The sequence below is a fragment of the Nipponia nippon genome, unplaced genomic scaffold (genome assembly GCF_047370975.1).
Source record: "Nipponia nippon isolate SJK-2023a ecotype South Korea unplaced genomic scaffold, ASM4737097v1 scaffold_16, whole genome shotgun sequence".
Taxonomy (NCBI): Eukaryota; Metazoa; Chordata; class Aves; order Pelecaniformes; family Threskiornithidae; genus Nipponia; species Nipponia nippon.
In genome coordinates, this window is record NW_028262332.1 from 12,517,980 (window position 1) to 12,658,902 (window position 140,923).

The window sequence follows — 140,923 nt, forward strand, 5'->3', positions numbered from 1 at the left end:
CCTCACCAGGGACCCCAGCCACACGTCCTGCTAGAGCCCTGCTTTGAGCCCCACGGCCAGCGAGTCCCAGCGCGCCAAGGTGTGGGCAGCAGCGGGCACCCATCTGCCCTGCCCAGAAACTGCTGCCTGCTCCTGCCCTGCTCCTGGGCCCTGGAGAGCCGCCTCCGGCAGGGACGGCTGCCGGCACATGGGGCTCCCGTGGAGCCCACGCCGGAGCTGCCGTTGCGGCTGAGCGGTGCTGGGTGAGCAGTGGCGGAGGCAGAGCCCCCGCGGGAGCACCCGAGGCACTGGTGAGCATCGGCTGCCCCAGGCCCCGTGCCAGCATCCCACCCGTGCAGGGCCGCCGGCTCACCCCGTCCACCAGCCCCGCTAATCCCATTTAAACCCGAGCACAGCTCACGGGTCCCCAGGCCCTCTCCAGCCCTGACCCTTTAAAGACACTCTCTCTTTTTGCTTTAAAAACACAAACTTTAAATGGCTCTGAATAAAATAAAAGAGAATAACTGAACTGTGAAGGGTGATGATTGTATTTCTTTCACTTGTAAGAGAGACCTTTATAACTCTCTTGGGAGGAAAAAAACAATAATGGTCCTTCATGGATGAAGTGCTCTAAATATGGTGTATATTTTTTAAAATACCAGTTCTACAGTTATTGAAACAAATTATTGTTAAATGCATTTACAGCATAATAACTGTGCTAATTTGCTGATAAAAAGCATCCAGCGTTAAACCCCCCATACATTATTTTGTCATTAGCATTTGTTAGCTCTTCGTAGGTATTTTCAGACAGAAGGCTTTGTTCTGTATTTAGCACACGGGCCCCGCGCGCCTCGCTCTCCCCTCCCGGTGGGAATTGCTTGTGCGCAGAACTGCAGCTTTTTTTTAAAACTTCATGTTTAAAAACGGAAAATTTATTTCATTTCATTAATGGGCGAGGAAGGGAGGGAGAGAAGGGAGGACGGTGCGTGATTTAGTGAGCAGCGTGTCACATGCCGTGTCAGCACCAGCACCAGCCGGACCCAGGGGCGAGCGCGTCCCCGAGGGGTGCGGGGCAATGCTGAGCCCCCTCTGGGAGCGGGGCACAGACCCCACCGGGGCAGCCTGGCCCATGGCCTTCTGCGGGCTCGGCACCGCCGCTGGTCATGTGCAGGAGCATCGCACCGTGGTGGAATTGGGGGTCCCGGCCAGCTCGCACCTGCCAAGGCCAAGGGCCACCAGGGCTGCCACGGTCACCGCAGGCCCTTGTGGGCACCCTGCCAGCGGCATCTGTGGAGTGGGTGACACGGCAAAGCCTGGACCCTCTGGGGATGGGGCAGGGGGGCTTGGCCATGGCCATGCCCTGAGGACAGCTCCGGGTGGGCAGGGGCGGGGCAGGGCAGGTGGGACGGGGGCAGCACAGGGCTGCCTGTCCCAGAGCAGCCCAGCAGCAGCCTGGGGCTGCAGTGGGGGGCTCTGTCCCACCACCCATCCCATGGTGGCTGCCTGGTACCCCCAGCATCCCTGGGGGGTGAGTGGGGCCTGGGGTGGTGGGTGTGGGCCAGGGTGGTGGGCAGGGGATGGGGCAGTGGTACAGGATGGGGTGGTGGGCGCGAGATGGGGAGGTGCAGAGGGGGTGGAGCGGTGGGTGCAGCATGGGTCAGTGGGCAGGGGAAGGTGCGGTGGGCAGGGGATGGTGGTGTGGGCAGGGGAAGGTGCAGTGGGCAGGGGATGGTGGTGTGGGCAGGGGAAGGTGCAGTGGGCAGGGAATGGTGGCGCGGGCAGGGGATGGTGGTGTGGGCAGGGGATGGGCCGGTGGGCACATCCTGGCCTGGGAGCGCCCAGCAGCCGCCGCCAGTGGTCGGGGGTTTCTAGAGCCACCGTTGCCATAGCAACCCCGCTCCGATCATATCATCGCTGGGAAAAAAGCAGCTTTATTATCAACACAGATCTTCCTAAATTAACCCTCGCCCGCCCGCTTGGCTCCAGCCTGGTGCTCGCCCACCCAAGTGCCGCCGGCCGGCTCGTGCCCTGCTCGGCCAGCGGAGGCTCACAGCGGGGCTGGGCTGGGCTCCCTGGGGGCTTCTGCATTAACGAAACACGCATTCTCCCACCGCCCCAGGAGAGCAGGAGCATGCTGAGGGGCCTTTCCAATCATAAGTGTTTATTGTTGTCCATGCAGGTATCAAAACTTTAAGTCATCCATTTCAGTAGCATCAATGAAAGCGCCGGCGGTGTGAATGTGTGTCTCCCGGCGTAGCGCGGCGCTGGGGGAGCCGTTGGGGTGACAGATGGACCAGGTGGAGGGAGGAGCAGGGAGCTCGGGCTCGGCCTCCAGCCCACTTACCCCTCCTAGCTCCATTTAAAGCAGGAGATATATATTTCCCCTCTGAAATATTACTGCTAATTCTCCGTACGAATGTTTCTTGACCCTTCCTGTGGCCTCCAGATGCAGCCGTAACAGATAAATAATGATAATGAGCAGCGAGGGGGGAGTCAGAGCAGCGATGGCCAGCAGGGACCACGGGAGGAACCTAATGGAGGCGTTTGGAAAGGGCCCGGAGCCGGCACTCTCCCAGCACCCCGCTTCGCATCGCCTCGCGGGGACACCTCGCACCCGCTCCTGTGCCTCACACGCGGCCCCGACCCTCCTGGATAACTGATGGGCTGCAGATTGAAGGCCTTAGACAAATCAATTAAGATAGCTACTGTATATTGATTAATACCCGTAGCTATAAAAATATAATTGATTACCGAAGAAGAGCAGAGGTAATGTACAGAACAGACAGAAAACCTGTCTGAAGAGTGATCAATACTTACATTCAGGAAACTTACCCAGGAGTATAATTGGACAAAGCAGAATTTGGGCCAAACCGAGCACCGGGAAAATAATTTTGCTAACAACAAGCCATTAGGAAGCTCCCAGGACTGGCCACCATCTATCCCACGGGGAGTTTACAGCCACGCTAGCTGCAGTAACATTTTTTATTTTCATTCCTTTTGGTGAAGGATGCAAAACATTGTTTTTCCAACCAGACCGAACGCTCTGGCTGGACTGAGCCTCCTCCTGCTCAGGACAGCCCCAGGACTCCCCACAGGGACACGCCAATCCCAGGGACATTTCCCAGATGCTTCTGAGTCTTGGCAACGTTTCACTTCTGACTGCCAGGGATGCTGTGACCCGGCCCTGCCCGGACCGAGCGGTTTGTTCCGCTCTCCTCATCCACGTGGGAAGCGCACACCAAGCCCAAGCCCACCGGTGTGCAGCAGAGCAGCTGCCCCACCACAAATGGAGCCCATGCCTGGGCCAAACGCTGCCCTCACTGCCGGAGCGGTGGGGTCTGTGCACTGGGGCAGCTGTGGGGCACCCCCGGCACTGGCCCGAGCCTCCGCAGGGTAAGCCCAGTCCCGTGGCTGCAGCACTGGCCCAGCCAAGCACCCAAGGGACCGTCGCAGTGGCACTGGGAAAGCCTGCACTGACAAACCCGCTCAGTTCTCACTCCCTGGGGAAAAAAGCAAGCATCATTTGTGGGGTGTTTGTTGTCCAACACGGGGGCCAGGTGCGCTCCTGCCACAGGGAGGGCAGGGCGATTAGCAAGACGCAGCGAGATTACAAAATGCAATGAAATACTTAAAATCTGCCCTCCAGACTAAAGTAAATCAGACATGACTTTGACAAGGTGAAACCAAAGTGATGAAACCAATCCATTGTGCTTGGGGAATCGATCTCCCCAGCAGGGAGTAGAGAGGCCATCGATTCACAGCCTCAGCAGTCAGGAATGTCAAGCTGCCTGATCTAAATTTCTATATGCATCACTCCAGATTAAATGATGGAGGAGCACGCCGTGTGCAGGCATCCACCTGCCCAGCCTCGCCAAGTGGCACCGGCACGAACCCGCCGGGTGCAGAAAGCCTCAAGAGGTGACACGCAGGCAGTGGCGGTGCCTCCCCAGCAGCGGCGGGCGCCTGCTCAGCTCCTCTTGGACCTCCACAGTGCAGACCCCAAGTACGCCACGGCGAGCAGCGTGGGGCTGCTGGCAGGGGGATGCCACAGCAGGGCTGGGAGGGTGCAGGGACCCTGACCGCCTGCGCCTGCCTGAGCATGAGGAGGGCGGCTGTATTACAGTCTCGCTGTGAAACCCGGTGTAGTAATTAAGATTTCATTCTTGAAAATTAAATATTTATCTGGAAACATGATCTCTAGCTGCGAGAAGCCTGGGCCTGCGTCAGCACGAGGGGTACTTGGGCAGAGAGCCGTCCCTCGACAGGGACAGGGGTCCGGCCCTGTCACGCGTGACACCACACGGGTGGGGCCAACACCATCAGCTGCTTTGTCACTGTCGGACCTGGCGAGGCCATTAGTTTTGTCAGTGTGAGAATAAAGAGCCGTCTCTGGGGAGAGATGGAAAAACTCGATCCGGCTCCCAGCAGCCCTGAGGGGGTTGTGTTTTACCATTTCTTTATGACTTACCAGCTGGAACACGAGCAGGCTTACCCGTCGCGAGTGGCAGGAGCATTTTCTGCTTCCAGCTCCCACGGGGAGCCTGTGACAGAACATCAGGGACCGGCGCAGGAAGCCGAGAAGCCGGGGAACAGATTGAGGGAGGGAGGGAAGGTGGTGGCGCTCAGTTGTGCCAAATCCGAAACACTTCTGGCACATGCCTGGCCCGTCCCACCCCCTCCCTCCCCCAGGAGCGTTGCTGGGACGGGCACTGCAGAAAAAGGAAGACTTATGGAGAAAGGCCCATCTGCTTGGCGGTGCCCTGCGGCGATGTGGCCCTGCTCAGGAGGGGAATCACCAGTCCAGGTACGGGCTCTTGAACTGGTCTTGGACCATCGCAGTAAAGGATGGCAAACAGCTCCCGGTACCCAGTTGGGTGGTTGCTTTCATGTAATGGATGCAAATCTGTATGCAAATAAATCCTGGTCTTTGGACTCATAAAAACCTGAGGTTTCATCAGAATAAATACGGTTTGCCTCAACTTTTTTCATCCACCAAAGGAGTAAATTGCTGTTTTTCAACAGTTATGTCTCATGATGTATTTAACCATTTCAGTATAATAACTCAACAGTAATAGATGATGAGCTAATACACAACAGTAATTAAAAGTGGCCGTGACCTCTGTCCCTGCTGGTAACAGAGCTGCAGTCATCCCCGCACCTCCTCCAAGTCACCAAACAACCTTTTCTTTTTTTATGTCGCTTTTGCTGCTTTAATACACAGATATGACGCATCTCTGAAAACAGCTGTATGTGAAGACTTGCCCAGCCCCATCTGGCCACCACGGCCCGGGACGTGCCGCCCCGGTTCAGGGACAGCCTGCAGGCTTTCTCCAGGGCTCAGCGGGGTTACGGGGTGCTGTGGGGCTGCGTGTCGGGGGTCCCAGCCCTGATCGTGGGCTCAGCCCCTCAGCGGGGCTCTGCAGAAGTGGCTGGAGAGTTGTGTCCTGAGGGAATGTCCTTTTTGAGCCCTTTCCCCACAAAAAGCCAGGGTGGGATGGGGCGGTCAGAGCCTGCAGGCAGCTGCCCGAAAGGGGTCTGTAAAGCTGTTCCTGGAGTCTGCAGCTCTTGGAGGAGAAACCGCATGTGATGGACGGGGAAAGCAGGCTGGTATCAGTCAAATAATCCCTCTCATTAGTCTTCCGTAAAGCAGGAGATAAGGCAGTGAAAGGGACAGCTGCTCCTTTGGCCGTGCGGTGGGTGGGGGTTCCTGCAGCAGATTTGTCAGTGCCAGAGGACTTTCCCACGGGAGGGGTCCCCACAACAGGCGCAGGTACGGCTCTGTGGGCGACAGCACTCCATCACCCTGCCCGTGCAGTGGGGCGCTGCCCCAGGGAGCCCCGACAAGCGGTGAGAGCCCAGGGCAGCGCCAGCATCCCACCATCGCCCCCTCCGCCCCGGGACACTGGGCACCCAGAGTCCCCAGGGCCGGGGAACCCAGCCCCAGGGAGGCTCAGATGCCAGGTGCCCAGCGGGCGCGCGGAGCCCGGCCCCCACGGGCAGTGCCTGCTCTGGCTCCTGCTCCTGAGCATACGACGTCCAGCAGCTCAGCCGCCCGTGAGCTGGAGAGTCGCTCCCTGGCCGGCAGCCCTGTGCCAGTGCCCAGCACCGCCCGGTGAGCCCTGCACAGCCCACAGGCTGCCCCTGCCACCGCCAGGCAAGAGGGAACAGAGGTCACAGGTTGCATGTTTTTAATGTAGGTATTTTATGCGTTGTTTCCATTCTGGGATACGTGAATGTCTTTCTTAAAAGTGCTTTTAAAGAGACACCGTCAAGCGAGGGTCAACGCTTACAGCACCGATACATGGCTACCCAACGGCAACACACGCCCATGGGCACGTCCTTGCAAGACGGCTGGCCACTTTCAAAATGGCATCCTTGAAAATGTTCACGGTTCGTTTTCAACGTCCTTTAGAAGTTGTGCGGAGCAGTGTCTGCCAGCAGAGCACAAAGGCAAGTCACGAGTACGGCGTGAAACCCAAGCAAACAGCGTAATGCAGCTCTAGAGAAAATGTAAGGCTTATGTAGTTAAAGAGTTACCAGTTTGATAAGAGCTTCTAAATTACTTGCTTCTTTTTAACCTCACAAAATCCATTTGCAGTTTTTTATAGCAATTCTGAACGAAGCATACACTGACAAACACACCTGAAAAAAGGGAATAGTCTTGATACGTGGTAATTGTTTATGCAAAATAAACTGCCACCGCCGATGTCTGGCATTAGTGTACATCTTTGTCGACAGTATTTTAGTAATGTTCCATTTTCTGTATGAATGATTATATTTGCAATTATGAGATACAAAATACCACCCAGCACCCACACCAACTTCAGCTTCCCACTCTCTCACATCACAAGATTTCTGTACTACATGAAAGCTAGTTTCAAAATTTCATGTTTGTAGTTACAGATTAAATAATATTAAACAGTATTACACTTGAAAGATTTGTTTCCAAGTAGCAAATAGATTCCCCATATTATTCTTTACTGTAAGTAGTTGTTGTTATATCTTATTCATCTGGAAAATAATTTCAAACAGCCATGAAAATAGCGGATTTCTCTCTGTTAAAATGATAGTCAGAGCCTGGGCCGCTGACATATAGTAACATGATTCACTTGGACAGTTACTGACTGCACATCCAATTCATTTCTTCTCTAGAGCACCAAGTTATTATCTGAAATGCACAAGGTGTCTGGGGGTAACATATGATCAGCCAGGGACGCTTTTGACGGCTTGAAGAGCAATCAATAAAAATTGTCTCCAGCAGTTTTGTAGAGTATGGAAGTTGGTGGTGAAATGAAGTGATGGAGATTAACTAGTGGAAGTCAATGCCCTGGTGCTGTGAACCCTGTTTTTTAATTAAAGATCCAAAGCTGCTTTTCACTTGAATAGGGTTCCCCCCCCGTACCAAATTCGGTGCTGAAGGATAACTTCCCTCCGCTCTGCGTGTGCACGGGCGCGTGTGCACCGTGTAATAGCTGCTGCCGCCTCCGCCTGCCCGGGCGCCCGTGCCGCTGCGGCCTGACAGGGCCGTTTGCCTTAGCTGGTGGCGCTGGCTCGGCTCAGCCCCGAGCAGCCCCGTTCCCTTGCCGGCGAGCGGCGCGTGGCCATTGTGGACAGTCGCAGTTGCTCACTCTTTGGAAATGCATTTTAAGGATAATCTTGACAGTCGTATTGACCAAATTAACATTCTTGCTCCCAGCTCCATAACCCAGCTACACCCTTTATTGACAGCTGTTAGTTCACCCTCAACAGAGGACCTGTAAGCTACTAGTCTGATATGACAATCATTTAATTTAGGTCTCGTATTTATGAGTCTGCATGCACTCTCACTGAGGTTAATGCAAGTTTTTCAATTAAGGTTAATAGTGTGGGACTGGGCTCTGTTCTCCTTGCACAGAATGACATTTGGTTTGTGAGTAAGCGCGTTGTGCAAAGGCTGCTGGGTCTTTATTGCTTATCTGCACGGCAAGGGGGTGTTCGTATTGCTGAAATGGGTCGTGGCAATGTCAGTGGAGGCACCTGTCTGCGCCCAGCGAGCCAGGGACAGCCCCAACCTCCCAGCCCTTGGGAAATCCATTTGCCATTTTAGCATTTCTTAGTGGAGTGGTTTTTAAAACACTCTGTTAATTTTCTTCCATTAAACGCAGTACAAAGCTATACGTTTTTGATGGTGACATAGTAATAAACACTTAAGGACTTGTTTACAAAGAAATAGTTATTGTTTGCTAAATAGTTTTAATGGAAAACAGCAAAGCTCCCTGCTGGGGTTTAGTACAGGACCGCTATGAATGCAGGGTGGGCAGTCCCGAAGCAGCATGCTCTTTGCTTCTCATGTACCAATTACTTAAGCACAAAAAAGGTTTTTGTAACAGCTCCAGTGCCCAAATATCAGATGATTGCATGCTTTAAAGCTAATCTTTCCTCCCATCTATTCAAGTGTCTTTCCGATCAGTGCCATGTTTAATATTTGAATTTCTGTGGATGGCATCTTTCAAGCTCGCCTGGTGAGGCTGTGCTTCTACAAACAGTATGTACGCACGTCGGCTCCCGCAACAGATGCTACTTTAACCGATCCCTTCCCAGCAGGGTGAGGACTAGATCATCTCCAGGAGAAGCCCCGAGCACCAGCCCCTGCGAGCTGTGCCTGGCCTGGCTCCTGCAGCAGGCACCAGCCCACGCAGCCCTGCGGCTTTGGCAGCTACCGGTCTTTAGCAGCGCCATGGGCTGGCTGGTGCCTGTTGCCCGATTTGGGGGCAAACTAAAGCAGGGGATGTGCCCCCGGTTCCCAGGGCCGGGAGGGGGTCACCCCCCCCAGTTTGAGCTGCTGCCGGCTGTGCCCATCCCTTCTGCCCCATCTTTGCACGGGTGCTGGCACGGGTCTGCCCGGTGCTGGGCTGCCTGCTCCTGGTGTCGGCCCACCCGCCTGCACGGTGCCACAGCATGTTATCCCCAGATGATTGCTGGGGTTTTGGATCATTACAGAATCCAGCCGTTTTGGTCCAGCAAAGATGTTTACAGACACTGTATAAAGTAAATGGCAGAAGAAAGAAGGTGAATTATGGTTTGAATGTAGCAGCTCATGAGACAAACCAGGCAGCCTGGGTCCCTACGCCACTCCTCTTGTGCTGAAACCCTAACAGGGATGAAAAAGCTGCACTTAAGGAAATCTCTCCAGGTTCCAATGACAAGTGAACAGGAGCCCGGGCTGCCCCTGAGGACCGTGAAGCCTGTGGGACCGTTCTTCACCACTCCCCTGAATACCGTCCCTACGACTGCACCGACTGCCTGCTCTGCACGCACCCGCCCAGGGCCAGAGCACCCTCAGCTTTAGACCAGAGACATCAGGGGGTGTTTTGCATCAGAGCATCCCAACACCCTCCCTGCTGACATGAGGGATCACGCAGATGCAGTGACTTCTCCACAGAACCGCTCAAAGCCGGGGCTCACCCCGGGCAGGCAGCTGGCCCCTGGGCCCCGGCTTCCCCTGCTCCAACAGCCTGGGAGGGAAGGTGGAAAAGAAAGAGGTTTTGAAAATGAAATTAAAAGAAAGAAATCGTTTTAGCCATGACCCCAGCGTAAACATTATCAGGGCCACCTGCAGCCAGCAGCAGCACCCCCATGGGCCAGATCCTGGCTGAAACTGCCTGGGTGCTGCAGCCCAGACACGCAGAAGCAGCAGACAGTGAAAGCCCCCACGAGCGAAGGAGAGTGAGCGCGGGAGTTGCTCAGCTGCAGAGCTGCCTCCGAGCAAGCGCCGCCGCCTTGGCCGGAGCAGGGAGGGCGGCTGCTGGTCCTGCCGAAGGATTTACAGGCCCACGTGCCGGCAGCAAGCCCTGCGAGTGGCAGGCGGGTGGCGAGGGGGATGCGCAGCCCCTCGGTGTCACAGCCTGGCCCTGCTGCGAGGCACCCGCAGCAGCAGCTTTGCCAGGCAGCGTTAACCCCCCATTTCACGTGCTTACTGTAATCCTCCAGTAAGGGCTGGCTGCATGGGCTTGAACTATACCGCTTGGTTTAATAAGAAATGTATAAAAATAATAAAAATGGAAACTCATGGATATTATTTGTCAAGTGTGTGCCTAGCAACTCCCTGTTATTTCACATATCGTTCTAGTGGGAACATAAGTAAAACACATTAGCAGTAATTTAAAGTTGCTATGTGCATTGATTATTTATACCCTTACATAAAACTCCAGTCTCTCTGTGCAGCACACCAGCCTTGATAAACTGTGTATGTTAAATCACAATCTCCGAATATGTGGACAGAATCTCCAGGCGAATATTGTAGGTTTTTTTAATATATATATAGAGAGATAGATCCACTCTTTGGTAGTGACTTGTTTGGTTCAAGTGCATCTCTAAATCACACTATACATATAAATAATAAATAAGGGAGGCTCATATCCTTAATATTATTCTCATGTCTTATTAAACTAATATTTCAAAAAACTTTTATTTTTCCTTTAGTTGCAGGTCACCGCTAAAGTTAGAAAAAAAAAAATTACAATCCAGCTCTGATGCTTCACAGGAAGAATGCAAGAGTCCCTGGTAAAGCACAGGCATGAATGATTATTCTAATTGCCTGGAGATGCCTTCTGAGAGATGGAATAATTAAGCGGTGAGATGATTGAGACCTTCGGCACCTTTGTCTGTGTTCCCCCTCAGGCCCCCCCTCCCAGGCACGGAGAAGAAAAGGACCATTTTCTGAAAGCATGTTTTATTTTTCACTTCATCACTATGAACATTTTATTTGATTTCTTGCCATGAAAATCTTTCACTGCATCTGGGCGATTTCTTATGGCCCTTTGTGCACAGCTTTCCTTCAGGAGAGGGGGAGCAGCGCCGCCGATAAGGCTTAGGGATCGGGGCAGAGCCGGGGTGACTGACGGGCAGGCGAGCGGCCTTGCTAACGCCTCTGGGAAAGCCAGGCTGTCTGCACGGCTGCCGGGACGGCCTGTGCCTGCCTGTGCACCTGTGTGCATTGCAGCATGTGCCCGGGCTGCACGCATGGGTCCCTGCACGCAGAGGCGTGCGCCCTCGCTCCTGCTGCATGTGTTTGCCTGGACCTGCTGCAAACCCGGCCGCACATGGCTGCGGCTCCCTCTGTGCAGGCACCCACCGAACGCTGTCAGTGCCCTCGCCTGCGCACGTGGGCCGGCTGCTCGCAGCGTGCAAGTGCACGGCAGCCGTCACCCGCCTTTGGGCGGCACGTGGTCTCTGGCTCGCCTTTCTGCACAGAACTGCAGGTTATTGACTGCTGATCTCTGAAGCCCCACGCTATGTTTGCACAGCACCGTCGGCTTGGCAGTGACTACGATGCTGTGGATAAGCTGACAGCATCACTGAGGAAACTGAAATGGCAAATCTTCAGGCCACGGTTTTCAAAGAGCCCCCGGGGCTGTGTGTGTACGGCGGCGGCACCGCAGGGCTATTGCCGTGTCAAGGGAATCGCTGGGAAGCATGCAGCCAGTCAGGCACAGCGTGCCAGGAGCGGGAGTGAAAACACCTGCAGGACTCAGAAGGTGATTTCTTGGCTCTGTGAGGCAGCTGGGGAGGCAGCCGACGGCGCTCAGCTGCGGCCGAGTCAGCGGCAGCCATGGTGTTTGTTCGGGAGGTGATGCACGAGCACGCCCGCAGGGATGGGCACGGCTCTGCCAGTCAAACCAGGAGTAAACATAATGCATCAAAATTTACTAGGAATTAACACCCCGAACATCTGCTGGAGCAGGGGTAGTTTGGCAGGTGACTGTCACCAGGGGATCCCGCGACGGAGGAGCCTGGCATGGCCGTGGGTGAGTCGGGTCTGGGGCTCGGCAGGTCCTGTGCCGGTCGTGGCTGGGCCCCGCTGGGTGCAGCGCTCCGAAAGGCTTCACAGACCCCATCACTGACAGGGTGTTTGGCTTCCATCTGTTTATGTCTCCGTGGCAAGGCCAGGTTTGCAGGGAAAGGTAGAACCTGCTGTTAAGCCAAGTGAGTATATTTGGAAAAAATGTCACAGCTCTGGGGCGCGCAGGCGATGCTTCGAGCAGGCGCAGGACAGCTTGATTCCCTCTCTGCAGGCGCCCGGTGATGCTTTGGCACGTCCCATCTCGCGGAGCCGGCGCTGATGGGGATGAGACAGGCGCTGGGTGACGCCTCGGGGGTTGTTCTGCTGCCTGGGCGCAGGCAGCGCTGGCGCAGCCGGCCCGTGCAGCCCTGGCTCTGCGGCACGGGTGGCCTCGCGGCTGGCACCGGCACCAGGGGCTGGGGGCCGCGGCCTGGCTGAGCCCGGCAGCTCGGCCCCACTGGGTGAGGGGCGAGGGCGGCTCCCAGCCCTCGGCCGGCCGAGCTGCCGGGGGGCTCCTGGCTGGGCCGCCTCTGTCGGGAAATGCCAGCTGGTCAGAAGCAAGATGTTTTGTAGGAACATGTCGCCTTTCACAAAAATTTGTTTTGAAAGAAAAATTGGGGATGTGGGGGGAAGTTTTCCTGATAAGGTCAAAACATTCAGCCTCAACCTTTTCAGAGCAGAACATTTCAATTTTCCACTTCAGCCTGTTTCATTTCAATTTTGTGCTAAAAATGTAAATACAATAAAAATTTGGAATTAAATGTTTAAATTTTCCTGAAGTAAGTAATTTCTGTTGACCTGACACTTTTGCTCCATGGAAGATTCCGGAATGGTCTCGCCCCCTCCCGTTCAGGAGCCGGCTCCTCTTCCAGCCCAGCTTTAACTGCTCTCTCAGATGGCAAGGTCTGGCTTTCTGTTTTACACTGGTTTATTGCCTGGTGAAAGGGTCTCCTGTTTCCCATGGGGCTTGCTATTTTTACTATCATGTAAGTAACAAAATTTATAATAATATATGATAATACTATCAAGGGACATACGAGCCCCAGTTAGAACTGGACTCATGTGACAGTAAAACAGGTAGGAGCTTTCAGAAGAGACGGATGCAAACCTGGGTAGTGCTTCAGCCTCAGCTGTCTGCAGCTGGGCGGAGTGATGATGCTGCAGGGCTGATAGCCACTTGCATAACCTTTTAAAACGAGGTTTGTTTACTACTGTCCCCCCACTATAATTGCAGGGTATGGGATGCTTTCCCGAGAAAGGGACACATTAGCTGCTCTGCCTTCCCGGCTCAGCCGCGTGAAGCAGCAGCGCAGCACGGTATACACAAGCGGGCACCCTAGATCGTGAGCGATCGCCGCACGTAGAAGCTGTGCGAGAGGAAGCACGCGGCTGGGGTGCGGCATCACGTCCTCGTGCGCGTGCGGTTTGGGCAGTTCAAAGGCGCAGTTTCTTCAGTGATAGGCAGTGCTGTTATCTGATAATACCTGAAATCACTTTATTAGGTGCTATATGCTGACTCTGGTGACTTATTCCAGTGCCGTGACCCCAGAGAGTGGGCATTACTGTGGGTAATTGCCTGCACCCACCACATCTGTCTCCCGAAGCAGAGGAGTGTGCAGCGTACCCGCAGTCTTCGCTGCTCCAGGCTCTGCGCTGCTCACGACCACTCCAATTAAAAACCTCTATCCATTATGGAACCTTCAAAACTCTCCATTAAATCTAAAAAGTTTCTATACTTAGCAGACACAGCTGAGTCTGATGTTCCCAGGATGAAAACCATTAACCCCGTCAGTGCTGCTGGACCACGGACCATCGTGCCAGGCCAGCTCAGATCCTCCTTGTCCCGCCGAGCGCCGTGGTCCCGTGTTCACCGAAGAACGCTCCTGTTGGGGCGGAGCAGCATCCTTCAGGTTGACAAGCAGAAGGAGCCTGAGGACATTGCTGAAATGCCTCTGACACAGAAATCCTCTCCCAAGTCAAAAGCTACAGCGAACACATGGAGCAAATGAACACGGCTAATCCGGCGCGTGAACAAACCACAGCATCTGGCTCCAAAAGCCCATGGGGCCAGCGGCCAAGGTGCCAAGCGCTCGGGTTCTGTTCCAAAGCGGCACATGGCTATTGCACCACGCGGGAGCTGCGGCCAGGGCACGGGGAACTCGCTGCCAGCGAGCGGGAGAGCAGCAGCCACGACTAAAGGAGAAAAGGCTTGGCATGGGAGGAGGGCAAAGTCTGGCGGCTGCTCTCTGCTCGGCGGGGGTTTGGAGCACCATTGCCCCGGGTGCTGCCCGGACATGGAGTGGTGACCCCGAGGCTCAGGCTGACACGGGGCCACCACAGCAGCTGGGGACGGTGTGTGGCAGGGTGGGCACCGCGGCCAGGGATGGCCGGTGGGCAGGAGGTAAGCAGTGCCTCAGGGAAGGAAGGGGGCCAGAGCTGGTGCGAGCCCTGGGCAGTGCCAGGACCCCCACAGCTCAGCTTGCCGTCTCAGTGCAGAGGCTGCCGGATTATCAGCAGTTTGCATGTGAAAAGGGTTTTACAATTTTGTTCTAGGTAATAACAAGTTGCTTCTCTGGCGAGGTTCCCCAAGGGTGTAGGAGTCGCCTCTCCTGCTCTTCTGCGAGGTTCCACACCCATAAATCTCGGTGCAGGGCGGACACTGCCCAGTGCCCCTGAGCGGGGAGCCCGGGGCGAGCGGGGAGCTGGGGGCTCGGGGCGCCGGTGGGGTCAGTCCACTGCACTGCTCGGAGCCCCTCGTGCTCATCCCCCTCCAGCACAGCCACCTGGTCCGCAGGTCGTCGCTGGCTCGAGCAGGAAAGGAATCGCGCGTTTGAAGCATTTAGTGCTGCTTTTTGCACGGCTGCGGTTGCCGCCACGCTGGCTGCGAGTGCCGGGCTCCCCGGGTGTTGTCCCCCTCCCCTAGCCTGGCACGGCTGTCGGCGCAGTGACATGAGAACAATACTTTATGTAAATAACTTCCAAGCGGAGTTACTCATTATTAATGCAGACAGTTCTGAAGGCGAAAGCAAACAGCATTTGGCAGCAAGAACTTTTAACGAGAATGTCATTAAGGAATTCAGACTGCGAACCACAAAGTGATTCCTGGTGCACCCAGCTGACTTCTCTGCCTTCCCCTTTCTTTCCTGTCCACTAAACATAAAAATGTCATTTGTTTTTATAACCCCAGAATCCAGGCTTTCTCTCTCTCCTTTTATTAACCAATTTATTAGCAGGACAAGAGCAGCCAACTGGAGTTGGAGGGCAGTGCCCTATGAACCCTTTTTTTGCAATCGCCCTAATTATTTATTGCTATCAGACATCAGTGTTTCTATAAATTAAACCTTCTCTTCCCAAAGCTGCCCCGTGGGTTTAAATCAATACCGTGCATCTCACATAATACACGATTATTAATAAGCAATGGTTTGAGATCATTCTGCATAACATTACTTCTTAGCCTGGCGTGTGCTGGAACGAGGCGGGCGGGAGGAGGCAGAGCAAGCCCCGGCGTGGGGGGACGCGCCGCTGCCCAGGGGCTGCTGAGGCCTCGGGAGCCGCCTCAGCCCGAAAACCAAGGTAAAACCTGGGATTTGAAATGGTCAGAGAGCAGCCTGTCTGGTCTACGGAACGAACATACTGGCACTTCAAAATGCATTTTCCTCTTGAAGTGGAATAGAACTTAAATATTCAACAGAGAATAGGAAAAAAACCCCAAACCTTAATTTAGAAGCATCTGAGCTGCCTTCTTGATAATATCAAATTGTTTCATTATGTATAAAAATATATTATCAAATACAACATGCTATATATTATAAAGCTAAATATTTAATATTATATGCAATTTTAAGCAAAAGTAGTTTAAGTAAGAACAGCAAATGTATTTATTTTTAATTCTTTACCTTATCAAATAAAAAATTTCAACCAAATATAAAAAGGAAAAAATTGTTTGATCTTTCTCCCATCAATGGTGTCATCAAAACTGACATCCCCGTGAGTATTTCCATTTCAATGAAAATGCTTTCCTTGATGGAAAACTGCTCTCCTTAAAAAAAAAAAAAAAAAGTGCTGCTGCCCTCTGCCTTGCTGCCTGCCCGCCCGGCTGGGCGAGGTGCGATGCTGAGCTTCCCGCCGTCGGGGAGGTCCTGCCTCAGTCGGCCCAGGATTCGGCCGGCACAGTGGCATTTAATCGGAACTTCTGTGCCGTTATTTGCACTGAAGGCAGAGTCATTTCTCCCTGCAGGGATCCGCAGGGACAGCGAACGCGGGCAGGCAGCACTGGGGGGACGGGGCGGCTCGGGAGGTGGCGCGCGGCCCGTGCAGAGCGGGGGGCCCCGGGGCCCCGGTGTCCCCACGCCTGCGGGGCCCTGGCCCAGCGTTGGCAGCAGGAACCTGTGCCTGCTCCTGCTTCTTCCTCCTTTGCTGCTTTTAGATTTAATCGTTCGTGTGATAAACATAAATACCGTTTTGGTGTCATTACCGGCTGGGATGTGGCTCAAACACTGGCGATAAAGGAGGGTTTAGCTGTGCGGGTATTAGCCGTAAGTGTACGGTCATATGTCACCGCTTCTGCTTGTTGCTGATTGCAACTTCCCTGGGCGCGGGATGGCCCCGGTTTCACTCCCTCCTTCCCGTGAATCATCCCAGGGTTTGCTTTGCCTCTCCCCTGGAAGGGCTGGTTTTGCCTTTGCCTCCCATCTACTCATCTGGCTTCTCACAGAGAAAGATCTAGATGCAAGATATTTTAAGCAATCATGTAGATGAGCTGTAGAAAATGAAAGATCCTTAAAGCTGGCCGTTTCTGTATTGTCAGGTTAAAATCTGCAGGGCTTTTCGCACGCGTTCCTGCTCGTGCTGTGCTGGTCCTCACGCCATGGGCCCAAAACGCCCCCCGCCTGCAAACGGTGCTGGCCCAGAGCGGGCGCCTCTGGAGCTGCCCCGGGATCGTCGTAAAATTGCAAACACGTTACGCGCAGGATTGTCACGAGGGCCAGTCCGGCTTTCAGAATGAAAGGCGTCTTGTCCAACAAGACATCCTTGGTGTCAGAGGGCTCTGGGTGTCGTTTTCATGCATCCCTGTTGGGATGGCGGTCTGCGGCGTTTCGGCCGGGGCGTTTCCGTCACCGTCTGCGGTCCCCAAACTTTGGGCCGGGATTTCCGCGCAGAGCGGGGGCGGGGGGCGGCTCTGCCGAGGGGCGCGGGGATGGGGCCGGGGCCGGGGCCGGGGCCGGGGCCGGGGCGCGGAGCGGCGGGCGGCAGCGGACGGCAGCGGGCGGCCCCACGGAGCGCTGCAGCCCCGCGGCCCCGCGCCGCTCTCCGCCACTTTCACCTTCCAGCGCCGCGGCCTCGCGAACGCCCCGAGCCGCGCGAACGGGGCTGCCGGGGGGGGGGGGGCAGGGGGGGGAGCGGGGGGAGCGGAGCCCGGCGGAGGGGGGGGGGGGGGGGGGGGGGGCCGGGGGCCGCAGCCCCGCAGCAGCGGACGCGCCGCGGCCGCCCGCAGCGCCACCTGGTGGGCGCTGCCCGCCACGCGCGGCGCGGGGACACGGGGGGGCGCGGGGACACGGGGGGCGTGGGAGGGCACGGGGACACGGGGGAGCACAGGAGGGCGTGGGAGGGCACGGGGGGACGCGGGGGGCACGGGGCACGCATCGCCAGCAGCACAGCGCCCGGGGCACCCGGGAGACGCCACACGTGGGACACCGCACACAGGGACGTGCTGCAGGTGCAATTCCTTCTTTTCCTCCTTTTCACATCTTCCGCCGTTCCTTGCTTCCCCTCTGTGCTTTGCTTTCTCTTCTTTCTCCAGCCGAGATTGATTACCGGGCCGGTTCTTCCAGGGAGCTGCAGGCTCTGCCCAGCCATCGCTTGGGCTGCTGCCAGCCTTCCATTGTGGCCGTTCTGCAAATCCCATCTGTGGCCGGCTGAGAACGCAGAGAAAAGCGCCCGTTTGAAACACTCGGAGATTTTGCCCCTGAAATGAATTGCGCAGTCGTTTCAAGGACATCTTCGGGAGTCACAAATATTAGCATAAGTGCTACATGCAAATAGAAAAGGAGCCTCTACAGCTCTGCTGCAAGAGTTCTCTCCGGCACAATGCGCGGCACGATCACTGTTTGGGAACAGCCCTGCATTCACAGAACAGTTGAAAAAAACAACTTTTGCTTGTTAAAAATAATTATATCTTGTCAAGTACGGTGGCATCTGCAAAATATCTGTTAATCTAAATTATATGATACTTAAAGAGCAGAACTGGAAGCCGTACTGATGGTATTTTTTTTTCTCACACTTTTAGAAATGGAATTAACACGTTCACGCAGCCTGTGCTCCACTCAGGAAGGAGCTGCAGGAGCTATAGGAGCTATAGGAGCCAACGTGTCCTGGGGGTTGGTACAGCCCTGCTCCCCGTGTGACGCCTGCCCTCGCTCAAAGCATCACCTTAAGAGAAGCCGTGTTGCCGCTGAGCAGCCCGGGCCACAGGGTCCGTGGTCGTGGCCTTTGCAAGCAACGGGGCCCAGCTGTGCCGCGGCTGGGGCAGAGCTCCCCCGCGCCGGGCTGCCCCCCTCGCCGCCCCAGCCCGTGCTGCCGGCTCGGGGCTCTGCCGGGGGAACCGCCGCAGGTCCCGCAGGAAAATGCCCGGCCCCGCGATCCCGAAGCGCCTCTTGGCTTGGGGCCCTCCCCAGGCTGGTGGGGCTGTATTTGTTCATCCTTGACAGATTTGGGAGTTTAAATATGAGTCTCCTGATTTTTGCAGACCGAGTAAGCGTGGGCAATGGCAAAATGTATTCCGCCTCCTTTCTGCTGTGCAGCAAACACTGTTCCCTGTCCAGGACTTCTGGGGCACTGCCTGTGCGTCTGCTGGTGAGCGTCTAAATATCAAGGAGGGCTCCAGACATGAGAAGAATCCTTCGGGGAGCCCCAGCTCTCTCCCCTTCTGCTTCTGCTGACTGGGGAGAGGCACTGTATGTGCGAAGTCAGGGTGCCTGGAACATAAAGGCTCTGGCGGTAGCAGGAATGGATGAAAATACCTGGTGCTACATCATGAGTCCTGATGAGCTCGTGCACACGTGCCAGGGAAGCAGAAGCTGGGAAGGACCAAAGAGAGGAATGTGGCGACAAGCAGATTAAAAACACAAAGCCGCCCGAGCCGCATACAGCCGCTGGGACTGCACTGCAAAGAGCAAGCGCTGCTGCCCCGAGCAGGCTGCAGCTGATTACCAGCGACACATCCCAGGCTGCCTCCACAGCAGCACAATGAGCCCTGGCACGGCCACCAGCCTCCTGGCACCTCTGCTCTCCGCCTCTATCTGCACTCGCACATCTGTGCCGCCGCCGCTGCGTGCCAGCCGGGGGGAGAGCCAGCCCTGCCGTCGAGCAACATCCGCAGCCATCATCCTCCCGGGCTCCTGCTATGCACAACACGCTGCTTAGCAGCTGAGGCCAAAAGATTTTCCCAGTCTGAGAGGATGGGAGAGCTTTCAGAGCACACTATGCCTGGATGCGCCCCATCCTAGTGCGCAGGCAGGGGCTGTGCCGCGGCGCCCGCGTGGGCTGGAGTCAGAGAGAGCTGTGGGCAGGGGAAGGGGGCTTTGGCTCCGGCGCACTGCTCATTATCAAAACCTGTGAGACATTTGTTAGCTCGTTAGCACTCCCGCGCTGGACGGCTGCTCATGGGCTGGCGCAAGGGCGCAGGAGTGCAGCAGTGGCACTCCGGCGGCGTGGGCTGCTCTGAATGCGGCAGTGCCGGGCACCTGGAGCTGAGGGCACTCATCCACTCCCGGTGCTCCTGGTGCAGCAGCCCGGAGATGAGCCTGCTCTCCCGACTTTGTGGTCATTGTCCACCAAGGAGCAGAAAGCGGAGCCAGCTGCTCCCTCCTTATGTGCCGGAGACGTCTGAGGGAGGTGTGGGATTTGGGTCCATCCTTTGAGGATGCTCACTAGGAGCAAGAGACACTGCAGACGCCGAGGAGAGCCCTTGCCTAAAGGACCTTGCACTCACCAGTTTTCTGTCATCCTTTTTACCACCTGTGTGCAGCCATGGGGTGTGCTGCTCTCACAATGTGAACCAAAGCGCCAGCAATGCAGAGACGCAGAAGCCAAACCTGCGGCATGGTCCAGCTCTCCGGGGCAAAGCCCTGCATGGTCAGAGGGTCATGGAGTGCCCTTAAATTCCTTATTGATGCTCAGCTGTCACAGAGCAAACATCATGGGGAAACTTTCCTGGTGAGTGCCGGGAGCCTCCCATCGTACCAGGGATAGCTGGGCCTCAGCTGATCACGGCAGCACCTACAGCTGGACGACAGCCACGCCGTGCCCACAGCCAGCGGGGCAGTGCCCGGCCACGAGGCCCCCAGCCTGAGGGCCGGCACAGTGGCTCCCCTGGGTGCTGGCACCCTGTGCTTCCTCAGCCCTGCCATCTCCCAGGCCCTACCGAGCACAAACCGCAAACCCCAGCACCTGGCACCCGTGCCCGTCCCATCGCCTGCGACCGCTGGGGCGGCTCAGGGTCAGAGAGAAGCACAAAGTGCTCGTCGGAAAGCAAAAGGCATCTGGGCAGGGTGTGGGATGGGCTTGGCGTTGGGCAGCGAAGGGATGGGCTGTCCATGGGATGGACATGAGTCGGGGCTGGGCAGGCAGCCCCAAGCACGATGAGACACCCCGAGCTGCCTGAGGGCGTTGGTGTCACCCGCACGTGGCTGCCCAAGGTGAGAAGAAACAGGTCCCCAAGGAACGGGCACCGATGTTGTGGCTTTGGCCGCAGCCAGGCAGCGCCGGTGGCAGCACGGTGTCGGGCTGAGCTCTGCACAGAGCTGCTGACAGCGAGGAGACGGCGCTGCCCCGAGCCCTGCCACGGCCGGCGAGACGGCGGTGAGTGACAGCAAACACCGGCGCTGCACCAAGAGGCAGAACGGGCTGTGACAAACACTCACTAGAAAATAATAAAGTGGCAAAATAATTCTGCATCGGACACACTTACCAGAGCATAAAGAGTCTGAAAAGGAGACAACATCTTGTATCATCTATCTTCCTTAAATACCCAAGCTGTGACAAAGTGGAAAGCAAAATTATGATGAATGATCGGACATATTTAGTCTGTACCTGTGCTCTTTAACTAGGCCTGGTGAAATGGGTGCTAATGAAAAGCAGAACACCTACCAAAAAGAGGAGATTTCATTGAAAACAAGTCTTTATTACAAATTGGCACTTCGTTTTCATAAAGTGCATAATGAAGGTGCATATTGTGACATAAATTAAAACAGGCAAGTGATGGGTCAGCACTGCAAAACATTACACAAAGACAAATCACCAGTGAGCCCTCGACAATGGCTGTATCTCATTTACAATTTTTCGAGTACATTTTCAGATTGTGAGGGAACACGGCTAGGTTTTGTTCATAAACGGCATGCCATCATTTATTTTACTGCCTCATTTGAATATGATGAATACTGTAGCCCTTTATTTGTTCACAACAACCAAATAATTGTAGATCCGTGGGTTTCTGGGCAATTAATCACATTTTTTTCCTCCAACAATCCACTATAAACATGACATTGAACAATAAAGTACATTAACCTCTGCTTTGCACAAAAACTTTGCTTATTTAAACACCGCAAGGGTATCAGCTCCCATTCTCCTTCAGGATGGATCCCGACACGCTGCCGTGCGCTCTCCCCGCGGGGCCCGTGGGACGGGGCTCGCATCCCGCCCCACGCCAGCTTCCCGGGGGTCGGCAGCCCGCGGGGCCGTGCCCGTGTCACACCTACAGCACTGCCACAGCCATGCCGAGCCGCTGTCTGCCATCTCCGAGCAATGCTAAAAACGCGACGGCCCCCTTGGCTCAGCCGGGGGCTGCGCTGGGTGCGAGCGGGGCTGGTGCAGAGCCGGGCAGGCGCAGGGAGACGGCAGCTTCCCGGTGAGGTACCAGGCACCGAGTGGTTTCTGAATGGCATCTGATAAATATGGCTGTGCTCGCAGCTTGGGAATCCCACAGTCACTGACAAGGAGCCGATTCCTCCTACCTGCCCGGTGGCCGAGCTGCCGCGTCCTGCTGGCAATGGGCACGTGGATGGCCGTGGCAAAGCCGACCTCAGCGCCTGCTCCCGGCAGACATCCGTGTGCTTCCTTGGGAGCAGGACAGCTGCAGGGATGGCAGCCCGTTGGGAGTGCAGGGGACCGTGTGAGGCCCTTCTGCTTGTGTGATGAAGGCTCTTCCTGCAGGTCCTACGTTAGTTACGGGCAGGATCCTTTCAGTAAATTTCCTGACTCCAAAGAAGTTGGCAAAAAAGTTTGTCAGTGATTCAGACGTCTTCTTCTTACAAAAAGAAACCCCAAATTTTCCTGAAATGAGAAGGCTTTTCGGCACACGGCCCCGGCTCAGCCAGCCCGGGGAGAGCCTGAGCAGCCCTACCCCGCGGCCAGCCCGTCTCGCCCCAGGACAGCCGAGCGGGGCCGTTCCCACTGCGGCTGCTGCCAGACGAGGAGGCCCCATTGCCGTGTCTGTACGTCCAGATGTCCCCCTGTCCTGCTGGATTTCGGCTGGCCCCCATCCCGCCCCCACAGCAGCATGAGGGGCTCATGGTGAGGGGGGGCTGCCTGGAACCCACCCACTCCGCCGTGTTAAACCGGAACATATTTTTCTTCCATGTTGCTGTTATTTTTAACATTTTGAAAAATCCTGTTTGTGGTTTGTGTTTTTTTTTAATCTACCACTGGGGATAGAGCCTGCCTGGAAAAAAATGGGAGTGCAGCCACTGTTAAGCCATGAAAAGCACTGACTGGACCGTTATCTAACACTGTTGTAAGGTTACTATTTATCTAGAGCAACTGAAGTTGGCACTCACATCTGGCGCCTGGTACTTAGTGCAATTATTTATGATTTCCACCAAGATTTAAAAGCTCATCGCCGGCCTTGTAATGCAGTAACTGATTGCACTGCTAATGTAATTAAGAAAAGATTATGATGTCCACGTGGCACACCAGATGGTGGCATTCATAGCAATCGGCACACACAACTGGCAGACAACTGCACAAGGGCAGCGAGGCACAGGCAGCTGGAGCGCTTCGTTTTGTACCCTCCGCTTGCAGGCGAGGGAAGGTCTCTCACCGCTCCTTGCACGGGTCTGCTGCCTGACTGCTGTGCACCCTTGGACCGGGGTCCTAGTTGTGCAGCGCACCCAGGCACATTTCTGCACGTGGGCTGCCCCGTTCACCCCTGCAAACACCCGCAGGGTGCAAACAGGTGCAAACACCCTGTTTGCAGGGGTGAACGGGGCAGCCCATGTGCAAGGAGATCCCTCTTGGTGGGTGCACGCATCCTCTGCTAACGCATGCCCCCCCTTCCCTTGCATAAGCCCACCCTCGTTACGCCTGGGAACCATTTGGTAGGAGAAGTCTCCAGTTTGCTGCTCATTGTTGTTTCCATCTCCTGGGAAATGGCGACTCTTTCAGCTCTCCATGGTGTTGGGGGGAATGAACCTGACCTTTTCTCGAGCGATTGCGGACACCACCGTGATGCTATGGCTGGCCAGGGGACCCCGCGGTGGGAAGGCGTCAGCCTCCCTGCACAGCGTGCACCAGGCTGTGGCGGTCCCTACAAGTCCTCTGGCCATCCTTGCTGTGGCCATGCTACAGAGTCCTTAAAAAGAATTAAGTCACCATGGGGTAGGGGCCAAAGGCATTTCTGCCTGTAGGAAGAGGGAGTTTGGACCTGGGACTCCAGTGCGAACTCATGTGCTAACTGGGACTGGCCTAAATCCGTATCACCACACCAGATCCAGGTTTCATCCACTGTTTCTCCTGCCCAAATATTCGTGCAGCAGGAAGGGAAGCTACAGGCAAGGCTCTAAATAAGAAAGTTTGAAAACTGCTCACCCGTTTTGTCAGCTGATGATGGGGTTTAGGGAAGATCGTGCTTCCACCTCACTGGGAGATGGCTGGCTAGTGGTGGGAGTCAGGCCACTGAGGGAGGTGCAGCTCTGGACGTTTTGGCGTGGAGGCCTACCCAGGGAAAGCACCGCCGCTCCGTGCACGGCTGGCCCAGCTTGTGGAGCTCGCGCCCAGGAGGTGACTGCAGGCGCTGTTCGAGAAGCTGGTTCAGAAAGCGGGCAGAGGGCAGGGGCCCGGCTGGCCTTTCACAGAGAGCTTCCCTCACATCGATCCTCCTGGGACAGACGCTCTCTTCCCACGACGGAGCTGAATTTAACTTCTGCAAAAAGACAGTTCTGCTGCGCCGCTCCGAAGGCTCGCCTTGGCCAGGGACCCTGCCAGGCTGGGCCAGGAGCGCCTGCCTTCTCCGGGATTTTGCATTCCCCGCCAGCGGGAGAGGCTCGTCCCTGACATTGCTGGATCCATTATTCAGGATTAATGCCCATTTGCTTGTTGCACCTTCTGTTGCAGAAATAATGCTGCAGCTTTGACTTGCTTCCAGCAGGGCAATGGAGAAAGCAGAGTTAATATCGTGTCAGAGTGGAGGGAAGAGAGGAGCGTTTTTTTTTCTTGGAAGCAGTAATGTATGCAAGGAGCTTGTGTCACCTAAAGCCCATTCAACATCATGCGTCGCCTTCCTTGCTATTGCGTGTGAATTTAATAAAGTGGCTGTGACTCATTCGCTCTCAGTAGTGGAGCTGACATAAGTAAATACGCAGGCTGTAACCTCGCTGGAGATTTTATACCATCTGTATAACCAACATGAATATTTCAGCAAATTTGACATTTTGGAGACTTCTGTCTTCCAGGTTTAGTGACGACAAGTATCTGGGTCAGGAGTGCTGCAGGTTCACAAGCAGCAGCCTGTCAATAATTTAATGCTCCGAGTGCTAAGCAGCGCTAGCAGGACGCACGCCGGCACTGCAGGGTTTGTTGGCTCATTGAGCCGACACAGCTCTGAAGCAACATAAAAACAGTTTTTGATCTCTTGCTGCTGGCCTCTGCCTGGAAAGCATAAAGCAGGAGGCAACCCTGTGGCAGCGATTCTGCTAATGTCACCGTAATATGGATGCTGTTTTACTGTCACTTTCAAGATGAAAACAGCGATACATGGGGCGGGATAGGAGGAGGCATTTCTCAGCCCTCTCTCCTGCTGTCCAGGTATGGGAGCTGCCTGCTGCCCGGGAGGAGGAGAGCAGCCCCCGTCGAGTGCAGGGACGTGCTGCACGTCCACATCCACTGTTGAATCCCCGGGGGGGGCTCATGCTGAGGCAGCCCCCGCGCCAGCACAAGGGCAGCGGCACAGGCTTGCAGCCACACACGCTCTCTCCTCCAGTCGCTGCCCGGACCTGAGCCAGCGCTGCTGGAGTGCAGCAGGATCCTGTCCGCTGGGATTTCACAAGGTTTTGTCTCCAATCAGTTTATGTGTTTTTTAGAGATACAGGGTGAGAGTCACCTCACCGGAGAGGGTGGGCAGGGTGCCCTGAGCGTGGCTGTAATTGGGGTTCCTTTGGTGGGCTGTCACAGCAACACTCAACGGCCTCTGTCCTGCTGAGAACGGACACAAATCATCACACCTGTGGGAGATGGCAGCCTTTCCTGGGAAGCTCCACCCAGACGCCAGGGCACTAATTGTCCTTAATGGCCCTGACCAGCCCCACCTGGGCCCCCCACCCATGGGCCCAGGAGCCCATTTAAGCTCGGCTCTGGGCCCTCAGCCCCTGCCTGGGCTATGCTGTAGGAGGCTCAGGCCCATGCCCCATAGACCCTGTGGAATTCAGCCAGAGGCTGCCTTCCTGGCTTGGACTTGGTCCTGCCTTGGACTTGGTCCTGCCTTGTCCCTGTGGACCTGCCCAGCAGCCACTGGACCCGATCTGTGGGTTGGATTCCCAGCTTGGCCTTGGACCTGTCTCATCCTACTGACTTGCCGAGTGGTCTGGATGGGCGGCTGACCCTGACCGTGACCAGCCCTGCTCACTTTGCTCTGGTACCATGAGGGGCTCCTGGCAGGTGGGGTCACTGCCCTGCTGCCTCAGCAGAGCCCCAGCACCTCTGCATGTGCTGGCACACATTTGCACAAGCGCTTGCTGTGCTGCTGCAGCTGGGAGCTCGGCTGCTGTCCCCCAGGCAGAGGGACCTGCTCCCCACCCAGCTGAGCCCTGGGAAGATGCTTGTTGGTGCCTGTTGTGGGCATCTGGGCTGGCACAGCGCAGAGGCTGATGCACCAGTTCCTCTCCTTGGAGGGCAGGGTAGCACTGACAGGAGAAACTGAGCAGCCAAGAAATTAAATATGAAACAAGTTACCTTAACAAGTCCCACAATTACCCAAGAGACAGAGGGAGCAGAGCATCCTGCAACAAGATCTTTGACAGAAAAAGAAGAAACTCTCTGAACAGGCCTTCCTGTTAAACTCAGGTGAGTTTTTTTTTCTCTCTCTTATAAAACACTGTTCTTAAAATATTTACATTGAAAAAATGCACCACTTTCCATATGAAAGCTATGCTTGGCACAAGCATCCTCTTGGCTAGAAAGGAGCTGGAAGAGCCCTTCTCTTTCTAATGTCAGCTCATTATCGCGTTGTTGAGGCATATTATACACCCTGAAAGCAAAGCCACTCTGGCTCTGTGCTGAAGCTCCCTTTGGTTAGCAAGAAATTGATGATTTCGGCAGCAGAGGAGCCATCCTGCTTCAGAAGTGTCTGTGCTCTCAGGATGTGCTTTGAGGGAACCGTGGGCCTGTAATTGTGGAACAAAACCCTTAAAACTTACACAGGAGTAAACTCAAAGCTGGAAAGAAAATAAAATGGGATGTCAAATTATGTACTCAAAGAATGGCTTCTCATTAGTGATGCCGGGTGATCTGTAGATTCTCCCATCACACAATACCCGTCCTCTTGTACTTCCCAGCGATGCAGAGATCTTTCTGAGGGAACCGGCTGATGTGCTTCATTTTGGTTTTATCTCCCTCCTTGTAAGGATTGTTAAGTGTGTTTTCCTAAAGGGATCCTACAGACGTGAGGTTTCAAGTATCGGTACAGCTGGGAGGACATTAAGCAGGTGCTCAGCATGCAGCCTCTTCCCTGCCACCGCTGCAGCTGCCTGCGCAGGAGGCTCTGCCTGCGGCTGCACCACAATGGGACTTGGAACCGCTTGGCAGAGTCAGCGCTTCTGCTTCAACCACTGGCACAGTGGGTTTAGGTTTTCCCATGGAGACCCCATTTCTGAGCTCATACCCCTGTTTCTGGTCCTGAGCCTCAGCTGCGTAATTCATCTGGCCGGATCCTGCCCTTGCCCGAGGGTGCTGTGATACCCTTGGGGCGGTGACCTTGTGTTTGGGGACAACGAGGTGAGGCTGGGGAGGCTCTCGCTATTCCTGCTGGCTCTTCATTAAGGATATTTGGATTGCAATTTTTCTCATCTCCCAGTGATGCTGTAATTGTCCAGTTACGACTGACTTTGGCATCGTTATCCATACTGAGTCCTGTCAGATGGATAAGAAACTCGCTGGGGTGCTAATATGCACAAGCTGCGGTAGCCAAGGAGCCAAGCAGCAGTGTCTAATGCTGCCAGCTGGCCTGGGAATTGCGACGGAGGGAGCCGGCGTGCTCTTGCAGGAGGGGACGGGGCCCTTGGCGTTAGCCGGTGCTGCTGCGCTCCTGCACACGCTGCAATGGCGGGAAGCGGGGCAGGACGGCTTGGGGCTGGAACAAGGGCATTAATCCTCTGGCTGCGGTGGTTTAACCCATATATGAATTATTTCTTTCAGTTTAAGAGGAGGGAAGGGTGCTGGCTGTGGCCCTGCTTTGGAGAGTCTGAAGACCAGAGCTGTATTTTTGGGGTCCTGCATGGCTAAGTAAGAAGGTGCTGCACCTAGAAAAAGCCTTGCAAAGGCAGCTGAACTGTGACCAACTTCCCAGTGCCACCTGCCAAATGGTCACCTATTAACTTATTCATGGGCATTCCTTCGTGCAAACACCCAGTCATCTGAAGGCCTTTGCTGCCAGCATCTTCCTGGGACAGCAGCTTTGCAGCCCTGATAGCCGCCACCCATGGATTTTCCCTGCGCATATCCGCAGGGAAGGCCTTGGCAAAGCAGCAAGCAGCGTGCCGCTCAGTCCAGCTCCCTCTGTCCGGCCAGCAGCAGGGGATGGCGCAGACCTGGGGCAGTGCTGTGGGACAGTGCCCGCCCTGAGCGAGAAGGCAAGCAGTAGCATTTCATCAGAGGAGGTCTGCAAAGAAAACATTATTTCCCCAAATGTGTTCATCATTCAAAATTACTCAAGCAAAGGTTTCCATCTCACTGTGGCTATTATTCATAATCTGAGAATCTGGATGTGTGGCTCTCCTTGGTAATTAAGCCACATGGAGTTTTTTCTGCCCTCCGTTTGGGTGGAACAGCAGTTGTATCTCAGTCCTGGGGCGTCTCTGCAGAACGAACAGGGCTGGTCCTGGCTGCAGGGCCTTGAAGCAGGGCTCACGGGTCCAGATTTCAGCCTTGCGCCATTAAATGGTGCCAGCTCCCCGTGCACTTGGACCAGCAGCTCTCTGCAACCGGGCAGGTCACAGGATGCTTTGGGCCCTGGTTTCCCTGCCGTGGGAGGGGGCTGGTGAAAGTCCCTCCTCCTGGGCCATCTCTTCAGATGAGGAACGCCTTGAACCTCTTTACAGGACAGGTAAGGCTGAATGCCTGCCCTGGCCAGAGCAGTCCCTGGGTGCTATGTAAATCACAATTATGGCTAGCAGTGTTGTTGTATGTTGGTGTTCTGTACACCATAACTGAAATGGGGACTATAATACAAATGTGAGGGCTTACCTATACAGCGTCAGTGCTATTTAGTAACAACTATGGGATAGGAAAGGAAACAGGAAATAAACTGAGAAATAGTGCCTTTTCCAGGTCACTTTCTGTTCCAGAATGGATCCCTGAAACAATGGTTCAGAGCACTTTTCTGCAAAGGCTATTTTGGTAACTTTCCAGGCATTGCTCACTTGTGTCCTGTGAGTGTGATGCTCCAGGCAGTGAATACACTTGCAAACCACATTTTCCTAAGCATGTGCGTGGCAGGAATGGAGGAGTCGGCTGCCAGCCAGAGCTGGTTCCATGCAAGGTCCTAGAAATGCACTTGCAGGGGCCAGCAGGACGTTGACCCCTGCAAGCAGGTAAGTGCCTCCCTTGCCTCCACAGCAAATGTGTTGTGGGGTGTCTGATGCTCCCCTTGCTAGGGAGAGGAGTCAGAGCTGGCTGCCCAGCAGCCTAGGACCCCGCTGTGCACAGCCAGCCTAGTCCCCTGCTCACCTCTGCCTGATGCCCACCAGGCTCTGAACGCACCCACCTGCGGTGAGGGTGCAGGCATCATCCAGGCGTGCCCAGCCCCATGGCTGCGTGTGCCCCACGGCCATGCACGTCCCCTGGGAGGGACTTGCTCTCCCTGCAGGAGCCTGCCAGTGCAGGGACTCGACGATGGCTTCGCCGCTCCTGTTGGGGCTGTCCGACTGCAACAAGCAGACACGCGGGCTTGTTCCTTTGGGGCTGCCATTGAGTCACTGACCCTGCAGCCATTCCCCTAATTCAGGAGCTGGTTAAGCACATGCTTGAGACTGAACTCTTGGTTTTAGTGCTTTGCTGGTGTGGGGCTAAGTGAAGAGCTGATAACACTAAATACAGCATTTTCCTTTTGTATGCAGGCTCCCAAGTGAGCTGCAGCATCTCCTCAGGACTCGGTGATAGCTGCGGCAGGAGCTGCAACACAAGCACAAGACACCGAGTGTGGGCGCGAGCTGCCCGCTGTTTCCATTCTGCCAGAGGCTGACCCACCCTCGAGGTCCGAGGTGCTGCTCCTGCCCCCGGGGCACCTTGTCCACCAGGTAGGACAGAAGTTGGAACAGAAACACTGATGAGGACGCATCACTCAGCAAGTAGGGCTGTTCGGTCTCCGTGCTGATAGCCCAGCTGGATGAGCCCTCTGTGGTGCGGGCTGGCTCCCTGGGGAAAGGGTCTGCCCCAGTGTGCTCAGTGCCTGGTGGGAGGGACCCTGCCCAGGCTTCCCCCAGCACCCTCCAGCCTGGGCTCCTCGCCCCCGGGGTGCAGACAGCACCAGCATCACCCTCAGTGGCGGGAGGGGGATGGCCGGCACCCACCTGCACGGGGGCCTCAGCGTGGGTTTTGCCATGGTCGGGAAATTTATGAACAATTCATAAATGTGTTTTACAGACAGCTCTTAGTATGTGCTGAGCAATACTCATTCTGTCAAGGAAAACTAGTTACAGGGTTATAGCCAGGCCACTTAAATATTATGATCCATAATATATAAATAGTGGGCGAGTGCTGCTGCTGCTTTGTGCTGTAAAGAGCCCTCTGCACGCTTCAGTCCTGCACTGGCTGAAGGTGTCTGCAAGCCATGTACTCACACAGACACTTAGCGCTTCTAAAGATCCCTTTCCATGCCATCCTGGGGTCACACAGCACACCCGCTAATCAAACTGCAGGCCACCAGGCTGCCACAGCTGCATTGGAGGGGAAGGTGAGGCGGGCGGCTGGGAGAGGCTTGCTGTGGGTGGGCAGCAGACCTAGGAGCTGTGCCACCAGCCGTGGGCGCAGGGCCCCGGGCTGCCGCTTGAGTTTGGCATGCATTGCCCCAAAACTAAGGATGCGGTGATGCTGTGTGCCATTTCACTCTTCAGCTTAATTCAGAAACTGTCTCTTGACCTTGGCTGAAGTCACACGCTTCCTTGGTGTCGTGGCCAGACCAAACCAAAAGGGACAGAGGAAAATGTCAGTGCGGATGTGGCAGGGAACCAAAAGCACAGCTCAGAGGCAAGAGCTGCTGGGCTTTCAGCAAAGTATCTGCCCAGCCGTGCCATGCCTGGTCTGGCCGGTGAGGAGCTCTGCTCGAGCTGCGGCCTGGCCTGCCAGTGGTAAAACACACCAAGGTGCATCAAACAGACAGCCAAATATGAGGAGGACTGCAGTAGTAAAATAGTGAGCTATTTTCCCTGCAGGAAATACTATACAGCCTTGTTGAACAAGAACAAAAGATTAAACTCAAAGTGAAATGAAATGCAAAAATGCTGTGAAACCTGGTGGGTGGTCTGGGGGTTTCTAACTACACTGAGCTCCTGAAATATCCCTGCATCTCTTCTCAGGATCATGTCGCTGCCTGAAATGCTTTGGGGTCTCTTTATTAAAAAGCAACTCCCACGCATCCCAGTAGAAAGCAGGTGCCTACTGCAGAGCTTGCAGGTCTTTAAAAACCTTTAGAGTGGCTTGTTTGCTTTAGTCAAGAACTTGCCACTACTGTAAAACTGGGGGTTTAGCTCTACCGTTGTAGATCTTCTGCTAGGGCAGGGCTGGGCCCCAGGCTCTGGATATGGCAGAGGGACGGAGGGCCAGTAACTCTCAGGGTTTCTGGCAAGCCCTGCCCCGGTATCGCTAGAGACAAAACCACCCAGAGCCCTCAGGGCAGGCTTGGTTCCTGCAGCCGTTCCAGCATGAAACAAAACTCTGGGCCAATTTTTCTCTAAAGGTGGGCATGGAAAAAATGGTACATGCAGCAGTATTTCACTGCCACACTAAATGTGGCTGCAGAGAGAGATGAATTCCTGCAACACAAAGGATTTTAAACAAGGGCTCAATCTTACAGTCACAATGAGGATGCAGGATCCTTTACAGTTTGTCACAGTGTTTCCCCCTGTAAACTGGGATCTTTTTTTGATGGTGATGCCTGACGGGTGGTTGCCAGGAATTTCTGCTCCCCCCTGGGAGTGAGGGACCGTGCACATGAAGCAGAGCCGGGCCGGCACCCGCTGCGCTAGCCAGCAGTGCTGCACATCCCCACCCTGGCACCAGCGCACCCTTCCAGCAAAGCCGTGCTGCTGTGGCCAGAGTGGGGTAACAGAGCAAGCCGTGCACTGCTAACAAACCCACCTAGCACCCACATTCATTTGGAACAATGTTCTGGAGGATGCAAATTTTGGCATTCATCCACTCAAGTATGAGTGAGCCATGTTCGTTCAGCCACAAATCCAGTGTCGTAGCCAAGGCTGACTTAAATTCCTGCTATTCAATGTCCTGAAAACAAGACATTGGTCTGAACTGGACAGCATGTATATGACTACAGAACTCGTGAGAAAAGACATGCTCTGAATAAACAGCAGTAAATAAATGCATTTTGAAAAAGATTTATGTAAAATATTCAGAGGAAAACATTACACTTGCAAATACTTATGCTTTTGAGTAACTTTACACTGGTAGATGAACCAACTCCAGTATAGTTATTCATGTACCTAATATCGAGTGTGCAAGTAGCTACTAGAGAGTGCCCAGAGGAGAGCCACGAAGATGGTGAAGGGTTTAGAGGGGAAGCCGTACGAGGAGCAGCTGAAGTCACTTGGTCTGTTCAGCCTGGAGAAGAGGAGACTGAGGGGAGACCTCATCGCAGTCCACAGCTTCCTCACAAGGGGAAGAGGAGGGGCAGGTGCTGATCTCTTCTCCCTGACGACCAGTGATGAGACCCGAGGGAATGGTAGGAAGATATGCCAGGGGAGGTTTAGGTTGGGCATTAGGAAAAGGTTCTTCATCCAGAGGGTGGTGGAGCACTGGGACAGGCTCCCCCGGGAGGGAGTCACAGTGCCAAGCCTGACAATATGCAAGAAGCATTTGGACAACGCCCTCAGACACATGGCATGATTTTTGGCGTTGCCCTATGCAGGGACAGGAGTTGGACTCGATGATCCTTGTGGGTCCCTTCCAACTCAGGACATTCTATGATTCTGTGAAGTATTTGCTGATTCAGAGCCTGTGCTTATGCTCTGTGAAAGAGCACAGTGGTGCCTTTCCCCAGCCTCTGAGCTCTGCCAAGGTTTAAAGGTCTCCATAGGCAGAAGCGCCGCGCTCGCCCCGAGCTGTGCAGCCTCCCCAGCTGCAGCAGCGGCGTTCGCTCTTTTCGGGCAGCTTCTCCAAGAGTAAAACTGAAGCAGCAGCTAAACTGTGCGGGAAAGTGACCACCTTTTTGGAACAAATGTTACTGCAGATCATGTCACAGACATGTTGGGATATATCTTTGCAGTGTATCTTAGAATATTTTGTGGATACTAAGCAGCAATTAGAGTCTTCCTTTGGAATCAATTCATTTCCTACTGCCGTGGAAGCAGGGAGGATCTTATTGAAACTCTAGGATTTTTAATATTATTACACTAAAGACTCTCTCAGTATCAGCATCTCCGTGGGGGAGCATTAGCACACTGTAATGTGTAACAACTTCTCCAGTTCAGGAAATCTTGTTGTATTTGTAATAGGGCATGTGGGGCATATATTATGTATGGGACATATATTTCTCATTTCCACCAGGCATCATCTTTCCTTCTCTCTAAATTACTCTCCAAATCAAAAAAAAAAAAAGCATTGTATTCCTTATCGCTGAAAATATATATATTTTTTTAATCTTTGGACCCAGAAGCCACTACCAGCCATCAGGGCTGTACGCAGTAGAAGCCAGAAAGCCTTGGTCGAACAGTGAGGTAATAGAGCCGTAGTTAAGAGCACCCCGTTATTACCACGGTTTGGCAAGCACCAGTCTAATATGCTTTACTGGCGAGAAGCACCAGCCAGGACAGGAGGAAGGTTTGCTCCCAGCGCAGGGTTGTATCCAGGAGTAAGCGGGACACCAGGATGATTCTGCTGTTGCAGAACACTTTGCTTTACGGGCAGGAATACAAAACCACTAATGTGTATGTTGCTTTTCAGGCAAGCCGCTCAAACACAAACTAATTAAAGCTCATAGCATTTCTGTTGGTAGTAAGGCTGACCACACCAGGATGAAGAGCAAGGAGCTGGAACAATCCTGAGGATCAAACCCAAGAACTCCCCTGGTCCTCAGCTGCACCCAGCTCTGCACCCACCTCAGCAACTACAGACCAGCCACAGCTGGGCCTCTGGGAAACTCCTGGGCAGCCAAGCTCCTACCTACCTCAGTGAGAGCCAGATAGGTGCAAAGACAGCCTGGAGACACCCGTGGAAGAAAAGAGAAGGGCTATTTGCTCAACCGCTCCTGCTCAGTTCAGTCTGGCTACGGGGACGTACATAGAGAGTCCAAACAGGACGGAAGAAGCAAATGGTTATCCAAGTGGGAAAAGAACAGGCTGGACAGAGCTCCTCAAAAGATGACCAAATCTGAGCAAAAACAAAACGGGAGAGGGGAAAAAATCAGGACTATTTGGGAATTAGCGGTGTAGTTAAAGGCAGAATATCAGACAAGGAATCACCCTGTAACAACAGAGATGGACCATCCATTAAATGGGCCGCCCTGCAGCTGGTACCCGATTTTGTCAGGGCAAAAGAGAAGTGGGAGGAAATTTGGGTGACATCATCTGAGTGAGATCTTTCTTCTCTTACAAGTCACAGGGGCCACATTCCCAGCACAAAGGAAACCATGGCTCCAAGCAGGTAGCATGTCATGGAAAACAGCTGGCGGAAACCAGCTCTAAGAAGGCCCTGGGAGACCATCCTGCCTGGTCCCTGCCCTGAGGGAATGAGTGATGTCTGGCAAGTGCTTTTAGGAGGGCTTTCAACTTGACCAGTGATAAAAACTCTCCAAGCTGTGCTTCACTGTCTTTGCTATTGCAAAGTTTTTCACCGTACCTTTGCAGAATCTCTTGCTGCGCTTCACACCCACCACTTCTTAGTCTAGCCACAAAGGACAGGAGAACAGTTTACTGCCCTCCCCTTTAATTCACCTACAAATGAACACATTTTCCTCCCTCCTTTATTTCATTTTTTGCCCCAGGATTTTTTCTTTTTCTTTAGATTAGCAGCTCTGACTCTTTAAGTCTTGCATCAAAGGCCATTGATGTCGATCCTTTCACCAATCCTGCTGCTCTCCAGATTATCATTGATGACCTTCCTTGAGGTAAGGTGCTCAAAACCAAATGCAGGACAGCTGCAGGATTAGTTCACATGATTATGGATGCAGGCCACGCTGCTGTTCCAGGTTATGCTGCGATTTGCATCACCTGCTAATTTAATAAGTGTGTTCTCAATTTCTTCGCTGGCATGTGATAATATTGAGCAGAACCAGACCTGTGCCGACCCTCAGGTCAGGATGTCTTCCGAGCTGTGAGTGGATGGCTAATGGCTCTGGTTACCCGACCAGCCTGGCAAACCCTGACCTCTTGGACCATATTTGCTTAGTTTGTTTTTCAGGCCATGGTGAAAGAGAACATCAAATATCTTACTGAAGTCAAGGTAGCTCCCAAAGCTGCTTATCCCCTAACCACAGGGACTGTTTTCTCAAGAAAAACACTCGCTTGGTTCAACACAATTTGCCCTTCATCAGTCCACAGCAGCTGTTGCCCATCTCCTAGATGTAGTTTGTTTCAGAAGCAAGACTGAGGTTGCGTTGACCAAATCACTATTATTCAGCTCTTCTCCCACTGGGCATCATCCATCTCCCAAAGGCTCAGGACCACAGCTCGCAGCTGGGGCAGCCACCAGCCAGGAGATGCTGTTGAGAAGTTTCCGCCCCAGCGGAGGTCAGCAGATGAGTCCTTTTCTCTGTGAGGCTGGGTTTTTGTGGCACGGGGCAGGCAGGAGCTGGCCTGCGAGCCCTGGCTCTGCTGGAACCAGGAGGGACGCGGCGGAGGGGCAGAGCGCCGCTACCCGGGGGCGGGGGGTCGCGGGCCCCGGGGCGCGCCCGCCGTGGGTGGGGCCGGGGCCGGGGCCGGGCAGCGGAGCGCGGTGCCGGGACGGGACAGCCCAGCCCAGCGCCGCGCCGGCCTGCGGGGCCCGTTCCGCCTTGGGCCGTGCCCGGGCGGCGGCGGCGGGAGGCAGCGCTGGGCGGCCGCCGCGGTGAGTGCCCCGTGGGACGGGACGGGTCGGGGCGGCCGGGGCGGCGGTGCCGCAGGGGCCGGTGCGGGGCGGGCTCTGGGCCCTGCGCGCCGCGGTCCGGCCGCGGGTGGGCGCGGAGCGGCGGGGGCGGGGGCCTGCGCGGCGGCGGGAGCCCGAGCTGCGCTGCGCTGCTGCGGCCCCAGCCCCGCCGCTCCCCGGGGCCCGGCACGCCGCCCTCCGCCGGGCGAGGCTCCGCGCGGGGCCGGGCCGCGGCCTGCCCGCAGCTCCCCGCCCCGCTCCGCTCCGCCCGGGCCCGCAGGCCGCTCCCCCGCCGCCGCCGCCGCTCCTCCCGCCGGGCCGCGCCGCGCCGGCTCCGCCGGGCGATGAGGAGCTGCTTCTGCCTGCGACGGGGGAGCCGCGACCCGCCGCCCGCCGCACGGGCAACAGTTAAGTGTCCCCGCGGCCGCCGCGGCCCCTCGCCGCGGCCCGGCCGAGCGCGGCCGCCGCGCTCCGGGGCGAGGGGCCGGGCCCGGCGGGCGCTCGGGGCTGCTGCGGGGCGGCCGGCGGGGGCGGCGCGTCCGAGAGCGGGGCCCGGGGCGGCGGCGGGGGCGCTCGCAGGGCCGGGGCGCCGCGGCCCCGGGCGAGGCGGGCGGCCCCCGGGCCCGGTCTGCGGGCCGGGGCAGAGCCCGCCCGGGCCCCCCGGGGTGCCTGCGGCGGAGGGGCCGGCGGGAGCGCCCCGGGCTCGGGCCTGGCCCTGCCGGTGCCGTGCGTGGCGGGGAGGCTGCGCCTTCGCAGCGCTGCCGGCCCGGCCTGCGAGCGGCCGAGCTCTGGGCCGGCCCTGAGCTGCCTGTTGTTCTCCGAGCGAGCTCAAAGGGCTCTGCCGGGGCTGGCGGTCCGCTGTGGGAACAGCTCCCGATCCGCGGGGGGGCAAACCCCTGGTGACCTTGGCCTGCTCGGGAGTTTACTGCAAATGTTATTAGTGACTGGTTAGAGAAAATAACAAAAAAACCCCCGTGTTTCGCGTGGTCTTTTGCTGCAGGTGTTTACAGCGTGGGTTTACTTGACTGCCCGTTTTTCTCGCCTGTTTTCAGGTTTCTGCGTATCTGGAGGTGATAATGTGGACTCTCTCCCTACAGTACTGGCTGGAGCAGTGCTACTGAGCGGCCTGTGTTTTACGCGCTCACCTCTTGCATTACCGAGGCTTGTGAGCTTTCACTGTGGTTTCTGGAGAGGTTCGCAAAGATCCACCAAGCTCCAGTGTTTTCTGCGCTTTCTCTGAGCTGGGGCGTTCGCAGCTTGGTCACGGTAATGCAAGCAGAGTTTTTCAGCTGCAACAAGACAGGCCAGGCTTCCGCAGGTGTTCAGCTGGTCGGGCTGAAACTTGGGCATCTGCATCTTGTATTTTATTTTCACTGTGTGAGAACATGCTAGCGTATACCTTAGTGGAGCCTGCGCGTTGTGTAGCAGGTTGGCAGCGTCATCCCTGTGAGCTGAGATGGCCTTACCCGCTAGATTTTCTCAGCATACTGCGACTAAGGTTTAGTTTGAGCTGGAGGTGTGAAATAAAACGCACGACATTTCAGTCTTGTAGCGCATGCTGCTCTGACAACATGAATCCTAGGCTGAAGGGTTCCTGGAGCCCCCAGGGACTTGTTCACACACGTGCCAAGATAGAAATAACTGAACTGAATGTCATTTAAATTTTGCTGCCCTGGTGCAAGGTCATCTGTGTATGGAAACCTATTTTGGTTTGAAATAGACACTCTTCTCAAGTGAGTGTCCGTAGTTAGAAGTGCTGTGATGCAATGGGAGATCTCGATTTTGCTCATTCTGTGATTTAAGTTCCTCTTTCCATCCAGTTCAGTCACAAACTGTAGAGATTTTGCAGCTGATACGGGGCAGCTGTCTCCAAGATGGGAGCCTGGGTGCAGGGGTGATTCCAGACATACCTTTGTTTGGGACGAAACGTGAAACTGAAATTCTGCCCGCTTGTGGCGGAGGCCTCCAGGGCCCTGACCCTGTGTCCCGCTGCGGTCTCCTGTTTTTCTGATTGAAACTATGTCCTATTCCATGAACAGAAATAGAAAATTGGCTGGGGCTGTGTCCTGTTCCCGGACGTGGTGGGAGGACCGGGCACGCGGAGGAGTATGTCAGTGTGACTTCTAAGCAACCTGTGTTGTGCCAGCAGTACCTGCTGCCTTTTCAAAACGATGGAGCGATAACCCGAGCATGTGAGCAAGGGTTTTAGCGGCGTGTCTGCTTTGGTTTGATGGGATTATTTCCCACAGGGTGCAGGAACTCAGTGAGGTAGTTGATAATTTTTTTCCAGTTATGCCTTAGCTCATACTTTTCTGCCTGTGGGAAGAGCAAGTCAGTGTCAAAGTGCAGGGCTTGTAGCTGAAGGAAGAAACAATAAGACCATTCTCCAAGTCCCTTGCTATTTAACTTCAGAACTTGACCTGCTTTGCTGGCAGCGTGATGCTTCTGTAGCGAATACATCATCAGGCCTGATCTGATCGTGCACCCACCAGCTCTTGAAATTGCCTAACTTGTTGAAAAGGAACACCAAGAGGGAAAAATGCTCTACAAACTCACAATAATACATTCATTTCTGAAAATGTATTCCTTTGCTATGTATGTGTCCTAGCGAAAGCCCAGCAGTGTGTGTGGTCAGCCATCTCAGTGGGATACTTGAAACAGACAGCAAGGCCAGCAGAGAAGTATGCCTAGGATAAACTAATAAAAGCGGAGATGAGCTAGCAAGAAAATGGGTGAGAGCTAGTGAAAAGGACGTAAACAGACAATCGTGGGGGTGCTGGGAGAAGGGAGGCGTGTGTGCCTGCGGGCTGCCAGACAGCCCCCTCTGGGGCGATCAGCTGCCCTCGGCCTTGCCATCTCTGCGGTGTGCGAGGCTCAGGGTGCCGAGGCAGCCGCCTGGAGCTGCGTTGCCAGTCGGCAGAGGGCTTCGCACAGCCAGGGCAACGCGAACCCTGTGTTACACATCTCCTAGGGAGCAGACCCGGTCTGCATGTTGGAAAGAGGTACTTCAAGAGGACCCAGAGCAGGGCACCAGCGAGTGTTGTGTGGCGACAGGTCAAACTGAGACCCTGGCTGGACTGTACGTGTGTGGCTTTCTGACTAAATGTCACTGCCTGCTGCCTGCTCTTCCTCTGCTCTTCTCCTGTGCCTGGTGGCTTGCCCTGCAGGCTGGCAGCCTCTGGAGTCGGGGGTGGCAGGACAGGACACAGGACAGACACCGCTTGCTCTGGTTTGTGTAAAAGGCCATCAGCCCCCTGGCCTCAGACTCCCTGGTGCAAAGACTTCTGGAAGCCTGGTCGGCAGGTCTGCCTGGAGCCAGCCTGCTGCAGGGCACCCCAGCGCTTGTCTCTGCTACCCGCTCTGTGCGCTGTGGCCCACAGAGCCATCTCTGCTGGGCTGGGGCAGGGGGCCTTGCTGCAGTGCTGAGGGAGCAGGAGGGGATCTGTGCCACGTGCCTGCAAGGTGCCTGTTGGCTGCGCTGGGCCCAGGCCTGGGTTGGTGCCACATGGAGCAAGTGGTCCCCCAAACCCTGGGCAGGAGAAGGCAAAGAAGATAAAGCAGGGCCTTGGCTGAGGGCAGGGGGAAGGCGGCTGTGGCAGAGGCTGGCAGAGTCCCTGAAGGCCTCTCCTGCAGCCGAGCATCAAGATCCCTGGGACCCCTGCACCTGCTGCCCCATGGCACAGCCAGTTCAAGGGGGCGGGAAGCATTCAGGATAAAGCCAGCAGCGTGGCAGCTGCATGCCAGGAGCCTGTTCTCTGTGTCTTGTCCTGCAGCCATCCTGCCCCTCTCTGCCACGAGCTGCTTGGGTCCACTGCCGGCAGGATGCGCGGTGACTTTCTCTGGTGGAGACACATCCTTTCCCTGCTGTGGCCCTGCGGTGTTTTGAAACTTCTTCCTGCCCCAGGGCTCACATCCGGCTTCCCTTCACTGCCTGGGCATGCTGGGGGCTGCATGTGGCCCTGCAGCTGAGAACGACCTCCAGGGAGCATGCTCCCAACTAGTGGGAAAAATGTTCTTCTAATTGTTTTGGGCTGTTCCCAGAATAACCCTGCAGTGGGCGGAGTGGTGGAGGCCTTTTGGCAGAGCTTGGCAAACGCAGCTCAGCGCAGGATGGTGAAAGGCCATCTCCTGGTCAGCTGGTTTGAGTTCTCGGCCACCATGATGTTAGGTGGGTGTATAGGTCAAACTTGTGCTGTTTAAAGAGAACTTCGTTAAATTAAGGAGCAGCATTCTATAAATACTCCTATTAGACAGCTTGTTATTTTAATCTGTTCTTTCACTGTTTTTTTTAAGTTCAAAGGTGCGATAGAAAAGAAACGAAACTTTGCAGATGCCCTGGGGGAGAAGTGCAATGTAACTAATCGTCTGTATGATTGCCCAGCCAGAGACTCCCCTCTGATCTGTGCAGAGTTTATAAAAACATTTATCCGAGTGTGCAAGCCGATTGCTGCTGCTCCATATCTGTTCCAGATGCATCCTCGATGCCACCTGCGCAGCGGGAAGCTGCCCTGAGCAGCTGGCCTGGTGCAGCAGAGCCTTGCTATGCTGCGGTGGCCGTTGGGCCAGCCGCCTTCGAGCACTGCTGCCCCAGCCCTCCCGCTGCGGAGCAGGGTGCACCACGCTGCCTGGAGACCCGGCAGTTTGCTTCCTGGGCAGATGCTCTGCCCACCCGTCCCCGCCGGCTGCGGGCATGGGCTGCGGTCTGAGCATTGGGCAGAGGAAGGTGCCAGGCTCGCTGGATGCAGCGGTGGTGGGCACAGGGAGCTCAGCTCGGCCCTCGCTGTCGTGGGTGCTGCTCTGGGCCCTGCACTGGTGCCGCTTTGCGTCTCACCCCATGGCTTCTGCCTCCCGCCCTCTCGAGGCGGAAAGCCCCGTTCTCCGTGCTTAGCTGCTGCCGCCGCCATAGAAGGGCTTTGTGTGAGCCGGCACAAAGTGAGGATTGATGCTGTTTCCCCTCCCCCTGCTGTGCCGAGCAGGACCGCAAACGGCTCTGACAAAGGTGCCCTTCTTCCTCTTGCCGAGGACAGGGTGCTGTCAGGCTGAGGGGGTCTGCCCAGCGGCACCACACTGCGGGTGGAGGCACCCACCTCCCCTCCTGCGGTGCTGCTGGGGACCCCCAGGGCCCCGTCCTTGGCCTCTTCCAGACCGCCCCTGCTGCTGAGGTCCCTGCTGGGGCAGCTGGGCCTCCTTGCAGCAGGCCCCAGCGTGGTGAGCCGCGGCCTGGGCAGCATTTGGCAGCAGGTCCCCAGCCCTGCCACCACTGCTGCGGAAGAGGAGGGAGTGCCAGAGGCTCCCTGCCTGCCTGGGCTCTCCCAGGGTCCGAGAAGGGGCACAGCCCCTCTGCTTCCCCCCCTGAGGTGTCGGTGCTGTCTCGGCTGCTCCTGCTCCCCCTGCCTCTGCAGAGCGAGCCGGTGCTTAGTCAGGGTGGGTTTGGTGGAGGCCAAAGGCACCAGGGGAGCGGATCTGCTTCCCTGCAGTGCAGCTGCGGCTGTGCTGGAACCTGCCACGCGGTGTTCTTAGCGTGCTGGGGAATATCGTCACTTACCTGGATTTCAGTTCAAAATGGCCTGAGAGAAGCTCGTATCAGCATTCATTATCTCCCAGCTCCTCCTGATGTGTAATAGCAAGTCATCACATTATTGAGAGTGACTTGGAAAAGTTTCAGGAAACATGCATCTGTATGAAGAACAGATTGTAAGTTCTTCGTTAAATTCACATTATGTTTGCTGGGTACTGCACATTTTAGGCAATGGCTTCTGGATTATTTGCAAGGCATCTGGATGAGCCGGTGGAGCAGCGCAGGCAGCGGTGTGGGGTTTGTCTGGGCTGTCCTGGGTGCTACCAGCGTTCCTGCGGCAGAGTCCCCCGCTCCTCGCCCGCCCTGAGGACAGGGAACCCGTCGGGAGGGGAGGGTGTCGTGCTTATAGTCGTGTTTTGGAGGCTCAAACTGCATAGAGAGCAAAGTGGGTCTGCTTCACTCTGTGCTTGCTGGATGCTTGTCTAGGTGCCGAAGCAGAGCTCTCTTCTAGGTTTGGTTCATCGGCACTGGTGTTTCACCATTACTGGTCGCTAGCTTCTGTTGTTTTGGACTCCTCAGGTAGCCTGGCTGTTCATGTGACATTATTGTTATCTACATAGGGCCCAGACTTGCTCTTTTTTATTGCCTGCAGCACGATGTTTGTTCTGACTGGGCATTGTGAAGTGTAAACCCAGGTCCCACTGGCACCAGCACTCTCCTCTGCCTTTTCTAGAAGCAGTAAGTAACTAGCTATCTACATGGCCTAGAAATGCTGGGGTTTAATTGCTCTGAGGAGGGAATTGAATTAGGTAGCTCTGGTTCACGGCTTGTCTGGCTGCGCAGCAGTGACGCTTGTTTACACAAAGCACTGCCCTTTTATCTCGGGGTGCGTGGGGGGTGGTTTCCTGGGGCATTCCTGCCTGCAAGCTGGAGAAGACTTGCCCTAACTGGCTGCCTCTGCAGGAGACCACATGCTGAGGCAGTGGCACCTTTTCCCATCCTCCTCCTCAGCGAGTTGTTTCAGCAGCTCTCTTGTCCTCTCCTCCTGCTTCCTGCAACACCATCTGTCCGAAATTGGTTGGTCTTACCTGCTTCTATCCCCCTTTGTGTATCTCCTTCCCCTGAAGTACTCGGTGATGTCTCCCTTCTCCTGGAAGATGCTCAGGCCTCTTCAAGGCCTCTGTCTGCTTTGCATCAGACCATCCTGTGCTGCTTCATCTGTGTTCCCCTGGCGTTCAGGCTCTCTGCAGCAAGCGCGGTTTTGCATACAGCGCCAGATACATCTGTGCTGCTACATGAAAATGGTCTGGTTCAGCAGGGCGCGATGGGACTGAAGACGCATGGGGGAACTCCCAGCGTGTCTGAGACTCAACGTGGATGGGGAGCCTCCCAATGAAGCCATTAGGAGCAGATTTCTTGCTGCTTAAAATGGCAGAGCTGCTTCAACCAGCCTGACTCAGGGGTGAAGTTTGCTCTCTGTTTGGGAGGGAAGGAAATGAACTTGGGTTTTCCCATCATTGCTAGATGGAGACCAGCCCATGCTAAGTATCCTGGAAACAACAAAATTAATCTCAGAAGAGGCTGCTGGCCCAAATTCCAAACCTATTGGGCATTGCACAAATGTACCCTCTTATCAAAAGCAAATGAAAGTGCAGAAGGTGTGTCTGGCCTAATCCTGTGTTTAACTTGGCAGTCTGTGGTGTGTCAGCACAGGCGCTGTGGCATGCATGCAGGCTCTCGGTGCTCTCTTGTCTTCTGCTGGGGTGTGCTGCCGAGTAGCCCTTTAATTCTGCTCCTTTCTTTCAGGATCAGTCCATGATGCCTGAAGTGCGAGACCTCTCAGATGCCTTGCCTGACTTGCCGATGGATCCCATCACGGGTGTTGGTGTGGTTGCATCCCGGAACCGAGCACCGACAGGTTATGATGTAGTAAGTAGAGCTATTTCAGCTGCCGTTGCTAATGCTTTGGTTCTACACTAATGAGGCTTTACTTTGCTGGCAGAAGCATCTCTTCCAGAGAGGGCTTGCCTTCAGACGTGTGCTTTAAGAAGTAATTTGATATCCAGCTGCCCACCTCTCATCCCACAGCACTTAGTGCTTTCCCTCAGTGGAGGTTTGTGGGTGCAATCGTGCTACTTCATCTGTGCCACTCCAGAGGAGCATAATTACCTGGAGGAGTGGTTTTCAGAAACAGCTGGCCACTGTGGCATGCAAATTTAATAATCCTAGTAACATTCACCCTGAAGGAGTCCTAAGTATTGCACAAATTATATCTCTGAATAAATGGATCCCGCATCAGCTGTTTAATCCCACATATCAGCACTGCACAATGATGATGAGAAGCTCCAGAATGGGAAGCATAGAGTTTTGCATCCAGCTGAAATTGCAAGGATGATTTTGATGGACAGAATGCAAACCTCTAAACTAAGCTTTGGCAGGAGGCTGGGCAGCAAGAAAAGGCAGCTGGATACAGCAGAGAGGAATATGTGAATGGATAAAGGGAGGTGACTGTTTAATGGCTGCTCCTTCCTTGGATTAGTTACTGCGTAACCAACAGCATGATTTTTCTCCCCATAGATTAGTGTCCCAAACAGTGACATATCATAAAATACTGACCTTGCAGCGCTCTGTATGGAAAGATTTGGCTCATAGTCCATCTGCTGACCTTTCTGTATATCCTGCTCCAACTGGGCTACATCACATCTTGGGTTTCCAGAGTTGCACAGCTTGCATGGTTGGGAGTGGAAACCAGTTGACTTGGAGCTTTGCTCACACCTTTTCAGCTCTGGATCACTGCATACCCTGTTCAGTGTGAGAAGGAAGAAAATGGATCAGGCTGAAGTAAGGACATGAGGGAGGGAATTGGGAAAAGGCTCCTTAAAGACCTGGAAGGTTTTTGCATTTACTGCATTTTTCTGAGTGCTGATTACCTGTGTGAGCCAGGCTGTGTAATTAGCTGCTTGCCCTGATAAAGGAGCATGGGACAATGTGAGAGTTGTGATAACAGAATTGCATTCTGCCTAAATGGCTGGGCAGAGAGAGCGCTTACCCCAGATAGCCTGTCTGTGGTTTAATAGGGAGCTTCAGCGCTAACACAGTTTAAACTAAACAAGATAAAAGAGTCTTCCTGTGGCTTAATCCAATTACGGTGGTGGTGTAATAATGCTTGTGAATGTGGGTCGCTCTCTCCTAGGGGGCACAGAGAGGAGGCTGCCTTTCCCCTGGTTCTTCTGCCTTCCTCTCCATTTACAAGGAGCTCTCCTCTGACCCTGGGGCCAGCAGTCCCCGCTGCAGGCCGTGGGGAAGTGCCTGCCGTCTGCAGTTGTCTTACTCTAAGCATGGCTTCCACACGCTTACTCCTTCAGCCTCGCATATGGCAAATCAGCAGCCCAGCTCCGTGCGTGGATGCTGTGAGCTGCGGTCGGTGTCCTTTCCACCGTACAGCACCTGCGGTGATGGGGCTGCTCTGGGTGCCACCCTGATGTGACAGGATGTCCTGGTGCCCAAACCTGCAGGACGGTGGCACGCAGGGCTGTGCTTTTCTTGCCTGGATGTCTGGGAAGGTGGCTCCTCTGCGCAAGGCAGGGCTGTGGGGCAGCGCGTGGTATGCGGCATGGCCGCTTCCCCGTAACCTCTCTGGAACCCAGTCTGTCCTATCTGAAGGCATGAAGCCAAGTATGCAGAAGTGCACTTCTCGGTGCAGTGGATGAAGTCATGTTCTGAGACGTGGGCAACCTGCAGACTTGGCTGGTCTCAGGCTCTGTGTTTCTCCAGATAGGCAATTTCCCTAATGAGACACCAGCAGTTGATTGTGGCTTCAGGGTGTAAAGCCCTGATGAAGGCAGCTGTGGCAGCTCCAGCCTAGGAGTGTGCTCCCTAAAGTCCTAATAGTTAGAGGTTCAAACCACACCCTGAAAAGGAGAACCACTCTCATCGTTTGGGAAGCGTTAACACCAGTTTATCTTGGGATGTTGTTGTAGTCCCCTTAGGGATCTGATCGGTTTGTGCTTTGCTATAGCATCCTGCAGCATTCAGTTCCACAGGTGGATTCAGAGTTGTGGGGCAAAGTATTTCCTCTTACTAGTGATGAATTCGACACTGTGTAGTTTCATGGATGATTTTGAGTTTTGTGATGAAGTACCCAGTTCTCTCTTTCTGAGACAGCTGTATTTATTTATAGGCTTTACCCAGTTTCTCTTTCATTCATCTCTTTTCTCCAATAAACAACCATTGCCATATTCTTTTCCTTCCTTTTCCCTTTGCTCCTCTTTAAAACAAACAAGCAAAGGCATGGGTGCTTTCAGCCCAGGTGTAAGTTAAATGCCACGGGGAGGTCCCAGTCCGTTTCCCAGGCTCGGCGTACTGCCTGGCTGGAGGTGGCAGTGCGGCAGAGCCCAGGGTACAGACCTGGGGGAATCTTGGCGAATGGTTCAGAGATCTTTTTCCCTCAGTAGTTTTTTAATTACTCAGAAATCTCCATTGCCTTTTGGGTCTGCTTAGAAAACAGCTACTGACACTTGTAATGACTAGCCAGGTCTTTTAACAGCTAAAGCACCAAAGACTTGATTTTGCCAAAATGTACAGAGTGTGTCTGAACTTAGGTTCCTGAAAATCTGCCCAAACTGGCAAGACTGAGCATATGGGTGGGGAGGAAAGGGAGGAGAGGAGGGAGGCGGGACGCCTGGGGTAGGAGAGGTGGGGTTCCCCTGCAGCCGCGCTCCTTGCTGCCGGCTGAGGCTGAATGCCAGCTCCACGGTGGGGTTTGCTCTGGGGCGAGAGCCCGAGCATGCTGCCCCCTCCGGGGCCATGCTGGAGCAGGGACGGCCCTGCACACCACTGGCGGTGGGGCAGGCGGTTTAGTGGGCCCGTTTGCCAGAGGCCTGTCCTGTGGTAGCAGTGACCCCATACTGACTGCTGGGCAGCAGGTAGATCACCCCACACTTGGAGGGGTGGGCTGGGGGACACCTTCCTTACTGGGTGTCACTCCGTCAAGTCCATGTGTTTGTAGCACATGATTGAGGAGTGTCGTCCCCCAGCTCCATGAGGAGAAGGACCCTTCCCTGTGCCTGGGGCGCTGGGCGCCCCGTGCCGGGTGCCATGTCCTCTGTCCCGCATGTTCCTCGCCCCTTAGCCAAGCGGAGGACTTGGTGAGCTGGGGCTGCACAGCGCCCATCCTGCTGGGTAGGCCTGCCTCGGCCTCTCCAGGTCGGCTCCCTTCCCATGTTGCCGCACCGAGGGCGCGCTGCCATCGTGAAGCAGCGCTGCTCAGGCACAGCTCTGCTTTGAGAGGTGGTGCGGATCCTACCTGCCTGCAGGAGCCCAGCAGATGATGTAAGAATTTTCCTGTTTATATTGCTCTGTTTTCTTTCCCCATGAGTTTTCTGACAAGTTAATGCATGCTTACATTCTCCAGGCTTGGAAAGAGTTTTCAGCAGGATGATGCGGAGGCAGAGCGCTCAGGGTTAATTGCTGGCAATGTCGCCTGCGACTGCTGCGTTTCGGCAGAAGCAGGAATGGTTTTACTGGCTTTCCCATGGGGCTCTGGGGCTGGGAGCTCTTACTGCCGGCTGCTTTTTGCTCCGATGCTCGCGTCCTCCTGCAAGGCTCCGCAGGTGGCACGGTGCGGCCTGCCTGGTGCTGCCGGGGCAGGCAGTCGGGCAGCAACCGGCAGCTCAGCTGGGTGGGGAAGCATCGGAGGGGCCCAAGTGGCTGCTCAGCAGGGACCCTGTCCCCAGGGCACAGTGCTGTGGGCCGGGCCTGGCACTGCTGGCTCCCGGGAGCCGAGGACACAGGTCCTGCCATCAGCTGCCAGCGGTGCCCAGCTCCACGTTGCCCAGGCCGGCCATCGGGCAGGGCCGAGTGCAGGGTCAGCCTGGACTGCTGTGCCTCCCTGGAGATGGGTCGGGTGCCTCGCCGCGTGGCTCCCCACGGAACCAGCTTGGGTCTTTCTACTAGATGTTTGATGGGTTAGAATGGCAGGGTTGTTCCTAAAAGGGGGTGTGGTGTGGGTTGGAGTTTTTGGGGTTTTTTCATCCTTAAGTCAGAGTATAACAGTGCCGGGCCTCCCTTCCTCCGGAGGGGTGGCAGTGCCAGCGCGGGGCCCTTCAGATGTCTCGGCCAGCTGTGATCCAGCTGTGCCCTGGGCAGTGAGTTGTAGAGGAGATGATATCAACTGAAGTGATCTGCTTCCACCTCAAAAATCATTTGGTGGTGTTGTAAGTAATATAAAGTTCCTAAAGCTTACAGAGGTTAGCTAAAAAGTGTTGCAGTTGCAGACTGCATCTATTGCTGCCTGTTGAGTTTTGAGCATCTTTAATGTGGAAACAAAGAAAACAAAACTGGCTAACACAAGAAAAACTGAAACACTGAACTCAAACCATATTAATTAACAAAGTGATTAAATCTGGTTGTAGTCCCTCAAACTGTTTCTAACAAGGGCTGGAGTTCAAGCTAACTGTCCCTATATGCCAACAGTTTTTTCTAAGCAGTCTGCTCTCTGAATAGCTTTTCACCAAGTCTGACTTACGCATAGGGGAGGGAGATGTGTGTGGATTTTATATATTCCTAAACTAGCACTTTAGGAAAAAGTTGAATTCAAGGAATAATAAAGAAAAAATCCCACCAAAATCTGGTTTTAAAATTTTACTATTTAAAAATGATGCATGTTTCTTTGCAGAAGCCTGACCACAAAAGGCTGTGTGTGTCGTACAGGGGCTTGAGCTGAGCAGGGGATTGTGAAGAGCAGTTGCCGAAACGCGAAGAGCAGCCAGTGCACTTTGCTCCCTTTGCTGATCAGACAACAAACACGCTTTTCTCTCCTGCGCTTTGGATAATCAGAGGGTCTTGTCAGCATGCATCTCCTGCTTCCTGCGCCCTGCACAGAGTCTCTGCTCAACAAAACACGGGTGTAAACAGTAGCAACAAATGTCAGCTCTGTTATCAGGCTGCTCTGGGGCCAAGGTCTTACTCAGTTCAATAAGATTAGACTTGGAATAGCTGCAGTGGAGCGGTTTGCCCCCGTCCGAGAGGCATTAGGCAGGAGTTCAGCTGTGCTTCTGTGTAGCTTCAGACCACGCTAGAGTCTCCTATTGGGAGCCATCAGTCGGGCCTTAGTCTGGTGGAGTGATCTTATTTCTGCTACCCTTCTCCTTGTGTTTGCCTTCTTGTCTCCTCTCTTATTCAACAGCAAACCTTTTGGGGCAGGGGCTGGTACCAGCTTGCACCATGCAGCGCGAGTGCCCAGCTGCTGATAGAGCAGAGACCTTTCCTTGGGCGCGGTGCTGCCTCCTGCCCACTCCTTGAATCAGCTTGAAGGTTCGATCTTCTGCCTTTCTCTTCCTGCATGTGCCTCTGGCTCTCCGGTGAAGGGCCGGGGTCTGTCTCCTTCGCCCTCCGTGCAGCGTGTGCCACTGATGCGGCTGGACGCAGGGTTGCGTTGGAGAGGGACGTTTGCAGGGTGCATCCTTGCACGCGGCATTGCTGCTAAAGTCTGTGAGTGACCAGGGCTTCCCCCAGCTGCTGGAAGCAGCTTTTTGGCCTGCAAGCCAGAATTCCTCAATGGCTTTTCTGTGAAAATAATGCTGAGATTGGGCAGTTTCTGTGCTTTGTCTACGTGGACCCCACCTCACAGCTTGCCCCAGTGTGCCCTTGCGTGTAGGGTGGTAATGAGAGCCTCGATATGCTGACTTGCCCAAACTATTGTTTGGAGACTGTAACCGAAGTTGCTGTTTCCTCATTAGAATAGCCTTTGTCAGAGCGTCTTTAATCAACGGACTCCCGAGAGACAGCGTTTTTAGAACTTCTTTTTATACCTCCTCTTGGAAGTTCTTTGCGCTGCGCCTGGTGAAGAAACTAATGAGATGCTGTGAGAGTTTGGGCTACCGTTAATTAGAAGAGGTCTGAGGAAGAAGTACTGCACATACATTAACTTTATCTTGGCTCACATGTCTCCTCTCTCCCTCTGTCTCTTCTTTCCAGGTTGCACAAACAGCAGATGGCTTGGATGCTGACCTCTGGAAAGATGGCTTGTTTAAATCCAAGGTCACACGATACCTGTGCTTCACGAGATCATTTTCAAAAGAAAATGTAAGTCCGTTTGCTGAGTGTCTGCATGATTTGCATCTATGCCTGGTATGCTTTTACCCATAAGATGATTCATTTTATGGAGCCAATTATAATTCAAGCAGGCATTTCGCTGAGTTTGAGTGAGTCAGGAGGCAAACTGCAATGGTTAGATATTTGCATTTTGTCTATGTTCTTCATGGAAAGAAGTAGAAAAGGGAATGCTTGCGTTTCAGCAACCCCCTCATGCTAGTGTTCCCTGCTGTAGCAATGGGCGCTGCATGCTCACGATCCTGATTAATTTCTAACGCTAATTACCTAGAGAAGCAAATGCTGCAGGTAGTGTTGATGAAGGAAAAGTTAGTTTCTGAATCCAGGGGCGTCATAGATATCTTCTTGCAGGATTAGCTTTTCTTTCTTTGTTGTTTTTGGTGCTGATTCTTGAAAACTTGCCCACGTTGTGCATATGGTACCGTATTCTTGTAATCTTCTAGTATGGCTATTAAGCATAAGTTAATTTCTGGTTAGTGGCAGTTGCCAGCCCACATCTTCCGTGGAGGAGAGGGGACCGTGTGCAGTGAGAGCCTGATGCCTTCTATTGTGTTTTTGGTTGAGGCTAGTGTGAAAACTTGCTCTTGTCTGGAGGAACTATTTAATTCTACAATGAATGCACTCCATCTAGTGGGTAATCCTGCTTTTCGTCGTGTTTTGGATATTCACAGTGACTCAGTTGTCAGGGTATGGAGATACCATTTTGTACTTGTGCTTTCACCAACGACAGGAATAGAAAAGCGACTGCGACTTCAGAGGCTGATCATGGGTCCTGACAGGAAAGCCAGGGGCTGCCAGTTTCCAGCATTTGACCTTTATTCCATCCGCTTCCCTGCCTGCCTCAGGATTAAAATAAAGCTCCAGAGCTATGGGAAATATCACTTCCTGGGGTGGATGGACAATAATTGTGCTTTTCATCCTGGAGTACCTGCAGTAGCAGGAATAGCAGCCCCAGAACAGGCAGGGAGGGTATTAAACAGAAATATTTGTGATGATTTGAGTATTACGTTTACCTTGAATGCGGGCTTGTCAGAAATAATTACAGGATAGTAGCAACTGCTGGCTACTAGAGACAGTGTAAATAACCCTCAGTTGGTGCCTGTTGGGCTTTTGGCATGAATCCTTTCCTCGGCACGGTTTGGGAATACGTTCCTTGTTTTGATGAGGAGTGAATTGACGGGAGTGTGGGGGGAGGACTGCCTGTCCCAGCCGTACAGCAGCCTGCTGTGCGAGGTGTGGCGCGAGTCGCTGCGTCCCGCGTGTGGGTTGTCTCGAGCACTGCGTCAGTGGCACATTAGACCTGCGGGCGCTTCTGGCAGAGCTCCTGGGCAGCAGCCTGCAGGCAGTGCTGCCGGTGTTCAGGTGCTGGCGTGGAGCCGGTGCTCCTGTGGTTCGCCGCAGCCATACCCGATGGATGGCGGGAGCGCCCTCGCCTCTCAGAGGGTGGATTTCCCAAGGCCCATCAGCCTCCTTCGGCCAGCCGAGCGGGCTCCCTCCCGAGGACACCCGTCTGCCCGCGCTAGACAGAACGTGCGCTCGTGCTGCTTGAGGCCATGGGCTTCATGTGTGCGAGGGGGCCTTTTTGTGAGGCAGAGACCAGACCGGCAGAGGCTGGCGCCAGTCTGCCAGCCCCTGGGAAGCACACAGAGCTGATCAGTGCTCCTGGTCCTCCGGCCGCGGGCAGGCTGGAAGTGGGTTGATGGGCTGGGAGGAGGAGGTGACCGGACTGGTGGGGGAACAGCCTTCTCCCCTTGTGCAGGGAGCAGCACCCTTGTCTCTGGTTAGCCCAGTAAGAGCTTTCCCTCCCCTCTCAGTCCTCCGGCCACACAGGGGTATGATGTGCTGCCTGACCAGGGACCTCCGAGGGTTAAAAGGCCTTGGTCCTCCCTCCAAGGTAGCAGCGACCTAGAGCTCTCAGCCGGGAGGGAAAGGCTCGTCTCGCCTGGATGTTGATGTGTTGCTGTGTTTTGGGTTGGAACTTTTACCACTCAGGGTTTTCTTGCGTTTAACAAAACACTGGGAACTATTTGTCCTGAAGAACATGTTCTGTTTAGCGGAGTTAATGCACCTCAGATACCTGCTTTATAACAGAGACAGTCTGTAGTGTCTCTTTATCAGAACCGTCATTCTCAACAGCTTACGATATTTGACAGATTATGAGGGCGTTGCCGGTATTTGAGTGTCATGGTGAGGAGGCCCCAAATGGTGCATCTCACAAACGGCGAGGCTTTGTGCCCTTTTCTCCTGTGTATATGGCAGAGCGTCAATGCTGAATCCCAGTGTTACAGCAGCTAATGAACTTATCAGAGGCATCTCTCCTACCTGTCTGCTGTTGATGGAGGAATGATTGTTGGTTCAGCTGAAAGTTGCACACTGATGTAACACAGCCAGACAGCTTGGATAAATAAAACATGAAAGATGAATCAGCAGCAACCACTTCATCTACTATTTGCTGTGCCAGGACCACGTTAACTGATACATTCAGGCTTTGCATCATCCAGCACTGCTCGCTCTGAGATGCCCTGGCCAAAGGGGGGACGGAGGCATGTGGGGACGGCCCGGCCTCAGCCAATTTGCGTGAGCAAAGGACATGTGCCGCGCTTGTGTGTGGTGGGACGGGGCTGCCGGCGTGGTGGCCCTCCTGCTGAGGAGTTGGCCATGAAATTCAGAACCTCCAAAAAAGAAACTCAGACCTGATCTCCCCTTACTTCAGAGGCTGCAAATTTATATATGTTTTAAAATAGTTCAGTGTAATAATCAGAGAGTAGAGGTTTGCCTGAAATACTCTGCTAGATAAAAACTGAAGGAGGTACTTAGCAACCAGTAACAGTAAAATACACTGACATGGTTTGATGGCTTAGGATGAAATTTTAATTGTTCTGTATTGCATTTCTGTTTATAAAGGCTGTGCAGTAACTAAAGTGTGTTTTTCTTCCATACGTGAATCCAGATTATTGGCAGCAATGCTGGCTTTAACGAGAACTGCAAAGAAAATCTGGTCTCTAAACAATTGTGGAGGCTGTCATTCTGAATTGTGTTTTGAGCTCTTCAAGCCTTGATTAATAGGATGAGGCATCAGTTCAGAATTCATATGGACTCCAAATGAAGTTCTTCGTTCCAAATGGCCTGCTCTTCTGGAGTGCGCCTGCGTTTGGAGCTAGAACCATGTCTGTTCAGTACTAATTAGCTAATGCATGTAATAACTTTGGCTGTGTCTGCATGAACCATCTTCCCGTAATGCTTTCTGCTGTTACTGTCACAGAAACGTCATGTAGCTATTGTAGATGTAGTGTGTGAGAACTGAGGTGACCTGCTTAGTGGATGAGTTGATGGGGGTAGTACTTTGAACTGCTGTGTGTCCAAAGGGAGGAATTTGATTATGCTTCTGAGGATCCAGAAGTATGGCAGTGGATGAGATGTAAGAATCTGTAAATGCTGAAAGTTGTCTGGTATCTCCTAGTCAATCATCATGTAGTTGCTGCAGAGGGAACAGTTGCCAGTCTTGGCTTGGTACCTCCTTACCATTTTTAAAGTTGGTGGTCAGTTACAATGCCAAGGTGTCTTGGGGTTCAGCAGGCGAGAAGAGCTGGGTTTGGATTCGGTGACATTGTCATAATCAACTCTTTCTTTTCTCTCTCCAAAGAGTCACTTAGGCAACGTCTTGGTTGATATGAAGCTTATTGATATCAAGGACACTTTACCCGTGGGCTTCATCCCCATCCAGGAGACCATCGATACACGTAAGTTGGTATCTGTTCTTCGGTCCCATGCCTTGGGAGCAGCCGCTCCGCCGGTGCCTGTGTGGTTGGGCAGCGGAGGGTCATGTCCCAGACAGAGGGACCCTCTCAGCACTGCTGCTCTCTGGGATTACACGTGCATGTTTGGGGCAGCTCTGGACTGCAGTGAAACAGCCTTTGGTTTTCCTGTGCTTTTCAGGCTTTTTATTACTGCTGCCCTACTGTCACCAGCTTGCCTGCTAGAGCAGCACAGCTTTGGGGCAGGAAGGAATAGTTTATTCTTTCATTTGCAAGGGTGGACTAGGCCTAGCGGGAGCAGAGCTGCTGTGCTGAGGGATGTTCACAGATGGATACCAAGCGGAAGGGTGTGTGCTCCTGGTGCTGGGTTCATCCACACCGGCTTTGCACCTCCCTCTGTGAACAAACGAAGGCCCGTGTCCTGGCAGGTAGCGCTGAGAACGGTGGGGTATATTTGTGCTTGCTGAGAGAAGGCACAAGTGGAACATCCAGGGAAAATACCATCCTTATTTCTGCAAGGCAGAAATGGCTTTGCTGCAACATTGAAGCCAGCAGTTCCCAGACAGCATATTTGGATCCCCCGGGACTCGTGGCAGTGGCAGCTGGAGCCACGTCTGGTCGCAGCACTCTGCTCTGCAGCAGACATCGAGGGCTTTGGGCTTGCAGGGCAGAGGAGGCTGTGGATGAACCCCATGGGAGCTGAGTGTGGAAGGGCTGCAGGACACCATGCGCTGGCGCTGAGGTACAGCTGCTGCTCAAGAGCGGGGCTGGTACCAGTGCTCATCAGTAATGAAATCCAGCCTAGTTATAAGTAGAAAGGAGTTACATGAGCCTGCTTTGCAGGGAATAATTCATCTGGGTCTGCAGCAGACGAGGATGGTTTTTCAGTCACTACCAACCTGGTTCTGATTTGAACCCGTGACCTAGAAGTGAAAGGCTCTGCAGCCCATTTTCCATTCCCCCGGGTCACCCCTTCCCCTGGAGAATTCCTGGGCACACGTGGCGTGGGGGAGAGTCGTCAGCTTATCCTGCTCGCCCTTGGGAGTGCTGGACACTCACCGTGTGCTGCTGTGATTTTTGTGAAAGTCCTGGTGGAAGGGGACTTCGTAATTAATTTAAAATGCGTTGGATTGCGACCCATACAATCTTGAAAGCAGAGGCACTTGTCTGTATTAATGAAGTGGTGCATATCCCTGCCTCCATAAGCATGAATGAACACATTTCGATTGACTGTTTATAATATGTTTACTTAAAATTAACTCTGGTTAAGCATGTGTAATTAATGAATCCAGCTCCTAAACCAAGTTTGCTACAGACTGCAGACTCTAGCCAAGTGTGAAAGAGACCAAAGACAAAAGCAAATAGTCAGCTTTGTACTTACTGTGAAAGTCAAATAAGAGGCACTGATTTTGTTCAGAGTTCAATTTGTGATTATACGTGTTTCCATGCTCCTCTCTGAGTGACGGCTGACTTGTAGTAAATATGTCAAATATAGTACTCCTTACTAGGTTCCGAGAAAATTTTTGGATGTGGAAGCCTAAAACCCTGGGCTCCTAAAATCAGTTTTAGGCACTTCAAATAAAAGCCCTAGTTTTCCAAAGCAGGAGAAGACTAGACTTCAGGGATACAGGCATTTAACATCTCTAAAAAGCAGCACTGTAACTGCAAAGCTGCACGCACAGATGCTGTCTTGTGACACACCTCGCACTTTCCGTACATTTATTGGTTCTGGTGCGACAGCAAGCTTCAGAGGCCGGGATGGATTGCTTTCTCCAAGGTGTGGATTACGAAACAGGAGGAGCCTATAGAGACAGGGCTGCTTGCCATCTGTTGAAGTGAGAGCATATTTTTAAGCTGGAGGATATTTATTCATATTAAACTGAAGGGTTTTTATTTTGCAGGCACTTGTTTGTAGTTGTTGGTTGTTTCCAGATTTTCATTCAGTGTCTGCGCTTTAGATTTTCAGTTTATCAACAGACTTCTGTCATGTCTTTCAAGTGCCCGCATTCACAAATAGAAACCTCACCTTGCTCACGTTGGGACTCTCGCAGACTCTGTAGGGCGAGATAGAGCAGGGGTTTCCAAGCACCGCAGATCTGTATCTGTGTGCCAGTACCGCCTGTTGTCATGCGGCTGCCCCACAGCTGGACGTGGATTGTATCTGCATACAGCAGACAGCATGCATACACGTGTATTCATTATACAGATAAGCCTTAACTCTGATGGGCTTAAGTTTTTCCTTGATGGATTACGTGGAAACAAGTGAAATTGCTCTGTGATGCAGAGCAGGAAAGGGCAATGCAGCAGATTCATCCCCCCTCTGAACACAGGTCAGTGCAGCATGGTTGCCCCATAGGAGGTCCTAGCAGTTACTGCTTTGTAAATCTGGTTTATCCCTCCAAAGATACCACGCCAAACATGGTGGGAGTATCATTTCAGTGCTTGCTGACTGAGTCAGGAGAGGTCATTAACACTTAGGATGTGTGAGATTTGGGCAGACAGATTTTACTGTTAGCTGCTCTGCATGGCAGTCTGTTTTCTGCCTGCTCCTCCTCTCGGTTTGGTTGGCTGTTGGGAGGCACTTGGCAGAATAAACTGACTGGTTGTGTCAGCTTCCAGGTATGCTCCTAGAGGCAGTGCTTGTGGGAGGAATATTTAGATATGACTATCCAGGCCAGTAAGGCAAACATTACCTTGGAAAGAGAAAGTGAATGCGAGAAGTATGTGGAAGTGGAAAAATCACCTGCCGTTTCTGTTCTGTGGTGCAGTACTCTGTGGCATACATGATGTCTTGCCTTCTCTGCAGAGGGTAGTAGGGAGTATTGGTTTATTGCAGTGCCTAATAACAAATCTCACACAGTGTACAGAGAGCTCCTGATAGAAAATTTCTCCAGTCACTGAATGGCACTGCACTGTCTGGTTTGCTGACATATATCTGTTCTTTGGCTCCAGCTCCTGCCATAATTATCTGCCTAATATCTGGAGAGACAATAAATAACATTTATACCCTAATCTTGCATAAAAACCACCCTGTGTCTTGTGTTGTTTTTGCAGAAGAAATAGCTTTCAGAAAGAAGAGGCTGTGCATTAAATTCATCCCTCGAGATTCTACAGAGGCAGCGATCTGTGATATCCGAATCCTGGGTAGATCTAAACAAGCCCCTCCTCAGTACACGTTCATAGGGTAAGTACCCCTCACTCCAGAAGCTGTTGCCATAAATTCAGTTGTACCAAGGCTGAGCACCCTGTCTTCCTATAATTACTAAGCAGTAGTTTGTAAGAGCTGAAGCTTGTCATTAGAAAAGTCTGCATAAGTACCAGTGTTACTGAGTTTCATGTAGGAATTAACTAACCTCCCACCCCCCCCAATTTTTTTCCAGTTGGACTGGTTATCACTAACCAAGGTGTTTGTGAAACACATCAGTGCTTGATGCTTGTGCACGTGTGCAGCATTTGCTTGTAGCATTAACGTTTTCTGTGTTGATTACCCAGGGAGTTGAACAACATGGGCATTTGGTACCGGATGGGTAGAGTTCCACGCAACCATGAGTCTTCACAGCCTGAGACTCCTCCTTCCCAAGTACCGTCTTCAACACCAGCTCCTAACCTGCCGAGGTAAGTTTTCTGCTTTTCAGCCTCTTCTGCTTGACGCTGCATGGTGTAGTGTTACTAACCTTGCCTGGTGGAACCAAGACCAGGGTACCGCATCAGTATGAATGATTACATGGGGTGATCTGATAATGAGGGAACGTGTCGTTCTTCCAAGTGTTTGCCTCCTGGAAGTTCCTTTGGCTGTCGTTGTATAAAGACATACAGGTGAAGAAGTCGGAAGAAAGGAAAAGCCTGCAGAGGAAGGGAAACGGCAAACTACACCTTTTCTTCGCTTTAAACTGTGCGGGATGTTATAGTTTCCAACAAGTATGCATGGGTCGCCCTTGGAGGGTGGGCCAGAACTGTAGCCAAGCCGATTTCTCTCCTTGACCAAAGGGAGGGAGAAGCGTTCATACAGATTTTAATGTATAGGGAGACAAGTTTTGCTCATTCTCCAGAAGAATCAGTCCACTCATGGTTTGAAGTACTGGCTGTGTTTTTTCTTTTCTTGGACCCGACTACTGTGCTCCAGTCTTGCAGCTGACATTGAGCATGCAGAGCCACTGACAGGAGCAGCACTTCTGGGCTGATGCTGGCATGGTGTCTGTCCAGGTGGTTTTCCCTGTGTTACAGACAATATTTGTGTGTGTGTATAAATGTATGCACTTGTGTGTATACTTGCATATAAGGGTAGTCCTGTATCGACAGCTTACTTGCTGGATTTCTCTGGACAAAACAGAGTGTTGTTAAGCAACAAACCAACCCAGACAGAGGTTAAACTGTGTGCTTTACACTCCTGGCATTTGCTATGAAAGCACAGCATCCAGTGTGAGATGGGCTCCTACTGATGAGGCTCATCAACTGAACTCCGGGCCGGGCTATTTCCAGGGGACAGCACATTGTCTGTGGGTCTCTTTGGGCTTTTGCTTAATTAAGCAAACACATACTTTTGCACTAGGCATTTGGTATACTGCAGATATGTTTACAGTATTACAATAACTGTTGAGAGCTAGAATTCCGAAGGAGTCAGTGGAGGGGAATTCCAGGGGTATCGGTTTGTATGCAAAGGTCATTGTATCGTACGAATGGAAAAGACTCGTGTCCTTCGGAGTCTTGATTTACAGGTCACTTCAGAGAGTGGCGCTTTTAAACTGCTGTAAACTGTTCCTGGAAAAGCTATCGGGTATCTTTTTAAGGCAGGTGTGTACATTTGAGCCTTCACCCCTGACTCAGACTTACATCTACTGTTTTGCGGTGGCTCTTTGAACTCTCCAAAGCATTTGGGCGTTTCTTTCCCTGAGGGTTTTGCTCCGTCGCTCGCCATGCCATGGCACGCTGCTTGCTGTCCTGTACCGTCAGGTGTGAGCAGGCAGAGATGCTGTCTTCTCAAACAGAGATGGAGGCAAAAGCGATGAAAAGCCAGCAGTCTTCTGGAGATTTCAGCCTGTCCTACTGGGAGCTGATGCTTTGTTTTGAAGCTCTGCTGGACATAAGGTACATGCTAGCATAGGCCATGCGAGATCAGAGAAAAAGATGTCTTGATTTTTAGAGCACAGATCTTAATTTTCTGTCTGCAAGAAATTCCTGCCTGGGCAGATTTCCACAATAAAAAGAAAAAATTATCATAGCAAGAGAATGTCAATGGCGGTCCTTAATCACTAAGTGTGGAAGGGTCACTTTATGGCCGAGCAGGGAAGGCTGCAGAGAGCAGCGTCAGAGCTATTGGGAACGGGGCCAAAATTAGAGCTCAGAGCATCAGCGACAGTCTGAAAAAGAAGTGTTTACAAGGCTTATATATTTTATAACCTCTTGTTGTACAGTTTATGGTTTACAATGGCTGCAAGGAAATTGGATCAGTTTTGTTTTACTTGCCAAATAAAGCAAATGTCAAAATAGTCAATATAAAATGTATTCTAATTTGGCTGAGTTAAAACAGCCAGTATGCAGTGGAATAATTGAATGTTACATTCATGCCTCCTAGTAAAAACCACCTGTCTGTAGCCAGCTCCACTCTCATGCCCTGTGCATGATTTACAGGTAACTTTTACACCACCAGCCTGATCATTCAAAGCATCTTTCATGTCTGTTTTTTTCTACTCTTATTATTTATTATCCAATATATTTTTTTAAGAAATAGCAATGTATATAAAGGTGTATCCTGCAAATATTTCATTATTACAAGGAACACATACTACTTGAAAGCCTTTTCTAATACTTCATCAGCAGAGTGGTAAGTTACTCAACACTTAATGTTTGTGGAAGATTGTAGTCACGAGTAACCTCTTATTTTTACATCACCATAGAGAGATGAGATTGCACTGGTAGCCAGTTTGCTGTTTTATTCCATGTGGATATATCCTGACAGGAACAGCAGCGAGTTATTCTGATGCTGCCGTGAGTGTTCAGAGAAAATTGGTGAGCGGTGCCGAATAGAGCGCACTGTGGAGATCCTGCCGTTAGACTGGTCAGATATTTAAGCTATTCTCTTCAGTTGCTGTCTAGCATTATAAAATAATTTTAAATGGAGAGGGTATGCTTGGATGCTTCAGAACAATTGCTAACACTGGATGTAAACTAAACCAGTAAAACACACCAGTGAGCTTCTGAACAGCAAAACCTTCCTAAATGGAAGGACTTTTTGCTGTGGGAGATGTTTATTTCTGCACCAGCCATGTTTCCTCCTCTGATCCACGATCTAAGTTACTGATGGCAGTGGATGGCGGCACATCAGAGTTCTGTCATGTGTCAGAGGTTTGACCTCCACAGCTTGCTGCACGTCAGCAATGCTGCTTCCGCTGCTTGTGTCACGGGGTTACGGCTCGCAGTCAGAACTGCACAAGGGGAGGCTTTGTTTGATATTCGTGCTGGACCGCATATGTTGTTTTCCAGCCATTTCTTCTCCTTGGTGTTTCCTACTGCAGGCATCTGGCTTAATGGTCTCTAACGGCAGCCCTCACCATCCCAGTGAGGACGGCATGCTGTGCTGTGGAGCACAACCATGCCGTTGTGCAAGGCATCAAGCTGCTTTACTGTCTTTTCTCTCCAAATTCTGCGACAGCTTCTTGGCACTAATGGCAGCCTGGAGAAATGCACTTGCAGTTTCCCATTCTAGAAGGCTGCTACTAAAGAACTGTTTTTGTTGACTTGAGTCACTAGTGGAGGTTTAATGTAACTTTCCTTAGTATCTCTGCTCTGTGTTCAAGGCCTGCGCTCTCCGGTGCTGCATGGTGACATCGCTTTGGGGAACAAGAAGGTAGTCCTCCCCCAAAAGAGGTGCTCGTAACAGGTAACTCACTTGGCCCTTTGCGCTCTTCCTTCACCCAGCCTGCGCGTAGGCGATCGCCAGTGCGTGGCCTGGGGACTTGGAGGAAAGTACGCGTTCCGAGCGTTTGAGCAGTGTCTGGGGGCTCAGCCCCTCCATGTCTCAAGCTCTGTTGCAGTAGGCTAGAGCAGGATTTGTGTGTGATGTTCTCCTCTTTGCAAGTCCAGTTCCAGCCTTTTGGGAGCAAGTCCCTGACTTCTGTGAATGCACGCAGAGCCAGCCTTGAACCATTTTGCTGTGCGGCTGCCTATGCGATGGCTCCCATCACCGCCGCAGTGCTCTGTGAGCCTCTGTGGCTCCTGTGGTTCGGGAGCGCGTTTCGCATCCCTTCCCGAGGTGCTGCAGGAGTCTCTACCGCCGTCATTCAAACAGCCCTCTCACAATTTGTCAGCTGCAAGCAAGATGTCAGTCAGTGCTGCTGAAGTGTGTTTTACAGTGACAGACATAATTGCACTTAACTTTTTGCGTGGATGTTATCAATCTGTGATGGATACTTTGGGAAATGGAGCACTCTGATTGTAGATGATGTGTCACAGGCGTTTAATCTTCCTCTCGGAGAGACCAGGATTCAGTCACAACTTTTACTTGTTGATGTCAGGTTTTGAAAATGTAGATATGCGCTGACCCTGGGAATCGTTCAGTCATTTAGTTTGCAGGGCTGTCATCTGAAAGGTTAATGGCTTACCAGGGAGAAAGAAGATCTTGCTGCAATCCGCTTGTATTCATATCATGTGTTAGCATGGCTGGGCGTTCGGTGTTTTGGTTCAGAAGGGCAAAACTCCTCCGGCTGCCTGCCTGGGATGCCCGTGGCATGTCTCTATGGCTGTTCTAATCGAGAACCACAGAGGCAGGGCAGGGGAGACGGCAGGCCAGTCCTGGGGCAGGGGGTAAGCCCAAGCCGCAGGTCTCGGTGGGGCTCACGGCGCCCGCTGCCATCTGGGAGGCAGAGCCGTGAGTTGGTTGCTCGTGCTCTGGACTGACCAGAAAGGCACACGGGTGAGCAAAACAGTGTCAGCCCTGCGTGCCGCACCTGCAAGCATGTCTGGTGGCCAGGAGAGGTGGCAGTGCTGGTGGGACGCCTGGCCCGGCCAGGAGAGGCCAGTGGCGTGGGAGCGCTGCAGTGCCGGAGGGCGTTGCCGTCCTGGTGGGGTGGCAGTTGGGAATGCCAAGCGGCTCGGTCAGGTTTCTCACACGTGGGCTCCTGGTGCAGCCAGGCGCAAGCCGTCGTGCGGACTGGCAGAAGGAGGCACTGGCTTGCAGAGCCAGACGGAGAGAGGATTGGGAAGAGGGGTGGCCGCTCCCCCGAGAGCGGCATGCTGCTGGTGCAGCATGGCTGCCAGCTCCTGTGTGCACAGCAGCCGGGACAGCCGAAGCTGGCACAAGGCAGCCGGATAGAAAGGGCATGGTTTCCTCCTGGTTAGCAAGGCGACGCGGCCGGGCTGGCCTGAGAGGCTGTGGGCAGCGAGCGTGGGGTCGGCTGGCGTGTAGCAGCCTTTCGCGGTCGGGGGGAGCCAGGCAAAGCCTCCCCGGGTGCAGGGGGTCTGTGTCCAACTGGGCAGTACGAAATGCCCACTGTGGGCAGGCAAGGGACTGGGCTGCGGTGCTGCCGGTGGGGCCCAGCTGGAAAAGGCATCGGGTGCTCCGTACCGCCCCGGCTGGAGGGGGCTGCAGGCCACAGGGCCAGTGCTGGTCTGCTCCGGGGGAGGTGCCGCTGGTCCCTCTGGGCTCTGCCCCAGCCCAGGGGCGATGCCAGGGGCAGAGCAGCCTGTGCACCGCTCCCTGCTGCCCGCCCCCCTCCCCGGGGGTCCAGGCTTCTGCAGGGAGAGGGGCTGCGTGCCCTGCCAGTCCCGGGGCCCCAGCACACGTCTGCTGCTTCTAGCTCCTGCCTGATCCGCATGGCTAATCAGCTGCAGAAACTGCTCGTTTGTGCTGCAGCTCACGGCCCTCGCAGCTGTGGGTCTGCAGCCTGGCTGGTAGCCCTCCCTCCCCGCACGCCCTCCCCGCCCTGAGCGCAGTCGGTCTGTGCCACCAAGCGCTCAGGTCTTGAAATACTGATCTGGCGGGAGTGTTGCACCAGGGAAGTGCTGCTCTGGTTTTGATAAGAAGATAACAACTGCCCTACTTAAACCACTGAAATAAGAGCAGGATGTGTAAATGTTCTCCGTGCTCCCAATTACCTTTTAAATGGTTAAGCTACCCCTCCTTAGAAAAGGGAAATTATTTGCTCCTGTTCCTCTGCTCCCAGTGGAGTTTAATGCTAAGGAATGTAAGAATTTCCTTTCTAGGCAGAGAAGTCTGATTTTTCAAATTGATTTATTAATGGTGTTTGAACTTTGTCGTCTGAGCTTGGAAAGTGATCAGTGTGTGGCTTTCTGCTGGAGGCTGATGATGTGCAATAGGTGGCAGCTAATAAAGCAGCACCAGCAAGCCGCTGTGTTGGAGACCTGGACTCGGTCTGATGATAAGCCAGTCTTACTCTGTGCAGTGGGCTAATTGAAGGGAAGTGGGAAGCCTTTTGCCTTCCCTATTTTTTAAGTAGCAACGATATTATTTATAAATAACTACCTTCATTTTTTCTTTAAGACATTTGAAATAGATTTTACGGAGAGTCTGTGGAGGAAAAGGTTCCAGGGTTGTAGTGCTTTTCTGCTCTGCTGGGGAACAAAGCCAAGACTTCAGAAAGCTGCCGCAGGTCGGAGGCAGACACCACTGGTAGCCTGATGGCCAAGATGCTTTCGCAGAGTGGTGGGGGTCTACCTTAAAGTCCCTCATCTGAACCAGGTGCCACCAAATAAGGAGTACTTTGGGATGGGTGTCTCTGGTTTGACTGGAAACCGCTCGGAGAAGCGTTGCCAGTGGGATCTCTTGAAAGTCTGATCCTTTCTACAAAATGCTTCCTTCTTGATGGAGTTGCGTTTTCTAATCTGTTTCATCAGAAGAGCTCTAAAGTAAAACTACCTTCTGGTTTGCAACTAATGAAACATATTTTTTGGCTTGAATGCTCAAATCACTTGTACTGTGAAATACAGCGTGATGTTCCTAATTTTTAAATGATGTACCCCACAAGAGGCCAAGGATGGTACAAGGGCTGGGTTCGCATCACGGTAGCTGTGGATGAAAAAAAAACCCAGTGAGATTGACACAATAAGTTAAAGCTTGGAGGAAGCGTTTCCATAGACCCATTCCAGTGGGTACGGTAAGAAGCAAAATTTAAGGATGAAATGTCCGTGGTGCGTATGCAAATCTGAACATGATGGTTTGTTTGAGTGGGTAAGGGGTGCTGGCACACGTTCATCCAGAGTCTGTTTCCCATAAGGAATTTGTTATGAAACTGCACTGACCGTATGGCTTGCATCCAGCTCAGCTGGATGAAGACGTGCAAAAATTGGTCACAGTCCAGTACGTTTTAGTGGTAGAAAATGACGATTAGGAAAAAATTTTTAAACAATATGAGTGGTTTCCAGGCACAAGAATCCATTGCAGCAGCCGAGAAAGAGAGACATTAACTGTAGTTAGGAGAAGTTTGATTGATTTAGCTGGTTTTGAGGATGCATTGAAAAATTCGGGGAGTGCTCTGAGTGAAGAGGGTTCGATATCCTTAGAGTCATTTTTCTTTATAGAGCCCTGTTCCTGGTATAGTAATATTCCTGGAGGCATATTTTCTTTAGGGCATAGCGTAGGGTCATTAAGTACAAACCGAAGGTATTCATTCAAAGAAGCTATATACTCAGTTGTTAAATAAGCCCTGCAGGGGAATTGAGCGTTTTTTCCCTAAAACTTCTGTGTTGTCTGCTATTTAATATGATCTCTGCCACTGTTGATTTGTAATCTGTGCTTTCACCCTGAAGTGCATGTGGTTGTGTTCAGATATTTCCTTCTTTAAATCAATCACTTTCACCATTTTCCAAAACACTTCTTGAGTTTATTGCTTTTAGTAAAGTGTTTGGACTGTCATTATTTATTACTGGCAAAGTGCTGACAATGTGCTCTTCCCAAATGAGTCTTTATGTGGAATATTTGTTTAACAGGTTTTGCAGGGGAGGCGTCGCGGCTCCCCGCGGGCTGGGCTGTGCCTGCAGCACCCCGGTGCTGCGGGGTCTGCCTGGGCGGCAGCCCCCCTCTACGCCGGCCCCGGCGAGGGGCTCCTCGGAGGGGTGCTTCTCCTCGGACACGTGAGCCCGGGCTTTGTTGTGCTGATTAATTTGACAGAATTTAAAATCCTAACCGAGGAAGCTTACACCATGTGTAATTTATCTTTTTGGAGTATTTCTGCTGTTTGGCAATTTTTCCCTACTGCTTCATTATCTGAAAACTCCTGACTCTGGAGAGTAGCTGGTGAAGGATGTGGAAAGCTGCGCTCTTCCCTCTGCAGCCTCCAGAGACACCGCGCTGCTCATCTCAGACAACCACTTCATAAGCACTTCATGCTTACAGTATGAGGTCTTAGTTCTTTGATGCAGTCCTCTGCCTATAACAATTTAATGGGCTACAGCTCAGACTTTCAAGCAGTGTAAATTAAACTTGTTGGGTTTTTTCTGTTGTTTGGCAGCTGTTCTATCCTGGTTACTTAAGTCCTCCGGTCTAAATTAATCCCTGTATAGAGGAAGCTGCAGGAGCTTCGTTCTGCATTAAGCCTTACATTTTGGGTTGCTGGTCTGCAGTAGATCATGCGCACTTGTCAGCATCATCGGGTTGGTTCCGTTCAGCTGGCGATTGCTTTAGTTTTGACAGAACAGCGCAACATCATTTTCCCCTGTCTTCGAGGCGTGGTGGTTTCGGGGGGGCATACGCAGAGGCATGCTGTATGTGGCGCATCGAGTCCGCGTGCTGCAGACAGGCCGCCTTCCCTTTCTGCAGCTGGGAAAATTAAACAGGTAAATCTAAAAGTGGAAAGAATCACTCACTCCCTTTTTCATTCTCTCATGCATTTGGGCTTTTATAAAATCTGAGTCTGGCACCACCAGCTCCCATTGATTTTTGGGAAACAGGATATTTTAGTAGCTTGGAATGAGATGAAATGCTTGCAAAGCCCATATGTTGCTTGTTTTAGGGAAAGGGTCAGGAAGGTTTTAGAAAGTATTTAAATATTTGGTTTACACGATTAGAATAGATTGTCTGGAATGAAGTCCATTACCCGAGGTGATTCTTGCCTCGCAGTTTTGTTTTTCATTGCAGTTCTTTGGGGTATGAGGTAGGTGTTCTGGCATCGCAGTGCCTGAGCACAGTAAAAGTTAAGGGCTGTGAATAAATACTGTAGATGGGGTTCTGGACACCACCGGAGCGGTAGATAGCTGCTGTGGCATTGTCTGTAAGCTGCAGTTTGGAAAATGCATTCTGGTAGAGTGAGCAGTGGCTGAGAGCTCCTCTGATGTCTGTCAGTGAAACTCCAGCAGCTCGTTTCTTAGAAATGGGCTTTTTCCTCCCTCCATAGGCAAAGCTTTCAAGTCAGATTACGTTTCTTGAGAGCTACAGCCTGATATTAACTTCTTGTAGGGGTGTGTTCAGCTTTCTGCAGCTTGCAATTTAATTGTTCTGTCCTCAGTTTTTCATGAGACGTGATCTTTGCATAATGCATTGATTATGGAAGATACGATTCTTGTTATTTGAAAGTATTCCTATGAGACTGCAGTTTTTGCTGCACTGTTCTTAAGTTCGTTTAAAATAACTTGCAGTCATGACAGTGGTACATCAAAGAACAGGACCGTTCCGGTCTGCAGCATGCGGTACGGTTTCTAATATATTTGACAACGTGGGGCGGTTCTGAAGTTTTGTCTGATTTCTCTACCACCCTTATCCAATCCAGTTGGAAAGCAAAAACTTACCGTCGTTCTTTTGCTGTGCATTGTTGATATTTTTATGTGAATTATGAAGCATCCTTTGATATCTGGCATTTCCCCTTATGATTCTCTGTTACTTTTTATGAGTACTTGCCCCCTAACTTCAAAAGCAGTTCATCACCTTCCTGCAGACAGTTATTAATAACTGATTTGGAACTGTCGGGCATTCCTGGGCCTGTTCTATGCAGGTTTCTCCCAAAAACACTCAAAAAGTGGCCATAATGTGCACAGACCTCAAACTGCCTTTGCTAGCATGTGAAGGATCTCTCTCATCACGTGCTGCTTCTGTTGCTGTCGTATGTAGATGTGTTCCATAGATTTAATGACTAAAAGCAAAAGGGAAGTTAAGAGAGTAATTAAATCTACCCTGTCCTGAACTGTGCTGTTGCAGCTGTTTCAGCCTAAATTGCCTGGAAGTTATCGTATGCTGGGGAAAAATATTTTTTGTATTTAACCCATGCTGGAACAGTGGGGTTTTGACTTCAGCATTGGAGAGAGCGGCCTGGAGCCCTGACGGCTGGCCTTGCTGGAGCAGGCGTCCCTCCGTCCTTCCCTCTTCCTGGCAGCACCAAGTCTGCCCCGTTGCTTTCATTCAGCGGGGAGGAAGAAAGCTGCTTTTTGTGATAGTTCAAAAGGAAAATAATTGGCATGGGGGTAGTTAATGTGAGTTGCCATTCCTTAACATTAGAGATTCCACTAAAGTACTAATAATTACTGTTAATATCTTTCAGTGGAAACTTTCAGAGTAAACGAGCACTGGTTGAAGCAGTATTTAACGGCATGCTGCTGGCATGATAAGAATGCAAATAAGCGTTATTAGCCTAATGATTTTGCTGTCGCCATGGCTGTGCAGCAGTAGTGTTGTGAATATGTCATGAAGTACTCGTGAATTTGGAAAGTGTGTCAAAACACAACTTCAATTAGTTTGCTCTAATTATGGCTCTAGAGAGTTCATAACTATATCACTCCTCATTAAAAGAGATTTTCTTATATGGATTAGTACAGCACAGAGAGGGATGTTTGAGCGATGTGAGGCAGAGCTGTGCGAAGGGAGGATACCCACGGTGTGGCAGGAGGTGCAGTGGGTCCAGAGCAGCGTCGGGGTCCAGCCCCGTCCCGTGAGCTCCCGGTGCAGGACAGGGGCTGGGAAACCTGCCGTGCAGGGCGGGCAGGACCGGGTGGCTGTGCCAGGTCAGCCGGTGTTTGGCCGCTTCGGTACCGTCAGAAGAGGGTTTCGTTCCTCAGCAGGTGAACCTGGCGGATGATTCTGGACAGGCTCTTTGGTTAAAAACAAAACAGCAAAAAACCCAATAAAAACCAAAACACACGAGCCCTAATAAGAGCCATGCTTGATGCTGAAATAGAGATCTGGCCTGAAAGCTTTGCTCTGGTAAAGGTCGAGGAGCGTAGGTAGTCAGAAGCCTGTGTCAGTCTGGCATCTCCGAAGGAGCCCCGCAGGATGCCACGTGTCCGTGCACCTTTCCCAGGGTATTTGTAGTGTCTTAAATACTGTCTTTTCCTATTGCCTGAGCATGTTCTTGCTTTGCAGAACAGGGAAAAGATTCTTGTGCTCACAGGTGAGCAGTTGGTGAAGGGTTAAAGTAGTAATTGTTTAAATCTTTTAGGCTTTCCTCCCAGTTCTGTGATAATTTGATGAAGAACTTCACCCTAATTAAATATTCAAATTAGGAATAAGTGTCAATATGGCTTCCCATTGCCTGGAATGATGATTAATTGTATTCAAAACTCTAGTGGCCGCTGTAATCTAAACCAAACCGTTGTTCTTGATTATTTCTGCAACACATTTACCATGTTTTTGTTTTAAAATTTAAACTAGTAATTGATTTGCCATATGCCGCAGAGCTGCACATACTTTCACGATATGTGTTTAGGAACTTGGGGACTTTGTAATTGGGATTTTCTTGCTTTTCAATGGCAGCCTCTTTTTTTTTTTTTCTTTTTTTTGTCTTCTACAATGCAAGATGATTTGGCTTTCACAACGCATAAGGAAAATGCATTATGCAATCAACTTAGTAGGTATAAGTTATATTGATCCTGGCCAAAGTTTGCATTAATTTAAAATAAATTAGACTTTGTTTCCCATTTTTCCCTACAATGTCATGCTTTTAAAAAAGGGAAGGGGGAAGGGGAGAGCTGATGTCCTTCCAGTAGTTACTGCGTTCTGTCTTGTGGTCTCGCAGCTAAATGTTCTCCTTGGAGAGACCTGGCTCTCCTCGGTGCAGCTCAGTGGGAGTGATGAAATGCCCGTTCATCCTACCTCAGAGATGGAAAGTGGCCGGGGGCAGGGGGTCACGGGCCGTGGTTTCCCAACGCCCTCGTAACAGCTCACGTTCAAGGCCCTGGTGCTGGCAGGCCGGTGTCCGCAGCGGCTGAGCTGGCACTTTTGACTCCCAGGCCCCATGAGCGATCGCAGGAGTGTTGCCCGGCTGAGAGCAGGTCTCGTGGTGCATCCCCGCGCGTAGCATTTGTAATTCCCCCTGCTGCGAGGGAATACCTCGCTCTGTCTTTTAACGTTGATATATCTGAAATGGAGAGCAAATGGTATACCCTGCGGAGACAGGCAGCGGGGTCTGGATATGTCGTCTTCTGCTGCCGTATTTGTGCGTGTGTGGTCACGCTCCTTTGGATGGCGAGTGATTCATTTTAATTACACGCGTGGAACGTGCCCACCGCTTCAGCATATGGTGCTCGTGAAACCTCGTGCTTGCATGAGCTGCCAGGCATGCTTGTGGCAGCTGGGGATGTGGTTGCAAAAGTCGTTTGCAAACTAAGGATTTGGAGCTTTCCTGGAAAGCTGCTGTGTGACGGCTCCTTCGTGGTGCTATTGCAGTGCCTGCCACGAGCCGCCTGCGGGACCGTCCCCTCGGGCCGAAGGGATGCTGGTCACCTCCCTCGCAGCCTGCAGTGGTCCGGCCGGCTTGGTGGTGGGCTGTGGAAAAGGGCTGTCCGCGTGGAAAAGGGTCAGCCTCTCCTGCAGCAGAACCTGGTAGAAACTTCTACAATACTCTGCTCGGAAATGGGCTTTTTAGGATCTGCTTTGTTTACTTCCAAAACCATTCCTGCTGTTTTGTTTGGGATCAAGAAAGCGGTCCGCCGTACAAGCAAGAGAAATTCAAAAGTCTTTCTGTTAGCTGTTTTGGTGCCTCGGAAAGTATTTTTGGATACTGCTATTAAAAAACAAATGAAAAGCGTGTAATGCCTACAGGCAGTGGCCTTCTGTTTTAAAGTGTGTTCCTGACAAACCCGCTGCTGCTCGCAAAGAGCCTCATATGGATTGTGTTTTAAATGGCAAACTGTTAGCCAAACTCGAAAATATTTTCACACCATCTTTTTTTGGTTAGAAATAGCTTTGGGAAGCACAAGCAAACTCAAACTGATGTTTGCTTTTTCTTATTTTATCCATGCTGTTCACCATCAGCTGCATCAAGGTCTAAAAATATATAGTTCTTCACAAAATGTGTCCTGTTTTTAAAGGCAGATAATTTCCGGATGATTTGCTCGATAGATAAAACCTGCTAGCTAAGAAGTGGATTTGATGCTGCTCTGCCGGAGAATCCACAGGGCCCTTTCTCACAGATAGGGTGTTTGTGAAGGATGCAACGGCGCCTGTTTTTTCTGGCAGGAGGGCGATGCCGAAGGTCTTGCCGTGTCCAGTAGCTCTCGCTCCTGTGAGATGGTAGCTGCCGCCTCTGCTCTCATGCTATGCTGAGCCTCTCTATGAAGAGGGAGCATCTTCGTTACGTATGGCAGCGGGGTCCAGAAGGTTAATGATAACGTTTTATAAAAATTCATACAGACCTGGGATCAGCATTAGAAAAATACAGATTTGAATTGAAAGGGAAAAGCCCGAATCTCTCATCAAAGCATAGAAATCTGTGGGCTATCAACAACGGTTACTAGCAAAAAGTCTACTCTCAGGGCACGCATCTCGGTGGGGCTCTATGGCTGGCCGGCGGCTGCGCTGGCCGGACAGGGAGGGGTGGACGGCAGAGGCCGAGCCGTGCCCGCTGTGGTGCCGCTTGCTCCGCTCTCCCAAGCCCCAGTGCTCCCGTGCCCGGGCAGCTTTCCTGGGCTGTGCCCCGCGGGGCGGGAGGAGCTGGCGCTAGCTGGCTGCGCCCTGCCCAAAGGGCTGTCGGGGCCGTCCTCGGTGCCAGGGGCGGGTGCAGAGCAGCTCCGGGCTCCGGCAGCTTTGTGTGCAGCCCCCTCTCCGGTCCTAGGGCCTGACGAGAGTGGGGCTTGCGGGGTGTTGCATCCTGCCCTCCCACACTGCATGTTCCTGGGAAAGTTGCCCACCTTGTCTCCTAGCCTGTGTCCAGGCTTGCCGTGTGCTGGGTTTTTCTTTTAATAAGCACCGAGCCACTGAAAATAGTTTCAACTGCACTTCCATGAGCTCTGTTTTTTCTCCTATTTATAGGAAGGTTTAATGAAAGATGTAAAAATATCTCTGCTGCAGGAATGCTGGGCAGAGCGTTGTTGGGAGGGAGGATGTCATGCACTGCTGCAGCTAGAGAGGTGGCGAGTGAAATTTGGCTTCCCTTTTCTTAGGGGCTGGCGTAGGGGAGCTCAGCATGGGCATCACCCCCTGCCTCGGGGAGCACAGGAGCATGCAGCAGGCTCTGGGTAGGTTTGGAGCAGGCCTTAGCCATCAGAGAGTTCCAAAGATGTTATTTATGAATGTACTCAGAATTTTTTGGCACGGATAAATCCAAAACACTTGCTGTTAGTGCTTTCTGCCTTGAAGGAAACGTGGTTGAGTCCCACAGGGTGTTCGGGTCCACTCTCGATGCCTTATGTTGAGACTTGTGTTTGCAGAGGGAGGATCGTACTCGCCAGCCACTGCGCAGGCTGTCCCTGGGTGCCGGCTCACGAGGAGCTGCCGTGTGCTGCCCGGGAGGTGGATGGCCGCCTCTGTAGCGCTTTGGTTGTTGGCTGAGCCTGGCATTCAGCAGGGCGGAGGGGACTTGCGCCAGGGTGTAGACCATCTTGCTCACAGCTGGACTGAGGAGCAGGTAAAGCAGCTGAACCACCCTTGGTTGTAATGGCTGAGCCACCACCTCAGTCTCCTCCTGGTATTTGGGGCCCGCTATGGCTTTTACAAGCAATGTTAAAATTGATGTTTGCTGTTTAACCTGCCTGGAATTGTCAGGCAAGAGTGAGCTGACGGCAGCAGTATCTTCCGCTCTGCAGTAACGTCATCTCCGTTTCCCATCTCTCTTCCTTAGGCATATCTCGCTGACACTCCCTGCCAGCTTTCGAGGGAAAAATCACAGCACTCGCCTGGACTTGGAGCACCAGCACTCGAATTTGTATGCCATATCAGGTAAGCTGGCGCACGCAATGGTTTCTCTGCTCTTCTGTGTAATCAGAAGTGTAACCAAGCAAAGCGGCCTTGCTTGCGCAAACAGCCAGGTGTGTGGTACCCGCGAAGCACTCGTCCAGCTTTTCCTCAGTGCCATTTAAGCATCAAGAGCAGAAGGGGTGCAGTGAGACCCCAGAAAATGCCTAGGCACACGTGCTACTGGCAGCAAACGTTACTGATCGCTGGGGAGATTGCAGCCCGCAGGGAGGGATGCTGCTGCCCGTAGAGGTGCCAGATGAGAGCTCTGATGGAAAGCAACACTGACGCAAACTTTGCTCCTCATCTGTTTCATGATCTTCACAGGTGAGTCATAAGAGACGACATCTCTGCCCCTTTCGCAGGACGCTTTGTCCTGCCTAGCAAGGATGAGTTTCGTACACACTGCTACGTTCAACATACACATTAAAAACAGATGGGATCTTTACTCTTTCCCGTTTCTGTATTCTGAATACTGGCACTGCATAGATTTGTTTCCCCAGTATTAGGGCAAATTTGAAATAAGATGTTAGGATATGGGAGGGGTCTGCGTTATTTTTAAGAAGCATGCGCTTGCACATGCACGCTTGATCTCTCTAGCTGCAGCTTTCTCTCTGTTCGTCATTCCAGGCTAGTATACAAGTGCTAGAGCTAGTGATAGTTTCCAGATGTCAGTGTGGAAGAAACCTGCCAATGAATAATTTAGCTGGTTTTTATTTTTAACTAGTATTAGTCTGCAGGGAAAATGTGTATTTAAATAGAGTGGTGAGGATCAAGCCCGTTCCTTCGCCCATGCAGGTACAGGTACTTGTTTCTGTGTTTCAGGACCACACAGTGGGTTTGGAGCTGAGGTCCCTGTGAGCTGCCCCTGACAGCTCTGCTCCTCTGGAGGAGGTCCTGCTTGAAGTGCTTGCCTTCTTGAAGGAGGAGTGAGCTAAAACGGAACGTAGCCTGGTTCTCGGGGCGCAGGAAGAAATGCCCCTGCGAGTGAGAGGCAAGGATGCCTTACAGGAGTAGACTCATGGAGTCTGTCACTCCTGGATGTGCCGAGAGCTGTGTGGTCTGGAAGCTATTTGTGAACCGCAGCAAAACGACTTTTGGGTTTGCAAACTAAAGAAAAATGTTAGGCGCAGCTGTGGCACAGCAGTGGTTTCACCTGCCTCTTCTCTTACGGGGCCAGCTCATGTTCTGAGCTTCAGCTGAGTAATGCTGGGGTGCAAGAGAGCTTTCCTTAGGATTATTTTTTTTGGAGTAATATTACATCTGAACAAATATTGTGCTAGGCATGGTAGAATGACGCTTGGCCACAGTTTTCTCTTTGTTATGTCGTTTTTGCAAAAGGAGAAGAATATTTGCTTTAATCCTGACTCTGTCAAAACCTGGTGAAAATACAGTCCCTTCATCGGGCTGAAGGAGATTTTCAGGACAGTTTGGAAACCCAGAAAAAGCAGGAGTGGATTCAGCGGGGCTGTACAATAGGTAGTGCTTGTGCATAATCAGGGAAGAGAAGATGGCAAAAATGTGCCATTCACAGGTTCTTGCTATTAATAGTGAGTGACACTTCTAACATGGGAACATGGCATTAATTCATGTACCATAATCAAAGGGTTATTTAAAAGGTAATCTCTGACTGAAACTGCAGCTTCGGGTTCCTAAATAGATGGAATATAACAATTGCATAATTCTTGTCAGTACTCGTTTTTCTTGTTACTCTCCTGCCCTAATAGATTTAGAAATGTAAGGGAAGGCGTGCTCTTGTGTTCACATAAGACAGTCCTGGATGGAGGATGGAGAGCTGCGCTTTTGGGCAAATGTGCAAAGAGCAAGGCAGCAGCTCTGCATGAATGTTGCTGAGAACAACCCTGCTCTCGGACTTCCCGCGGACTGCTGCTCCTTGCAGTGCAACCGGGGAAGATGACTTATTTCTCAGAGAACCTGAATACCTTGCCAGATAATTATAGGCAAAGCACAAACCAGGCCTGTAAAACTGGGCATGGCATTAGTCCTCCACATTTGCATGAGCACATTTCAGTCAAAGTATATAACTCTCTTCTCTTCCCACAACTGCACGTTCTCCTCCAGACACGGTGTTATACAAGTTGTTGTGCATACATGTGCTGTAATGGCTATTGCAGCTGTGAATCGTTTCTGAAGAAAGGGTCTTGTCATATGAAACATCCTGTGCATTGGCAGGGATCTTCATGCCTAACTCCTGACCGCTGCTGCCTTTTCAGCAGCTGTGATGAGGTGCTGTGACAATTCCCTTTGCGTGCTTAAACATTGCTGAGGTAGATTAGCCCCCAGACGCACTGTGGAAACCATTCCGAAGTTTCCTGTTACGTCGGTGTAGTTTGCAGCCGGTCCATTTTATCTGTGCTGCAACGCAAGTGTCTCGCTGCAGCGCCATGGCAACGGGAAATTTATTAACGCACTTCCACTGTCGTCCCTAATTGCTCTGCTGGGATGTGGTTTGCCGCGGTGGGGTCCGGGCCGCAGCGTGCTGCGGGGCCCGCGGCGCCAGGGGAGATGTGGGCGCGTGGAAGCTGTGCGGGTCGTGGCGGCGAGCGGCTGGCGTGGCAGGCGAGGTGACCGGGGTCTGGCGGGTGCAGGACTCCTCTCTGGTCTTGCCGCGCGCGTGGACGGGTCTGCGGGCTCCCTCTCTTGGCTCTCAGCAAAATGGAAGATTTCCTGGTGCTGGCGCAGGGAAACAAAAGCCGTTATGAATGGTCTCTTATCTTCCAATTTTGATATCGCCTCAGTCCGATTTCTTGTGGTGGGGACAGGATGGGCCCTTTAGGAAGGGAGGGCTGTAAAGAAGGGGGAAATTAGGAGTTGCAGCATGGTCTCAGTTCTCTCTCTGTAGATACCCAAGATGTTCTCAGTAGTCAGAGAAAATGAAGCTTCCATCTGGGGTTCAGCCTGTTTCTGGAAGGTGAAATGAATTTTGGCTGTTGAGCCTACTCTGTATCTCAAAATACATTTTGGCAGAAATTGCCAGATCCCCACTGGAACCGTCCTGTTACTCCTTGGGGTGTTTAACGTAATTATTATCACAAAGCTGGAGTCAAGGAAAAAATGGTCTTGAAAGTAGTAGTTACAGTTTTTAACCATCCTTTTGTTGTTTCCAGTCTTGGTAATGAAACACTGGGTGACCAGAAAGGGAGGCTCCTCTTTGCACAGTAAACGAACGAATCGGTCTTTGACAGGGTGCATACAGGACACGATTGCCCGGACCTCGCAGCCCCGCGCAGGGAGCCCGCCACGTGCCGCTGCAGCGCAGCACTGCCGTCTGCGCTTATGCTTGCGCTGCTGGCGGCATCCTCCGCGCCCGGCAGGCTCCCTGGTCCTGCCCTGTGCCATGCGCCCGAGACCAAAAGGCAGAATTTCTTTGAAGCTGATCTGCAGAAGGTCTCTGGGTGCTGCTGGCAGCACGGTGCTAAGGAGCTGACAGGTTTAATATGCACGTTCAAACGGGCAGCTGCTGGAAGAAGAATGCCTTGCTCCAGACAGACCTGTCGACAGACACTGCTCAGTATTTCACAGCATAGTCTTTCTTCATGGCCTTCAGCTTAATTAAGATGTTGTTGTGACTACATACTGCCTTCATTTCAGACTCGAGCATCTTCTGGCTGCATATTGCTTTGGCTTATCAGAGGCACAAGGACAGTGAGGGAGAGAGGGAGCCCTCTCAGGCAGCCACAGATAATAACGTACAGGGAAAATTCCTGAATGAAGTGAAAAATTATTTATAATAATGGTACTCAAATAGAAGAGAAATAAGTCACTCTAAGGGTATATAAATTTTTACGATAGTGTATAAACAGCCATAGCTTGCCTTGTCTCCCATCTATCCCTGCAGAGAATGAGTGCAACATCTAGCATAAAGAAAAATATAATAAGAAAACGAAGAAATGAATGGGAAGAGCTGGAGGATTGATCACTTGGTGTATTTGTATATCCTGATGTAAAAGGTGCTGCTGACAGGTGGCCAGGTTTCGTCTGTATAAAACCATGTGTGTGCTGTCAGGGCAGTGTGAGCAGCCTTGTTTCGATTGATGAATTGCCTGCTTTCTTGATTAAACCTTCCGTCACTTAAGAAACAAAAAGCCTGTGTTTGGATGGCAGAGTGGGACATGTCAAAAAAATCTGTCTGCTTTACCTTTGTGCAGATGTTGGGCACAGACTGTAACATGTATTATTAAAATGAATGTGGCATTTACTGTGCATTATTTCTTTCCTGGGAGAAAGGACCTGTAAATTATATGCTAATAATAAGCTTTAACCCTTTCAGAAACCAAGAGATTTAGGAGTGCAAATGCTCGTGCAGGCCTCACTAATTGGATGGGCTTGAATACCACTGTAGCTCTCTCTGAAGTTAATAAACTGTGTGTTTCAGACCAGTATGCCGATGCCTCTCGGGGATCTTGCCTCCAATAAGTTTTCTGCTGTGTAAGTGCCACTGAAATGTAAACCTTTCGAATTACAAAATCTTCCATTGAAAGCCCCCTTCAAATTCTGATTACAGGCGAAAGCTGTCTCCTGCCTGGGGACGAGGCGGGCAGCGGAGAGGTTGCACAGCCAGCCATGCACGACCTCCGCCGCGGGGGGGACAGCGCTCTGGCGTCGACGCTGGCAGAGCCTCCCCGCACCGGCTCTAACCTTTGATTTCACTTTCAGAATCGCTTCAACCTGCCAGTTTGAGACGTGCTCAAGCGACTTGTCTCAGGAAAAGGATTAGGGATGGAAAAAAGTCTTAACACACCTTGCAGAGCACATGGCAGGATGTTGCGTCGGAAACGAGTGACTGAGTTTGCAAAATGAGTTTTTTATGGTCTCAGCTGTGCTTCCTGGTAAATCACAAGCTGGGCCAAGCTGTGTGCTTCCCTATCGTGTGGGCTTTCTCTGCTGAAGTCAGGTGGGCAAAGCCATCGCTGGCTTTGGCGTGTGATCGAGCACACTGCTGGGTAGGGTCTTTTGTTTTTTTTTTTTTTTTCCCCCTTAAATTTTGCTGTAGCCACCTTCTGAGTCACGTTGCAGATGGACGTGTTTGTTGGTTGTAGCGTACAAGCTTATGTAATTTGAATATAGGACAGTCGATACTTGTACCTTCTCTTGGCCTGCTCTCAGACCGTCAGGACAGAAATTGCATTGCATGGGATGTATCAGATACTTCTGCACAGCCCCATCAGAATGTGCGCACAAAGTAATTAGAGCCTCTGTACCAATTTTGTGTATGAAACAAGTGTAGGAACTTACAGATACTGCTACAGCTGTCATCCCATAGCCAGAAACCTAACTTCGGTCGTATAATCCTATCTCCAAGGGTTTTTCTTCTAGCAGAAACCTGGAGATAACAGGATGATCACAGTTACCCTTGGATAGGACCAAGTTTCATTTTTTGAACACTTATATATGGAAACTGTGCTGAAAAGGAACAGAACAAAAGCAGAACATAGTTTGATGTATGGTTGTTGATAGTCTTTTCAAATAATACTTTCCAGCTGTCAGCCCAAAACAATTAAAACATTTGTGCAAGTACTTACAGAGATAGCTGATGTTAGCTTGACACACTGATATGCCATCCGTAAGTTCGGTACCTCAAGTCGTGTTCATCCATAGAAATAAAACAAGATCCAGAAGCACATACTGTTTGTAGGGTATAAAAGTCAGCTGAATTGTTTTTTAAAATATGCTTAAGAATCTCATACCACTTGACGAGTTCTCAGTTCAGTTACAGATGCTGCAGAAGGCGCTCGTGGAGTGGCAGTCGGTGCTCTGCGCGGAGCCCGTCTTACAGCTGTGCCCGCCAGAGCCCTCGGCCGCGCAGGGAGAGCGGAGCTGGGCACCTCGTGCCCGTCACCGGAGCCTGCGCTTGGAGCGTTTGTGCCGCCTGCCTGCAGCCCTGCACGCTGCTCCTGCCTGGCGCTGTACGCCGTTCTAACACTGCTGCTCGCTTTCCTTAAATCCTTCCTTAACGTTCAGACTCCATCCGTGATTATGGCTGCTGCTTCCTGAGAATGCCAGCGTTCTTCAGTTTTGCTGGTGCCGAACTGAAGGGGAAGGTTTTCAGTCTCTTTCAAAGGGAAAGTGCCACGTCCTCTGAGTTGGAGCTTAGGTGCCACATCCCGAAACCTGTCACACACTTCATCTACTGGTGAAGCAATATTCGTGATTGTGAGCAAGGCTGCAACATTTGCCATCCATTTGCTTAGGAGTGGCAGGTTTTCAGAGCAGTTACTTGATGCAGCAATGCCTTTGCGTATATTTCTTATCTTAAAAAGTATTATTTTGTAATTGTCCTTAATCACACTATCAACACAGTCACTTGTGTGAAGTATTTTTCCCAGAGAAACTGGACTGGGCACCGAGGAAGGGAAACACGGCCGGCTGCCAGCTTGGCACTGGCCGTTGCATGTTTGCCAGCGCGCTGTGAAGAAGGATGTGTTTGTGGGCAGCTCGTACGGGTGGCACTTTCTCCACATCTCTAATTTGTTTATTTTGGAATTGTGCACCAATATTTATTACCTTAATATTTACCTTAAAGAAGCAAATATTTAAATGGCTGTTTGTTATTGTGTTCTATATATAAATATTTCTTTATTATATTTAAATATTTTTATACCTCTGTAAGACACTTTATAGGAAGGCCAGACCAAACTTTGTGATCTGATCAGCTAGCAGGAGGGCTTTGTTGTGGTCTGGTGGGCCGGAGGTGGCGGCTTGGGGCAGGCAAGTGGTCGAAGCCGTTGCTGTCGTGAAGGGGGGACGGTGGGGCTGCAGCTGCAGAGGGGAACGTTTGCAAGGGCAGGTTCGGTCGCAGTTCTGTCTGCCAGGTTGCCCGGGCAGACCTTCCCAGCAGGAGGTCATCTTGAAGGAGCAGGGGAGTCCCCTGGGGCCGGGTCCCCTGTTGGGGAGGGGATGGAGGGGCTCGGTCCGGTGGAGCCCGGCTGGGGTCCGTCCGCAGCGCGGCGGTGGGACGAGGGGGTTGCTCTTCATCTCCTGTAGGAAATGCCGGGAGAGCTGGCAGTCGTTCCGTGCTGGTTTATAATCCAGGTCTCTGGAGGCAGCAGAGAGTGTGCAAACTGATGTTAATGATCTGGAAAAACATCAAAGCCAGTGGATTCCTGAAAAGGAAAACAAGTTGCTTCTCTGTATTGGATAATGCAGATCTTGGCAGGGGGGAGTTGTAATTTGTCTGGGTAGCTTTGCTGGTGGAAGCATTTATTTCACGCACTGCTCTTACGGCAGCAGTTTGCGTCCAGATTCCTTCTTCCTTTCTGGAGCCGAGTGGATTTATTCAGCGTGGCTGTGAGTTTCGCTCCAAAATGCCAACGCGTGGCCGTGGAGCCTGGCTGGAGCCCTGCGGCAGCGACTGCTGCGGGGGCCGGGGCGCCCAGCTGCCTGGGTTGGCTGCTGGCAGCTCTGGTTTTCCGCTGCTCACTGACTGACTCAGGAATGCCTTGTTGCATATACCCTTGCTTTTCTTTATTTTTTTCTTTATTTTTTTCTTTATTTTTTTCTTTCTTTATTTCTTTCTTTATTTCTTTCTTTATTTTTTTCTTTATTTTTTTCTTTATTTTTTTCTTTATTTTTTTCTTTATTTTTTTCTTTATTTTTTTCTTTATTTTTTTCTTTATTTTTTTCTTTATTTTTTTCTGTATTTGTTTTTTTCCACTCCTTTTTCTTTTCCCCCCTTTTTTTCTTTTTTCCCCTTTCCCCCTCAGCAAAAGTCGTCTCTTTCAGAGGTCTTCTAGATTAAGAAATGGAAGAAAAATTAAAGATTTCATTACATTTCAGTGCCCATACATCACCTTCTTTCTTGTTGCAAAATGTCAGGTTATCTATGCCACAACTGCCACTTACTTCTCTTCAGTGTACGTTTTCTTTTAAAAGATACTGTATCTTTTATCTGTATGTAATGAGGACAGACGTTTTAATCAGAGGTTAGTCATTTATTTTTGCAAACTATTGTTTTGCTTCATCATTTTTGCAGATAATTAAATGGTTCACTTGGCACAGTGTGTCGGCTTTATTAAAACAGGTAATTTTGAAAAAAAGGAAGATGCTGGTTTTTGGATCACTGCACAAGAATTGCTTTTATCATCGTCTTCCAGCATAGTTTCTGGGGGTTTTGCGTTACCCTCCTATGTTCAAGTGTTTTAGTACGCTCTGCTCTCTAAAGGGGAGGCCCTGTGCTACATTGTACTGTCGATCCAGATTAGCACGTGTACGTTCTTTGCGCGTCTTAAGAATAGCAGTGGAACGAAATTTATTTTTTGTGACACTGAATTTTAATCAGGATGGTCCAAAAAGCAGACAAGTTGTGACACAAGCTTTATTCTGCATTGAAACCTCTTTACTGAGGCTGAGATTAAAGTCAGCCTGTTCTTTGCCCTGTTGCAATTTTCAGTCTTTGGACTAAGAGACCTGGATAATCTTCAAAACAGAAAAGGCTCTATTAATATCCACAGTTCAGGGAGACTGAAGTCTCATCTAAAATGCTGCAGCTGCGTATTTCAGAAAGGCAAATGTAAGTGTTACTTAATACTATATTTAATGAGATTCCAAAAAGTGTATTCCTTATTAATTTAGCTCATCCATGGTATACAGATTCTTTGGGCGCTTGCTGCTGCAGCGTACTGTCCTGTGTTACCAGTGCTGTGCTTGGGCAGGCTTGGCCCAAGTGGTGAAAGATGGAGTCCTGAGTTCTGCTGCCTGTATAATTTTTCAGACATGTAATTTTCTGATTAACCTGCTGTCGTCCAAAGTGGCATTCTTCATCTTCATCATCTCACTTTTGCGTACTTGCACAAGAGCATGATGGCTCTGGCTGCGGTGCCACTCTTTCTCTTGCGTTCTCCTGACTAGCCCCCGAAGCTGCGGGCCGGCATGGGAAGCCTTGCCTTCTGCTGTAACGTACCAGACGTGCAGCCTTCACCCATTTTTCTCAGCTCACACGTCCCCTTCCGAGGGAGCTGCTTGTTGATCTCTGCTGAGAGGATTATCTGCCTGCTGCCCCCGAAGCCTTGAATTATGTATGAGAGGTGTAGTGGCAGGGATGTTCCCCATCCCGGTGGCGTGGGCGGTGGCGAAGGCGTTGACGCCAGCGGCTCTGAGCCGGCGAGGCGTGCAGGGAGTATCAGAAAGCGAGCGGAGCAGGGCTGTGTTGAGAGGGAGGGTGATGCCGGCGGGGACCCCCGCGATGACGCGGAGCCCCCGGGGCAGGGGTGCTGCTTTGCCCGTGCTCCGCAAGCCCAGCAGCAGCCCTCGCGGGAGTGCGGCTGCTGGAGGAGGATGAGGTGGTGGGACTCGCGCCGGTTGCTTGTGGAGCGCAACCTTTGAGGCGGGCTGCGCTGTATTTGTTTTGCTTTTCTCAGTGCCATAGTTTAATTTTTTTTAAATAGGAAGCCGCTCTGTGGTTTGGATATTTAAACAGTTATTAACCGAATGACAATTAACAGATTGCATAGACAGATTTTCTTTTCAAAACCTCTGAAATTGAGTACAGTTTGCAAAACTATCACGGCATAGTAATGACAATGAATTTTGATTTCCCGGAACTGATATTAGACTCCTTATTAAACTATGTGCATCTGCTTTTAATTTACTCCAAATAATTGGAAAATGCAATGAAGCTTTCCAATTAAAGCACGGCTTTATGCTGTTTAATAATACCCCCATAATATTATAGCTTATGAAGTGACAGGTGAGTTGGTGTATGAATAAAACATAAAGGCAGCAATAAGGGACAGAAAACCGGAGACAGTTGTTGGGGATTTTAAATGCTGGATGTAATTTGCATATATTAATCTCTTCTTTTCAGCCTTATCAGGCGTTCTTCAGTATTTGAAGTTAAAATAGCGTTGACAGGCGGGAGTACGCTTAGTTTTTTCAAGGATTTATTACTTGTATAATTTCTGATCTTTAATAAGCAGATATGACTGATCCTCATAGTTCTATAGAAATCGGTTAATTGTTCCAGATGGCGTGTACTGATTATGCAAAATTACTTTTCACACCATTTTTTTTTTTCTGATGGAGTTTGGAGTAAAATTAAATTTTTTATAGCCTTCTTATCATGCTGTTTTACAGAGGTTTTTGCACAGAAGTTGAATTTAATCTACTATATTACATTGACCAGCAGAGTTATTCTAATGTAGCATTCTGTGATTTGACAAAGAATAATAGAACACATTGCTCATTGTTCGTTACTGTGCTGCTAATAAAAAGGAGTTCTAGTGCAGAAAACCAGGCTGTTATTTATGAAGAATGCTTAATTTGCACAGTTAAAAATGCAAAATTGTTACAATGAGATGTTCTCTCTTTTGGATAGAAGACTTGTGCAGAACAAATGAAAATAGTCTTGTTGCTACAGATTTCATCCGATAAAGAAGGATTTTTTTTTAAATGACTGGTGTGGCTCGGCTGTATGTTATTGGGAGGAGCAGTCATCCAGGCAGCACACTCTGACTCCTGTCAAGAGGTGTCACTGGTGTTTTCCCTGATTATCGTCATCTGGATATCTCAATGGCATAATTTCATAATTGAAAACATTTATAAAGGTGGTTGGGCTTCATTTATCTAATGAAAAGCTGTTTATACAAAATAAACCACACATAAAGCCCCCTTGCTAATAAGGTTATTGTGATTCATGTTGGAGGCGGCGGCCCAGTGGCGGGCGCCCGTCCCGCAGGCACGCCATGGGCAGGGGCTCTGCAGCCGCTCTTGCCGCAGCAGGCGGGATGCTGCAGGGGGTGTTCACACGCTGCGCGGGTTTGTCCAGGAGTAACGTCGGGTTAATTTTGGTGTTGCGTCCCACCCCTTGTCGTGCCGCGCCGCGGGCAGGCGTGAGGTGCTCCGCTCGGGCAGCGCTGCTGCCTTCCTCGCGCTGAGCCTTGTGTCAGTTTGCTCGATTTTTCCTCCCTCGGGCCAGCCCCGGGGCTGCGGCGCCTTCGCCAACAAGCAGCGTGCGGCCTCGCACTGCGAGGGTCCCGCTGGTCCCTCGGGCCGGGCTTCGTCCTGGGGTCTCTGCCGCCGCGCTTGGACCTCCGTGGAGGGGCTGAAGAGGCAGGCGGGGGCCGAGTCCGAGACATCTTACTAATCTTTGCAAAGCAAAACAGCCAATGTTTAAAAAATGACCTTGCGGTTAATGGAATTAAAGTCTCGAATTAAATTAGAAAAGTGGGGATACAGTAAATGGACTTTTATAGAGAGTGCTTATTTTTAACTCAATAGAAAAAAAGACAAGTAATTAACTCAGCCATTAGAAAGTTCAAAATTTCTCCCGCCTCCTGTGGAACTAGAAAATTGTTTTGTGTATACTCTTATATATATACGAATAATATATATGGAGACGACTAATAGCATAAATCAGAAATGATTAGAAAATATTTGTTCTAATGAAGTAATAATTTGGTGGTAATGCTTTTCATCAGTGTAGCTTAAGGCTACATTAAGTGGACAGACTTTATATGGATTCTCTAATTTTAATCTTCAAAACGCTATCTAATGTCTCATTAAGACTTGCATATAATGTATCTTAAGTACAGTCATTAAATATAGTTTAGGGAGATTTATGTTCAGATATTGCTTAAAGATGTTTTAATAGGCCCATTTACTCTGATGATATTAATGAGCTCTTAACACATATTAAGCTTCTAAAACTAGTGGTATTCCGCTCGCAGTGAGCAAAACAACTTAGGAATTGTAAATGAATTGGTTGCTCCAACAAGGCTGTTTTTCAACCCAGTCTTCAGACACCCTCTCCAGTCTGTTCAGCCCTGTAAGCACCGGGCTGCGGCCCCGCGCTGCCGCTGCCGGCTCCTCGCGCGTCCCGCTGACACGTGCTGCCCGGGCCCGGCGAGGTCGTTCAGACCCGCTCATCGGGCGGCGTCTCCTGGGCGTGCGAGGGCTTACAGGGGTCGCTGTTACTCGTGTAACCGCCTATATGGTAAAAACCGCAGGGTGAGAATAGGCTAGACCTGCGTAAATATCTGTAACGCGTTAGGCAAATTTGGTTGTGTATCTACTAAAATAAATAAATCAGATACTTTAAGGAAAGAGCCAAATACAGTTGTGCTTTCAGATGAATTCTGCTTTTTGATCATCTAAAGTTAGGATGCAAGAATTGTAATTATGATAATAAAAAATGTTCATTCCCCTATTGTCACTTTAGTTCCAACTCGGAAAGTTATTGCAAACAAAATTCTCTGGTTTCATCACTCAGCTCTTCTTAAAAAATCCTTCTGAGTTCAGAGACTTTTATAATTACTAAATTGGTTTGTTAGAAGGAGATAATAGCAAATTTCTTCTTTTCATAATTGGACATTTCTTCCCTGTAGGCTAATGCATGTGCAGCACTTGCATACACAATAAGCTGTGCTTTTGAAAAGCCATAACTAGCTAATAAGTGCTGTGGTGTCATCAGAGAGTAATGGTTTGCTGATTAGCATAATTAATGACAAATGGTGGTGCGGAGCGGGTGGATTGGTTTAGCAGATGATGAATGCGCTGCAGCCCAGGCTGAGTCTTGCCAAGGCGGCCTGGCTGGCTGTCAGCGGCGGCTCCCGGGCAGGTAGGCCTCGTTAGTCACCTCCAGCCCGCGCCTCACGCCCGCAGCCGCGCCTCGGCAGTGCGGGAAGCTCCGTGGCACGAGCCACACGCTGTCACGGCTCCGCAGGGCGGCTCCCGGGCACTCCTCTGCCTGGCTGGCAGCGCGTCCCGGGGCAGGGCTCGCTGCTGCTCCCCGCCACGCTCGGGGCAGGGGGTCTTCGGCCGAGCGCTGCGGGATGGCCCGGCACCGGCCGCGGAGGAGCTGTGCCTGGCCGGGTGTTCCCGTGGGCCACGAACGGTCCTTGTCCTCCGAGGGCAGGAGCGATGCTCCAGGTGGCCATCCGTGCTGCGAGACCGGTACATTTATCTGCGACTTGATTAATCAGGGCTAATTTGCATTCGCAAATGAGACTGATAAAAATGGAGTTACCTTTTCACCTTTAAGGGGGAGGAGGGATTATTTCTAGGTTGCCTCTTTTTTAAGTGATAAGCAACTCTTTTACCAATAAGGATGAAAATACTTAATTTGCATTAGCAAAAGAAGCTAATTATTATATAGTTAATTAGCATCTGGAAATGAGGATTATCTTAATTACAAAGCACAATTTCCTTAATAGCTACAAAACTGTAAGTTTGATCTGTGTGGAGATTGGTGACTATTATTATGTAATTAGTGATCATATTAATGGTGCAGTGTATTTAGATATAATTTGCATATGCAAATGAAATTTACCTGATAGAAATATGTGGCTCCACTAATGACTCTGAGCACTTAAAAATTAAATTACATTAGGAGATCTGGATCCTGAGTTGCCGTGCAGTGGCAGGGTGGACCTCCTCCTGCAGAAGAGCTTTTGGCTCTGCGGGGCCGTGGCTCTGTGGTCCGGCTGTTGGGAGGACAAGGAAACCTCCCCCCACCTTTTTGGCTCCCCAGAGCTCAGTGTTAGGTACAGCCTCCTGCAGCTGAGCGGTATCTCGCGCAGCGTGGCCACCGCCCTGCCATCCTCTCCTGTGCTGAAGACCTCAGCTTTGGGTCCTCATCAAGGCTCTTCTGGCTAGATCAGCATTACGTCGCTGGATGGTGGGAGCACGTGTTCTGTGCATTGCTGAGCTCCCGGGCAGGGGGTGGGAGTCCCACGTCCTTTGTAGCCGTGCTCGTGATGAGTTTCTGCTTGCCGTTCGCATTTAGGGGTGCCTGTGGTATGGAGAGCATGGTGCTTTCAGGACAGCTGATCTGTCGTCTTTCCCCTGCTTTTATTGGAAGCAAAAAGATGCCTGTGTGTTTAAAAAAAACTGAAGTCCTTTAAAACAAAACCATGTTAAGGGAGGGTGCTGTGCATCCTTATCTCCCCGGGGAGCCTTGTGGGACAGATGTTGGTAGCCCAGTGCACAGCTGGAGATTGTGCGGTGCTGGGGCGGATTGCAGCCCTCATTGCAAGTGCGAGCGTCTGCCGCTGCCCGGTGACCTGGCTCCTGTCCAGAGAGGTTTTTGAGTTGGGGAGCCCAGTACCCTCGCAGTGACAACCTTCCTGCCCCTGTTGTACAAAATCACACCTCCATAGGTGTCTCAGCAAAGGAAAATCAAAGCTTCCAGGGCCAGATATTGTAACAAAATGCACTGTGTTTCTTTAATATACACTGCTCCTAACCTGCAGTACTGGAATGGCTGAAGTGCAAAAAATACCAGGGCTGGAAGGAAGCAGCCATTACCCAACAGGATGTTTCTCTCATCAAGAGGCAGAAATTTACAGCCACCGGCCGGGGAACACTGCAGCTATTGTGGGTGCTTCCCGAGATGCTTTTTGCAACTGCTTGCTCCAGCCCGAGTCCTGCCTGCACCTCCCTGCCTCTCTGCAGCAGACAGACATTACATGTTTAATGACTTCCAAGGAGTCTGCCTATCATTACAGCTAGAGCTGAAAGTAATTGAAAAGCGCCTGTGTTTCTCTTCAGCGCGGTGGCCCGTGCGCGGAGGCTGGAGGAGTACCTCCGCTTCGCCTCCCCGTCCTCGAGCGGGACCTGCCCCGTCTCTGCCCAGCCCCGCACAAGTGCCCTGTTTTGTATCTGCTCTGGTCTAATTAATTAAGGTTTGTTGCTTGGAAGTAGCACATGCTTAGGTGTGATCTTTGAAGTTTAGTGTGGTGCAGAGACTTCAAAGGGGACATTTTATTAAAAAATAATAAAATCAAGAGCTCCTAAACACTTGCAATTTGAAGAGCTTGTTTGAAGTCTCTCCATGTTCTCTGGTGCTGATACAGCCGCAGTGCTGAGGTACTACTTAGCCGTCACCATGCAGTACTTAACCTTCGCTTTATTTAAAAAAGAAAATAATCAAAACCAGGAGTATTTTCTCCAGTGTTTTCATGGCTTGATCTAGCAGTAAAGAACTAATTGTGCCGTGTCATGAGCTATGCAGGAAACAGAGAAAATCAAGGCTGACAATCAAATTAGCAAAAACGAAAATTTAGTCCAGGTCTGTTTTTTTAATCAAAGTTGTTTCAAGACGAACAGGAAAGCTGTAAACCTTTCCCATCGTGAAGGTTTCCTTCCACAGCCCAGGGGGCCCCTGCTCTCCCGCTCACTGCACCCAATGTCGTGTGGTTCGGTGCTGCCGCCGTCCCGCTGCCTGGCCTGGGCCCTGGGCCAGGGCCTTCCCAGCCAGGCTGCGCTACCGCTTCCTCCATCCCCCGCGACAGCTCCCTGGTGCGAGCTCCTGCTCTCTCCGGGAGCTGCGGGACCAGCAGCACAGCTGGCCCTGGGAGCTGGGTGCTGTGCTCCGGGGCCGTCTTGTGAGCTTGGGTTGTGCCTTGGTCCGGTGGAGCTGAACGAGGGGAGAGGTGGTGGGTTGAGCCCTGCCCGCGGGCCGGGTGCGCGGGCAGAGCTCACACAGCGCTGCCAGCCGAGCCCCTGGCGCCAGCCACTCGAGTGGAGCATGGGACCATCCTGGCTGCTCTGGTCTCCTCTCATCAGTGCGTTTGACTAACGAGGGGCCGCGCAGGGCCGCCAACCCGCTGATCCCCTCAGCACAGCCGGCGACGGTGGCCTCTGCGGGAACAGCACAGATGGCAAGCCCGAGCGACAACGTAAACTGCAATATGTCTTGGAGATGCCGCTGGGCTGCGGCTGGTTTGTCGCATTGTGGCGCTCTGCTGGGCTGGGGGCAGCTCTGCCTTCCCCTGCCCCTTGTCCCTTACTGTGAGGCTGCTCTGGGTAGGCTGAAAAGTGATTGGAGAGGAGTGAGAGGAAATGGGATCAATGTCTTAATATTTGGGTACTTTATTAAATAAAGAAGTATGTGCATTTTGGGGGCAGTGACTGCAGCTGGGGAGCGCAGCCTGGGGCAGTCGCAGCGTTCCCGATTGCAGCCAGCTTGGCGGGAGCTCGCGGGAGAGTTTGCTTTTGTTTTCCCCTTGAGGTTTTGCTATCATTAGTGATTTGGAAATGCAGAGTGGTGGTATTCCATCTGGGACTCAGTGCACAGTAGCACAGAGAGCACACACACATGTTTACTATTCAGACTGCTATTTAAATTACTGTGTACAGAAATACAGAAGTAGGAGGCTTAGCTGTACATTATGGAGAGCGTGGTTTATTTTGAAAAGCTCGTGTCCTTCTCTTGATGCGTTGCAGACTGTGGTAAAACATTTTTTCCATACTTCTGAATGATTTCCCCCTGTACTGAGATCACACAACATGCCTGGGTTCATGCAGGTGTCCTATGCTGTCCTTCACGCACGGGTGTAAATGCTCAGGTGTGCAGAGCTCGCGCCAGGGTGCTCGGTGGGAAGCAGAGAGGCGCGAACGGGAGCCAGAGCGCGTGGCACGTCAGGGTGGCTGTGGCGGGCAGGCAGGGGCTGGAAGCGGGGGATGTCCTGGTCCCTGCCTGACGAGCCTGCCCTGGCCAGCGCAGCGCAGCGCTGTCCCACCAGCTCCCCACGGCTGGTCCGCTGACCCAGGTAGCAGTGCAAGTCCTGGCATGCCGGCTGGCCGGGAAGGGCTGTGCCGCTGGCAGGAGCAGCCCCGCTGGGCAGGCGGGCGTTGGACCCGTCAGCCTGCGTGCCCTGCAAGGACTGGGAAGTCCCTCTCCTGTTCCTTGGAAAGGTATCAGCCTGGCGCTGTCACCCTGAGTTAACAGTCACGATTGCAGAGAGCGGGTGTTCCCCGGGGGAGAGCCATCTCCATCTGCTGTGGGGTGACTCCGTGGCTGAGTCACAGCCTCGCCCCATGCAGGGCACCGCTTCTGATGGCAAGAGCTGTCTCTTGCCCTCCTCGGCCTGGGGGACAGGACTGCGCGTGGGCTGCGCTTTCTTGCTTATGTGGAAGTGGCCTTCGAAGGGCCCTCCCGCCCGCACGGGGCTGGGCTGTGCGCTGAGGGGGCAGCGGGCTCTTCTGGTGGGTGCCCTTGGTGTCCCTGCAGGACGAGGGCTCGCGTGTCCCTCGTCTAACCGTGGCTTCCCTTGCCGGGTGTGTGCAGCCGCCCGGTCCCCGCGCCGCCATGCCTGCGCTCTCTGCCAGCCCCCTGGCTGTTACCCGCTTCCAAGTTCCTCTGGTGTCATTTAGCTGAAAATGAAGTTTCCTCTAAACAGGTGAGCTTTGCTGGTTTTATGCTATTGCTGTGGGCTGGTTTGAGAGATATTCATCTTGGTAAAACATAAGCATTCTGCTAGCATTTCAGGTCCGGGGAAAATCTGAAGACTTTTGCAGTATTACAGAAAGCTCTTTCTTAAATTTAAGGTCATTTAAATTTTAAAGGTGGCAGCAGTACATTCAGTGTTAGGGTTTTTTGTTGACCTGGATTAGCAATGCTTAGTTTTCAAAGTCATGCAGGAAAATGTTTTGTGAGGGATTTATTTATTTAAATATTTTTAATATCAGCAGTTGAAAATTCAAGTGTAAAAGGCCATGCAAAAATAGCAATAAAGAAATCCAAAGCTATAAAAGCTTATGGTGAGAATTTAAATGCAGAAACAGCTGTTATTTCCTTGGGAGTTGAGGTATATAAGCTCTTCCATGGCTGTGTATCCCCACAATAGTGGTGTGAAGAATTAGCGCTCACTGCAGTGTGCAAACTGAACCCGCCAAGCACTGAGGCAGCTATTCATCTATACCCAGGAGCTAAATATGACAATGTTAGCATTTTTCATTTCCCTGACGTTACCATTAATAAAGCAATGATCCAAAAGAAGCTTTGCTGAGTCTGTTCTTTATGCTTCCATCACTCACGACTAGATAATTTCACACAGGATCGTTTTTAAATTAAATGACGATAAAAGCGCTCTGCTGTCCTGTGTTCACTAGTTCATAGAAGTCTATCAAGTCATTAATGTGTCATGACAAACTGCTAGTTGGATACAAGAGTAATTAATTATTTGCATAAATAACAGGTTGAACTTCGTGCTTTGAACTGCAATGACATATGCGTCACATCGTGGACATCTCGGAACCTCTTGCAGAGAGTTCATGGGAGGGGTGGAAGCGGAGCCGGGCGTGTGCGCAGTTGCATCCTCACGTGCTTCAAGCGGTCAGGAGCTTGGCTTGAGTTTTGATGCTTTTTGTGTTCCTAAGTTCTTCATTAATGGCTGTTTGAAGAAAGCATCTGATCATTGGAGATTTCAATGAACAATTATACAGATTTTCATAATCACCATTAATCACCACATATTTTTCAAGATAATTACAGCAATTATTATTTAGATTCCTCTTTTATGTGCGCATTGTAGGAAAGAACAAGTGCTTATTACGCTGGGTAGTGTAGAGAACTAAGGTCTGAAGTTCTTTGTCATCCAGAAACTCATTATGTTAGCTGATGCTGCTTGTGAAAGTTCGTCAGCATGTTTAAATTAGGGTAGCATTGGCAGGTCTGATTATTTAAATCTGGTAGCTTTGCTAAAAATATAGTTATTCAAGAAAGATGAATTACTAATTTGACAACTGAGAGTTAGTTGGAGCCTACAGCACAGAAGGCAGCATCTATCGTTTGCTTAGAGGAGGGTGACAGTACTTTTTCAGATTAAAGAGAGAATTTCTAAGCAAGCTAACAAGTTGTATTTATAGAGCAGAGTTTTGTGGCCTGCCCTTTAAAGGCTGAGAGTAAGTCTTAGTAAATTATAATGAAGAAGTAGCCACCAGTTTAAAGTTGGTTGTGGTTTTCAGTCGTCCTGCACTGACCAAAGGGGTGGCTCCGGTGCCCTTTTGGGTGCCCTGCTCACCGGAGGGGTCCGGCCTCCTCCCGGCTGCCGTCAGGTGTTCACAGGGACACCGTCCTGCGGGGTTCGGTTTTAGGAGCGCACTTCTGGCCGCTGGCTCCTTTCAACTCTTTTATCTAATTGCAGTGGCGGAGCTAATTGGATGTGACCCCCAGGGAGGAGCTGCTCCTGGGAGACAGCAAACAGCCATTGAAAACATTTTTCTTTCTGAAGTCCCTTTTTATTTTGTTCTGGTTTGAGGGAGAAGAGCGCAGGCACCTCCCTAATCTGTTGCAGATGCCGTGGATGTAGTTGCACAGGGGGAACCTGCTGCCTCCTGGATTCAGCCCCTCAGTGCCAGGCCCTGGCACTATGGGCGTCCTCCCGGCGGGTGAGGCTCTGGGCGAGCGGTGATTCCACGTGTGGGGCCGGGAGCCACGACCGCCCGAGGGCGGGTGCCAAGGGAGGTGCTGTTCCTGACGGCCCTGCCGCTGGCCCCACTTGGAGCAGCGCAGGGCAAGAGCAGCTTTGCCTACCTGTGCAAGGAGGCTTGAAGTGAAACATGTAAGGTGCAACGTTTTATAGGTCTTTAAAAATATTTTAAAGTTACAACCTTTTGAAGATGTTAAAACCTACGGGGGTTGATGCGTGAGCTTACTGGTGGTAGTATGAGTAATGCTACTGGTGGGGATGCTGTAAAAATGGGACCTTGCCCACCTTTTTTGTTCTGAATCAGTACGTGTTGCCTTTGGAAAGAGAGCTGTACTTTATCATTCACCAGCACCGATTCCTTTTATCCCTTTGTGTTACCGTCTGCTGGTCTCGAACGTGCTGCAAATTGACGTGAAGGAGCGTTGAATAGCTGTCGGCCAGACTAAAGCAAGAACTGCAGCTGTAGGCCAAAGCCTGGCTGGTAAATCTTGACACTGCCCATGAGAATGGTAACGCTGGGCACTGAGCACAGCGCTCTGCTCATCAGAGACTGCCAGGAATGCTTCAAAAGCAACAGGGGAAAAAAAGGAAAAAGGGAGGAATCAGAGGCTGCTGCTGCTGCTGTTTATTTACAGCACAACATCAGAACAAGGGACATGGAATTAAAAGCCTCCTACAGTTCTGGTTTCATTTAATTTTATTATGAAATTAACTGGCTGCTGTAAATGGCGGTTGCATACTGTCTTGCAGTGCACGGCGGGAGCGATGACACCCGTGTCCAGACCCCGGTGCTGGACACCCCGGCAGACCGTGGCACAGCAATGGGAGCTCTTCCCTGCCTGTTGCTGGAGATGCCTGGCGCTGGAGAGCGCTTCCTGCGGTCACCTCCTTCCCAGCTCTGCAAGTCTCGGTGAGCTGGTGTGCGGCGCAGGAGTGCTTTTAAGGGCTCAACCCACACGAGCTCCAAGCATGAGCTTGGACATGTGCAGCCCCATCACGGCAGCATTGCTGCTCATGCCGCGCTCTGCCCGGGAAACACGGAGAGGTGGGCCCTGTGCGGGGAGAGGGCGTCTGCTGCAGCGGGGCACGCGCTGCTGAACCAGCGGCGATGGAGCCGGGGCTGCCCCAGCAGCACTGCGCTGCAGAGCACTGGGAGGAACTGGTGCTGCAGCCTGGCCTCGGGGAGTGCTTGGCCCCGTTGTGGCGGGGGGCTGTGCGGCAGGCAGGGGCGTGCGGTGCCGAGCCTCCCCAGTAAATCACTGCAAACGTGCATTGCTGCAGCTGGGGTTTTGTTCAAAGCAGCGTGGTGCACGGGACCCCCATGAAGCATGCTCTACACATCGCATGACGCAGCCTTGTCCATAAGATATAAAAGCCAACATTAACGTGAGGTGGTTCAGTGTTGTGGTGGAACAAATTGTCACTGTGTTTGTTAATCTTGGATTTAGATTCACACTCCTAAAAGGAAGCTGGGTGCCTCGCTCTTGAAGTCCTCGTGAACATGAAAAAACCCTTCTTAGGCAGCGGTAGCTTTGAGTCTCTTTCTTCTTGCGGCCAGTGCTGCGGGACGGCGGGCAGCACCTCCGAGGGCGAGGTGGGGGACGCAGGGGTGTCCTTCGTCTGAAGCATTTGCTTTGTCCGGGGCCATCATTCAGCCTGGAAGCAGAGGCGAGGGACAAGCGGCCGCTCCCCACGCGTCTCAGGGGGGTTCCCACCGCCTGCACCCAAACAGCTCCCGCCTGCAGGCTGGCGCTGCGGGCTCCCGGAGCCCAGCCGAGCCTTGGGGCAAAGGGGCGAAGGCTGCCGCCCTCCCGGCGCTGGGGGAGGCGGCTGGCTGCGGCAGCCTGGCGCTTTATTTCTGTAAAGTTCCCTGAATTGGTGGGTATTTAAATCCTCGTGACTCCTTGTGCCTGGCTGTGAAAAGAGCCGTTGAATGAGTGTGTTGTTTCCCGATTTCTCCCGTTAATGTATTTTACCAGCAGCCTAGTGACGGGCCTGACACGCCGGCTCCTGTGCACGCTCCTGCGCTTTGGGAGTGCAGCATTAATAACACACTTCCATGCATCATGCCATTTTTAAGCATGATCGTTATGATAAAGGGCATATACTTAATTACAGGCCTGCTTAATTACAGCTCTGTTGAAGCTCGTTTGTTTAGGAGAGTGCTAATTGCGCTGCTGAGCCTTTGGCACACCCTGCTTTCATCTGCTGCTTTGCTCTGCAGTTTTGAGCTTCGGGAGGGCTGGCGTGCGCAAGGACTGAAGGACGGATGGAGGCAGTCCGGCGGGGGCTGCTGGGGGAACGTGCACGCTCATCGCGGCTTAGTCTTTAAATTACTTTACAAAAGCCGGCGTGTGACTGATCAAAGCAGGTTTCTGTCGGGATAACAAATGCAGATGGTCTTTCAGGTTCAAAACTTCCTGGATTTGGTGATGCTGCTTTTCATCTGTTTCCTTTTGTTTCATGGAGCGCTGTGGCTGCCACATAGCACCTTTGATAATGAAATGACTCCACTGGAGGGTTTTTTTTAAGTCAAAAATACACAAAGCAAATGTCAAATGCTAAGTATTCTTAAATAACCGTTGTTAAATCACTAACGTGGTAACTCACTGATGCTGATGGAAGTTACAAACAGCAAGCAGAGAAACGCTGGGTTTGTGGGTGCAGATGCTTTGTGAAAGAAAACCCTATTTGAGGATTACTTGAGGGCATTTCAGGGCTTAAATTTGCTCTAGTTTGAACTTTTTATTTCTTTCAGAGCTGAAATTTAAAGACTTAAAATGTTAAAGGTGTAGCTGACAGAAAGCAAGTGTATTTGGGGCTGCACTCTGCCTTAGAAATGTGCCCTTTTCAGTCTTATGTGGAAACTGCTGTTTTAAAAATAAGTGTCTCCCTTGTACTGACACGTCTTGTGGGAGGCTTTGTGTGAAGTTTCCGAGGTGGTGATAGCAAGACAGAAACACTGAACATCGTTGCACTATCTAAGAAGAATACACAAGACAATATAAAGGCAAACAGTCCTCTTAGTATCATGAAGGTTGTGCTACAGAGAGAGCTTGCCCAGTGGCACGAGGCTGTGCCGTGTGCCGTCATGTCCTTGTGTCTGTCCTCATACTCCACTGGTTTCTGTCCTCCAGATGTGGTTTGCAAGTGTTTGAGCTCCGTTGCTCACTGTTGAGTCTGCACTGGCAGCAGCCAGGCCAGGGAGGGTGCTTGGCCCCGGGTGTTTTCATTCTGCTCAGGCAGCAGTACGCACCGCTTTGGGGACGTACAAGTCAGCTTAACCGGGAATGTTCCTTACCCTCTTGCTCAGACACCGCCAAGTTCACTGAGATGGTTCTGTGTGGTAGTGGGAAAGAGATGTCTGTCCTCTTAAACTGTTTGGATTTGTTTTCAGTTCTGAATATTGTCCTGTTTCAGCAGCTGAACCAAATTGGAAGACTAAAAATTGAGACTATGAAATTGTGTATGGATAGAGCAGGGAGGGTTCACTGAATTCCTGATTTGGTAGGGACTAACCCAGCTGTGTCTCAAACAGAGAGAAACCTCTGGCAGGTGAGAGGCAGGAAAAGGCTGGCAATAACTTCTACGAGCTATCAATCGTGTCAATGCCATGAATACTTGATCTGTCACTGGGAATGTGTGAAGTTGCATGTTAGAAGTCAGCTGGAAATGTGACATGTCTGCCCATTTTGTCCCTTTCAGCAATGGATGGAGTGCCTTTTATGATTTCGGAGAAGTTTGCCTGTGCTCCTGAAGGGGTGAGTTGCCTTAGTTGTTCTCCCAATGCCTGAAATTCATCTTTTCGTGGAGAGCAATCACAAAGCATCAACACAAATGACCTGCTTCAGGGAGCTTTGCTTTTGTGGGGCCTAATATATACCCAGTGCTTGAGGTGACCCAAGGTTGTGCTTCGCAATACTTTCCCATAGAGTGGGAATGGCTTTTGCCAGATCACTTCTACAACTGAATTCTCCAGGGAGGTGAAGCTTTATCACCATCAGAAATAGGAATGGCAATGGGACTCTCTGGTGCCAGAAGCATTTCTAGTTTATTAGCATAGATAGTAAAGAAAGCTGGAAATGTACAGCTCTCCTAGATTTAACCTGCTGTGGAGATGGCGTAGTGCTGTCAGCTTCATGACTTTGCTTTTACACCCCAGTTCCAGGCAGTGGTGATGGCGTGGTGCTCCTTGGCGCTGGGAGGCACTGCCACTCGGCAGGCTGCCGCCGGGCTCCTGCGGCTCCACGCCCTGCGCAGGCAGAGCCGGGCAGCGGCGGGTGGGCGAGGGTCTTCCGGAGCTACTCAGTCTTGGTGGGCGCTGGTGGTTTTGCAGGTGGAACGCGAGCGGCTGTAGCTGACTGGGGGGTAGCAGGGTTGCCACGACTGCACTGGCCAAAATCCAGTTTGGTGGGGAGCCTGTGCTCTCCTGTTTACCAGTTCCAGCCTGGAAAGTTTGTGGAGGTGGCTGTGTCCTAATGACGCCGCAGCTGGACCTCGGCTGGGTTCCAAGGAGCAGGAGCGGGGATGGAAAAATGATTTTGGGATTTGGCATGGGAGATTATCTGAGCCAAAGTGTCAAGTGCAGCAGCAAACCAGACTGGGTTATTTTCATATATGGCATGTTTCTAAGCGAGTTCACTCCTCAAGCGGCGTCCTGCTCAGCGTGCCTGTGCTGCCGGGGCACGGATCCTGCCTGGCAGCAGGGTGAGCTCGGGAGGGCACCGCGTCCCGCCTGCTCGGTGCCGAGTGCCGCGGTGCCAGCGGAGGGTGCCGCCAGCAGCCTGGGCAGGGCAGGTTGCTCGGCTGAAACGGAAACCCCGGTACCAATTCAGAATGACTTTTGAGCATCGCTGCCCCAGCGCTAATCTAAGTTGGTCGTCCAGAGCTCAAAGGCTCAGCACCCCATTATCAGTTGCCCAGTCCATCCAATCCTAAAATAATATCTCTATTAAAATCAGTTTACGAGAAGCTGCTACAGCAAACACCGAGCCGTCAGCTGTATCTGATTTTTCACGTCGTGCTCCCGCTTTGTGCTTTCTTCTTCCTGCTGACACAACCTGCGTGTGCAGCCGGATGTGGTTTTTCACAACCATTGCTTTCTGAAAGGGCTGTTTATGGGCCCTTATTCCCAGAAAGCTGGAGTCCCTGCTGCGAGGACAAATGCAGAGAGATTAGGTCATGCTAATGCTCCCCTCGGATCCTTTAGACACCATTGCCACCATATGGTCAGTTTGGTCGGGGCTTCCCACAGCCGGTGCCGCTCACACCTGCGTGCTGCGGCCACACGGAACCCATAGGGTGTTCGAAGTGCATTCCAGTAACAGCCGTGCTGCGGCAGGGAGATGGCTAAAGAGCTACCTGTGCAAAGCGACACCAAGATGACTGTCAGCTGTCCCCGCTCAGGGAGAAAGGCGTGAGAGCTGTTACCCCGACCCACCTTCTGCTTCTTCACTCCAGTGGTGGTGTGAGAAACAGGGTGATGCATGTGTTTACAGACGGTGCCTCTAAATCTCTGGTGATAGAGTATTTGCTGACTTCAAGCAAAACAAAACCAAACCAAAAAACCCCTAAATTTGACATTTCTTTTTTGTTCCTTTCTTTCTTGCCAGATGCAGCCAGTTGATCTCTTGGGCATCACAATCAAAACCCTTGCAGAAATCGAAAAGGAGGTAGGTACCCAGCCAGGCACTAAACAGAAGTGTCATGAGAGCTGTGTTCACTTTGTTGTGTGATCCCTTCCCTTATGGAAGAGGCCTCTCTTGTCCTTCCCAAGTCACTGCTGGTGGATAAAGTCAATGCAGAGTGAAACAGTAAGCTCGGAACTAGGGTGTCCTCTGTGATCTGTGCTGGGTGAAGATGCTTTAGATGTTGAATCTAATGGCAAAGTCTGCTGCTCTCTGTTTAGTTCCAGATGTCTGTCTTATTTAACCTTTCTTTCTCATTTATTAACAAATCATGTTACAAGCAGGATGCTGTTTGTGTTAGGTTGCCTCTTGCATCTCAGGGAAGCAAATGAACTTGATAAAGCAATGTCAGGTAAACTACTTCATCATTTTTCAGTTTGACGGTGCTGGTAACTTGTTACCAGGAAAAACAGGCTGCGCTTTCAGTGAGTGTGAGTCTTCCAGGAGCTCAGGGAGGAGACAGCCAGCAAACCGAGGATGGTCTCGTGTTCCCGAGGGAGCATTTTGGCACATGCATGACTTGGGCTGCCCGGTGCCGAGGAGCTGCCGGCTCTGCAAGGGCTGCTGAAGTCTCAGACCAGGAGGAAAATCTGTCTCAGCAGCACATGCTTCTTTCGGCACCATCGGTCACAAACATCTTCTCTTGTGCCAACCAGCTGGGTTGAAGGGGAAGAGTAAGAAGATGGCATAGCAAAACTTCCAGACTCCTCAAGGCTTCTCTACTTTTTGATTCCAGTTGTGAGTCCAGTTCCCTAAATCCATCCTCTTCTCCCGCCTGGAAGTTTTGTCTGAGTGCCAAAAGAAGGTCGACGGTTGCCAGGGCTTTCCAGGCACCCAGTGGGCCAGGGGAGCAGCGACGGCAGCTCCGAAGGTGCTGCCCAATGGTGGCAATTGCCGGCAGAAGCACCCGCTGCCTCAGGTGCTGCAGTCCTGCTGTGTGGCACGCATGCTGTGCTTCTGCTCGGGACCGCCTGCGTCCGTCACGAGGGCATCGTGCGCTGGGAGCCTGAGCAGCGCCGCTCAGGGCTGGTGGCCCCGACGCGTGCCCTGCCTCCTTTCCCCAGCTCTTACCGGGAGCTGGCCGCAGGACAGCAGGTCCCTTGAGCCGGAGGGGAAGCGGAGTGGTGTTGCATTTGCTTCTGCAGCCCTTTGCGTGTCGCCTGCTGTGGGGAGAGGTCTCGGCAGCTCGGGCGCTGCCTGGAGGGGTGGGCCCATGCCCCTCACAGGCCTGCAGAGTGCAGGGACACCGGCACCAGAGTCGTTTGTGTGGCCTTGGGAGGAGAGGTTGGTACCTGCTGGCTCTCCCCACACCCTCCTGTTCCGTTACAGGCTGTGTGCGTTTCAGAGTAATGAAAAGTATAATTATGCAGCCCATATTCCTTGATGAAGCATCTTGTCTGCACATAGATAGCTACGCATATAAATATTGTGAATTTCTGCATGGCTTTATTTCCCTTGCAAGCAATAGCACCATTACAGCAAATCTTCTGGATTTCCAAAGCAGCGAGAACATTTTCCCTGGAGCTAGATGCCTTGCAAAAAATATTCCCAAAGAATTCCAAGAGTTATTGTTCTCTGTCGCCACATTTGCAGATGTATGCACCGTCCTCCGAGCTGCGAGGCAAGCCGAATGAAAGGACTCCACCCTTTCAGAAAAACTGATGAAAGTAGGTGCAAATCCTGTACTGCACGCTCAGGCTGCACCTGAAGTCAGCATCTCATTGCACCAGGACTGCGCAGCCATGCCCCAAGGAGCGTACGAAGAAGTGGCGTACGAAGAGGCGGTGAAGCCCAGCGGGTGAAGGCAGGTTTAAGCTGAGGGCGACGTTCGCCCACGGCTGTTCTGGCGGATGTAGGGCAGAGAGGAGCGGAGCCCCGGCAGCGCCGCTGCTGGCCGTCCCTGCAGGGCTGCAGGTGGTTTGTCCTTGCTGGTCCTGCCTGTCCGGGGTAGGGGAACATCACCGAGCGGGCATCTCGGAGGGCGAGGCAGCCTCTGTGCGGTGCAGAGCGGTGCAGGCGGCAGCCAAGGCTCCGGGACTGTTCACGGCTCCAGCGGCGGCGGGTGCTGCCGTGCCACGTGGCCATCAGCAGCGCGGTCAGCCGTCGGACTGCCGTGGGCCTCCCACGCTCGCCGGGCGCTGGCAGCGTGCGCCCCGTCTTTGTTTTAGCTTGGCGTTGAGCGAAAAGTCTGGAGAGAGTCTAATTAGTAAAGAGAGCATCTAATATTAATCATTCCTTTTAAACTGACAAGGCAGGCAGTTCATTTAACCACTTAATTGCTACAAGTTTTCATGGGCTGCTCTTTGCAAATATATTTAATGAAGAAGTTGTAAATCTAAAAGAGCTTAAAATTTTAATTTTATACAGAAATATTTTTCCTTGTTCTCATGTTTGTAGTCAATTCTCCAGAGTGCAGTCACATGAAATGTTCTTTAAATGAACATATTTGATAACTGGCATGATTTCAGTTTTTAAAACATTGGTTCCAGCAATTAGGCATTTTTTTCAGTTCCCAAATGACTAGAGAAATTCGTCTTGATTATAATTGCTCTTAGCCACGCATATCTAATTTGTGTCTTTTTAAGTGTTAATTAGTAAACAGTTTGAGCTGACATCTTTATGTGTTTGCGTGGTGAAAAATGAGGCTTATTGCTTATTTAGCTGGGGGCTGGCGCTGCTGGCTGTGACATCGTGACATGGCGGTGGAATTAATGAAGACGTAGCCGGTTCCCAGGCAGCCTCGAGGAGGGCGGCTGCGCGACGCGGCCCCTGCGCGGCTCCCCGCGGGGCGAAGCGGCCGCTCCCCGCCGCTCCCCTCCCGGCCCGGCCCGGCCCGGCCCGGCCCGGCCCGGCCCGGCCCGGCCCGGCCCGGCCCGGCCCGCCCCGCCCCGCCCCGCCCCGCCCCGCCCCGCCCCGCCCCGCCCCGCCCCGCCCCGCCCCGCCCCGCCGGTGGGAGCCGGGGAGCGCCGCGGTCCCCGCGCGCCCTCTGCCGGCCCCGCGCCTCCCTGCAGGGGCCGGGCCCGGGCCCCGCCGCGGCGGCCCCGCAGCCCCGGGACGGAGGGGCCGGGCCGGGCCGGGCTCGGCGGGCGCCGGCTCCGTCTTTGCGGAGACCGGAGGAGCCGGTCCCCCGGCAGCTTGACAGCTGCGGGAGCGCCGGCGGCCTCGCTCGCCCGGCTGCTGGGCACCCCGACCCGGGACGGGGAGGAGGTTTGGTATCGGAGCAGAGAAGGCCGAGCCTGCTGGGAGCCGGCTGGAGGAGCACGTCCAGCTTGTCTCCCCACAAGAAGCTTGCAGCCCTCGCACAGCTCCGAGGGGTCTTGGCAGCGTGGACAAACCCGTGGCAGCCCTGGCACAGCCAGCCCGGCCGCAACGTGGCCCCGTCCCCGCGCGCGTGGCCAGGGTCAGGCGCCAGCGAAGTTGCTGGGTTCCGGGGGCCGCCTCGCTGGCAGATGTCCCGTGCGCCAGGCTGGCTGGTGAGGAGTGGTGACAAACGGGCCTGGCCCAATGGAACAGGGGAATGTCTTGGTGACATCCCAGGAGCCACAAACGGGATGCTGGGAGACGTGAGGGAGGACAGTCCATATCCGGAGCCGTTACAGCGGGTGTGCCGGGGCCATGTGCTGCTGCTGACCCAGCAGCCTCAGTGCATCGCTCTGCTTTGGCCGCACCACCCGTGATGGGACAGTCGCCGTGGCCCCGGCCTCTCCTGGGGGTGCTGTGGCACGGCAAGGGGTCACAGCAGCGTCCAGGGTGGTCTGGGGCTGTCGGGGTGCGCCCACAGCGTGCCACGAGATGGCACTGCTACGGCACACTCCATGCGCGTTGCGACGCACTCCACGAGCGCTGCTGCGCCCAGGCCCGCGCGGCTGTGTCCAGCCAGCGGCAGGGACGTCCCTCAGCTGCAGGGACGTCCCTTGGGCTGCAGCAGTGTCCAGCCAGCTGCAGTGACATCCGTAGGGTGCAGGGACACGTATATAGGAATTTTCATCCACGTTGCCAAACCAAAAATGTTAATTAGGATGGTACCAGCTTGTGTAAATGAGGCCTGCAAGGGGGAATGTTTCTGACTAGCTGCTTTTTGCACAGCATGAGCGTGGTCATGTTTGTGTTAACGCTGCGTTGTGGGGGAGGGGTGTGAATCCTACCTGGGACGGTTACCGACATGGGGTCAGGTGGTGCCAGCAGGCTCACCCAGGGGGCCCTGCCTGGGACAGGGGGATGAGATCACAGCTCAGGGTGCTGCCAGGCCCAGTTCTTACCTCATTCTTCTGCTTGTTGCATCGTTCTGCCCCGGGCACGGGCTGGGGAGCGTGGCTGTGTGGCTGCCTGGCCACGCGCCCAGGCCCGGGCTGCCGTCAGGCGGTGCCTCACGGTTCCCTCTGTCTTGCTTTGCCCCGCAGTATGACTACAGCTTCCGGACAGAGCAGAGTGCGGCGGCCCGCCTGCCACCCAGCCCCACCAGGTGCCCACCGGTCCCACAGTCCTGAGAGGGGCCGCCGGCGCTGGAGCAGGCGTGTGCGTGCATACTACTGAGCGGGACGCAGGACGTGGCGCCGGGGCCGTCCCGGCAGACCTCCGCTCGTCCGGCCATCGCCGCCCACCCTGCGCTGCACCACCTCCTCCTGCACACGCTGCTCCACGCGTTGGGACTGCGCAACCCTTCAGCAGCTGCCCCCACCCTCCCTCGCTGCTGCGGATGCCTCTCCACGTGAGTACGTGACTGGGAGCCTGATGGCAGCCCCTCGGTTGTCCCCACTTTGTAACCCCTGCTGCAGGACAGTCACAAAAACCAGAGCTGTAGCAAACGGCTGTGAACGGTGAGCTGTGAGCTTGTGGACCGTCAAGAAATGCTCAGCAGCAAGCCCTAAAAGTAAGGAAGAGTAAAAGATACGGCTGGTTAATCCGCAAGCCCCCAGGCATCCCGCCTGAGCTGACATGGAGCTGATGGGCTCTCGACGCCTCACAGCAGGAGGCCCCTGCAGTGCTTGGTCCAGCAGGCAGCACCGAGCCACAGCGGATGCCATGTCTGCCTCCCTGAGGTCTGGGCATGCAGCAGCTCCGCTGTGGCCAGGATGAGCCCCAGACTGCGATGACTTGGTTTTGCTGTAGGCTAGCGGGGCCGGGGTCGCTGGCTCAGACCTGCCTTGGGCTCTCTCCTCAGGCACTGGCAAGGCAGAGGGGCACAGAGAGCACAAGCTGCACTGCAGTTCCCGAGGTGAAGCACCTCTGCTTTGCACGGGGCGTCCGTGTGTCCGTCAGGACCTAGAGCGACAGATGTCCTGTATTTCTTTCCGGGCTGGATGCTGGCAGCAGCCTGGGCAGACCCTGGCAGTGCCCTGCTGACCCCTGGCCGAGCTGCCTGTGGAGCTGGGGCCCTGCTGACAACGTGGATGCTGTCACCTGCTCGTCACTTTGGACAGTTTTCTAATATTCGCCCCGCTAGCTGCTAAAACAAAAGAGATGTGCCTGTTCTCTTGTGCACTGATGGGGAAGCACTGAACTCTGACGTAGCGCAGGACGAGAGTGGGATGCATTAAACCCTGACCTCAGCCTCCTTGTGATCGCTGACCTTAGCTCGCTCCCGAGTCAAATGCATGTCTTGGAGAAGTCTGTTGCTGTAATAAGTTGTTTGGAAGTGCCCATCTGACTCCGTGCTGCTTTTTCAAGTCTCTGCTGTAGAACAAAGCTACATCATGGCAGCAGAATGGCAATTTTTAAGTTAGTGTGAAAACATACAACTTTTTATATTGTAAAATACTGATTACCTAACCCTATTGAAATGCAATTGCCATAGTAACAAATAACAGTATTGTCGCTCTCAGTCTGGGTCATATGTATGCCCTGACCTGCTTTGCACTGCTTTTGATTGATCTTGCATTTTCTAGTTGGACAGAATGGTGACTAACAGTAGGTTTTGTACTGTCAGCTTGTATTTTTTATTTGTACATATGTAAAATATTTCTTGTCCAAAGATTCATTTCTGGTTTTAAGGCACCATACCCCATTGCCGGGATAATGAGCACAAAATACCGTAACATTCAGGACAGACTGATTCCAAGTCTTTGCTTCAACTTCTTCCAATCAGGTAAATAATTTTCTAAAACTGCCTCTGGAAAGCAAGGCTGTGCGAGTGGAAAGCAGAGGCCGATTTGGTTGCAGGTGTGCCATATTTGGGCAAAAGAATTAAAGCTATGCCATTTGCACCAGCGCTGGAGGTTTGGGTGACCCCCTGGAAGTGCTCCTTTACTTGGAGGCTGCAGCACCATTTTTGGTTCTTATTTATCCTGCAGGAAAGCAAAGCCAGACCTCACTGCCGAGCTTCACAAAGGCTAGATTGATGATGCCGACATCGACAAATGAACATACCATGGCAGCCTGGTCATTCGGCTCAGGTTCACTTGAAGTTCAAATCCACTCCATGCTGTAGTACTATGCCCATCTCATCCATCTTTTGTCTTTCTGTTTTTCTGCTTGTAATTTGTTCTGTGGTTTTCTGTGGCACCCGTTTATAGCTTCTCCTGTGGCTCAGCGGACACTGCAGGTGGACAGATAGTGTTTCTCATACCTTTGGGATGAGGGAGCTGCCGAGAGCTGTCCTTCCCTGTCACTGGTGGTGAAGGAGTGAGGGCTGCGGGCTGGTGCAGCGCAGCCAGCGCGGAGTCCGCAGAGCCCCAGGGGCAGTTCCCACTGCCGGGAGATGGGGAGAGGGCTGCCGGGAGCCCCTCCTCGAGCCGCGGCTTCCCATGCCGAGGGCAGGGCTGGCTGCGCAGCAGCTGGAGTGCTCAGTGGGGAGCGGGTGCGGATAGCTGCCGAGCCCCGCATTCACTGGGGCACTCCCTGGGCATATCTCGGAAAAATGGGCGTGTAGCTTCAAGTCCCTTCCCGTGAGATTTAGCTGAGAGAGCATCAGTAGATAAAACTGGTGCTTTAATGTTTATAGTTCCGTTTGCTCAGCCTTCTTGGAGACAGTGAGCTCAGCTTTCTTTTCAGCGACCTACAAGAAACACTGGATGGCTCAAAACGCTGACAGGACATGCAGCTGGGACAAGCATCTAAGAATTCTTCAGGATATATTTGTATAGTTGGTTCTCACTTTTCTCTCTCTTACACTGGGCTAGCAAAGCTGCTTCAGGGGTGCATCTGCAAAGAAACTGGAAAGATTAGTTTGACCTTCACAGTGTGTTTCTGCACTGTGGCACTGCAGGGATACCCTGTACCGAAAGCATGAATAGTACAAATGCAGTTCTTGTGGTAGAAACGCAATAGAGGTGTTTTGAGCAAAGAGCTACAGCTGCTGAGAGCCAGCTGAGCTCTCAGCCCTGCTCACAGAAGGCTGGAAAACTGGGCATTACCAAAGGGGAGAGGCTCAGAGCCAGAGCTTGGAACCACAGCGAGACACACGGTGCAGGGTGGTTGACTGTAAGCATCGTCTTCTCAGTCTGCTGATGATAGGAAGCTTTCTTATTGCACCTCTGAATTCCCAAGATCTTGGCCATCAGGTCAGCATTTCCACAGATGGGTTTTATTTGCTGTTCCATAACTTTTGTACTCACAGCAACTCATTGCAAGGCTGGTCCTTGTGTCCTCGCAGCAAGTCCTCCCTGATGGCATGTGTCATAGCCAGTACCAGCATCTCTCTGCATCTTCCTCCCTCCCTGTCCCAAAGGCGACTGTGGTAGCATTGGCCTGGGCAATAAACGCTCAGGGAGCCTGATGTTGATATTGTCTGGCTGTGGAGAAGCCTTCTGGAGCATAAGGGGAGGGGATGAGTCAACGGAAAGCAACAGAAGTGGATTTGCAGAGCTTTACCAGATGTGCTTGGCTACCTTGCCTCTATTTCTAGAACAAAACTAGTCTCTAGGTAGCTTAATCTTGTGGCTGATGGAGAAATTAATTTGCCAAATTATTTTATGTCTGCAACAGAGACAGAAAAGCAGCAGTGAGGGGTTTGCTTACTGTAAAATACACTTTCTGATGTGAATTAGTAGTGACACGCTGCCTCCTGGATTTCTCACGGCAAAGAGCAAGGTAGTGTGCCGAGATGACGCGTGGGCCATCCAGGCCAGGCTGTGCTGTCTAATGTGTTAACAATGGAAAGGCAAGAAATTAGTCCAGAAAGTAATGTAGAGTGTGAACTTTGTGATAAAATTCAAGTGTGGACAGTCGTAGCAGGTGTCTGCCCTGTGGTAGCACCTCATAGCTGTAGTTACATAGTACTAAAGTTTGTCAAACTTTTTCCTTTGACCGTCACCGAGTTTGCCCGCGGTGTTTGCAGGGGAGGATCCCCTGTGAGCCTCCTGTGTAGTCAGAGGTTGTTGGTAGTCTGTAGCTTTGGGCTTGTTTGGTTTCACACCCGCCCCTGCCCCCACCGGTTTCCTGAGCTCTCCAGACCGAAACCCACACACCGCGGAGCCTGGAGGAGGTCCCGACGTGGGCACGGCACGTGCCAGGTGGATGCTGGTGGCGAGGGCGTGCATCCGCAGGTCTGGACTCTCCTCTTCAGTGGGGCCCTAAAAATCTCCTTGGGGGAGGGAAAACGGGATGCAGCACCTTTGGAGCTGGCCGGTCCCACGTTGGCCTTCACCTCCCGCTGCCCTCGGGTGACACGGGGTCTGTCCCCCCAGATCTGCCCACTGGCTGCTCTCCCAAAGCAACCCCAGGAGCCTGGCCGGGATGGCAGTGGGCGCGTGCCGCGGGTGCTGGGAGAGCAGCTAGCCGGAGAGCCGTCCCCGCTCCTCCTGAAGGGCCTGCGCGTCTCGCTGCACTCCAATAATTACCTCAGCCTTCGAGCCTTGACGAACGGACGGGAATCTCTGCCGGCAGCGGGGCAGCCGAGCGGTGTTGTGTAAGTTATCCTGAGCCATAAAACTCTGACAGCGTTGCAGTAGGGAGGGTGCTCCTCTGCTCCTGAAAAAGCTCAGTAAGGTGCTGCTCAATTCATTCAATACAGGGAAACCAAACAGCTTGGATATTCTGGTCATTTATTGTGAAATTGTTTCCTAACAGCAACAGTTTTAAATGTCATCATGCAAATGGAAGAGAGAAACCTTTTATGCAGTTGCAAAGTGTTTTTCTAAGATGCTATGCATTTTGTTGGGTTATTGAAAGTGAATTTACTGTGCATTAATCTTATGAATGTTACTACGTTTTTATATTTATTTTAGATGACCCTCCTGTACTTTACAAAGGGAAGCTTCATTGTGTGATAACTTAGTCTGTATTCTTAATATAATTTGTTAAATAAAACTTGTTCTAATCAGTTTATTCTTTCTGTTTTGTGTTTTAAATTTGGAGTTTAACAAGCTTAAAACACCACAGCTCTGAGTTGCGGGAGTGGAAAGGGACCAGCTGCTCTTTTCCCTCTGCGCCATCATTGCATTGACTTCTCAAGACCGCAAACCTGGATGTTTTGAAAGTAGTTAAAAATATCAGGAGGAATGAAACACGAGTCAGTGCTTATTCTGAACTGAGCCGCGCTGTAGCGGTTGTAGCTGTGGCACCTGGAACTGCTTCTGTTTCTTGATGTGATTACAGGTTTGCTTGGTACAGGTGATGCTTCTTACAGCGGGCTTGGACTTTGCAGGCATCGGGCTTTGCACCCCGCCGGCTGGTCGTTAAGGAACGAGAACGGTGCGGGGGCCTTACACACCGCGGGAGTACACAGCTGGGTTTGTCGCCCCGTGGATGTTTCCAGCGGTGTCCTGCAGAGGTGAGCGTTCCTCCCTTCCCACCTCCTGTCTGCTTCTAGAAGAAAATATCAAATCATCATGCATGTCGGTCCTCGGACTGGAGAGTCTCAGTAAGGAACAGGGATTGCAGGCTTTAATGTGGGAGGCTCACTCACAAGGTGCTCTTCCCTCTGCCACAGCTGAGCAGGTTGCCTTTTGCTTCTGCTTGGGGCTGACGGGGACTTGGGGCAGTTTTGGTGGGACGTGAGGGCCGAGACCAGAGGCACCTTTTCCTCTGCTCTCAAGCTGCCCAGGAAGGCGGAGGACGCTGCAAAAGATGGGACCTGTTTTCAGGCACAGAAGGAGTAAAGAAATGGGAGCAGAGGCTTCGTTAGACTTGGACCAGGGGCTGTGAAGCCTCCGAGGAGGAGCTGGCGAACGGTGGTGACTGCCAGCAGTGTTGGCTGGTCTCTCAACTAACTGGAGCAGCTACGGTCTGTTTGTGGATCTGAAGGGTCAACGTCAAGAGGTGGCAGCATGATCCCCCTGCAGGTAATTTGCTTCTGTTTGTGGTTTTTATCCTTGGAAATGAGATATAAAGGGCTTTGGAAAATCTGTACAAAGTGCCTGTCTCAAAATGTATGCTGCAAAGTCAAAACACAGAAGTCAAAATAGCTCAACTTCAGCGTTTTCTGGAGCGTAAGGGACCACACGTGACATCTACACTGACACAGGCCGTGTCCCAAATATCAGTGGCAATAAGTGTGTCACTACATAAATGACGGCAATGTCAGTGAAACAACTTGTTTATCCTCTATAAGGATTAACAACTTTAGTCACTCATAATTATCAACTGTAAAATTTGCATTGTGTGTAATTACGAGGAGGTCAAGTTGAAGTCAGGGAGTCGGCCTCAAAGCCTGGAAATGCCAGTGCAGGCTCGACTCGTCAGCACAGGCTTTCTTTGAATTAATTGTTTTTAACGTGTGTGTGCTTGCACATGGCCAGTCTTTCCCCTGGCCTCTCTGTGCAGACGTGCTTCCTCGCGCCAGGGGTGCCAGTGCTGCCCCAGCTCGCGGTGGTGATGGCTCTCGCTGGGAGCTCCTGGCGTTGCAGCCGGAGCAGCAATGGACTGCTGTAGCCACGTGCAGCAGGTGACAGCAGCGTGCAGCTTGCATGGGGCTGCACGATACCTCACCGCAGCCCCTGGCCCCTCAGGTCCCAGGCCGCTGCCTGCTCCCCTGCACAGTGACCTGGCAGCAGGCAAGGCTTGCGGCAGGGCTTTCTGGCCCGGAGGCCGTTGCGGCAGCCGCTCTCTGGTGCAGCGTTTGGGCTCGGAGCTGACGCGCCAGGGATGCTGGCTGCGCGTGGGCCCGATAGGAGCGTTTCTGCTGGCTGAGAGTGGCCCTGCCCAGCTCAGGGATCCGTGGTCTCGTTTTTTACAAATATCATAAACTGGGATTCTGCAGAAATAAACAGGGTTTTATAATCAACTCTGAAATACGGCCGTGTTTTAAGAGGCAGTTAAGGGTGGAAGTGTGAGTTGCAGGGGAGGTGCCGTGCTTTCATGACGATGGTCTGTCCTGCGTGGCCCTGCTTTGCTCGCGCTCGGCAGAGCACTGAGTGCTCTAAGGGCACCGCAGGGACGCTGCTGGGACGGGCCTCGGCTCGAGTGACAGGAGACAGCGCCTGGTGTCCGTGCGGTGCCGGAGGGTGAAGTCCCTTTGGCTGCCTCCCAGCAGCGGGGAGATGCCTCATTACTGGGCAGGACGGGGCAAAACCTGGCGAAAGAAATACCTGGCGCAGGGACTGTGCCAGCGGCAGCGGGGGCAGTGCTCGGCTCGGGACAGAGCCCTTCCCGTTGGGCTTGGGCAGGCGGCCGCAGGGGTCCCAGCTCTGGTGGCTGCTGGGCCGGCATCGCTGCGGGCAGGCAAGGACCTGCATGGCCAGCGGCAGCGAGCCCCTGCGGGGGGAATGGACTTCTCAACTAGGGAGAGGCTAATACCACACCACTAAAACTGAAAATTGTTATTCTTCATGCTAAACTATTCTTCTGAACTTGACCCAAGCTGGTGGCGTGCAATACGACCTCTGGCATCTTCTCTTGCCCCAGCCAATATTTCTATCTCACTTATTTTGAGTGGCCTTTGAAATAACGGAGATTAATACCCAAGTTCCCGACATCCTCTTCAGGTACATGTTTTTATAACCTCCTTTTGAAAGTGAGTACCACTTGTTCCACCAAAAACTAAGAAACTGCGTCTTGGAGCTGCTGTGGGAGCCGTCACCAGCACCTGATTGAATATCCCGGCCGGGGAGGAGGTGGCGCAGGGGGGACATAAACCAGAGTGGGCCCATCCCGCGCGCTGGCTCACGTCTTCCCGTGTCGGTGTGCGGTGGGCAGGCACGTGAGCTGCTCGGAGCCATCACTGAGTGGGTGATGCCTGCGAACATCAAAGCCACTTCTGCCTAATTAGTTGTTGCCTCGGACGTGGGCTCTGTTCTGCGGCATGGGAAACCGCGTGGGGCTGCGCATCCACTGCCTGGAATTCCGGCCAAGCTTCCAGGTACGCCTGCCAGGACCCTCATCCCCCAACCCTTCTTTTTGTTTGTGGTTGGACCCAGGACCACTCTCGTATGGCACAAGCTGCCCTTCCTCCCGCTGCTGGTGAACGCCGCTCCTCCCCTGTGAGGCCTCTGGGATTGCTCTGCTGTTGAAATACTCCAGACTTGACCAAAATCACAGTATTTCTGCTCAGCCTCTCATTTTTGCGTTTCCTAATTCAGCTGCTCAGAATTTGGGGGTAATTATTGAATCTTAAAAGGAAAAATAATAATTCTTTACCAAATCTCTCTGTCATTTATGCAGTGTTTCTTCTGAAACAGCCATAATCTAAAGAGCTGCTGTTACTGGTGGTGATGTGCTGGGAGGGGATCTCCACCGTTAGGAGCAACAGCCATGCTCCCTTGTTGGACAAACTAAATTTAAATTTGTCTGCAAAGGGTGTTTTGATGCCAGGCGGAGAGCTCAGCTGGTGCCGAGAGCGGCCATCGCCATGAGCCCTGCATAGGGTCTCGGCCACGGCGCAGAGGCCTGGGCGGCTGACAGCACCGTCCCGCCAGACCATCAGCTTGTCCAGGTGCTTGGCGCTGTTTGCTCCGTACGGCCCCTCCATATTGCACCGAAGGCCCCGGGTGTCTGCAGGGCTGAGGGACTCGCCCTGCCGGCCCGGGAGCGTCCCCAGGCAGGTGCGTAGGGTGAGACCAGAGCTGGTTTACGTCGTCCATCATTCACAGAACTTGTTATCTAAGGAAACTCGATAAATTAATTGAAACTTTCACAGCAGCCTTCTGCTCTGCTTAGTGCTCCCGTCACCAGCAGTGGCCGTTTGTCTCCAGCAAGGTGTCTCCGGCCATTCCCGCCCCAAGGAAATCCTCCTTTTGTCACAGGGGGGAGCAGCAGGCGCAAGGGCTGGAAGGAGCCAGCCGCGGTCCCCGCGGCGTTAGACGGTTGTGTTAGGCTTTGTGTACTTGTGGCTTTGGTGGTGGTGTTTGTTTTCTTTTCTCCTCTCCCTCCTACAGCTTTAAAAATTAACTTGCCTTGGGAGTTTCTCAAAACCTTTCCCTTTCTCTGAAATGATGGATAAGCCATGTAACTGATTGTCATGGCCCTGGAGAGGATAAACATCTTCTGCTGTTTAAAATAAAACCTCCTCGCTTCTTGGTTAATAAGTGTTGAAAGAAGCATAAATAGAAATAACAGAGGATTTCCATGACTAACAAGATGACCACATCAGTGAATGTTGTTTGGGGTTAAAAATGACTCAGCTTTTGCTTCCCTAGGGTAAGATGTTTTATCCCGGCACAGGAAAGGCTGCCAACAGTACTTTGAAGGTCTGGCAAACTCGGTGTAGCCTGGATTGTGAACTGGGAAGTGTTTGAATGCATAGCTAAAAAAAAGTCCTAAACTCCGCTCCATGTGTGCAGATTTCTCGAAGATAAAGGAGCCCACAGCTTTATCCAGCTTGTGCTGACTCTTTTCTTTTCCAAAGCCTTTTCAGATGTTTTCACTTTTCTGCTTGCTTTGTTGAAAGATGTAAAAATTTAAGACAACCACAAAGTAAACATTGCAAAACTTTCTATTCTGAAAATTAGTGACATTTTCAAAATCCGTTGAATTCCATTTCTGCACTATCAGAAATGAAGATGTTTGGGGTTTTTTTGATTGACGAATTTTCCAGGTTTATTGATAACCTTTCTTTTATTTTTCAAAGAAAATAGATATATTATTCAGTAGAAACACTAGATAAGTAGATGTCTTGTCAAAATAAAGCAGGTTTTCTTTATTAGAGTGAAATAGTAATGAACTCATCTGCTTCCAATATTTATAAAGAGTAGGGAAGGCCATTAATTCTACTGCTTGTGAATAAAACCATCTGTGATTTCTTTCCATTTGATGTGTTTTGGGTTTAATATACATTTTTCACAAATAAGTGCAGGGATTTTTTGTGAAAATGTCACATTCAGAATCTCATAAAGAAGGAACGCAAAGAGGGGGAAACGAAATGTTTTGTTAGCTAAGTAATTTCTCACCTTGCACAGAGAATAAAATTCATGCCAACTTTAACACATTAGGCGACAGAATTACATGTTCAGCTCTAATGCAATCCATGACATGTTACAAGGCAAATAGAGTATGTTTGGAAGTTTGTTTTCCTTTGGGAATCACACAGTACATTTAACCTAATCTGTCCTGACACTTGAATTATAACATTATGAGCTTCTTCAGGGAAGCAAAACGGTAGATGCCTCTTTTTAAAGCAAAGCAGAAGTTAATAAAATGGGCAACGTGTCAAGAAGAAAAAGCCCAACCAAACCCTAGTGCAATTCTCCGGAGGAAACGGGTTCTAGGCTGGGTTTTTTCCGCCAGAAATGTTGGAAGTCTCATGACATACTTCTACTGAGGGTGAAATTTGACCTCTAGAATTTTGCTCGATTAAACCAAAAACTGCAAGAATACCCCAAGTGGGACCACTTTGTAGTTTGACTTGTGAGTGTTGGATCTTAAATTAAACTGAGTGTTCATCCAGCTGCTCTACCAGATTTTATTTTACAGTCTTCCCACCAAGTTGTACGATGGAGACCATACTGTATCGTCGCTTTCCAAAAATATACCTGTACACGTAAAGGCGTGCTCTGCAATGCGCTTGCCAATACGGGCTGCTGATAAAAGAAGTCCATAGCAAACTCCAAGTAATCCTCTTTGAGGGGCTTTTATGGGAATAACACTTTAAATGCTATGTGCTCAGCTGAGTGTATCTCAGAGAGATTAGCTATAGTTATATATTCTAAGGCCCCAATTTTACATCCACCATTCAAGCAGATCCTCGGGGGTTCCTCCAAAACGGACATGAGTAAGTGAAGAAACCTGAAATCAAATAATGCATGTCCTCACCCCAAGTCCAGAACTCCTGGTGCTCCGGAGCAGGGCAGGCACTATCCCAGGGAGGGATAACCCACGCCAGGCAGTTTCCCACTCAGGCAGAGTGGGGACCCACCAGCCACGCTGCCCAGGGCTGGCCTGCGCTGCCCAGCACTGCCCCACGCTGCTGCCACCGCTGCCCCGTGCCGCCCGGGGCTCCGAGCCGCCCTGCGTCAGCTGCGTGGCGGTGGTAGCGGGAGCCGCTTGTGCCCATTGGCGCCCAGGTGAGGCTTCGAGAGCGTGAGCCCCCGCGGGAAGGAGAAGCAGCTGGTTTGGGTGAGTGCAATGTGAAGCCCTGGGGATTATGTTGATGATTCACATAGTGATCATAAACTGAGCTGTGAACAAAATGTTGCTGTGAAACCCCGTGCGTCACCTCTGTCCTCGAGTAACTGCAGCCATGCGTTGGAAAAAAACACACTGTCCTCATTTGTTTCTTTTTTTGCAGTTATAGCTAAAATCTTGCTTTTCATAATCAGAAAAAGGCCTTTCTAGGAAGGCTTAGCCCCAGTCAGAGCTACTGGCAGTGCCTGGAGATCAGCTCCTGTGCTGCCCTTGCAGCTCCTCCGAGAAACCCTGCTGGCATCTGAGCAGACCTGCGTGGGCAGCCCCCGCACCTCACGGCCCCTGCTGAAGCATTTTCACTGGTACATTTTTTCTGGGAATTTTTAGTTTAGAGGATATTAAAAAGAAAAGAAAATATGTTAAATCATAAGCAGAAATTCACTGTTGGTTATCAATGAAAAAATGAGCAAACCAGTTGTTTCTCCAGCCATTTGGAAAACGGAGGAGGGAGGGGAGAGACGGAGAGGGTTTTGGCCCAGATCCCGGTGCTCTCCGAGGCGGCAGAGCTCCCCGGCCGGCGGCAGCAGCGCTGCCTGGTTCGGGTCCGTGCTCCCTGGCGTTGCCTGCAGCTGCCAGGCCCTTGCTGCAGCAAAGACCGGACACAGGCAGGCGGAGGCTGTGCTCTTCGGGGAGCTTTCACACCGGTGTCAAACAGGCGAGTCTGCCCACCAGTTTGCTTACAGTTTATAGTTTTATAACTTAAACTAATCTGGCGTGGAACAATAAAGATACTAATTGTCCAGAACGGTTTTTTGACCAAATCAAACTGCACTGTCAGCTGGGCAAAGAAACAAAACCTTCTATTAAACTTTTAAAAGTTTTACCAGGTAGTTCCAAGAGCAGGGTCGTGTCTTAGATTAGGCCAGGTTTGGGTGGTTTTGCGGCAGGTTTAGCGTTGCTGGCCCCGGGGCACCCTGACCACAGGAAGGTGCCGGACGTGCCGCAGCCAGCAGAGCAGCAGCAGAGGCTGGGGAGGGACACGCGTCCTCGGTGAGGGACCCACAACCCTCTGTGGGTCTCCTCTCCTTGGACAGAGAGCACCAGAAGTGCCGGGTTTAAATGGTAACAAGGAAAATTCATACTGGATATTAAGAAAACTTCCTAAAGGGGAAACAGGCGAGGCCTGGAAGGGTCATGTAGTCTCCATCATTAAGTCTTTGCTAAACACTTGCTGGAAGCAGTAGAGGTAAAGCTAGGCCTCTGCAGGGAGGGGAGCGCAGCGGTGCCCAGCACTGCGTCCCTGCTGCCGAGGCGCTCCCCTTCCTCTGGGAGCACACGAGTGGGCTCTTCCCACAGTCATGGCAAAGGTTTGGGATTTGGGTTGTTTGTGTTTGCTGGAAGCTGGGGGAGGGTGCCTACAAAGTCACTGAACTGTCAAGAAAACAGGGAGCCCGAGGAGCCAACGTGCCGTAAGGTCATTTCAGGTCATTTCCCTGCCAGGGAAACACTCCCAGCAGGAATGTCTGAACACAGTTGTTCTTCAGAAACGAGGCAAGCAGCCTGTTACTGCTGTTCCCTGTAGTGTGTCCTGCGGGAGCACCTGAGGGCTTGGTCGGGATGCATTAGGCAAAAAGCAGAGGCGGTGAGGTGAGCAAGGGGAGGGAGAGGGGGACAGCAACTGCAGCCGGGCCGGCCTCCTCCGGAGCTGCCAGCCCAGCCCCGTACCAGGGATGGTGGTAGCGGTCCAGGCACCGGACGTAGCGTGAACGCTACGGCAAGATGCACTGTGTAAGGACCTTATGGCAGCACACCGAAACTTGCTGCCAAATTGGACTCATTTCTGGAACAACACTTTATACTTTCCTGTATAAAAAGCCCCATGTACAAAATTCCTCTCCACCCCCAGATCACAAACAGCCTGAGTCGCCCGCGGCCACACGGCACAGCACCCATAGCATGGTAACCCATGGGATGGTAAGCCGTGGGACAGTAACCCGCAGCACCATAACCCCCAGCTCCCTCCAACAGCGGCAGCGGGCAGGGCGCGGGCAGGACGGGAACCGGAGGCAGCCCTGGGCTGGCAGCTGGCGCAGTGGCACGGCTGCCCGACGGCGTCCTCCATGGTGGGAGGCCGCTGCGAAGCACCCTGCCCACAGCAGGGCTGAGCCGTGTGAAATTGCGATGAACAAGGGAAGCTGCAAATGCGCTCCACAACATGCAAAAGTTTTTTATTTTACAGTGACTAACGAGTTCGCCACTGGCTGGGGAAAAGCCATCGTGTCCATGAATTGGGCCACACCGCCAGCAAAAACCAAGAAGTACAAGCTTTGGGGATACGTGAGAATTGGTTTGTTTCACGAGCGCTGGAGGTAATAGAGGTGGTTTCCTGCGACTGACTTTTATCTGAATTATACAAAGATTTTCTGCTCTTCCCACCTACACCTAAAACTTTTCCCACAGTCTCCCGGCAGCGACCTGTCGCAGTCGGCAGAAGCCAGTCAATGGACTCAAAGCCCCTAATGCAAACTTTTTGCCTGTTCTAACTCTAAATTCCTTTTTCTGTCCAAGTGCCTACTTATATGAAACTTTTAGGAACTTAATTATCCTTGAGACTTCTACCTCTCTGTGAAATCTGGTTTAAATCAGTAAAGAAAAGAGTTCAAAGTTATTGGGCAGGACAGGCAGACAGACAAGCATACAGGGATCACAGGAACCTTGTTTTCATAGGAAACTAGATTAAAAAAATCCCACAGCAGTTACCAGCCCTTTCGGTGGCACCCCCCCTCGGTCTCGCGCAGGGCAATGCTTGGGGCAGGGGGCCGCGGAGCAGGCGCGGCTCTCGGGGTTTACGCTCTTCGTAAAAGGGGAGGGAGACGGGAACAAAACCTGCCTCCTCCGGCCAGCGGTTGCTTGGGCGGTGGCTGTGCGGCAGCAGCGATTCTGCAGCCTGTCTGCTTTTCCCAGCTGGATGCAGATTCATGACATCCCTGCTTTCTTTGGCATGCAAACCTGTACCTAATTTCTTCTGAAAAGGGCCCTGAGGAAGTCAGCAGATGTTATTATTAAAGCATTGAGTATCAGCAGCTCCTGAGATATTGTCAGTCCGTTAATGAGCTGATCAAACTGGGGAAAGCAAGGGGTTTCCCAGCTTCTTATTAAGGAAAATAAGACCTCCAAGGTTAAAAGACTTCTTTTAAACTGCACCAGGTTTATAGGTTGCAAAATGTTCTTTAATCAGTTTATTCTTAGAAGGCCTTAACTGTCCAGGCACAGGAGTGGGCATTATCTTAAATGGTCCCCATAAGGAAACACAGCGGCTCTATCTTGGTAGTGTTTGCTGGCATTTTTGCTTGCTAAGTAGTCTTCTTAACAAGCCAGTTCTGTGCAGTTTCTGTAATTCTTTTGTGAACACTTTGTGCATCGCTGCCAGCAGCTCTGTCCCAAGACTTCTGCTGATTTGTGAATTATTATGTTTTGCTGTTTCAAAGTTAAACTGATTTTCCTGTCAATATATTTGTATTCTCAGTTTGGCAAACCTTAAATCTCTGCTGTTTCCCAAGGCTGCAGGAGACACAAGATGCACAAGTGAGCAAGCAATGACCCTGAATCAAAGCCTCCCTGCACCTCTCCTGTGCACTACCCGACTCTGAGCCTATTTCTGTATCTGGGGACGCACTGGATACTATTCCCCTAAAAGCAATGGCTAATGGGGAACCCACTTTGTTGGCTTTTTTCTTAATTCCATACTATCTGGAAGTTTCCTTGGGGTTTTTCAGCTGCAGGGATATTTATAATTTGGACAACAGTGCTAATGAGATTAGAGTAAATTGCTAACAAAACGCTAAAAGTTTAGGAGAACCATTTATTATTTCTATGGTTCAGCAGACGAGCATGACACGCCTTAACAGTGCCTTACCACCAATATCACAGGAGGCAGGTCCAAGACCTGACTAGGGTACGCTGAGGCAAACCCTTGTCTTGTGGAGCTTCGTTATATCCAAAATGCAATTAGGTAAACACCTACAGAGGAATGGTCAGAAAAAGAGTGTACAGAGAAGGCTCCTTTTAATCCTCTCCATCTGCTCCTTGGTGCAAGAATGAAAGAAAACAAAAAGGCAAATCCCCACCGAAGCACCCTGCGTCCAGCAGTCCCGATCTGCCCTCACCACGGGGGAACTCGCCTCCGCGCAGAGGGCGGGCAGCCTGCCCCGTGCCCGCGGGAGAGGCTCCGCGGGCCAGATGCTCATCAACACTTCCTTCTCGCCATGGGTCACTGAGCTTCACATCCATGTCTTGATTTATTTTAGCACGGACATATTTACACCATCTGATAAGCAGTGACTGCTATAAATATGTCTGTACACTCCCTTTTGCTATGCACCAGTGAGGAAGGAGCATGTTGTGATAAATTGACCCTGAAATATAGTGTATGTACATGATTTTGAAGACGGAAAGGATTGGGTCAGTTTGGTGTCTCTCTGTTGTGGTTCAGTTAGTTATTTTTAAAGGTGTCTGCTGAACTGTGGCTCCCAGGGAGCATTTCTGACATTACCTATATTTTTAATCCTAACGTGCGTCACTTGGCGAAACTTTATGGACACTAATAAACAAACAGGCCCTGAACTATGTCTCGGCATGAAAGCAGCACTATTCTTTTCCTGCTTTCCCAGCCCTCTGCACCTTCCCCGGCACTGCTGGCGAAGGCAGGAATCCTTGTCGGCAGCCCGTGCTCCCCGTGCTCTGGTGCGGGCTGAGCCACCCACGTGCAGCCATGGCAGGCTTTGCAGCAGGCAGCGTTGTGGCGGCAGCACCGCTCCTGCCCGTCCGGACTCAGGCTGCCCGGTGGCGGGGACTCGGCCCGAGAGGTGCAGGCGAACCACCCGGAGCCCCCACGCTGGCAGCGCCCCGGGCTGTGGCCTCGGCCAGTCCCCTCCTGGCTGCACGCGGCAGGGGCAGGAGGACCAGCCCTGGCAGAAGCCCTCAGGTGAGGGGCCCCAGCTCGGCCAGCAGACCCGCTCCTCTGCCTGGAAGGGGAGAAGCTGGGTCAGCGCTCGCCCTGGGGACCCGCTGCTTCCTCAGCAGGGAGAGCAGCGTCCTGTGGGCAGCAAAGACTGGAGTCCACCAGCCTTTCTCCATCCCCTGCTCTGAGACCTTCAAGTAACCCACAGACAGCCTTTCTAACCAAGAACATTGCACACGTGTTTGTGGTCAGCAAGTGCCCTTTCTCTATCCTGGGTCATTTCTGATGGCTTCAAATGATAATGTGTAACAGAGAAATAATAAACCTGAAAAAAGTCCATAGGAAAACAACCCCAACAATCTAGAGCTGGCTCTGTTTATGGAGGAGGATGAAGGGCACTGACACACAATGCACCCAGGAGTCCCACTGAAGCCAGGGTGACCACATGCAAAGAAAGCTAACCAGGTGCAAGCCTGCAAAGCCAGGCTCTCTGACTGACAATAAAAGGAGGGACCTGAGACAGAGCTCTGCTCTGTATGGAAGGCTGGGGAGGTTTTCCCCTCATCATCTCTTCCAGGTGTGGAGCCAATTAGCAGCCATTTGTAGAATGGCTGTGTTAGAGCTGCTGCTGGCTGCATCTTCTTCCAAACTGTGAGTATCAGCTATGTTTTTTCATCTTTCAGAGGAAGTTCATAATTAGACTGGAATTCTTCAGGAAGAGACAAAGGCCGTGCTGGTTTGGGTTAGATTGTTTTGTTAAATCTCAAGAAAAACTGTTCTTCATTAAAGAATGCGTGTTGGCTTCCGGAGAAATGGCTGAAGACCTTTCCCCTTTCTAGTATCCAGAGTCTTGTGTGTTTCTAAACTTGAATTTCTTTTCTCTTTAAATGTTTAAAGCTTGCCTTTCCTTTTGGTTTCATAAAACTTGAACTGAACGGGAGAGATGGTGCGTGCTGCAGGAGCAGAAGCCAGGTTAGCCCTGGCTGCGTGGGCCCTGGCTGTGCGGACACTTGCAGTGCGCACGGCCAGTAGCTGAGTAGCCCAGGCAGGTTTGTCAAACACGTGTTAGAAGGAGATGGCTGGCTTCCCAAGAAATTTTGGATGGTTGGTTGTCTCTACACAGGGCAGAGCAAGAAACCTCAGCAGGTGAATTAGGTAAGGTAAGGTGAGCTTTGCTGCTTAATGTGTTTGAGAAGTTGGCTGCCTTTTCCCTGCTGCACAGTTGTTCGTTTGGTTCATGCTTGAAGTGCATTTGAGTAGTGATGCTTCTGGGTGTCCATGGCCAAATCATTTAACTCTTCAGATGTGTATTTGCATTTTATTTTTAAAATGTCTTTCAACTTCAGCAGTGTTCCTCCTATATTTCATCTGGGTGAAAGAGCCACACCTGGCTCTTTAAATGACAAGAAGCCAGCTGAGCTGTGTGTATATGTGTTTACGCATAGCACAAGATAGCTGTTCCTATGTTGTGCTGTGCAAAACGAGCAGAGAAAGGTGGTTCTTCACACAGTCTGTCGTTATGCTGTGAAATGTGTTACCGTGGGTTGTGATGAGAGCTGGGAGGGACGGAGCTCGCTGAGGGCTGCTAGACACAGAAACCACGTGTGCCTCGGGAAACTCCGTGGCCAAGGAGCGTCAGAGGAGCAGCCATGGGATGCTGTGCTCTGCTTTGGGCATTTGCTCCTGCCCAGCGTTGGAGAGTCTTGGTCGGACAACTCTTGCTTTGACCTCTTGTGGTTGCTTTCATGGTTCCCATTAGGGGGTCACAGACTTTAGGTGGAAAGTTTTCCTGCAAAGTTTGCATCACTAAAGACGCAGAGCAGGAGAGCGAAGCAAGAACATTGCTACTGCTGTGAGTATAGACACGTCCTCCCTGTGTCTGGCTGGAAGACAGGCCTGGAAATGTGGTGAGGCCTCTTTCCAGCCTCAGCGTTGCCTGTGCCGTGGATGCGCGGTTAGAGGTGCCCGTGCAGCCATGGTGGCTCTGGAGGCGAGAGCACCCTCAGGGTGGGAGGTGGCAGGCGATGCCACCGGAGCTGGACGTGCCCGCCGGGGGCACCAGGGCAGGTGCTGCCACGCCGGCCCGCGTTGGCGTGCCCCTTGAAGGGGTGCAGCGGGGAAGGCTCCAGACATGAACTCACTACGAGGTGGGTTTTTTTTGCCAAAAATAAACCTGAAAGGATTAAAGGAGCAATTCTGCACTCTTCTGGTAAAACACACCACCCCACATGTTGTTGATGGCTGCATATATGTTGGTTCGGTCACCAAAACCTTAGAAAACATGAAAGCATTTCATGTATCTAGTGTCCTTTTTGGTTACAGGCCTATTTCTGTATTCACAGAACTGTTTTGGAAGAAAGAATTTCGTGATTTAAAAGAAAATATGTATGTATCAAGATACAGATTATTTTTTTTCTTATCATAACACCAAAAGGAAACTAGTGCAACTTTTGGCAAATTAGAAACAGGCTCGAGTATTAGACTTTACATTGATGGTACTCGGGTATTAATCCATTAAAGTAATCAAAAGAGCTTAAATAAGAATCTGAAGGCTGCAATATATATGTCAATGAACAAGCTGTAAAACTTCCTGAAAAGGTGATTTCAAAGCCATATTGCCCAAGCTTGGCAAATTGCATATTTAATTATTTTGTCAGTCCCTCTTTCTACTCTAATCTTTTGGTGAAATACCTTTAGACATATGAAATCAGTTAAGATAATTAGGGTATGATGGAATTAGGTGTTACTTGATTTTTAAGAAAGATACCATCCTCTGCCTTGGTATAAAATGTGTGCAGACCCCAAAAGCTAGACTGTATTGTAATGTTTTCTTTTCTATAAAGATCAAAGGTCTCCAGCCCCTTTCAAGATGTTTGCAGAATTTGTTTCCTAATTATCCCACATTTACTTATTTGTGTGCTGGGACATCAGAGTTAACTCTTTGATTGTAAAGATGAGATGGGACCTTCATCCAGATGACTGCAGGCCAGCAAAAGCCTTGCATCTCTAAATTGTTTTTTAGATTACCTGGCTTCTCTAATTCTAATGTTCTGGCGCAGCAGATGAGGTGTTGTGTTTGCTTTATTTTAATACCCCAGTCCTCTACAGCAAAGATTTGTTTTTCCTCAGTAAGAGTTTACACCTCTGTTAATATCCTTTACAAGTTTACATACTCTTCGTAAGCAATAGTAAACTATTTAGTCTTTGATTTGTCTGGGAGTTGGAACTGTTTTCACCAAACCTTTATGATCTTTCCATGATGTGGTGCCTGAGTTTCTTCAGGAGAAATTTCTATAAAAGTTTTGAAATTAGAATTTTTTGGCTCACTTCATTGACTTTATTTTCCCCCCATCTAGAGAGATATAAAAGACTGACAGGACACACCAGAAATGTGAAAACAGGCTGTAAGGTTTGCAGTTTCAGTTGTGAAGTTACAAAAATAAAGTTGATTAGAATAGCATGAAATCTATAAAATAAAAAGTAAAACGTTTATAGGGGAAGTCTAATATGAAACATTTTTAAACAATGTGTTTTATTTACTTTTTATACATTTCCTTTCTCATATTCTTTTGAACTTTTTTGAATCTTCTCATATGTTTCCTAATTACATTTGCCTCTATGACTCCTGTCTCTATTTTTTCCTTAGTACTGAGGGGGCTGATTGTTTTTCTTGGGTTGTGGGTTTTTTTTTCTTTGAAAAATCAAGATGCTACGTCAAGCTTTTCTGAGGGAATATTTGAAACGGCAACCACCAGGATTCAGAAATCTCAGTTCTACGGGCAGCCGTGGGAGATGCAGGGTTGAGATAACAAGCGAAGGAAGCGTGCCCGTCTGCTTAGAGCTCTGATGGGCAAAGTCTGGGACCTGGCAGCACCTATAAATCCTCTCTCTTTGAAGATGATCATTCCTACTATTTGACCCCTTTAAAAAGCAGCTCGGTCAGAGCTGCAGGAAATGTGGGTTGCTGCTGCTGGCCCCGTACCGCGCAGCTGCCACCGCCGACCCCGGCGCCTCTGCCCTTCGCTCCATGCAGAGCCGGGCTGGGGGGTCTCCATAGGAGCCGGCGGCGCTGGCACTCCTGGCCTGTGTCTCGCAGGGCTCCTGGGGAGCTGCCCGCGGGTGCCGGCTGCCCGCTCCTCCTGCTGGGGCTCCACGCACAAGAGGGTTTCCCTGCAGGATGGGCTCTGGTGGCCCATGCCGTGGGCGTGCACGGTGCCCGCTGGGGATGCTCGCCCTGTGCCGTGGGGAACACAGCACCCTGTGCGATGCAGCCTGCGGGTGCCTCCAGGAGCTGCTTGGGTGGAAGGATGTACCTGTATGGCTGGTACAGGGGGGAAAAACGGCTCAAATGCTCCCTACTGATAAGTATAAGCTTTTTTCCTTTTATCATTAAGTCCTACTGGCCTGTTTGTGGTTCAGTGTACCACGCTGTGCCTCAGCCCAGGACACAGCTCAAGCTGAGCAGGGCTCGCTTGAAGCCTGCGAGGAAGAGGAGGGCTGTGAGCTCTGCTGCTCACCACGCCACCCTCCAGCTCCTGTCTGAGGGGGACGGGGTCCCTGTCCATGTCACTGTCTCTCATTGTGCCTGGAGCAAGCACCCACTGAGAGTGACCACAGTCACAAGCTGCCTTTTGTTGGCTCTCCCCGCTTGGCCTGCCAGAGCCTGCAAGATGGGGCAGCACTGGCCTGGGCAGGATGGGAGCGGTGCCCTGCATGGGAACAGCCCTTGTGCCCGGCAGCACCTCATGCTCCTTCCTATGGCCCCGTCCCTGGCATCACCCACTGCAGGGGACCCCCAAAGCCTCTTGGCATCCCCGCAGTGTCCCCCGTCTGCTCTCTCACAACAGCCCCTGCATGCCGGGACCTCCTCCTGCCTCCGCAGCCCGGTGCAATATTTTCTAATGAGCCCTCATAGAAGCCGTGCGTATAATTCATCAGCCTTCTTGGGCATGTGGTGTTTCGCAGGGGTCAGAGCCGAGGGCCTGGCTCTAGCAGAGCCCTCTGTGTGTGCACAGCCCCTTCAGGCTTAATGGGGCTGCGTACGAGTGACTTATGTGTTTAAATGCTTTCCTGATTTTTGCAGTGCTATTTATTTCTTTGCCATCTTAGCTCAGGTGTGAGGTTACTTATTGTTTCTTTTTTCTCTGCCTTTTAAATTCAGGGATATTTTCTTCAGAATTCACCATTTCAGTCTTTGCTCTTAAATTTTTTTGTTCAGTTCTTTTTTTTGCTACTATTTATTTATTCACATAGGACTCTAAATTTGTCTCTTTCATTTGGTTTGATAGGAATAGCTTTCTTATAACTCAGGAATTAGTAAATTTACCTCCCCCCCCCCCGAAGTCAGGATTCATTTTAGTATATTCGTTTGTTGTTATTCTTGACTTCAATAGCATCACAGCTGAGTTTTTACATTATGTACCCACTTCAGGAAGGTGTTAGTGAAAAGTAAATATTTTCTTTTTTTAAACACACACCTAAAAGACTTCTCAGATTCTTACAGACTCTTGCTGAGCTTAAATGCTTCAGTCATGAATAAATATTTCAGGTGATGCTTTGGACTGTGAAGTGTATGTCCTCTTGGCTGGGCTAGCCAAAACATTTAAGTTCTTAATCTTGCATATGGCAGTTTTAAAAAGTGCCCAAATTTGAAACGAAAAAGCATCTTAGGTGTTTTAGTCGTAGTCCTGTTAAAGGTCAAAAGGCTCTTCTATGCACTCGGGTAAAAAATTTTAACTAAATTTGGATTTTCAAGCATCACAGAGGTTTTTGAAAAAGTTTGCCCTGTTTCGCCTTGGGGTGTGTCGCGGGACTGTGCCACTGCCCTCAGCAAGCCGCTCCTGGTACCCTGGAGCGAACGAAGGCAGCTTCAGTCCAAGGCATTTGATCCAATCTCATCTCAAAGATTTCTAATCTGAGCTACTCGAGGTCTCCAGAACCATTTATTTGGCTTCTAGCTGCAATTTTGCCTTGATATCCCTTCACTGGGAAAGAAAATTTATTTTGAAAGAAAAAAAAAAAAACAGGGGGAGAGGAAAGAAATATGCAGAGGTTTTACTGAAGAACTTGTGTAAGTTCTGGACTTTGTAACTAAACTTAGAGTTTGTATCTTTGAGGAATTTCTGTAGTATTGCCTCAAATAGCGACACAGAACATTAACTCCCTGGCTTTCTGCGAACGTTGTCCTTTGGACGTACCTACTGCGTTCCCCTAGGATAGGAGGGGGAGCAATTCTTCGCCCACAGGTATTGCAAATGCTCTGACAGAACACGGAGAATGGGCAAAGCAATTGCTTGAACGAGAGCGAGCCTCAACATATGTACGTGATGCTGCTGCTAGATGGGGGTTCTCTTGAAACGCAGAGTTTTCATTCCCGTTAATTACTGTGATGAGCAAAATAGCCCTCTTCAATAAGCATCCATGGAAAACCATAGATACATCTTTGTTCAAACGGCTTTTAAAAAATAATCTCTCAAGATTAAACACTTAAGGCTATCTTCATTGAAATATCTAAGGTATGTTATTACTGGTAAGAATGTTTAACTTCCTTTATACTTAATTCTAAACAGATTAATAAAATATATTAATTCCACAGAGTCTGACACAGATAACTTCCTACGGAAGAAAAGAAAATCTGCCATGCATTATTTTCCCTATCCTTTAGAGTGTGTTTGATTGTAATTTATGCTGCAGTTTTAGCTGAAGCAGCAATAAATATATTTGAATAATATTAAATTCACCTAGCATTTATTTGTTAAGCTGGTTAAACGCAACTGTAAAAATCCAAGCATTTACCTTGCTGTGATTAGAGGCAGCAGGCGCCCTAGAAGGCTCGGCTCGGCGATGTCTATGTGCAGCCGAGAAGCAGCCCGTGGAGGATTAGGGTGTGTTAAGTCTCTCTTCAGACAGGTGCACAAACACTTCCCCCTTTTAGGTGCTACCTGCTCTTTACTGGACGTTTATTACAAGTCAATGCAATTTCACAAAGCACCTGCATGCAATAAAAACCTATTACATGTGTGAGGCCTTAAGGAAATTAACGGTTCCTCCCTAGGGATGCATATTTTGTTAAGATGTTTATTACAGATGAAGTGGTCCTGGGGTAAAACATTAACAAGTTGTAGAGTGATAAAAGGAATTTTATCATTTCTCAGTGACATGAATAGGAAGAAACCTTTAACTAAATCTATAAAATTCCTGTTTCCTAATGAATTTGCTTTAACTATTTATTAACTGGATGAACTTGTTCAGCCCACGATTTGTTTTTCTTCCTCACCTCTTCCCTTCCCCCCCAGCTCCCTCCAAAACCCAGCAGAAGCAGCCCAGGGTGTTGTCTGTTAGCTGATGTGAGCTCTGGTACCCAGAAAAGAAACTTTCTCAGTATCAGTTTTTAAGAAATCATTAATTTTCCCTTGTGAGTTTAAGGCAGAGCCATACAACTCAGCTCACTCTTGTAATACTGATTTTAGAATTAAATACAACCTTAAAGTTCTGTATTATTATAATAATGCCAACTCATACCACTTTAAATTACATGTTATATTTTAGGGTTCAGTCCAGCAATTTATTTTTGGTTACTATTACAAATGCAAATTTTTTTTAGCACCATATTAACCAAGTTTGTGCACCATTATTAGAGATGAAAGCATAGAATACTGGCTTTGGACTAAGAATGCTCAATCTAATTGAATTATATGAATGCAGTTAAATGTCTACTTCAGAAAGGCTATATTCACTTTCAAGATTAGTTACTCCAAGAGTTAATGGGCTATTTAAACAACATAGTCCAAGAGCCAAACACAGGTGGGCTGTGTTAATAACTTTATTTAAACCGTTTTTTCCCCTTTTGAGAGGCACAAGCCATCCATTAATGCATTCATTAGAGTTTATGGCATAGTTCTGCTTTTCTCCTAATGACACTATCCAGACTCAAACTTGCTCAGCTAATTTAGCCCAGCTGCCCTTTGCCTCTCAGCAACAGGTCTCTTGTTCTTCGGTCATGCATGCTGAAGTGTCATGATGATTACGTTTTGGTCATTGCTGCTCTTTGCCATATTGTTTTGTGTATTCTCCGCATCAGAATTTACTTTTCCTTTAGATTTTTTTGCTGAAAAGTTTGTGTGAAGCAGCTGTTGGAAAGGGCATGGCAGCACAGAGGCATCACCACGCTTGCTGCAGCCCTTGCATTCCAATGTGATTGAACATAGCGGTTTATTACTTTACTCTGACCAAACAAGCTCACAGGTTTTAATATCCAGCGCTGCTGAAGGTATTTGCGGCAGCTCCTCGCAACTGTGGCACTAGCTTTGCCTTGACTTTTCAGTTTTAAATCCGATCCAAAAATGCCTCTTACTGATGTCATTACAGTTGTAAAACATATAACTGAGGACAGAAGTGCCTGTTTCTTCCAGTAGCTACAATGGAGGTAACCTGTATGTGTTTAGTAATGAATTCCCCAGGTACTAATGAACATCACAATGAATAAGAATGACCAATGCGTCACTCGGATATTAACAGCCAGGCTGGATTAGACTCTGCACTGTCAGCTGCTGACATTTGCAGGGTTTATTTTGGAATATTTTATCAGTTTGGGTTTGCATGTCTGATGTTCCTGGGAGTTCTGTGTTAGCTGTTGGCTTCCAGCCTGAAATACCACCTCTGCCTCACACAGACAGCGAGAGTTGTCTTGGCTATTACGAGATGCCGGACTAGCCCCAGCCCCGCTCAGGGAGGATCCCAGTGCCACTGAACTTGAACGACCCCAAGGACGAGCGTTTGTAGATGCTTACTAACGGATGTATTTGCAGGGAGTAACGGCTTAGAACATTCCTGTACCTAGAGATAAGTAACATAACTGTAGTGGGAGTACAGTGTACTGCAGATGTAACACGTGCTTCTACTTTCTCCTGTATCAACTGTATGAAAACTTCTGCTGATTCCCACTACAGAGTCTCTACACTTGCAAACCATGGTGGTAAGGCATTTCCTTTTATTATTCTCTAAAGCAGCATGTGTGCTTCTGACACTGTATGAATAATAATAATAATTATATATGTTGCCTATTAGATTGCTTTATGCAGTACCTGGTCCTGAGTGCTGCTGCTGGGTGGGTTCTGCCTGGTCACCGCTGAGCTTTGCTGGTTCAGCTTGGCACCTGCAGCTGGGGCTGGGATGGGCTGGAGGTGACCTGGCTAGGTAGACGTCTTGTTAGCCCACTGCCTGAGAGGTGTTACGCTTGCTTAAGGTTTGTCTTACCTTGGGTATTGTTGCCCTGTGTCACAGGCAGCACAGGGCTCCTTCCCAAAGCAGAAGTGCTCTTTGGCCATGCAATAGTCTCCCACGAGGAAGAGGGACAGCTTCACATACCTTGGTGACACTGCAGCGGACTTGGGGCTGGGCTGCCCTGGGTTGGGCAGGGCTTTGCAAGACAGCAGCCACCCAAAAGGAGAAAGTGCGCACCGGACTGGTGCCCCAAACTGGCCCAGTGCACAGACAGCAGTGGGACACGTGCGAGGCGTGGTCTAGGACCAATGCATGAGGGAAGGATGCTAACACTTGTGATTTGGTGGATGAAGAGAGGAGGAGGCTTTGTTTGTATCTTTGTTCATGATAACTAAAGCTAAAGGCCAATGTGGAAGAGCAAAGACCAGAGAAATGTGTGCCAGGTCCCCTCTAGTGCTGTTCAGGGCTTGCCAACCTCTGTCCATCTGTTGTTGCACCAAATAGCTCTTCCGAGACAGGCGAGTGAGCGCCTGAATGCCGAGCATCTCCTGCCATGACTAAGTTTAAACGGCTGGTGGAAGGAGGCCTGCACAGAGCAGGGGAGGAAATGTGGCATCAAAGAACATCCTGAACCCCAAGAGCTGCGTGCTGGTGCTCCCGTCTGTGTCCACCCGTTTCCAGGAAGCCTCATGCCCAGGGACCGAGGTCTTGGCAGATGTGCTAAACGCAAAATAAGTGGCAGGGTATTTTATTTTTCTTATTCCTTTATCCATCCCAGGAGAGACAAATATTTTCACTTGTGGTGAGAGGTGATCTGGGGCCAAGACCCTGCAGTGAATCAGAGTGCTAAGGCAGATGTCATCCAGCACAACACACTTCCCAAGAAGAGCTGCTCGGGGGCAGGCTCCACAGCCCAGCAGTCTGTGAGCTGGACGCTTCAGCCAGTCCTCCCGGGTGGCGAAGCAGGGCAGACCTCGCTCACTCGCTGGGGCGTTTCTGCTCTGTGCTGCTGGCAGTGTGAGCTCCTGCACAGGGCACCCAGCCCTACTGACCCCCGTGGGCCAGGACCCCTGCGCTGCTCGGTGCATCGATGGACCTCCAGCCAGTTATCCAGCACTGACCGCAGCTGGGCCGTTGTGGAACCTGTGAGAGCCTAAAGCCCTCCTATAAATGGTGTGCCGATTCCTAACATGGTATAGGGTGATGCTCCGTGTGATAACGCACATCTTGCAGCTCATTAGAAGGCTGCTTCTGAGGCCGCAAAAGCAATGAAGGGACAAGGGGACCAGCAAGATTTGAACACGCATCCGTCTCCTGCATGCTGCTTGTATGTCACAACCTGTAAAGCTGCAAGGGAAGGAAACTACCTTAAGCACAAATGAACTGAACATTTTCCATGCATCTTTATTTTGGGTGGTCTTTGATTTGTCACAATTTTTACTTTTTATTCTGGACAATTATTTTGTGCTGCTCATACCTCGTTCACAGTCCCTTTTCATCCTCTGTCCTGGGGCTCCGTCCGCCCGGAGGACGGACCGCGCCAGCAGCAGGTGCGTAAAGGGAAAGATTTGGGTAAAGAAACGGCAACTTCGCTTCGCCTCCGTGGAGGAACTCCCGGCAGGGCAGCGGTCTTCCCGCCGTGCTCCCGCCGCCACCCGCCGCTGGCGGCCGGCCGATGCGGCGGCGCAGGAGCGGGGCCGTGGGTGCGGGCCCGGGCCCCACGGCCCCGCCGCGCCCCGGGCCCACGCGTGCCGCGGCCCCGCCTGGGAACGGCCGCTAGGTGTCAGGGGCGGGACGGCGGCGGCGCCGCGGCGGGAGGAGGGGGAGCCGCTGGCCGCGGGGAGCTGCGGGCGGCCCCGCGCCTCTGCCCGGCCCCGCCGTGAGCCCCGCGGAGCGGAGCCCCCTCGGGCGGAGCCGCCTGGCTCTGCCAGCCGTTTGGGATGGGATGTCCTCTCCTTGAGCCAAGCCCACGGAAGAGCGTGTGCCCCGCTGGGGGCAGGCGGGGCCGCTGGCAGCTCCTGCCCGGCGCCTTGCGCAGCGCCGCTGGGGCAGCCCCGGCGGCAGCGCTGCCGTTGCGGGCAGGAGCCGGCGCTGTAGCTGTCGCGATAGCCTATAATGAACGCAGTGCGCCCCGGCCGCGATGAGAGCAGATCCCCTGGTGATCTGGCATCTGCGAGTTCTACAATGTGCTCTCCATAATTTCTGGTAGGCAGAAGTTTGAAGATGTTTTCCCCTTTCAGTACTTTGGTGTGAACTGCTTTATTACTCCAAGGAGCTTGTCTGGCCCGGGGAACAGAGAGTTGTGTTGCTGATGCTGCGATGATGCAAACCATCTGAAAGCAATTGCAGCACAAGTCAGGTTTTGTCACCCTGCCCAGTTAATGAGTTTATCCATGTGCTGGGATCCCTATTTCTAGCAATGAGAGAGAGACTGTATAATTTTGCTCTCTTTCAAAACTGCTGCGAGTTGGGCCAGGACAGATGATGCCGTCAGCTGGGGGATACAGGTGAGAGCTATGAAGTTACCAAGCCATAGTGGTCAGGCTCTTAACGACAGCCCAAGCAGTTGCTTCTAAAGCTGCCTTTACTGTAGCAGTGCAAGTACTCTTCACAATCAGAAATTATTTTATAATTAGCACCAGGGACAGACGTTCAGCTTGAATCATTGCTTCCTTGTGCAGCTCTCCCTGCAGCTGGAGAGGGTGAACAAATGTGCTGTGTGACCCACGAGCTGGGGTGGCCTTTCCAAGCTGTCTGTCTTCCATTGCACTGGGCTGTGAGCATCCCTCCTCGCCAGCCACATCTGTCCTGCAAAGTTTAATTGTAGTCCATTGTGACACTTGCAGAATGAACTCTAGCAAGTCAGAGATAGAAATAAAAAATAAATATTGTGGCAGTGTTGCTTGCTTTCTTCAGCTGCGAGGCAGCGTGGTCTACAACAGAGCAGAGGCAGGTGGCACTGGAGGGTCTGTCCCTCACTAAATTCTGTTTGTAAATGTTTGTTATCCCCAGATCAAAGAGTGTATGAGGTCAAAACATTGTTATTTACAGTTGCTGGTATGCTATTTTAATATTTAGTGTATCTGCTGGCACAGCTGCACGCACATGCTGGAGAGCTGCCCTGGCTGGAGCGCTCGGTGGTAGGAGGGAAGTCGCTACCCGCAGACAGCACCTATCTGCTGCCCGGTGCCGGCCCGGTGCTCAGGCTCGCTGCTCGAGAAGGGGAGGGAACGAACACAGCGTGAGGCTTGGTAGGCTCACAGATGGCTTTGTGCCTTTTTTAAATGTTTATGAATGAAATTCAGTGCTGCATGTTGCTAGACTTTCTGCAGACAGTCATGTCCTCATATTAATCAATATTCCTGAGGTCGGACGTGCTGTCTGGTATGCTTGCCTGGCAGCGGGCCTGCCTGCTCCCCTTTGCTCACATGGCTGCGCCGCTGCCTGTTGGCTTCCAGGAGGGAGCAGGCAAGTTCTCCAGTGTAGGACACCAGCATTCAGTGACTCCAGGAGTCTGATGAGGTTTCCAGCAGTGAGAAATGAGCAGCCAGGCAAGGTCACCTTAGAAAGCACTCATCTGCTGTCCTGCCGCTGGAAGTTGCCTGTTTCCCGAGCCTCTTGCTTGCTTGCAGCCAGGTACTACTCTGCACAGCAAGAAGGGGGGGTTTGGCGGTGCCCTGACCACAGAGGTCAGCAGTAGCAAGGTGGAGTAGGAGGCAGCAAGGGAGCAGCAACCCCAAGGAAAAGTGCAAGGTAGCTGAAAGAGCGTGATGCATTTCATGTCGCTTTGCCTCCTCTGCAGAGCCTCTGGGTTATTGACCCTGTGCCTAAACCAATGGCGTTCTCCATGCAGCGATTCAGAGCAGCAAGCCACATCCCTTTTTGTGCCAGACACCTCTGTCCTCGCTGCAAAGCAGCGAGGAATGTCACATTCTGAAGGGTGGAGGTGAAATCACAGAAGCCCCTGTGAAGTGAACCCAAGCAGCAGAGCAGAGGAACAATATTAAATATTAATTAAATACTAAATAAAGTGCACTCTGTCCCACTGCAGCCAGGAGCGCAGAACTGAGCACTCCTGGCAGGGGATCTGCTCCAGCTTTAGTCCACCAAACACAGAGATGTGCCTGCTGCTGGCAGCCGCAGCACAGGGGCTGTGCCAGAGCTCGCCCGGGCAGGGCGCGGGGCGGGGAGCGGCAGGCAGGGCTGGGGTTCTCTAGCTTGTGGGCATTCACCTCCGCAGCAGGTGTGAAGACAACTTGGAGTGTATCGCAGGAGCCCGAGGAGTCCTGTGGCAGCACCGTCTGAGGAAAAAGCATTGAATGACAATTATAGATGATTCTATTTTTTTTTTTAGCATCTGTGCAAGAATTGCATGTTGCAGGCTATGAGTATCATTATGAGGGATTACCAGTAATCCCTTTCCCTTCTTCATGGCTTCTTCATTTGATGACTTTTGGCAGACTCTTTTATGTAGGCACGTGAGTTCCCTATGTTTTCTGCAATACTCTAATGATTAATTAACACTCTCAGCAGCTTTGAATATGAAATCTCACTCTGCAGAAAGGGGAGTTGGGTCCAACAGGCTCCTACAATATATCTGGATGAATTGGAGCAGGATGTTGAAATTGTAACATCTTGTGACCCTAACGCTTTCATCTGCAGTAGCAGTGAAAGAGTTAATGCATTAGTTAAAAAGATTTTTAGCATGGGTCTGAACCGAGGCTGACAATCCATTATTCATAACTCCTCAGGAACCTGTAGCCTAATTCTTTTCTCTTTCTTTTGTGATTTACAGAATATTACAACAACTGTAAGCACTTTGCAGTTGGATTTTTATTGCATACCCGAAGTAAAGAATTATGATTGAGGATTCACGATGAGCAAATGTGTTCTGGTGTTTGTACATCCTTTTCATCTTCTCTGCCCCCATCTATAGCTTGCCCCTGCTCAGAGCAGGGAACTTCTGCTGTCTGTAGGAGCGAGCACTGCCGAAGCAGCTTTGCCATTGTGCTTGTGAGAGGTGAAACACCACAGGCCCATCTGCAGCAGGAGCTGTTGCCCTCCGCCCAGCTCTGGGCCAGATGAAAGCTCCTTGCACATCCCAGCAAGCAGGCGGGTAGGCTTGCAGGACCTCTCAGCAGTGCTGGGATGAAGGGGAAGTGCTACAATGGGTCCAGCACAGGGTTTTCTGCTGTTGTACCCATTTTGCCCTTGCACGGAACCCTGGACACCAGATCAGCCCTGAGCAGTGGTGGATGTGAGCCTCAAGTGTGGCCACCACTTGAGTTGTTTGAGGCAAAAGTCCATTGGGAGGAACAAATCTTGGGACTGGCTGGAGACCAGAAAGTTCCCTCTCCTGCAGCAGCCTGCACTGGGGTGTTCTGCCCTGCGCCGGTGTCTGACGGAGCAGCCGCTCGCTTCTGCTCTGATCAGCTCCCTGAAGAAATAATTGGCAAGAAAGTTACTGCAGTCACAATTCAGAAACACCTCCCTCCAAGGGGGTTTGCAGGCACATTTGAGGACTACTGTGGCAAACACGTAGTTAAGGGGGTGGTCTGTCACCCAAAAAACATTTGGGGGCCTTTGCTGCAGCTCTCCTTGGCTCTGGAAGGACAACTGCAACAAGAGATAATTTTTCATTATGGACAAGAGAATTATGAGGTACAAACGAGTGCGCACAAGAAGATTAATAAATTACTTGGGATTAGCTTCAGTGATGGGTAGATCTGCTGTGTGCAGCGTTAGCCTGGCAGGACAGACGGGATCCTGCGCAGTGTTTGTCACAGATCAGAAACACTAGCCCTTTGACAGATGCCACGTAGATCTTCATTTCCAAATTCACCCATCTGAGAAACATCTGTGTACTTAGGCTGGCAAATCTCAAGGAATGCTCTGCCAAGCAGTCCGCTTCCGCTTTTATAGCCCTGTAATCCTCGCTTGGGACTCCTCCTCTGTAAAGAACAGGAGTGTGTGCAGCTCTTCAGGAAAATTGCGTAGGTCCAGGAGAAGTCTGTGAGGAAAAGATTCATGGCATGATCAAAAAGCACCCAGGCCTTTTACAGACAGGGCTCAATAGGTGCTTTAAGCAGTTATAAATAACAGCAAGGAGGAGGGGAACAGATTAAAGAGCCAAGTGCTCAGGTCTGTGCTGTGCTAGACTAGGCACAGCCACGATGTTTGCTTGTTGCTCTTGCACAGCAGGATGGCCTCTTGGCAGTCGTGCACACACGGAAGCATCACCCAGCACCGGAGGACAATGCGGGCTGTGTAGCCGTCCCTGTTCGTCATGCCAAATCACAGAGGGCTTCAGGGCTCAGCTGAGGCATCTGATGTTCAGAGAATGGGATTTTCCCTGGAAATTCACCTCAAAGTGAGCTCCCTTGCAGAATTTTCAGTGGTTTGCTGATCCTGGGTCTGACGCAACTGCTTTGTAAAGAGGGCTGTTAGTAAGTATCTAGCCCCCGGATTGTTAGCCTGGCCTGCAAAAGTAAACACTCATCTGAAGGCCTGAAACCATGGGGAACTCTGTCCTATGTGTGTTAAATCCTGGTTGCAGCTAGCCCAGTTCGCTCAGCCCAGTTTGTGATGTCCCGAGACAGAACATCCTACTGTCAAGACCTTTGGAGCTCTGAGGCTCTGCTGGTGGGATACACGTGCCTGTAGCCTGCTACGCTGTCATTTGCACTGTTTGCAAATTGCTGTTTTAGTACTTTGGGGAGAAGTGTCCCCGCTGCTTTTGCTGATAAGTAGAGGGAAAGGTAAGGGACAGGAGAAAATGGGAGCAAAGAAACAGTGGGGGAAAGTTACACTCGCTCAGTATGCAGCTTCGGTCTGTTCAGGATATCCTCGAAGCAGGCCCATGTGGATACAGTACAGACGCTTCTCATTGGTTTTGTATCTGTTTGATTCAGTTTTCTTCAGTGATGTTTATGCCGCTGAGAGGTTAGACTTGGACCCCCTCCTGCCAGCAGGGTGACCATACAGATACACTCTCAAAAATTTACAGGGGCATTAAGTGTTTAACACAGCTTCGTTGTTAATGCGTTTCTATTCTGTTTCTTTCCTGTGTGCTTTCCCTTTCCACTAAACTGCACCAAGGAACCCGCTTCAGCTCTATACAGCTTCCCTCTGCATATGACCCTGGCCTGCTAGGCAGACCGCCTAGCTGAAATCTGATTTTTCCCCGAGGCTTGGCAGAGAGCAGCATTCTCACCAGTGAGCATGCACCTCGATGGCCCTGGGAGCCACTAGCCTGTCTCCGAGCCGGGCTTCTCCCATTGGGAGCGAACATGTGCAGGTACTGGTGAGCTCTGCTGCCACGGCGCTCACTGCCTGCAGAGTCTGGGACAGCAATGCAGGGGGTTAAGCTCTTTCTGGCTGTGCCCAGTCTCAATAATATCATAAATGATTTGAAAAGCTAAAAGCACAGTGAGTGCCACTGCAGGGCAGCCAGCAGCATACAGGGAAAGCCAGGAGTGGTGGCAGGAGACTTTGTCCCAAGCACGTGTGCTGGGAGTGACCTTGTGCCCTTGCAGGGGGAAGAGATGTAAGTGGAGGCAGGGTTCAGTCCGCCACCGCTCAGGCTGTGAGAAAGGCACAGAGACATAAAGAAACAGGGTGGAAAGGAAGAGGAGGGCTGTAGCCAGACAGACTGAGCCGAGCTGCCTCCTGTTCTGGTAATGGCATTCCCCATGCAGGAGGGATCTGGAGATCTCGGCAGCCATTTCATTAACGCTAGAAGCACCTGTCTGTGGAGGTACTGCGGTCCTTACCGATGTGAGGGGTCTGGGGAGAACCGCTGTCTCTGAATGCAGCTGGGTGTGGCATGAAGAAGTATACCCCTCTGTACACCTGCGCCTGCTGCACTTCTGACACACAACCCCACTCCCAGGCAGGAAAGCACTTGATGGGCTGATAAATCCTTTGCTAGAAACTCTCGCTTGTCTCAAAGTTGCAGGCAGGTGAGGAGCGGGGCCATGGGAGTCGCAGCCTGCGAGGCTCTGGGGGAGGGAGGCAGCGGCGAGGTGGGTGCAGCAGTCCCCAGCGGACCGCGCGGGGACAGCCGAGTGAGGATGGCTGTGGTACCTGTTGTGAGCTTTGCAGTGAGCTGCTTTGCTGTCAAAAGCTAGTCTAGATCCATGCTCCAGCCACGAGCACCAAGGCAGTGACCTGCCTGCCTGTCTGGCCTGCTGCAGTGCTGGGGGCCGGAGTGAGGCAGGGCTGCCTAACTCCTGTTAGGAGTTAGGGGAGAGGGGGGCAGATGGGTGCACAGGGAACAGGGCTCCTTTGTCCAGTGCAGGGGTGATTCCCTGTCCATCCATTCTCATGTATAATGAAATGTAGTTGCACAAATGGAGAGACAACTGAACCCGCAAGATAAGCACTGAGTTAGCTGTTGGTTTCCAAGTTTCTATTGGTGCTTTTTATTAGAAAGGTAATTATGTAGCTCTGCAGGATGCACAAATAAAGACGAACATGTCAGCAGAACACCTAGCAGCAGCTTAGATGTGTTTAAGCAAACTGTGTCTGCATGAAGGGCACAGGTGGGAGATAGAGGCTTTGCCATGCTTGCCAGGGGAGTTACTTATTTAACTGCAGGCACATTTTCCAGGCTGCCTCTAATTTTGGCACGTAGCATTTTGGGAGTCCAAACGATCTTCTTGGACCCTAATTCCCAATAATGCTAGCAGCACCACAGCCATTGTGCAAGAGCGCCAAGACAGCTGCTGGACTGGGGGCGTTCGCTGTTTCCAAACAGCAAGGGCAGGTCTTGCCATCCACCTCTGTCCTGCAGCAGCAGGTCTCCGGCTCTCGGAGCAGGCACTGAGTCTGTGCCTGCCCAGCTCCTCCGGCTGCGACGCAGGCCCTGGCAGCCGCAGGGATGGTGCCTGCGTGGAGGGCGTGGGTGCGCAGGGAGGAGGTGTGAGCAAGGGGGCAGGTATTGCTCGCCATGTGCTCTAGAGCAGGTCTGTGATTGTTCCCCTTGTCCCTGCTTTTCTCCCTCCCCTTTGCAGCCTGTGGATGAATTCCTGCAACACCACGTCCTTCCTGTGTCTCTTTGCTTGCGTGCCTCCACCCCTTTTGGAGTCACCAGCTCCTGTGCTAGTTATAAAACAAGGCTCATTTCCCCAGGGGATTTTGAATTCGGAGCAATTCTGGGAAGTCTCTGGATTTTCCATACACAATCTGCAGCAGTCACTAGGGGTTTTTCTATGCTTTTGGGTTTTTTTGCTTTATTTTGAGAGAAACCTTTGGAGAAGTATTAATAGCCTAGGGGCTGCCCCAATTTTTTCCATTTGTGCAGGCAAAAGAATATTGATGGGGAGGAGCAGAGACACCCACAGCACCCTCAGGGCTAAAGATCTTTCATAGGAAATTGTTGTTTTCAGACAGATGAAAGCAGATCCCTTTCATTTTTTGTAAGTGCACGCAAGGAAAAAAAAAAAAAGCGCTGTTCAGGTGTGCTGATATTATCCCCTTGGATTCAGGCTCTGTCTTGGTGGAGCTTGCTCTCAACTAGTCTAAAAATGAGATGTTGAAAAAGAATAGCAGAAGCGTTTTGGTTTTAAAAAAGTATCCCCTGAAAATGGGTCCCAGCAGGTTGATGGCACAGCAAGGCTTTCGGCTGTCCCGGCAGGGAGAGGCGAGGCCGCAGTGGCAGGCTACGGTGGGGCCCGGTGCCTCGGATGGAGAGTGGCTGTGTGGCTCCGGTTCGGCCGGGGCTGCAGCCCCTCGCCCGCACTCCTGCCCTGGCAGCCTTTGGCCTGGGCTGCTTTGCCACGGGACCGGGGAAACCTCACCGAATCCCCTGCCCACATCTGTGCATCTACTGTATGTTCTTTTTTTTCCCTCCTGCCAACAAGGAAAGCAGTGTGTTTTCTTAACATTTGAGGGCATGATTTATAAACAACCATTAATGTGCCTTTTAACCTCTTTTTTCATTGTTTAAATTTCAAATTTTTTGGATGCAAACTCCTTAAATCAGTTCAATATGCTCTGAAGGGCTTTGCTAGAATTCGAGTTGAATTGCTTCCAAATGGAAACGCTTACAACACAAAAAAAAGCACGTCAGTGATTTTAATTGACTCTCCACTGTGCATGTACTCTTAAATAATTGAAGTGTTTCCAATACTTATAGATGCCTCGATTTGGCAGAGATTTGGGTATAGGCATAAAAAAAGGCAGAATATAGAAGTATTATACCTAGGGCTTCACAAGGGATTCGCTCTGGATTTAATTGGGATTCCTGTAAAGCTATGCAGAACTTCGGCAATGAAACTGGAAACCAGGTGAGCTCTTGGTGAACCTGTGTGAGTTTTGGTATGACCTGAGTAGCTTTGAGGTTTTGGATGGAAACCAGGCAAAATTCACTGATTTCACCTGATCCTTCTTTTCAGTTTTGCGGTTTATTTTTACCTTGATACACAAAACCAAATCTGAGGGCTCTGGATTTCCCTGGTTGGGGGCCTTTTTGAATCAGGCAAATTGAAAACCGGTCACTTGAGGATCGGGCTGTTTCTCCCTGGAGGAGCTGTTACGTTCTCTGCTGGCTGGAGCTGCCCCAGGGTTGGCTTCTGCACTAAGTCACAACAGGCTGGTGATGTATTTCTTCACTGTCATGTGCCAGCTCGGTGCAAGCTTGAGCTCTGGTTGCGAACAAGAAAAAAGTCATCAAGAGAATGGGAAATTCACACCTAAACGCCATAAAACTGCAAGATTTGCTCTCATGAAGTTTTACTGAAATGAATTCCTCTTAATCCATCTAATATAAAATTTCATAGGCATGAGTTTTACAGTTGCAATACTACTGGAATAAGAGACACAAGGTATCTTGTACAAAAGCTGCTTTCTTGTGCAAAAAAGGTGCCCATCTAGCAGTATCTCAGCAGGATAGGTGTCTGGGCTGGCCAGGCTGCTGCCCCTTTCCTCTCCTTTCTGCAGAGGCACCTTCCCCTGCACCCGCACAGAAGGACCCAGGGGCATGGGGGGGCTCTGCTGCCGCCCCTGCCCCGGTGCCGCGCCCTCCCCACGCACGCACAGCTCGGCCGTGCCCACAGGGAGCTGGAGGGTGTCCGGGATGGGGAGGAGACCGCGCGGCTGCCGGAGCAGGGTGGGGTGCAGCAGAGGAGGTTTCGGGGGGCAGATGGCTCCTCTGCCCCATGCAGGGCAGCCGGCTGCTCCAGGGCACGGGAGGGGAGGGCAGACCCCAGGCGCCAGCTGGGAAACACCCAGTGAGGGCTTCGTGTGCCAGCTCCCTACTTCTAAATCGGCTTTCCACCCTCTTTCCATCCCGTGACCTTGACAGGCATGGGATTGCGTCTGCTGCCGAGGACTCGAAGGACCATGCTGGTGCCTGTAGAGGGAGGCAGGGCTCAGAGACCACTCAGTTCGTAGGCACCCAGACAGGAGAGGATGCTCTGTGCATAGAATAAAACCATTTCAGATGACTCTTCAGCCAAACCCCCCCATCTAATCATTTGCTGTAATAAACAAAGTTGGGTGGGTTTTTTTTTTGAGAGCATCATGTTACGTTCAAGTAATTTTGTGTAGAAATATAACTTTTGTCATAGGGCTTTATTACTATAAAATTTGTATTAAGAATTAATCTCTGATTTTAAAATAAGTAGAAAAACTTCATTTTTCTGCTGTATTTTTACGTGTTTTCTTCTTTTTGAAGTCTCAGTAGGGGAAGAGAAACTTAGGAAAAGGAAGCGGAAGGAGGACTCTGTCTCATTTCCTCCCTTTTTCCCTGAGGAAGACTGGGGAGGGAAAAAAATTTTTCTGTTGTTTGCTTACTTTTAAAAATTAGAGAAGTAACAGCTACTCTTCCATCTATTTTCTCTTATTTGAGGGTATTTCACTACAGTGCAAAGGAAGAACTGTAAAAGTGAGATGGGATGCATCAAAATGCCAAACATAAAGGACTGTAGCATTTTCAGTAATCCCAGTTGTTTATTTCACCTACAGTAATGTTTTGCTAAAATCTGAACGTTTTGTCTCAGCAACTTTAATGATACAATGTTTCAACAACAAGGGAAAAAAAACAACCTGGTGGACCAAAGTTTCAACACCTTCTACCTGGCAGCCTCTGGGCTAGGAGACCGAATACACCAGACACACTGAAATAGGACAAAACTGGAATAAAGCGTTAATCTTTAGTAAGAAGAGTAATTAAGCATTTCTGGAGATAACCAAAGACATGGCAAGTGCTGCCTTCTGTGGCGGTTTTAAGTCTGGATGAGGCCCAGGTTTGCCTTAATGCAAGCGTTGCTTATCCAGATCAATGCAGAAATCGGCAACAGCGAAAGCTCGAGCTGGATTGTCCAAATTGTCTTTTCTGAGGATAAAACATATGAAAATGTAGAGGCTGAGGGTTTTTTCCTTTCTCTGCTGCACACTAAAAATTCCTGTGTCAGATTTTGACATATAAAACTTCATAGATTTAGCTTCATTGTTCATGTTTGAACCCCAACTTGAAACCGTTTCAAAAAATCTGCTTTCTTATAAGGCAGGATGGTTTCTAATGCTCCTTGTCTCTCAGCTCGCAGAAGCTGCCCTGCTGCCGTCAGGGCTGCGGTGCGGCCCTGCGTGGGGTAGCAGGGCTGGAGAAAAGGTCAGCTTCCAGCGGTGTGCCCGTGCCGAGTGAAACCGGGCGGTTGCAGCCAGCCGAGGACGGCGGAGTGGGGCCGGGGGGAAGCGTTGGGCCTGGCATCAGGGCAGCCCTGCAGCTACCAGGGCAAATATTCAAACCTGCACTTCCCTGGTAGCTGAAGCATTTCAGTTGCATACCAGCAGGATGTGAAATGCGTCTCGCTTTTTTTCTGCTTGTGTTTATTAGATATTCCTCTGACCTTTCTTATTTTCCCCAAAGAAGGAAGCTGTGGTTTAGTAGTACAAACACTGTGAGCACGCTAAAGAAATGCCAAAAACATTCAAAATACATGTATGATCCTGTGTTAGTTTAGGCTCAGTTTGAAACATGTCAGGATGCTGCTCAGGGCAGTATCTGGGCCTACGTGAAATCTTCTTGAGTTTTACTCCTCCACACTAAGTGTAATGAGAACCTGCTGAAGCCCTCGTGCCCTGCGCTCCGGGGCCGGGCAGACGGGCTTGCGGCTGGGCAGATGCACCCCCGTGGGTTTTTCCTCTCAAAGCCCGGCTGCTCGCTGCCATCGGGAGCAGCGGGCGTCAGTCTCGGACACGGGGCAGTCACCGCGCTTCCTCACAAAACCGCCACTCAGCGGGCGTTGCGGCGTGCCGTGTTGGGGTTCGTTAGCTGGAGGCAGGCCCGTGAGAAGGGCCCGGCCGCTCCTGCCGTGGTGTGGCCAGGGTGGTGGGTGAGGCCTGCCTGCAAATCCCGGCGCCGGGTCTGTGCTTGGGGGCCACCCTCTTCCCCTTCTGCACCGTAACGGCAGCAACAGTGTAGGGCAACCCTGTGGGCATCCTGGCTTTTGTTTTCACTCCGTTTTCGCTCGTTTGTCAGCAGTGGAGACAGGCACAGGCCAATCCGGCCAACCCCAGCTGCAGGTGCTGGAGTTTGCCCAAACAATGTTGCCAATTCTGTGATAATTGGCCATGTTCATGATGCCTCGTTTACTGCTATCACGGGAGCAGCTAGAGCTCTTTGATCAGAATGGGGGCATCTAGTGTGATGGAGTAAAACTGAGGGAGAAAAGGGGGCGAGGCCCTCGAGCCCCAGGCCAGGCGGCAAAGAGGGTGCTCCTGGGTCGCAGCTCATGCTCCAAGGATGGCGAGGCAGCGGCTGGACCACTGGGGCTGCTGCTGCAGGTGTCCCCGGCTTCCTGGGGGCTCCCAGCCTGGGGCGAGGTGCTCCCCGAGGCCACGGGACAGGCAGGCCCAACGCTGGGGAGGAGTGGGCAGCGGGTCGCAGCCTGTGCTGCCCGCACAGCATCCCTGGAGGCAGAGTGTGAATCTGTCCCCACGGTGAAATCAGGTGTGTGAGTCCCCATGGAAAGGAACTAGCCCTTCAGGTTACACCTGACACTGTAAATAACATTAAAACTGTAGTGTACTGCCCAGTTTTTCACGGGCATAGCTAAAAAGTTTTCAGTATTCAGAGAGGCACTGAATTACTGATGTAAAGTAGATGATGTCTGAGGATCTGACATATGCTTTTACATTTAGATGAGGGAGCAAAAGTACTCACAAGGTACTTTCAAGATTTTTAAAATCTTAAGGTGGGAAAGTTATCCACAGAGTTAAGTAGTTAGGAAGGAAATGTTACTTTCAAGCTTCATTATGAGTGAATACAGTTCTGGGCTGGATTGCAGTTTGTTACTGACAACACTGACCATGGCAGTTTTTCCTGTGATAAGAGTGGAAGCGCGAATCAGTATTAGAAGGAACCCGATAGAAAAATTTTGTGTGTGTTATTCCTTCATTTAAAAAGGCTGCTTTTATTTTACTCTATCTGTTCCTTTGGTTTTAAAAACCTCAGATGTGAAATCCAGATTCCAGGCCAAATTCTGCCTGTCTCAACTATTTAATATCACATTTTTTTCAATAGGTTTCTAGTGTGGATAAAATAAGCAAAGTTTGGCTTCTAAAGCATGTTTACTGCACAAAGCCATACAATCCTCAATGGCATAACAATTTTCCTCTCATCTTATTGCAACGCATCTCACAATCTGGGTTTAGCATCCCACAACTAGACTGTGTGTTCAGATTTCAAACAGATTCACCGATGCCATCAGAACCCAAATGACCTGGAGGCAGAGAGATTTGGCCCACCATAACAGACCGAAATGTTTCTTTCTTGGATACAAAATGCGTCTGTTATTTTGACAGCATGTAATATCCATTTCTCAAGTATGTGTTGTCTGCATAATGGTATGCATACTACACTGCATGAAATAAAGGCATCCTATAGATTCTTCCATCCTTTCTTGCTAGAAAGGAGACGACACTATGCATGCTATACCATAGCAAAACGTACACACGTGTATTTTCCAGACCAAAGTCCAAAACATCCCCTGCTTCTGCTGCAATTACTTCATTAGATTTCATGGCGCATTGGCACAAGTTGTTCAGTCTTTTCACGTCCACAAGGAGCCCGCAAACCAAACAATCAGAAAAGGATGCGGGCAGAGAAGCTCATCCCCTGGCATGCAAGCTATGCACACGGGGGAAGATGCAGAGGAAAAAGAAAAAAGCTGGAATTTCCACCGACTGTGAGTCATGCTGCCCAGAGCGCATCTCACAGGGTGAGTGGTCTAATGAAGCACAGAGTGCGCAGCCTCGCTTTCTGGGGCTCAGATAGTAACCCCCTCCTCTTACCCAAACGTTGACTGCACACCATCATCTGAGGCTACATCATCAGGACGTCCAAGGCAGAAAAAATTGGGGCGTTTGCTCCTTTTATTT

At 51.4% G+C, this 140,923-nt stretch overlaps 1 protein-coding gene and 1 long non-coding RNA gene across 20 annotated transcripts; both read left to right on the forward strand.

Annotated features, from left to right (window-relative positions):
* The first annotated feature begins 35,408 nt into the window (after positions 1 to 35,408).
* MVB12B (multivesicular body subunit 12B) lies at positions 35,409 to 105,186 on the forward strand. 19 transcript variants are annotated; one of them, XR_015703648.1, is made up of 13 exons: positions 35,409 to 35,557; positions 41,746 to 41,831; positions 42,900 to 43,022; positions 49,071 to 49,178; positions 52,849 to 52,945; positions 56,015 to 56,144; positions 56,453 to 56,575; positions 70,954 to 71,051; positions 93,941 to 93,996; positions 95,848 to 95,907; positions 96,299 to 97,206; positions 97,516 to 97,726; positions 100,323 to 105,186. XR_015703648.1 is itself a non-coding variant. In XM_087752635.1 (11 exons), exons 1-11 carry the CDS (start codon positions 35,920 to 35,922, stop codon positions 100,407 to 100,409), a joined length of 963 nt encoding a protein of 320 aa, XP_087608761.1. In that variant the 5' UTR covers positions 35,589 to 35,919; the 3' UTR covers positions 100,410 to 105,186. The 19 variants fall into 19 exon arrangements, 6 of the variants coding, with proteins under 6 accessions (XP_087608763.1, XP_087608764.1, XP_087608765.1 ...); XR_015703643.1 differs by lacking the exons at positions 35,409 to 35,557; positions 41,746 to 41,831 and adding exons at positions 35,583 to 35,982; positions 36,628 to 36,645; XR_015703647.1 differs by lacking the exon at positions 35,409 to 35,557 and adding an exon at positions 35,586 to 35,982 and having other exon boundaries at positions 41,714 to 41,831.
* Positions 105,187 to 122,374: 17,188 nt separating this feature from the next.
* Positions 122,375 to 127,111, forward strand: LOC148056268 (uncharacterized). Its single transcript, XR_015703700.1, has 3 exons — positions 122,375 to 122,832; positions 125,125 to 125,291; positions 125,600 to 127,111. It is a non-coding gene; the product is annotated as an uncharacterized LOC148056268 (long non-coding RNA).
* The last annotated feature ends 13,812 nt before the right edge of the window (positions 127,112 to 140,923 follow it).

Excerpts from the sequence above, each read along its gene's own strand:
- MVB12B (XM_087752635.1), top strand. The coding sequence starts at position 35,920 with ATGAGGAGCTGCTTCTGCCTGCGACGGGGGAGCCGCGACCCGCCGCCC. Across the intron at positions 52,946-56,014 it reads CCAGGAGACCATCGATACAC|AAGAAATAGCTTTCAGAAAG; the intron begins GTAAGTTGGTAT and ends TTGTTTTTGCAG. Across the intron at positions 56,145-56,452 it reads CCTCAGTACACGTTCATAGG|GGAGTTGAACAACATGGGCA; the intron begins GTAAGTACCCCT and ends TTGATTACCCAG.